Source organism: Cherax quadricarinatus, chromosome 89 (genome assembly GCF_038502225.1).
Source record: "Cherax quadricarinatus isolate ZL_2023a chromosome 89, ASM3850222v1, whole genome shotgun sequence".
NCBI lineage: Eukaryota > Metazoa > Arthropoda > Malacostraca > Decapoda > Parastacidae > Cherax > Cherax quadricarinatus.
Genome location: NC_091380.1, coordinates 8,582,258 through 8,699,528, shown reverse-complemented (window position 1 = coordinate 8,699,528; position 117,271 = coordinate 8,582,258). Strand labels below are relative to the sequence as shown.

General features: G+C 42.5%; 1 protein-coding gene across 3 annotated transcripts; it reads left to right on the top strand.

The window, feature by feature from the left end:
• Window positions 1–12,209: 12,209 nt before the first annotated feature.
• Window positions 12,210–94,008, top strand: LOC128697300 (structural maintenance of chromosomes protein 1A). 3 transcript variants are annotated; one of them, XM_070104153.1, is made up of 17 exons: window positions 12,211–12,415; window positions 21,032–21,252; window positions 23,222–23,370; window positions 28,781–28,949; window positions 30,851–31,063; window positions 38,230–38,452; window positions 38,935–39,221; window positions 39,777–39,988; window positions 50,251–51,247; window positions 60,074–60,273; window positions 62,547–62,682; window positions 65,948–66,100; window positions 68,520–68,714; window positions 71,584–71,762; window positions 72,338–72,515; window positions 79,147–79,242; window positions 91,312–94,008. In XM_070104153.1, the coding sequence occupies exons 1-17, from the start codon at window positions 12,301–12,303 to the stop codon at window positions 91,369–91,371; spliced, it is 3,783 nt and encodes a 1,260-aa protein (XP_069960254.1). In that variant the 5' UTR covers window positions 12,211–12,300; the 3' UTR covers window positions 91,372–94,008. The 3 variants fall into 3 exon arrangements, 1 of the variants encoding a protein (XP_069960254.1); XR_011394567.1 differs by lacking the exons at window positions 71,584–71,762; window positions 72,338–72,515; window positions 79,147–79,242; window positions 91,312–94,008 and adding an exon at window positions 66,613–66,764 and having other exon boundaries at window positions 12,210–12,415; window positions 68,520–68,645; XR_011394566.1 differs by lacking the exons at window positions 71,584–71,762; window positions 72,338–72,515; window positions 79,147–79,242; window positions 91,312–94,008 and adding an exon at window positions 66,592–66,764 and having other exon boundaries at window positions 12,210–12,415; window positions 68,520–68,645.
• Window positions 94,009–117,271: the final 23,263 nt, after the last annotated feature.

Sequence of the window (117,271 nt, the reverse complement as noted above, 5' to 3'; positions counted from 1 at the left end):
ACCTTGTATGATGTCTCAGCATATATATATGCTGAGAATTTAATGATCCTTTTATCTTAATACATCGTTTATACATATTATATACATATACATGCAAAACAGCCACGGGGGGGGGGAGCTGAATAATAGCTCTAGGCCTTTCGTGTTGCAATCAAAACATCATCAGGGGCTTGCAATGTTTCGGAAATGTGTAAGAAATCTCAGCAAATTCGTTCTCAGGGGCGAATTTGCTGAGATTTCTTAGTCATTTCCGAAAATTTGCAAGCTCCTGATGTGTTGATTGCAAAATGAAAGGCCTAGAGCTATCAATCAACTCCCCCCTTGGTTGTTTTGTATCCTGCGTTGCTTGTTTGGGTTTCTTGAATAAAATACATATATACAGTTACACGGTGATCAGTACATGTAGGAAAGAGTAACTAAAACTGGTTTTAAAGGGGTGGAGTGGTAAGCCAGTGGAAGGCCTCGGTCAGATGACCAAAAGCTCCAATGACGGGTCATCATCAAAGACCCGCGTCAGCAAACACTTGTCCTCTTTCCTGATAAACCTTACCTGGATTGAGCTTCAATACCTTCCAGCCCCCTCCCCCCCCAAGGTGCTATATAATTCATATGGGTTTAGTGCTCCCTCATGATTATGTTGATAATGTTGTGTATAGTGGTGGTAATAGATACTCATAGTGATGGTGATAATTTTGTGCATAGTGATGGTAATAGATATTTATAGTGATGGTGGTGATGATGATAATGATGATGATGATAATAATAATAATAATAATAATAATAATAATAATAATAATAATAATAATAACAAAATAAAAATAATACACCGGCCTGGTGTCCGCACACCATCCTGGAGTCCGCACACCATCCTGGTGTCCTCACATCAGCCTGGTGTCCTCACATCAGCCTGGTGTCCTCACATCAGCTTGGTGTCCTCACATCAGCCTGATGTTCTCACATCAGCCTGATGTTCTCACATCACCCTGGTGTCCTCACATCAGCTTGGTGTCCTCACACCAGGATGGTGCCCTCACACCAGCCTGGTGGTCACGTCCTCGTCATAAATAATACACCAACTTGGTGTCGTCACACCAGCCTGGTGGTCACGTCCTCGTCATAAATAATACACCAACTTGGTGTCGTCACACCAGCCTGGTGGTCACGTCCTCGTCATAAATAATACACCAACTTGGTGTCGTCACACCAGCCTGGTGGTCACGTCCTCGTCATAAATAATACACCAACTTGGTGTCGTCACACCAGCCTGGTGGTCACGTCCTCGTCATAAATAATACACCAGCATGGTGCCCTCACACCAGCCTGGTGGTCAAGTCCTCGTCATTGTTGTTAGTGACATGGCGCCTCTCAGGGAAGTTCTTTTTCTTCTTCTTGCAAACGCGATGCCAATCACCTTGCTCATCGTTGTCGGTGACATGGTTGTCACCTAGATCATCCTCGGGAACGTGGTTGTCACCTACATCGTCCTCAGGAACGTGTTTGTCACCTAGATCATCCTTGGGAACGTGGTTGTCACCTAAATCCTCAGGAACGTGATTGTCACAGTAATTTTCGTAGTTGGGGATATGGTCATCGCAGAAGTCGGAATTATATGAAGTGATTACCCCGTCTGGTTCTTCCTGCTCACAGAGGGAAGTAAAGCACTGTTCAGGCTCGCTCCTACCTTCACTTGTCTTGCGTCCCAGGCGCAGGTTCCTCAACCAGTCCGGCTCAAACTTTGTAGATTCGTTTTTTGGGACGTCATCTTTGGTCACCATCTTATGTTCAGGCGTGCTCCTACCTTCACTTGTCTTGCGCCCCAGGCGCAGGTTCCTCAACCAGTCCGGCTCAAACTTTGTAGATTCGTCTTTTGGGACGTCATCTTTGGTCACCATCTTATGTTCAGGCATGCTCCTACCTTCACTTGTCTTGCGTCCCAGGCGCCGGTTCCTCAACCAGTCCGGCTCAAACTTTGTAGATTCGTTTTCTGGGACGTCATCTCTTGTCGCCATCTTATCTTCTTGGCTCGGATTGTCGTCTTCTTTTAAACTTTTCTTGTCTTCGCGACTTTCTGTCCCATCTTCACGACTTTCCCTCCTGTCCTGGAGGTCTTTCCCACACTGGGAGTCGTTTTCCTGCACAGAGAGGGACAAAGTGTTGGTTAGGGACATGGTGTCGTGGAGTATCAGAGTGTTGGGGAGGGTCATGGTGTGGGGAAGGGGCTGTGAAGGACCAACAGTCTCAAAGGTAGCAGTGAATACTTGTTCACGAGTACACACGGAGTCACCACTCACCTCTGGGTTACCATTACTGGAAAATGTTGGTGACTTCTGAACTCTGAGTATTGCAGCAAGAGTGCAGGAAGTAGCTCCTGACACCATCAAAATAACCACCAGAAGGACTGGCAAAAACTGGAAGAGTGAAGAAGTTCCCTTGCAGGAGTGGTTCATATCCTTGAGGAGGATTTCCAGTTGTTTAACATCCTGTCTGGCTTGGTACCCTCTCAGAAAGATGCCCAGAACAGGCCAGGTTTGTGATGCCCACCCAGGGGTTACCTGGCTTGCTGGGGTCTGTCGGAAGGTATAAGTATTACAGTTTATAATGATCCCCATCCCAGGGATTTCACAAAGTTTCCAGGGAAGAGATTCACAAGCCAAGAAGGCTTCCTCGAGCTCATTTAGGAGTCGTGTCCGGTCCTCTTCCAGCTCCCGGACCCATTCATCAACAACGCTACATAAACAAAGAAAAACATAAACCATACCCCCGGCCGGGATTGAACCCGCGGTCATAGAGTCTCAAAACTCCAGCCCGTCGCGCTAGCCACTAGACCATGGTGTAGAAATATACCTAGTTGGATGAATCTTATTGTGGCTAGCTGGTCTAGTGGCTAGCGCGACGGGCTGGAGTTTTGAGACTCTATGACCGCGGGTTCAATCCCGGCCGGGGGTATGGTTTATTTGCAATCGTGTCATTACGATTTCTTAAGTCAAAGAAAAACATAGATAAACACCACCACACCAACAACAATGGTGAAAGTTCTAAGCAATGTCATAGTTGGAACTACGAGTCAAAGATTTAACACAAGTATTTGATGTATTCTTAAGATGCGAAAACTTGAGAATATCACCGAATGATAATTTATGAGATATTTATCCATGACTTTGAAACAAATATATGCAAAATATAGTGAACTTCGAATTTTGCTCTGGCCTTGTGTATAGTGATGGTAATACATAATTATAATGATTGTGATAAAGTTGTGAATAGTGATGATAATAGATATTTATAGTGATGGTGATAATTTTGTACATAGTGATGGTAATAGATATTGATAGTGATAATAATAATAATAATAATAATAATAATAATAATAATAATAATAATACACCGGCCTGGTGTCCGCACACCATCCTGGTGTCCTCACATCACCCTGATGTCCTCACATCAGCTTGGTGTCCTCACACCAGGATGGTGCCCTCACACCAGCCTGGTGGTCAAGTCCTCGTCATAGATTCTTCACTCCTCGTCATAACGACGACTTCCCTTTCTAGATCTGCTGTGTCGTCTAAATGAATCATCGTCGTATAATTCGACTTCGTCAACGTGGAGGAAGTTATTATCATGGGATGCATTGTTGTTAGTGACATGGCGCCTCTCATGGAATTTCTTTTTCTTCTTCTTGGAAACGAGATCCCAATCACCTTGGTCATCGTTGTCAGTGACGTGGTTGTCACCTAGATCATCCTCGGGAACGTGTTTGTCACCTAGATCATCCTCGGGAACGTGTTTGTCACCTAGATCATCCTCGGGAACGTGGTTGTCGCTTAGATCATCCTCGGGAACGTGGTTGTCACAGTAATTTTCGTATTTGGGGATATGGTCATCGCAGAAGTCGGAATTATATGAAGTGATTACCCTGTCTGGTTCTTCCTGCTCACTGAGGGAATTAAAGCATTGTTCAGGCTCGCGTCTACCTTCACTTGTCTTGCGTCCCAGGCGCAGGTTCCTCAACCAGTCCGGCTCAAACTTTGTAGATTCGTCTTTTGGGACCTCATCTTTGGTCACCATCTTATGTTCAGGCGTGCTCCTACCTTCACTTGTCTTGCGTCCCAGGCGCCGGTTCCTCAACCAGTCCGGCTCAAACTTTGTAGATTCGTCTTTTGGGACCTCATCTCTTGTCACCATCTTATCTTCTTGGCTCGGATTGTCGTCATCTTTTAAACTTTTCTCGTCTTCGCGACTTTCCCTCCTGTCCTGGAGATCTTTCCCACACTGGGAGTCGTTTTCCTGCACAGGTTGGGACAAAGTGTTGGTTAGGGACATGGTGTCGTGGAGTATCAGAGTGTTGGGGAGGGTCATGGTGTGGGGAAGGGGCTGTGAAGGACCAACAGTCTCAAAGGTAGCAGTGAATACTTGTTCACGAGTACACACGGAGTCACCACTCACCTCTGGGTTACCATTACTGGAAAGTGTTGGTGACTTCTGAACTCTGAGTATTGCAGCAAGAGTGCAGAAAGTAGCTCCTAACACCATCAAAATAACCACCAGAAGGACTGGCAAAAACTGGAAGAGTGAAGAAGTTCCCTTGCAGGAGTCGTTCATATCCTTGAGGAGGATTTCCAGTTGTTTAACATCCTGGCTGGCTTGGTACCCTCTCAGAAAGATGCCCAGAACAGGCCAGGTTTGTGATGCCCACGCAGGGGTTACCTGGCTTGCTGGGGTCCCCATCCCAGGGATTTCACAAAGTTTCCAGGGAGGAGAATCACAAGCCAAGAAGGCTTCCTCGAGCTCATTTAGGAGTCGTGTCCGGTCCTCTTCCAGCTCCCGGACCCATTCATCAACAACGCCACATAAACAAAGAAAAACATAGATAAACACCACCACACCAACAACAATGGTGAAAGTTCTAAGCAATGTCATAGTTGGAACTACGAGTCAAAGATTTAACACAAGTATTTGATGTATTCTTAAGATGCGAAAACTTGAGAATATCACCGAATGATAATTTATGAGATATTTATCCATGACTTTGAAACAAATATAACATATGCAAAATATAGTGAGCTTCGAATTTTGCTCTGGCCTTGTGTACAGTGATGGTAATACATAATTATAATGATAGTGATAAAGTTGTGAATAGTGGTGATAATAGATATTTATAGTGATGGTGATAATTTTGTACATAGTGATGGTAATAGATATTTATAGTGATAATAATAATAATACACCGGCCTGGTGTCCGCACACCATCCTGGTGTCCTCACATCAGCCTGATGTCCTCACATCAGCTTGGTGTCCTCACACCAGGATGGTGCCCTCACACCAGCCTGGTGGTCACGTCCTCGTCATAAATAATACACCAACTTGGTGTCGTCACACCAGCCTGGTGGTCACGTCCTCGTCATAAATAATACACCAACTTGGTGTCGTCACACCAGCCTGGTGGTCAAGTCCTCGTCATAGATTCTTCACTCCTCGTCATAACGACGACTTCCTTTTCTAGATCTGCTGTGTCGTCTAAATGAATCATCGTCATATAATTCGACTTCGTCAACGTGGAGGAAGTTATTATCATGGGATGCATTGTTGTTAGTGACATGGCGCCTCTCATGGAATTTCTTCTTCTTTTTCTTCTTCTTGGAAACGAGATCCCAATCACCTTGGTCATCGTTGTCAGTGACGTGGTTGTCACCTAGATCATCCTCGGGAACGTGTTTGTCACCTAGATCATCCTCGGGAACGTGTTTGTCACCTAGATCATCCTCGGGAACGTGGTTGTCGCTTAGATCATCCTCGGGAACGTGGTTGTCACAGTAATTTTCGTATTTGGGGATATGGTCATCGCAGAAGTCGGAATTATATGAAGTGATTACCCTGTCTGGTTCTTCCTGCTCACTGAGGGAATTAAAGCATTGTTCAGGCTCGCGTCTACCTTCACTTGTCTTGCGTCCCAGGCGCAGGTTCCTCAACCAGTCCGGCTCAAACTTTGTAGATTCGTCTTTTGGGACCTCATCTTTGGTCACCATCTTATGTTCAGGCGTGCTCCTACCTTCACTTGTCTTGCGTCCCAGGCGCCGGTTCCTCAACCAGTCCGGCTCAAACTTTGTAGATTCGTCTTTTGGGACCTCATCTCTTGTCACCATCTTATCTTCTTGGCTCGGATTGTCGTCATCTTTTAAACTTTTCTCGTCTTCGCGACTTTCCCTCCTGTCCTGGAGATCTTTCCCACACTGGGAGTCGTTTTCCTGCACAGGTTGGGACAAAGTGTTGGTTAGGGACATGGTGTCGTGGAGTATCAGAGTGTTGGGGAGGGTCATGGTGTGGGGAAGGGGCTGTGAAGGACCAACAGTCTCAAAGGTAGCAGTGAATACTTGTTCACGAGTACACACGGAGTCACCACTCACCTCTGGGTTACCATTACTGGAAAGTGTTGGTGACTTCTGAACTCTGAGTATTGCAGCAAGAGTGCAGAAAGTAGCTCCTAACACCATCAAAATAACCACCAGAAGGACTGGCAAAAACTGGAAGAGTGAAGAAGTTCCCTTGCAGGAGTCGTTCATATCCTTGAGGAGGATTTCCAGTTGTTTAACATCCTGGCTGGCTTGGTACCCTCTCAGAAAGATGCCCAGAACAGGCCAGGTTTGTGATGCCCACGCAGGGGTTACCTGGCTTGCTGGGGTCCCCATCCCAGGGATTTCACAAAGTTTCCAGGGAGGAGAATCACAAGCCAAGAAGGCTTCCTCGAGCTCATTTAGGAGTCGTGTCCGGTCCTCTTCCAGCTCCCGGACCCATTCATCAACAACGCCACATAAACAAAGAAAAACATAGATAAACACCACCACACCAACAACAATGGTGAAAGTTCTAAGCAATGTCATAGTTGGAACTACGAGTCAAAGATTTAACACAAGTATTTGATGTATTCTTAAGATGCGAAAACTTGAGAATATCACCGAATGATAATTTATGAGATATTTATCCATGACTTTGAAACAAATATAACATATGCAAAATATAGTGAGCTTCGAATTTTGCTCTGGCCTTGTGTACAGTGATGGTAATACATAATTATAATGATAGTGATAAAGTTGTGAATAGTGGTGATAATAGATATTTATAGTGATGGTGATAATTTTGTACATAGTGATGGTAATAGATATTTATAGTGATGATAATAATAATAATACACCGGCCTGGTGTCCGCACACCATCCTGGTGTCCTCACATCAGCTTGGTGCCCTCACACCAGCCTGGTGGTCACGTCCTCGTCATAAATAATACACCAACTTGGTGTCGTCACACCAGCCTGGTGGTCACGTCCTCGTCATAAATAATACACCAACTTGGTGTCGTCACACCAGCCTGGTGGTCACGTCCTCGTCATAAATAATACACCAACTTGGTGTCGTCACACCAGCCTGGTGGTCACGTCCTCGTCATAAATAATACACCAACTTGGTGTCGTCACACCAGCCTGGTGGTCAAGTCCTCGTCATAGATTCTTCACTCCTCGTCATAACGACGACTTCCTTTTCTAGATCTGCTGTGTCGTCTAAATGAATCATCGTCATATAATTCGACTTCGTCAACGTGGAGGAAGTTATTATCATGGGATGCATTGTTGTTAGTGACATGGCGCCTCTCATGGAATTTCTTCTTCTTTTTCTTCTTCTTGGAAACGAGATCCCAATCACCTTGGTCATCGTTGTCAGTGACGTGGTTGTCACCTAGATCATCCTCGGGAACGTGTTTGTCACCTAGATCATCCTCGGGAACGTGTTTGTCACCTAGATCATCCTCGGGAACGTGGTTGTCGCCTAGATCATCCTCGGGAACGTGGTTGTCACAGTAATTTTCGTATTTGGGGATATGGTCATCGCAGAAGTCGGAATTATATGAAGTGATTACCCTGTCTGGTTCTTCCTGCTCACTGAGGGAATTAAAGCATTGTTCAGGCTCGCGTCTACCTTCACTTGTCTTGCGTCCCAGGCGCAGGTTCCTCAACCAGTCCGGCTCAAACTTTGTAGATTCGTCTTTTGGGACGTCATCTTTGGTCACCATCTTATGTTCAGGCGTGCTCCTACCTTCACTTGTCTTGCGTCCCAGGCGCCGGTTCCTCAACCAGTCCGGCTCAAACTTTGTAGATTCGTCTTTTGGGACGTCATCTTTGGTCACCATCTTATGTTCAGGCGTGCTCCTACCTTCACTTGTCTTGCGTCCCAGGCGCCGGTTCCTCAACCAGTCCGGCTCAAACTTTGTAGATTCGTTTTCTGGGACGTCATCTCTTGTCACCATCTTATCTTCTTGGCTCGGATTGTCGTCTTCTTTTAAACTTTTCTCGTCTTCGCGACTTTCCCTCCTGTCCTGGAGATCTTTCCCACACTGGGAGTCGTTTTCCTGCACAGGTTGGGACAAAGTGTTGGTTAGGGACATGGTGTCGGGGAGTATCAGAGTGTTGGGGAGGGTCATGGTGTGGGGAAGGGGCTGTGAAGGACCAACAGTCTCAAAGGTAGCAGTGAATACTTGTTCACGAGTACACACGGAGTCACCACTCACCTCTGGGTTACCATTACTGGAAAGTGTTGGTGACTTCTGAACTCTGAGTATTGCAGCAAGAGTGCAGGAAGTAGCTCCTAACACCATCAAAATAACCACCAGAAGGACTGGCAAAAACTAGAAGAGTGAAGAAGTTCCCTTGCAGGAGTCGTTCATATCCTTGAGGAGGATTTCCAGTTGTTTAACATCCTGACTGGCTTGGTACCCTCTCAGAAAGATGCCCAGAACAGGCCAGGTTTGTGATGCCCACCCAGGGGTTACCTGGCTTGCTGGGGTCTGTCGGAAGGTATAAGTATTACAGTTTATAATGATCCCCATCCCAGGGATTTCACAAAGTTTCCAGGGAGGAGAATCACAAGCCAAGAAGGCTTCCTCGAGCTCATTTAGGAGTCGTGTCCGGTCCTCTTCCAGCTCCCGGACCCATTCATCAACAACGCCACATAAACAAAGAAAAACATAGATAAACACCACCACACCAACAACAATGGTGAAAGTTCTAAGCAATGTCATAGTTGGAACTACGAGTCAAAGATTTAACACAAGTATTTGATGTATTCTTAAGATGCGAAAACTTAAGAATATCACCTGGAGTTTACCTGGAGTTTACCTGGAGAGAGTTTCTGGGGTCAACGCCCCCGCGGCCCGGTCTGTGACCAGGCCTCCTGGTGGATCAGCCCCTGATCAACCAGGCTGTTGCTGCTGGCTGCACGCAAACCAACGTACGAGCCACAGCCCGGCTGATCAGGAACTGACTTTAGGTGCTTGTCCAGTGCCAGCTTGAAGACTGCCAGGGGTCTGTTGGTAATCCCCCTTATGTGTGCTGGGAGGCAGTTGAACAGTCTCGGGCCCCTGACACTTATTGTATGGTCTCTTAACGTGCTAGTGACACCCCTGCTTTTCATTGGGGGGATGGTGCATCGTCTGCCAAGTCTTTTGCTTTCGTAGTGAGTGATTTTCGTGTGCAAGTTCGGTACTAGTCCCTCTAGGATTTTCCAGGTGTATATAATCATGTATCTCTCCCTCCTGCGTTCCAGGGAATACAGGTTTAGAAACCTCAAGCGCTCCCAGTAATTGAGGTGTTTTATCTCCGTTATGCGCGCCGTGAAAGTTCTCTGTACATTTTCTAGGTCGGCAATTTCACCTGCCTTGAAAGGTGCTGTTAGAGTGCAGCAATATTCCAGCCTAGATAGTACAAGTGACCTGAAGAGTGTCATCATGGGCTTGGCCTCCCTAGTTTTGAAGGTTCTCATTATCCATCCTGTCATTTTTCTAGCAGATGCGATTGATACAATGTTATGGTCCTTGAAGGTGAGATCCTCCGACATAATCACTCCCAGGTCTTTGACGTTGGTGTTTCGCTCTATTTTGTGGCCAGAATTTGTTTTGTACTCTGATGAAGATTTAATTTCCTCATGTTTACCATATCGGAGTAATTGAAATTTCTCATCGTTGAACTTCATATTGTTTTCTGCAGCCCACTGAAAGATTTGGTTGATGTCCGCCTGGAGCCTTGCAGTGTCTGCAATGGAAGACACTGTCATGCAGATTCGGGTGTCATCTGCAAAGGAAGACACGGTGCTGTGGCTGACATCCTTGTCTATGTCGGATATGAGGATGAGGAACAAGATGGGAGCGAGTACTGTGCCTTGTGGAACAGAGCTTTTCACCGTAGCTGCCTCGGACTTTTATCCATGGTTATGATACAAATGTAACATATGAAAAATATAGTGAGCTTCGAAGTTTGCTCTGGCCTTGTGTATAGTGATGGTAATACATAATTATAGTGATGCTGATAATGTTGTGTATAGTGGTGGTAATAGATATTTATAGTGATGGTGATAATGTTGTGTATAGTGGTGGTTAGTTATAATTTTATGTTTATTATACACCCCATACCCATCGAGTGCGTGGTAGTCAAAAGATTACAGAAGTACATAATTGATCCAGGGACTGGACTCCAAAGTTTTGATAGCTGAGCAAGTTACAGAGGTAATGAACTCACCATTAAAAAGGTAATGAACTCACAATTTACAAAGGTAATGAACTCGCAATTTACAAAGGTAATGAACTCCAGGTAGGTATGGTCACAATCTTGACAAGTTACAAAGGTATTTACAGATTACAGAGGTACGTAATGGGTCCAGGGACTGGGCCCCCAAAGTTTTGATAGCTGAACTAGGTACAAAGGTAATGAACTCACAAGTTACAAAGGTAATGAACTCACAAGTTACAAAGGTAATGAATCCTGTAAGAATGGTTACTTACTTTTATACATGGCTACAATCATGAACAAATTATAGAGTAATGAGCAATTCACACTTCCACACCCGGTCACAACTATATATAGTGAGGGTGATAATGTTGTGTATAGTGATGGTAATAGATATTTATAGTGATGCTGATAATGTTGTGTATGGTGGTGGCAATAGATATTTATAGTGATGCTGATAATGTTGTGTATGGTGGTGGCAATAGATATTTATAGTGAGGGTGATAATTTTGTGTATAGTGTTGGTAGTAGATATAGTGATGGTGATAATGTTGTGTATAGTGACAGTAATGGATATTTATAGTAATGGTGATAATGTGTATAGTGAAGGTAATAGATATAGTGATGATGTGTATAATGATGGTGATAATGTTGTGTATATTGTGTATATTGTGTATATTGTGTATATTGTGTATATTGTGTATAATGTGTATTGTGATTGATAATGTTACGTATAATGATGTGATAATGTTCTGTATATCGATAGTGATAATGTTGCATATAGTGATGTGATAATGTTGTGTATAGTGACGGTGATAGACATTGAATATAGTACTGTTGAATGTTGATAGATGTGTATAGTGACAATGTTATTTATTGTGAGGTTGACAGGTGAAGTGTTGTGATGGTGACATGTAATGTATAATAATGTTGGGAAATGTGGTGTATGGTGATGGTGAGTGTATTATATACTGATCACACATGTAGTGATGGTGATAGATGGTTTTTATAGTGATAGTGATATATGCAGTGTATAATAAAGGGGATATGTGCAGTTTTTTTTTTATTCGCCGTTATTCTCCTGTCCCAGGTCTTTTCCAAGTAGTGGTGACCCGGCCTTGACTCCCTATCTGGGGAGTGTCTCGAGACCTAAGTCTGCCATGGGAGGAGGTACAAGTACCCCCTCATCTCTGGGACCAACTGTCCCCAGGCCTAGCCACAGTCCCCGCCCTCACGGGGCTCGCAGGGAGAAGCTAGGCCTCTGGTCTAGTAAGGTTAATCAGGTATACATAAAGGAGCTCGTGGGGATGGCAATCTTGTGAACTGCAGGTGGTAGCAAGCTCAGGCTTGCAGTGAATTTTGATGGTGATATATGCAGTGAATATTGATAGTGATATGTGCAGTGAATATTGATGGTGATATATGTGATGAGTATTGATAGTGATACATGCAGTGAGTATTGATGGTGATATATGCAGTGTATAGTGAAGGTGATACATGCAGTGAATATTGATAGTGATATATGCAATGAATATTGATAGTGATATATGCAATGAATATTGATAACAATAAATTATAACAATAGTAATAATCTATCACTATAATAATAAACTATTCACATATTAATTTACAAAATAACATAAAAAAGAACCATACTGAAAGTTTTTGTTTGTTTACATCAGTTTTGGCGCGAAAATTACTTGGCTTCCCACGCTCAAGTTTTTTTCTTAAAAAGTTGTAAATTATCAAGTTTGTGGATGATGAAGGCCGAGTTGCTGTATGTGGACTTAGAGAACTTTAAGTCCTATAATGGGTGCCACCGTCTAGGACCCTTAGACCCCTTCACAGCTATTATTGGACCTAATGGAGCAGGTGACTGTATTTGTGTGTACTTGAACTTGTTAAGTTGATGACTTAACTTGATCAAGAGATTAATTGTTAGTAAGTTTAAGTACAGTTACACTCAAGTACAGTTACACTCAAGTACAGTTATACTCAAGTACAGTTATACTCAAGTACAGTTATACTCAAGTACAGTTATACTCAAGTACAGTTATACTCAAGTACAGTTATACTCAAGTACAGTTATACTCAAGTACAGTTATACTCAAGTACAGTTATACTCAAGTACAGTTACACTCAAGTACAGTTATACTCAAGTACAGTTACACTCAAGTACAGTTACACTCAAGTACAGTTATACTCAAGTACAGTTATACTCAAGTACAGTTATACTCAAGTACAGTTATACTCAAGTACAGTTACACTCAAGTACAGTTACACTCAAGTACCTGGAGTTTACCTGGAGAGAGTTTCGGGGGTCAACGCCCCCGCGGCCCGGTCTGTGACCAGGCCTCCTGGTGGATCAGCGCCTGATCAACCAGGCTGTTGCTGCTGGCTGCACGCAAACCAACGTACGAGCCACAGCCCGGCTGATCAGGAACTGACTTTAGGTGCTTGTCCAGTGCCTGCTTGAAGACTGCCAGGGGTCTGTTGGTAATCCCCCTTATGTGTGCTGGGAGGCAGTTGAACAGTCTCGGGCCCCTGACACTTATTGTATGGTCTCTTAACGTGCTAGTGACACCCCTGCTTTTCATTGGGGGGATGGTGCATCGTCTGCCAAGTCTTTTGCTTTCGTAGTGAGTGATTTTCGTGTGCAAGTTCGGTACTAGTCCCTCTAGGATTTTCCAGGTGTATATAATCATGTATCTCTCCCTCCTGCGTTCCAGGGAATACAGGTTTAGAAACCTCAAGCGCTCCCAGTAATTGAGGTGTTTTATCTCCGTTATGCGCGCCGTGAAAGTTCTCTGTACATTTTCTAGGTCGGCAATTTCACCTGCCTTGAAAGGTGCTGTTAGAGTGCAGCAATATTCCAGCCTAGATAGAACAAGTGACCTGAAGAGTGTCATCATGGGCTTGGCCTCCCTAGTTTTGAAGGTTCTCATTATCCATCCTGTCATTTTTCTAGCAGATGCGATTGATACAATGTTATGGTCCTTGAAGGTGAGATCCTCCGACATAATCACTCCCAGGTCTTTGACGTTGGTGTTTCGCTCTATTTCGTGGCCAGAATTTGTTTTGTACTCTGATGAAGATTTAATTTCCTCATGTTTACCATATCTGAGTAATTGAAATTTCTCATCGTTGAACTTCATATTGTTTTCTGCAGCCCACTGAAAGATTTGGTTGATGTCCGCCTGGAGCCTTGCAGTGTCTGCAATGGAAGACACTGTCATGCAGATTCGGGTGTCATCTGCAAAGGAAGACACGGTGCTGTGGCTGACATCCTTGTCTATGTCGGATATGAGGATGAGGAACAAGATGGGAGCTAGTACTGTGCCTTGTGGAACAGAGCTTTTCACCGTAGCTGCCTCGGACTTTACTCTGTTGACGACTACTCTCTGTGTTCTGTTAGTGAGGAAATTATAGATCCATCGACCGACTTTTCCTGTTATTCCTTTAGCGCGCATTTTGTGCGCTATTACGCCATGGTCACACTTGTCGAAGGCTTTTGCAAAGTCTGTATATATTACATCTGCATTCTTTTTGTCTTCTAGTGCATTTAGGACCTTGTCGTAGTGATCCAGTAGCTGAGACAGACAGGAGCGACCTGTTCTAAACCCATGTTGCCCTGGGTTGTGTAACTGATGGGTTTCTAGATGGGTGGTGATCTTGCTTCTTAGGACCCTTTCAAAGATTTTTATGATATGGGATGTTAGTGCTATTGGTCTGTAGTTCTTTGCTGTTGCTTTACTGCCCCCTTTGTGGAGTGGGGCCATGTCTGTTGTTTTTAGTAACTGAGGGACGACCCCCGTGTCCATGCTCCCTCTCCATAGGATGGAAAAGGCTCGTGATAGGGGCTTCTTGCAGTTCTTGATGAACACAGAGTTCCACGAGTCTGGCCCTGGGGCAGAGTGCATGGGCATGTCATTTATCGCCTGTTCGAAGTCATTTGGCGTCAGGATAACATCGGATAGGCTTGTGTTAATCAAATTTTGTGGCTCTCTCATAAAAAATTCATTTTGATCTTCGACTCTCAGTCTGGTTAGCGGCTTGCTAAAAACTGAGTCATATTGGGACTTGAGTAGCTCACTCATTTCCTTGCTGTCATCTGTGTAGGACCCATCTTGTTTAAGTAGGGGCCCAATACTGGGCGTTGTTCTCGATTTTGATTTGGCATAGGAGAAGAAATACTTTGGGTTTCTTTCGATTTCATTTATAGCTTTTAGTTCTTCCCGCGATTCCTGACTCCTAAAGGATTCTTTTAGCTTAAGTTCGATGCTTGCTATTTCTCTGACCAGTGTCTCCCTGCGCATTTCAGATATATTGACCTCTTTTAGCCGCTCTGTTATTCTTTTCCGTCGCCTGTAAAGGGAGCGCCTGTCTCTTTCTATTTTACATCTACTCCTCCTTTTTCTTTGAGGAATAAGCCTTGTGCATACATCGAGTGCCACCGAGTTAATCTGTTCTAGGCATAAGTTTGGGTCTGTGTTGCTTAGTATATCTTCCCAGCTTATATCGGTTAGGACTTGGTTTACTTGGTCCCACTTTATGTTTTTGTTATTGAAGTTGAATTTGGTGAATGCTCCCTCGTGACTAGTCTCATTTTGTCGGTCTGGGGCTCCTCGCATACATGTCTGAACCTCAATTATGTTGTGATCTGAGTATATTGTTTTTGATATGGTGACATTTCTTATCAGATCATCATTGTTAGTGAATATGAGGTCTAGTGTATTCTCCAGTCTAGTAGGCTCTATTATTTGCTGGTTTAAATTGAATTTTGTGCAGAGATTTAAAAGCTCGTGTGAGTGTGAGTTTTCATCAGAGCTGCCTCCTGGTGTTATTACTGCAACAATATTATTTGCTATATTCCTCCATTTTAGGTGCCTTAAGTTGAAATCCCCCAGGAGCAAGATGTTGGGTGCAGGAGCTGGAAGATTTTCCAGACAGTGGTCAATTTTTAACAGCTGTTCCTGGAATTGCTGGGATGTTGCATCCGGAGGCTTGTAGACTACCACAATGACTAGGTTTTGGTTCTCGACCTTTACTGCTAAAACTTCCACTACGTCATTTGAGGCATTAAGCAGTTCTGTGCAAACAAGTGACTCTGCAATGTACAGGCCAACCCCCCCCTTTTGCCTGTTCACTCTGTCACATCTGTATAGGTTGTAACCTGGGATCCATATTTCATTGTCCAAGTGATCCTTTATGTGGGTCTCAGTGAAAGCCGCGAACATTGCCTTTGCCTCTGCAAGCAGTCCACGGATGAAAGGTATTTTGTTGTTTGTTGCTGGCTTTAGACCCTGTATATTTGCAAAGAAGAATGTTATCGGACTGGTGGTATTGTTGGTACTGGGGGGGGATTTTTTTTCCGGCATTAGTATCTGTATCTGTTGGTTTGGAGTGGAGGCCATCGACTGTGGTTCCACTCCAGGAATGACTGGATTTGGTGTACGATTTCTGCCATTTCCTGCCAGTTTTTTTTCCTTCCTGGCACTAAAAAACCTCTCCCTCTTGAGTGGCTGTGGCTACCCAGGTTTTCCCATGGCCTGGATGTTTTGTATCTTTTTGTCCCCTTTAGATGGTATGCCTGGCAATTTAAGTTATAGCACAGTCTTTCCTGTACTGAAGAGGTACACATTTCAGGGTGAAAAAGCTTACAGGAAGGGAGTTTGCATTTTCCTGTTGTCATATGGGCATGGCATTTTCTAGGGTGGTCATAGTTGCACGTCCCATCTGTTTTTCCAGATTTCCCATGCCAGCAGATACCAAGTGCAGTTACAAGTACAGTTACACTCAAGTACAGTTATACTCAAGTACAGTTACACTCAAGTACAGTTATACTCAAGTACAGTTATACTCAAGTACAGTTACACTCAAGTACAGTTATACTCAAGTACAGTTACACTCAAGTACAGTTATACTCAAGTACAGTTACACTCAAGTACAGTTATACTCAAGTACAGTTATACTCAAGTACAGTTACACTCAAGTACAGTTATACTCAAGTACAGTTACACTCAAGTACAGTTATACTCAAGTACAGTTATACTCAAGTACAGTTACACTCAAGTACAGTTACACTCAAGTACAGTTATACTCAAGTACAGTTACACTCAAGTACAGTTATACTCAAGTACAGTTATACTCAAGTACAGTTACACTCAAGTACAGTTATACTCAAGTACAGTTACACTCAAGTACAATTATACTCAAGTACAGTTACACTCCAGTACAGTTATACTCAAGTACAGTTACACTCAAGTACAGTTACACTCAAGTACAGTTATACTCAAGTACAGTTATACTCAAGTACAGTTACACTCAAGTACAGTTACACTCAAGTACAGTTATACTCAAGTACAGTTATACTCAAGTACAGTTACACTCAAGTACAGTTACACTCAAGTACAGTTACACTCAAGTACAGTTACACTCAAGTACAGTTATACTCAAGTAGTTACACTCAAGTACAGTTATACTCAAGTACATTTATACTCAAGTACAGTTACACTCAAGTACAGTTATACTTAAGTACAGTTATACTTAAGTACAGTTATACTGAAGTACAGTTATACTGAAGTACAGTTATACTCAAGTACAGTTACACTCAAGTACAGTTACACTCAAGTACAGTTACACTCAAGTACAGTTACACTCAAGTACAGTTACAAGTACAGTTACACTCAAGTGCAGTTACAAGTACAGTTACACTCAAGTACAGTTACACTCAAGTACAGTTACACCTAAGTACAGTTACACCCAAGTACAGTTAAACTCAAGTACAGTTACACCCAAGTACAGTTACAAGTACAGTTACACTCAAGTACAGTTACACTCAAGTACAGTTACACCCAAGTACAGTTACACCCAAGTACAGTTAAAAGTACAGTTACACTCAAGTACAGTTACACTCAAGTACAGTTACACCCAAGTACAGTTACAAGTACAGTTACACTCAAGTACAGTTACACTCAAGTACAGTTACAAGTACAGTTACACTCAAGTACAGTTACACTCAAGTACAGTTACACTCAAGTACAGTTACACTCAAGTACAGTTACACCCAAGTACAGTTACAAGTACAGTTACACTCAAGTAAAGTTACACTCAAGTACAGTTACACTCAAGTACAGTTACACCCAAGTACAGTTACACTCAAGTACAGTTACACTCAAGTACAGTTACACCCAAGTACAGTTACACCCAAGTACAGTTACAAGTACAGTTACACTCAAGTAAAGTTACACTCAAGTACAGTTACACTCAAGTACAGTTACACTCAAGTACAGTTACACTTAAGTACAGTTACACTCAAGTACAGTTACACTCAAGTACAGTTACACTCAAGTACAGTTACACCCAAGTACAGTTACAAGTACAGTTACACTCAAGTACAGTTACAAGTACAGTTACACTCAAGTACAGTTACAAGTACAGTTACACTCAAGTACAGTTACACTCAAGTACAGTTATACTCAAGTACAGTTATACTCTACAGTTACACCCAAGTACAGTTACACCCAAGTACAGTTACACTCAAGTACAGTTACACTCAAGTACAGTTACACTCAAGTACAGTTACACCCAAGTACAGTTACAAGTACAGTTACACTCAAGTACAGTTACACTCAAGTACAGTTACACCCAAGTACAGTTACACCCAAGTACAGTTACACTCAAGTACAGTTACACTCAAGTACAGTTACACTCAAGTACAGTTACACTTAAGTACAGTTACACCCAAGTACAGTTACAAGTACAGTTACACTCAAGTACAGTTACAAGTACAGTTACACTCAGGTAGTTACAAGTACAGTTACACTCAAGTACAGTTACACTCAAGTACAGTTACACTCAAGTACAGTTATACTCAAGTACAGTTATACTCAAGTACAGTTACACTCAAGTACAGTTACACTCAAGTACAGTTACACTCAAGTACAGTTACACTCAAGTACAGTTATACTCAAGTACAGTTATACTCAAGTACAGTTACACTCAAGTACAGTTACACTCAAGTACAGTTACACTCAAGTATAGTTACACTCAAGTACAGTTACAAGTACAGTTACACTCAAGTACAGTTACACTCAAGTACAGTTACACTCAAGTACAGTTACACTCAAGTACAGTTACACTCAAGTACAGTTACACTCAAGTACAGTTACACTCAAGTACAGTTACAAGTACAGTTACACTCAAGTACAGTTACACTCAAGTATAGTTACACACAATTACACAAATTTAAGTTACTTCAGTAATCATACATACTAACGGAAACAAGTCAAACTGACTTATTTCTGTTGGGTAATTTTCAAGTGTTAATGTGTATGATAATTGTAGTTATGTGCACCTGTACTTAAACTACATAAGTCAGAGTTACTTATTTCATTGGGGTCCTTGGAATTTCAGGAATTGGAGCTGTCTTTTGCTTCCTTGGATCAAACCTGATTATCTGTATTACCCTTATGAGCTTAGCACTTACCATGAATATATTAATGTGTAATGGCAATTATGTATTCAAAAATTTAATTTTCATAGTATGTATTTGAATATTTAAAATTTTTTAATTCCAGCTGCAAGTTCAGAATAATTGTTGTAAGGTTATATAGTAAGCCCATGGGCAGTTTTTAAGATAATATACTCACAAATAATTATTCTTTGTAGTAGGCCTATGCTAAATATTCCTTGAAGGTTATCCTAGGTAATTTACGCATATGTTACTATGCAAAATAACCGCAGGAGGAGTTGAATGATAGCTCTAAAGGAATCATTCAGGACCCTGTACACCGTGTATGTCAGGCCTATATTGGAGTATGCAGCACCAGTTTGGAACCCACACCTAGCCAAGCACATAAGGAAATTAGAGAAAGTGCAAAGGTTTGCAACAAGACTAGTCCTGGAGCTAAGGGGCATGTCCTGTGGGGTTGCTTTTCATGTTCAATCAACTGCCTCCCAGCATACATAAGGAGGATTACCAATAGACCCCTGGCTGTCTTCAAGAAGGCACTGGACAGGCACCTAAAGTCAGTACCTGATTAGCCGAGCTGTGGTTCATATGTCAGGTTGCATGCAGCCTACAGTAACAGCCTGGTTGATCAGTCCCTGATCCACCATGAGGTCTGGTCATAGACCAAGCCACAGGGGCATTGACCCCCAAAACCCTCTTCAGGTATACTCCAGGTATACACATCATCTGGAGCTTGCAGTGTTGCAGAAATAAGTAGAAAACCCAGGCAGATTCACTCATGTTCTCTTGAGATAATCTGCCTGAATTTCCTACTCATTTCTGTAACATTACAAGCTCCTGATGATATGTTGATTTGCATCACAAAAGGCCTAGAGTTATCATTCATCTATCTCTGTGAATATTTTGCATCTTTTATTGCTCATGTACAATTATTGCATTTGTTACTATGTAAGATAATTGTACTCATATGTACATATACATCTACAATAAGTATATTTAAGATAGTCCTATAATAAATATTTTTAGATCCGTAATGTAGTATATTCTTGGTAGGCTTCCAGTAATTAAAAAAAAGATTTTTATTTCTTTGCAATGTTTACAATGTGTGATTACAATTTTGATTTGTTAAGTACAGTATAAAGAAAATCACTGTCATGCCGGGACATTTTGACCAATTCTGGAAACTGTCTTTAACTTAAATTTAGCTTACCTTAAAATTTCTTATTTAATATGGAACATTTGTGCCATAACTTATTGTGTTGCCTACAATATCTATGCACAGTCTGTGACATATACTGTACATACAACATGTGCAGCAGAAAGTAATAAACATAAACTTCAAACATTGGAGAAAAACGCAGACATGCAGGAGATCGTAACTACAAAGGTCAAGTTGCCATGTTTTGTTGTAGGGCTCTTGAGCCTAACTTACAAATGCAGAAGACAATATTTACACATTCCTTCAAACAGACCAGATATTAAGTAATAAATTTGTTCACTGATCTGGATTATGGCCGTAGTGGAGTGTACTTTATGCTTCACAATGCCTCATATATTATGTAGGTCATATTTTCAAGAAGGAAAAATATTGAAGATCACAGTACAATATTTATAGAATATTAAGAGTGGTCAGGGGTCATGTACAGCATTTTGTGCATCTCTAAATTAAAATTATATTTTTTAATTTTTTTTTTGGTGTTGAAAAGTTTTAATCCATGGAATTGGAGCTATTGTATTTTTCTCCTTGAATAAAACTTGATAATGTCCCATTTTCATGGGGCTGTATAATCCTTATTAATTTAGCGATTCCCTGAATATACAAGTACAGTATTATCAATAGTAGTTTTTGCTTGTGCCCTAAGTAAGTTTATTTGGATACAGGTACACATAAGTACAATTATCATACATAGTGTAAATTACCCACCCGGATAACCCAGAAAAGTCAGACAAAGTGATTTATTTCCATTAGAGTTATTGAAGCATTTCAGATCATTATTGAGTAATTTCTTTCTCAGGAAAGTCCAACTTCATGGATGCCATATCGTTTGTCATGGGTGAGAAGATCTCGAGCCTACGAGTTAGACAGTTGTCTGATCTAATTCATGGTGCTTCCATTGGCAAACCCGTCTCGCATTCGGCACAGGTAACAGCAGTATTTCGTTTGGAAGATGGCAAGGAGCAGCACTTCACCCGTTTGATTCAGGGATTATCATCAGACCACAAGGTCAATGGCAAGGTAAGCTAAGGTTTATGGCTATGCAATAGAACATTAACTTATAAATAAGATGTTCTGGAAATTGTTTGTAACTTGAGTGTTTGAAACCTGTTTTTCCATAGATTCCCATGTTATAATCAGAGCTGTGGCCCAAAGTTTCTATAATTTATATCTAACTTATCCTAACATTGAAATTAAAAGTACCATATGGTACAATCCCCATTTCATTTCTCACTCTTTCTCTCATTCTCTGTATTTCTTATGTGAGTTTATTTAGGTACAGGTACACATTAGTACAATTATCATACCTAGTAACATGTAACATTGGCTGTCTCTTGCCAAGGTGGGGTAACCCATGAAAGGGAAACACATTCACCATTATTTATTGAATCCCTGTCTTGCCAGACGCATGCTAACATCACAGTTTAGATGACCCACAGACCTACGTACATCATCCTCACCTTTCCTTTAGAGTGCAGGCACTGTACTTCCTTCTCCAGGACTCTAATCTGTATAACTGGTTTCTCTGAATCTCTTCATAAATGTTACTTTGCTCACACTCTAGCATCATGTCAAATCATAAAAGACTCTACATATGCTCACTATTCTTCACTGTTGTGGTGTTGTATGAGGAATGTGGTGAGGGAAGTGTAAGACTACCTTTCCCATTCCCTTCCTCATACAGTATAGCACAACACTTTACTTGTGCTCTCCTTCCACTCCCCTTATAAGGCGGAGGTTCCTTGAAACCAGTGAACTATAGAACCAAGGAATTGAAGCTACCTGGAGAGAGTTCCGGGGGTCAACACCCCTGCGGCCCGGTCTGTGACCTAGCCTCAGGGTGGATCAGGGCCTGATCAGCCAGGCTGTTACTGCTGATTCATTTCTTTGAAATGAACCTGATGGCCTCCCACTCTCAAAGTACTGTATGACCCCTTTTGTTAAGTTTTTCTCCACTATAAGAATAATAATAAAAAATCTCTTAACCCGTAATTGTTATGGCTAGAGGCTAGAGGGGCATTTGCCCTCTCGCATGTCACAGCAAAATTTCACATATGGCTCAAGTGTTTATACCCTGTAAAAACATAGTGGCCACCTTACTAATATACCAGTGTGTCTAGATACACAAGCACAGGCAGGGCCAGGAGCTGAGTCTCGACCCCTGCAACTACAATTAGGTGAGTACAGGTAGCTTTAAATACAATAGGACCCCCATATCGGCAGGGAATATGTTCGAAGGACCTGCTGTGAATATTGAAGCCACTAATAGTAGAATATTCTATATATAAGTCCTATGCATACCTATTATAAAGTTTTTTTATTATTAACACACTGGCTGATTCCCACCAAGGCAGGGTGGCCCGAAAAAGAAAAACTTTCACCATCATTCACTCCATCACTGTCTTGCCAGAAGGGTGCTTTACACTACAGTTTTTAAACTGCAACATTAACACCTCTCCTTCAGAGTGCAGGCACTGTACTTCCCATCTCCAGGACTCAAGTCCGGCCTGCCGGTTTCCCTGAATCCCTTCATAAATGTTACCTTGCTCACACTCCAACAGCATGTCAAGTATTAAAAATCATTTGTCTCCATTCACTCCTATCAAACACGCTCACGCATGCCTGCTGGAAGTCCAAGCCCCTCACACACAAAACCTCCTTTACCCCCTCCCTCCAACCTTTCCTAGGCCGACCCCTACCCCGCCTTCCTTCCACTACAGACTGATACACTCTTGAAGTCATTCTGTTTCACACTGTAAGTGGAAAATTATCACTTTTTCACTAATGAGAAGTACTTCATGGCTTCTCTTAGGCTCTGATGATCTGGCAGCTTCTCTACTTAAATGGTTTGGGGCCATTATGATCCAAAATTAAGAGGTATTTTTGAGCCACAGTAAACCAACTGAAACCGCAGATACTGAATTAGTGGATACAGGGGGTTCTACTGTATATTTTCTTCATCTTGGTATGTTTTAATTTCTTTATATAGCCTGTGAGCGGCAAGATGTACATGAAGGAACTGGAAGATCTGGGGATAAACGTGAAGGCCAAAAATTTCTTGGTGTTCCAGGGAGCAATAGAGTCCATAGCGATGAAGAATCCCAAGGAGAGAACAGTGCTCTTTGAAGAAATGTGCGGGTAAGACTCTGTGAGATGATTACTTATACTATCTGCTATCTTTGCAATAAGCAGTTGGAGGTGTAATTTGCAATCTAGATTACGTATCCTGTTATAAGGGCGCCCCACTTTACAGTGCTTCTCTTTACAGCGTTTCACTAATACAGCAGTTTTCAGTTATACCGATTCTTCATTTATTCAGACTTCCTCCAAGCTAAGAACAAAAATATTTTAAAGTAATGTGTGTATTGTATATGCATTTTTTAGGCTTAGCTCCATTACTCACTTAAAATATGATAGTGTAAATTAATTAGCAGGCTTTTATATGCATCTGAAAGTGAAAAGGTTGAATTTTGTTTTACAGCGCCTTTCACTCTACACCAATAGCCCAGAACCTAACCTGCTGTATAAGTGGGGCCCTACGGTAACTGAAGGTGTAATTTGAAGTCTTGCTTGCATGTTGTGTTATTGTAATTTGTCTATACGTATCTTTTTATCTCTTATCTGTTTTATGAAGAATATTCCCTACAAGGGAGGGTCCTTGATGCTTGTTAGGGGCTCTTGATCTAGGGCAGTGTTATTCACTAATTTTTGCAAGAGAGCCACTTCGGTTAAACACATTGAGAGAGTCGCAACTACTGCAAGTTAGCGTAACTCAACTGAATTAAGTAGTACTGAGCTGCTGGTGCAATATAGTAAATGAGAAAAAGTAGACACGAGCCGTGAATTGAGTCATCGCGAGCCGCACAATGAACACCACTGATCTAGGGACTTGGATCTGAGCTCCAGGTCCTTGAATTGAACTTGAATACCTTCCATCACCCCCTCCCCCCTTATGGGCGCTGTATAATCCCTACGGGTTTAGCGCTCCCCATGATCATAATATGAAGAATGCTGAAAGAGTATCAACAACCTTCTTCAAAGTAGAGAGAAAATATCTATTAAAAGAGTATTAGGTGAGTGTAAATAGGTATGATGTCTCTCACACAAAGCAGACATAAGGTCGAGTCTCCATTTATGGCCACTCTTAATTATGATATTTTTTTTAACACCAGCCATTTCCCACTAAGGTAGGAGGACCCAGCAAATGAGTTTATTTTTTTGACAACCTGTATAATAGTAATAATTAGGCCTTGTAACCTCTCCTCCTATAAAAATTATCGAACATAAGGAGTAGAGTATTATTATTATCACACTGGCCGATTCCCACCAAGGCAGGGTGGCCCGAAAAAGAAAAACTTTCACCATCATTCACTCCATCACTGTTTTGCCAGAAGGGTGCTTTACACTACAGTTTTTAAACTGCAACATTAACACCCCTCCTTCAGAGTGCAGGCACTGTACTTCCCATCTCCAGGACTCAAGTCCGGCCTGCCGGTTTCTCTGAACCCCTTCGTAAATGTTACCTTGCTCACACTCCAACAGCACGTCAAGTATTAAAAACCATTTGTCTCCATTCACTCCTATCAAACACACTCACGCATGCTTGCTGGAAGTCCAAGCCCCTTGCACACAAAACCTCCTTTACCCCCTCCCTCCAACCTTTCCTAGGCCGACCCCTACCCCGCCTTCCTTCCACTACAGACTGATACACTCTTGAAGTCACACTGTTTCGCTCCATTCTCTCTACATGTCCGAACCACCTCAACAACCCTTCCTCAGCCCTCTGGACAACAGTTTTGGTAATCCCGCACCTCCTCCTTACTTCCAAACTACGAATTCTCTGCATTATATTCACACCACACATTGCCCTCAGACATGACATCTCCAATGCCTCCAGCCTTCTCCTCGCTGCAACATTCATCACCCATGCTTCACACCCATATAAGAGAGTTGGTAAAACTATACTCTCATACATTCCCCTCTTTGCCTCCAAGGACAAAGTTCTTTGTCTCCACAGACTCCTAAGTGCACCACTCACCCTTTTCCCCTCATCAATTCTATGATTCACCTCATCTTTCATAGACCCATCCGCTGACACGTCCACTCCCAAATATCTGAATACATTCACCTCCTCCATACTCTCTCCCTCCAATCTGATATCCAATCTTTCATCACCTAATCTTTTTGTTATCCTCATAACCTTACTCTTTCCTGTATTCACTTTTAATTTTCTTCTTTCGCACACCCTGCCAAATTCATCCACCAATCTCTGCAACTTCTCTTCAGAATCTCCCAAGAGCACAGTGTCATCAGCAAAGAGCAACTGTGACAACTCCCACTTTATGTGTGATTCTTTATCTTTTAACTCCACGCCTCTTGCCAAGACCCTCGCATTTACTTCTCTTACAACCCCATCTATAAATATATTAAACAACCATGGTGACATCACACATCCTTGTCTAAGGCCTACTTTTCCTGGGAAATAATTTCCCTCTTTCCTACATACTCTAACTTGAGCCTCACTATCCTCGTAAAAACTCTTCACTGCTTTCAGTAACCTACCTCCTACACCATACACCTGCAACATCTGCCACATTGCCCCCCTATCCACCCTGTCATACGCCTTTTCCAAATCCATAAATGTCACAAAGACCTCTTTAGCCTTATCTAAATACTGTTCACTTATATGTTTCACTGTAAACACCTGGTCCACACATCCCCTACCTTTCCTAAAGCCTCCTTGTTCATCTGCTATCCTATTCTCCGTCTTACTCTTAATTCTTTCAATAATAACTCTACCATACACTTTACCAGGTATACTCAGCAGACTTATCCCCCTATAATTTTTGCACTCTTTTGTCCCCTTTGCCTTTATACAAAGGAACTATGCATACCATACCCCCGGCCGGGATTGAACCCGCGGTCATAGAGTCTCAAAACTCCAGCCCGTCGCTTTAGCCACTGCTCTCTGCCAGTCCCTAGGTACCTTACCCTCTTCCATACATTTATTAAATAATTGCACCAATCACTCCAAAACTATATCCCCACCTGTTTTTAACATTTCTAGCTTTATCCCATCGATCCCGGCTGCCTTACCCCCTTGCATTTTACCTACTGCCTCACGAACTTCCCCCACACTCACAACTGGCTCTTCCTCTCTCCTACAAGATGTTATTCCTCCTTGCCTTATAAACGAAATCACAGCTTCCCTATCTTCATCAACATTTAACAATTTCTCAAAATATTCCCTCCATCTTCCCAATACCTCTAACTCTCCATTTAATAACTCTCCTCTCCTATTTTTAACTGACAAATCCATTTGTTCTCTAGGCTTCCTTAACTTTGTTAATCTCACTCCAAAACTTTTTCTTATTTTCAACAAAATTTGTTGATAACTCACCCACTCTCTCATTTGCTCTGTTTACATTGCTTCACCACTCTCTTAACCTCTCTCTTTTTCTCCATATACTCTTCCCTCCTTGCATCACTTCTACTTTGTAAAAACTTCTCATATGCTAACTTTTTCTCCCTTACTACTCTCTTTACATCATCATTCCACCAATCGCTCCTCTTCCTTCCCGCATCCACTTTCCTGTAACCACAAACTTCTGCTGAACACTCTAACACTACGTTTTTAAACCTACCCCATACCTCTTCGACCCCATTGCCTATGCTCTCATTAGCCCATCTATCCTCCAGTAGCTGTTTATATCTTACCCTAACTGCCTCCTCTTTTAGTTTATAAACCTTCACCTCTCTCTTCCCTGATGCTTCTATTCTCCTTGTATCCCATCTACCTTTTACTCTCAGTGTAGCTACAACTAGAAAGTGATCTGATATATCTGTGGCCCCTCTATAAACATGTACATCCTGAAGTCTACTCAACAGTCTTTGATCTACTAATACATAATCCAACAAACTACTGTCATTTCACCCTACATCATATCTTGTATACTTATTTATCCTCTTTTTCTTAAAATATGTATTACCTATAACTAAACCCCTTTCTATACAAAGTTCAATCAAAGGGCTCCCATTATCATTTATGCCTGGCACCCCAAACTTACCTACCACACCCTCTCTAAAAGTTTCTCCTACTTTAGCATTCAGGTCCCCTACCACAATTACTCTCTCACTTGGTTCAAAGGCTCCTATACATTCACTTAACATCTCCCAAAATCTCTCTCTCTCCTCTACATTCCTCTCTTCTCCAGGTGCATACACGCTTATTATGACCCACTTTTCGCATCCAACCTTTACTTTCATCCACATAATTCTTGAATTTACACATTCATATTCTCTTTTCTTCTTCCATAACTGATCCTTCAACATTACTGCCACCCCTTCCTTTGCTCTAACTCTCTCAGATACCCCAGATTTAATCCCATTTATTTCCCCCCACCGAAACTCCCCTAGCCCCTTCAGCTTTGTTTCGCTTAGGGCCAGGACATCCAACTTCTTTTCATTCATAACATCAATCATCTGTTTCTTGTCATCCGCACTACATCCACGCATATTCAAGCATCCCAGTTTTATAAAGTTTTTCTTCTTCTCTTTTTTAGTAAATGTCTACAGGAGAAGGGGTTACTAGCCCATTCCTCCCGGCATTTTAGTCGCCTCATATGACACGCATGGCTTACGGAGGAAAGATTCTTTTCCACTTCCCCATGGACAATAGAAGAAATAAAGAAGAACAAGAGCTATTTAGAAAAAGGAGAAAAACCTAGATGTATGTATATATATATATGCATGTGCATGTCTGTGAAGTGTGACCAAAGTGTAAGTAGGAGTAGCAAGATATCCCTGTTATCTAGCATTTTTATGAGACAGAAAAAGAAACCAGCAATCCTACCATCATGCAAAACAGTTACAGGTTTCTGTTTCACAGTCATCTGGCAGGACGGTAGTACTTCCCTGGGTGGTTGCTGTCGCTGTAGAGTATATGGAGAGTAAAAGAAAGGTGAAGAGAATGGTGAGAGAGTGCAAAAGGAGAGCAGATGATAGAGTGGGAGAGGCACTGTCAAGAAATTTTAATGAAAATAAGAAAAATTTTTTGAGTGAATTAAACAAGATAAGAAAGCCTAGGGAATGAATGGATTTGTCAGTTAAAAACAGAGTAGGGGAGTATGTTTCAAGCCAAATTTAATATTTTATTACAAAAGATTCTGCATTGACCATAGAAGCCTCTGTATATCTTCTTTCAAAACACCGGCCATATCCCACCGAGGCGGGGTGGCCCAAAAGGAAAAACGAAAGTTTCTTCTTTTACATTTAGTAATATATACAAGAGAAGGGGTTACTAGCCCCTTGCTCCTGGCATTTTAGTCGCTTCTTACAACATGCATAGCTTACGGAGGAAGAATTCTGTTCCACTTCCCCGTGGAGAGACTGTATACGTATATTTATTGTAATTTTATCACTCATTCGCTCGTTTGTTTTTAAAGGCCTATTTTGTTTGTCAATCGATAGATGTTATGATTAGGTGTTTTGCTGTACCACGTTGTACAGAAAGTTGTTAATACAGTACAGGGATTTTTTTTATTACCAGGTCTGTGGGGCTGAAAAGAGAATATGACAGGTTGAAGGCTGAGATGCTGCAGGCCGAACTGGATACCAGTTTTACATACAAGAAGAAAAAAGGGATCACAGCTGAACGTAAGGAAGTTGAGCACGACAAGGAGGAAGCTGAGAAGTACCAGAGGTTAAAGAATGAACTGGTAAGCTCAATTACAGGAGGGCCTCTCCTATACAGCACCTATTTTCAGTGTTCCATGTTTTCATTGGCTTTCAATTGAGTTGTTGTTGTATACTGAAATAAAACCATTATCATTACTAAATTATACTAATTGTAATACTGTTATTTGTTTTTTGCTACCTCACTATTATAAATCTTATTAATTATAAAAAATTTTATTACCTACATAACCATGGGTTTTTAACATGCACTCAAGTGTCACCCATTTCTGTATAAACAGTGTATCATGTTGCTATAAACTTTATTTTTATATAACGTGCTGGCTGTCTCCCGCTGAGCCAGGGTGACCCAAAAAAGAAACACTTTTACCATCATTCATACTATCACTGTCTTTTCAGAGGTACACTGATATGACAGTTTAGATGTCACTTTAAACAGCACATATCCTAAACTCCTCCTTTAAAGTGCAGGCACTGTACTTCCCACCTACAGGACTCAAGTCTGGCTAACCAGGTTCCCTGAATCCCTTCACAAAATATTACCCTGCTCACACTCCACAGCTCGTCAAGTCCCAAAAACTGTTCGTCTCCATTCACTCCTATCTAACACACTAACACATGCCTGTATTTGCAATAAGAAATATGAATTAAATCACAGAATGGGTAGGGCTTGATCCCATGTACAGTGGACCCCCGCATAACGATATTATTTCAATCCAGAAGTCTGTTTGGGTGCCGTTATAGACTGAATTTGTTCCCATAAGAAATATTGTGAATTAGATTAGTCCTTTTCAGACCCCTAAAAATACACCTACAAAAGCACTTACAAAAATAAACTTACATAATTGGTCGAGTTGGGAGCTGATCGTTATCCGGGGGTCCACTGTATTTCACTTGAGTCAATATTCTCTGCTGGACAGTGGCTGATGTGATTAAATACTTGTTGAAGGCTGTGAATGCTGCTTCAGTAAATGTTTTGGAAGTTCCCTGAGAGAAACCATTGTTATTGCAACATAGAGGTTGTGCTGACAAACACTTTTCAAAACTGATTACATACATAGTATTTTAATCTCAGTGGCTATGTCCAGCCAAGGAAGGATGACCTCAAAGAAGAAAATACATTCACCATCATTCATACAATTGCTGTCTTGCCAAAAGTGTGCTGACCATCACTTTTCAAATTGCCCTCCGACTGCAATGTCCCCCACCCCTACTACCGTCCCACCTCTAGGACTTTAAATCCAGCTAACCAGTTTCCCTGAATTACTTCATAAAAGTTACTTATTCACACTCCTTGTTCACACTCTTTAAAAAAACCACTCTTAGCACACTCACACACAAGCCTGCTAGATGCTCAAGCCCCCAAAACTCAAAGCTTCTTTGACCCCCTCCCTCCAACCTTCTACCCCAGATTTATACACTTGTCATCCTGTGTCTTAACCCCTTCAACTCAACTCTGAATTATGCCCTTGGTGACCCCATATTGATTTTTTTTTTCAATGAACCATCTGTATCCCATTGAGGCAAAGTGATCTAAAATTAAAAAAAAAAGTCTTTTAAATTTATTAATTTATACAGGAGACGTGGTTACTAGCCCCTTGCTCCTGGCATTTTAGTCATCTCTTATGACACGCATGGCTGATGGAGGAAGACTCCTGTTTCACTTCCCCATGGAGATAAAAAGAAATAAAGAAGAACAAGAACTATTAAGAAAATAAAAGAAAATCCAGATGGGTGTGCAAATGTATATGCATGTACATGCGTGTGTAGTGTCACCTAAGTGTGAGTAGAAGTAGCAAGATATACCTGATATCAATCCAGCTTGATGATTATTATTATTATTATTATTATTATTGTGTGACATGCTTTTATTGGTATTGTTCTATTTACATAAACTGATCATTCCAATATTTTTTAATGGCAGAGAGACAAAAAATGGGATCTACAGCTATTTCGTCTATTTCACAACGAAAGGGAAATTGGCGAGCTTAAACGAGACTTGGAGAAGATGAAGACAGATCTCCAGAAAAGGAAGCAGAATAAAGAAAAGGCAGAGGAAGCAGTGAAAGAAAAGAAAAAAGAAAGAAGCCCCATGTCTGCAGAAATGGCCAAAATGGAAGAGAAAATCAGAGAGATGGTAGGGAATTACGTACCTTTTCAGTTTGTTTGAGGTGGGGGCGGGTGGGATCCAGCTCTTGGTCATCATCATCAGTTTATGAGTACCTCCTTGAGATTGTGCAGGTGAGGTGGGTGAGCTCTGGCTCTTTCCACTGACTGATGTGATTGAACTCTTGTGATGTCTTTTTAAGCTTCCTCTATTGAGTCCAGATCCATTGCATTTTTACTTAACTCGTTCCATTTACCTATTCTTTTTTTTTAACACACCACCCATCTACCACTGAGCTAGGGTGACCTAAAAAAGAGGAAATGCTTCACTGTCATTCAGTCAATCACTGTCTTGCCAGACGTGTTCTGACATCACAGTTCAGATGACTCTCTGCACTGTAACACTACCAATGGAAATAAACCAGTTCGACCTTTTTGGGTTTATGTAATTTACATACGTTATTTTGTATGATAATTGTCCTTGTATGGACCTCTACCTAAATAAACTTATACTCGTATGTTGAGGTGATACTTCTTAAAATTTCCATGATTTAATTTTTTTGGGGCAAGTGTGTGAATGATTGGGATTCATGAAGGCACTTGCTACGAGTGCTTGATATCGGGGAGGGTGGATTGGACATGATGTCCTGGTGCTCATCACTTACTACTCCTACCTACCCTAACAGAGTGAGAGAGGTACATCTTGAGGGTGGTGGCAAGGGAGGGCATGCATGGTCAGCAGAAGTTGGGTTGGGAAAAGTATGAGCCTAGTTACTTTGTTAGGTTGGACTGCCTTGAGATGTCATAGTTGGGATTCCCTGTTTCTGCCTAATTTTGTTACCCTTAATACCTACATTTCACCTACTGTCTCATTTTTAAATTGTTTCTGATTCCTGGGTGCCTGAAGTCACAATTTTTGGATACCCCTTTATAATAATGGATATTATCACATATATTATCACACTGGCCGATTCCCACCAAGGCAGGGTGGCCCGAAAAAGAAAAACTTTCACCATCATTCACTCCATCACTGTCTTGCCAGAAGGGTGCTTTACACTACAGTTTTTAAACTGCAACATTAGCACCCCTCCTTCAGAGTGCAGGCACTGTACTTCCCATCTCCAGGACTCAAGTCCGGCCTGCCGGTTTCCCTGAATCCCTTCATAAATGTTACTTTGCTCACACTCCAACAGCACGTCAAGTATTAAAAACCATTTGTCTCCATTCACTCCTATCAAACACGCTCACGCATGCCTGCTGGAAGTCCAAGCCCCTCGCACACAAAACCTCCTTTACCCCCTCCCTCCAACCCTTCCTAGGCCGACCCCTACCCCGCCTTCCTTCCACTACAGACTGATACACTCTTGAAGTTATTCTCTCTCGCTCCATTCTCTCTACATGTCCGAACCACCTCAACAACCCTTCCTCAGCCCTCTGGACAACAGTTTTGGTAATCCCGCACCTCCTCCTAACTTCCAAACTACGAATTCTCTGCATTATATTCACACCACACATTGCCCTCAGACATGACATCTCCACTGCCTCCAGCCTTCTCCTCGCTGCAACATTCATCACCCATGCTTCACACCCATATAAGAGCGTTGGTAAAACTATACTCTCATACATTCCCCTCTTTGCCTCCAAGGACAAAGTTCTCTGTCTCCACAGACTCCTAAGTGCACCACTCACTCTTTTTCCCTCATCAATTCTATGATTCACCTCATCTTTCATAGACCCATCCGCTGACACGTCCACTCCCAAATATCTGAATACGTTCACCTCCTCCATACTCTCTCCCTCCAATCTGATATTCAATCTTTCATCACCTAATCTTTTTGTTATCCTCATAACCTTACTCTTTCCTGTATTCACCTTTAATTTTCTTCTTTTGCACACCCTACCAAATTCATCCACCAATCTCTGCAGCTTCTCTTCAGAATCTCCCAAGAGCACAGTGTCATCAGCAAAGAGCAGCTGTGACAACTCCCACCCTGTGTGTGATTCTTTATCTTTTAACTCCACGCCTCTTGCCAAGACCCTCGCATTTACTTCTCTTACAACCCCATCTATAAATATATTAAACAACCACGGTGACATCACACATCCCTGTCTAAGGCCTACTTTTACTGGGAAAAAATTTCCCTCTTTTCTACATACTCTAACTTGAGCCTCACTATCCTCGTAAAAACTCTTCACTGCTTTCAGTAACCTACCTCCTACACCATACACTTGCAACATCTGCCACATTGCCCCCCTATCCACCCTGTCATACGCCTTTTCCAAATCCATAAATGCCACAAAGACCTCTTTAGCCTTATCTAAATACTGTTCACTTATATGTTTCACTGTAAACACCTGGTCCACACACCCCCTACCTTTCCTAAAGCCTCCTTGTTCATCTGCTATCCTATTCTCCGTCTTACTCTTAATTCTTTCAATTATAATTCTACCATACACTTTACCAGGTACACTCAACAGACTTATCCCCCTATAATTTTTGCACTCTCTTTTATCCCCTTTGCCTTTATACAAAGGAACTATGCATGCTCTCTGCCAATCCCTAGGTACCTTACCCTCTTCCATACATTTATTAAATAATTGCACCAACCACTCCAAAACTATATCCCCACCTGCTTTTAACATTTCTATCTTTATCCCATCAATCCCGGCTGCCTTACCCCCTTTCATTTTACCTACTGCCTCACGAACTTCCCCCACACTCACAACTGGCTCTTCCTCACTCCTACAAGATGTTATTCCTCCTTGCCCTATACACGAAATCACAGCTTCCCTATCTTCATCAACATTTAACAATTCCTCAAAATATTCCCTCCATCTTCCCAATACCTCTAACTCTCCATTTAATAACTCTCCTCTCCTATTTTTAACTGACAAATCCATTTGTTCTCTAGGCTTCCTTAACTTGTTAATCTCACTCCAAAACTTTTTCTTATTTTCAACAAAATTTGTTGATAACAGCTCACCCACTCTCTCATTTGCTCTCTTTTTACATTGCTTCACCACTCTCTTAACCTCTCTCTTTTTCTCCATATACTCTTCCCTCCTTGCATCACTTCTACTTTGTAAAAACTTCTCATATGCTAACTTTTTCTCCCTTACTACTCTCTTTACATCATCATTCCACCAATCGCTCCTCTTCCCTCCTGCACCCACTTTCCTGTAACCACAAACTTCTGCTGAACACTCTAACACTACATTTTTAAACCTACCCCATTCCTCTTCGACCCCATTGCCTATGCTCTCATTAGCCCATCTATCCTCCAATAGCTGTTTATATCTTACCCTAACTGCCTCCTCTTTTAGTTTATAAACCTTCACCTCTCTCTTCCCTGATGCTTCTATTCTCCTTGTATCCCATCTACCTTTTACTCTCAGTGTAGCTACAACTAGAAAGTGATCTGATATATCTGTGGCCCCTCGATAAACATGTACATCCTGAAGTCTACTCAACAGTCTTTTATCTACTAATACATAATCCAACAAACTACTATCATTTCGCCCTACATCATATCGTGTATACTTATTTATCCTCTTTTTCTTAAAATATGTATTACCTATAACTAAACCCCTTTCTATACAAAGTTCAATCAAAGGGCTCCCATTATCATTTACACCTGGCACCCCAAACTTACCTACCACACCCTCTCTAAAAGTTTCTCCTACTTTAGCATTCAGGTCCCCTACCACAATTACTCTCTCACTTGGTTCAAAGGCTCCTATACATTCACTTAACATCTCCCAAAATCTCTCTCTCTCCTCTGCATTCCTCTCTTCTCCAGGTGCATACACGCTTATTATGACCCACTTCTCGCATCCAACCTTTACTTTAATCCACATAATTCTCGAATTTACACATTCATATTCTCTTTTCTCCTTCCATAACTGATCATTTAACATTACTGCTACCCCTTCCTTTGCTCTAACTCTCTCAGATACTCCAGATTTAATCCCATTTATTTCCCCCCACTGAAACTCTCCTACCCCCTTCAGCTTTGTTTCGCTTAGAGCCAGGACATCCAACTTCTTTTCATTCATAACATCAGCAATCATCTGTTTCTTGTCATCCGCACTACATCCACGCACATTTAAACAACCCAGTTTTATAAAGTTTTTCTTCTTCTCTTTTTTAGTAAATGTATACAGGAGAAGGGGTTACTAGCCCATTGCTCCCGGCATTTTAGTCGCCTCATACGACACGCATGGCTTACGGAGGAAAGATTCTTTTCCACTTCCCCATGGACAATAGAAGAAATAATAAAGAACAAGAGCTATTTAGAATAAGGAGAAAAACCTAGATGTATGTATATATATATATGCATGTGCGTGTCTGTGAAGTGTGACCAAAGTGTAAGTAGGAGTAGCAAGATATCCCTGTTATCTAGCGTGTTTATGAGACAGAAAAAGAAAACCAGCAATCCTACCATCATGCAAAACAGTTACAGGTTTTTGTTTCACAGTCATCTGGCAGGACGGTAGTACTTCCCTGGGTGGTTGCTGTCTACCAACCTACTACCTATATTATCCCTATATTTTTTTTTTCAACAAACCAGCCGTATCCCACCAAGGCAGGGTGGCCCAAAAAGAAAAACGGAAGTTTCTCTTTTTAAATTTAGTAATTTATACAGAAGGGGTTACTAACCCCTTGCTCCCGGCATTTTAGTTGACTCTTACAACACGTATAGCTTACAGAGGAAGAATTCTGTTCCACTTCCCCATAGAGATAAGAGGAAATTAACAAGGAAAAGAACTAGTAAGAAAATAGAAGAAAACCCAGAGGGGTGTGTATATATATGCTTGTACATGCAAGTACAATGCCTGCACTTCAAAGGAGTGGTTTGGGATATTGGCAGTTTGGAGGGATATGTTGTGTATCTTTATACGTATATGCTTCTAAACTGTTGTATTCTGAGCACCTCTGCAAAAGCAGTGATAATGTGTGAGTGTGGTGAAAGTGTTGAATGATGATGAAAGTATTTTGGGGATTTTCTTTCTTTTTTGGGTCACCCTGCCTCGGTGGGAGACGACCGACTTGTAGAAAAAAAAAAAAAACATGCAAGTGTAGTGTGACCTAAGTGTAAGTAGAAGTAACAAGACATACCTGAAATCTTGCATGTTTCTTCTTTCAACACACCGGCCGTATCCCACCGAGGCGGGGTGGCCCAAAAGAGAAAACGAAAGTTTCTCCTTTTACATTTAGTAATATATACAGGAGAAGGGGTTACTAGCACCTTGCTCCTGGCATTTTAGTCGCCTCTTACAACACGCATGGCTTACGGAGGAAGAATTCTGATCCACTTCCCCATGGAGATAAGAGGAAATAGACAAGAACAAGAACTAGAAAGAAAATAGAAGAAAACCCAGAGGGGTATGTATATATAAATGCTTGTACATGTATGTGTAGTGTGACCTAAGTGTAAGTAGAAGTAGCAAGACATACCTGAAATCTTGCATGTTTATGAGACAGAAAAAAAGACACCAGCAATCCTACCATCGTGTAAAACAATTACAGGCTTTCGTTTTACACTCACTTGGCAGGACGGTAGTACCTCCTTGGGCAGTTGCTGTCTACCAACCTTCTACCTCTATTATCCCTTTATCTTATCTATATATTTTTTTGATGGGATCTTTACTGTCTTTGGTCCTATAATTTCTAGTGTTACATCTTAGATATCTTGTTCCATATTTTTTTTATTTTTTTTTTTTACATTTGTGAAATTACAGGCTGAGCTGAAAACACTACCACTGAGTTTAAATGCCACTCTCACGACTACCTCTGTCAACCTCTTTGTGTATGTCACCTTTCCAGGTTACCAGTTCTCCACTCCTCTGTAAACCTTTTGTATATGTCATCTTTCCGGGTTACGAGTGATAATGATGTGGTGGATAGAGATGAGATTGTTCAGCCTTGATCATCATAATATTGTTTAACCTTGGTCATCATAATATTGTTAAACCTAGATCATTGTAATATTGTTTTGCCTTGATCATAATATTGTTTAGCCATGATCATAATATTGGACTTTTCTGTAACCAGTAGACTTTGTCCATTGTTTCCAAATCAGTTGACCTGTATTACCAGAGTACATTAAATTGAGGGCCGTTAAATCAAGAATTTATTATATTTGCACTTACCTAGTTGAACTTGTGGGGAAAAGGGAGGGTATACTTGAGCTCATTATATGCAGCAACATATCTGGAGTACACTCTATCATATGTTGTAAAATGATTATTTTCTTATATATTTGAAAGTGGGCTAGTAACCCCTTCTGTATAAATTACTAAATTTAAAAAGAAAAACTTTCGTTTTTCTTTGTGGGTTACCTTCCTCGGTGGGATATGGCCAGAGTGTTGAAAATAAACAAAGTACGTATTTGAAGATTGAGACATTTATGCAACATATGGGAATCTTTATTAAGGAAATGTTTCACCACACAGTGACTTCATCAGTCCAATACAATGTGTTCAGTCCATCATTCTTGTAGAAAAGTGCAGCATATGGCCAGAGAAGTGGTGAATCGAAGCAGGAGGTGGTGAGATCACAGTGGAATCATCCACTAGTGTAAGTAGGTCATCGTCCAAAGGTTGGACAAGTATTGAAGAATTCCTTGTATCAAGATCCCATGATCTTGATACATGATGAAGCCACTGTGTGGCAAAACGTTTACTTAATAAAGGTTCCCATATGTTGAATAAGTGTCCCAATCTTCAACTTATTGGTTTTCAAACCAAAAAAAGTATTTGAAAGTTTAAGAATGTAGGAGGATTGCAAGACTATGTGGTAATGTGGAGTTATTATATTCATGTGAACTACAAAACCTATAAGAGATATAGAGCACCTTGAGAACGAGAAATAATCAGGTTTGATCTGGGGAAGTGGAGAGTAGCTCTAGCTCCTTGGATCATAAGCCTTTAAGGGAAGTCTTGTAAGGAAATTTTTCATGTTCAGATGTTTTGTTCCTTCTTTTTCGCATCACCTTGCCCTGGTGGGAAACAGCCGAGTATTAAAAAAAAATGTAATACTTTGATCTCTGCATTATGTATTAGTGTGCAGCAATTTAGGATAACAGTAATTTGTAATTTAGCACATTTTTTAGCAAGATTTAAATTTCTGGAATTGTTCTTAAGAAATTAAGGCCAATTGTTACTCCTCTATAATAGGTTATACTCCCTTGACAGGAAACTGAAGTAAATAAAAAAAGAATGGCTGTTATTAGTGCCAAGGTAAAAACAGCTCACCTACAGAAGACTATCGAAATGGACCGCAAGTCACTTTCCCAGGCCACGAAGGCACACCACTCTCACGCTGACACCATCAAAGATTTGGAGGAGAAACTAGAGGAAGTACAGAAGAAAAGGGCCGAGTTTGAAGTTAAGATCTCTGAGGAAACTGAGAGTCAGGGTGTGTATGCTTTTGAGTCTTCAGAGACCATTAGAGTATATAGGCTGTGTGTAAAGTTAGTCTCTCAGACATTTGCAGCCAAACTCAGCAGACAAGCCTGGCACTAGCAGACTTTCTGTGACATAATCATAGCAAAAGATGTTTATGCACTGATCAAGATATAATGTATCCCTGTCAAAGTCCTACTTTCATTGCTACCATTGGTATATAATGCATCATTTTCAAAGTCCTACTTTCATTGCCACCATTGGTACATAATGCATCCTTTTCAAAGTCCTACTTTCATTGCTACCATTGGTACATAATGCATCCCTTTCAAAGTCCTATTTTCATTGTTACCATTGGTACATAATGCATCCCTTTCAAAGTCCTTCTTTCATTGCCTCCATTGGGTGCATTCAGTTATCATTTCATCAAGGATTGGTGCTGTCCTCCCCTGACTCACATTTCAACTTGCATCTTTTCTTGCTATTTCGTTACAGGCAAAAGTATCGAGCTAGAAGAAGCAAAAGTCAGAGAGTATAACCAACTAAAGAGCACTGCAGCAGCCCAGTCAGCACAGTACATACAGGAGCTGGCCTCTCTTAACCGAGAGCAGAAACTGGACCAAGATCGCCTCAGTAATACCCAGCGGTGTATCTCTGAGATCGAGCATAAAGTGGAACGAAAGGGACACGAGAAAGAAGAGGCACAGAAGAGATTAGAAAAGTTAACTGAGTACATAGATCAGTCTGAAGCAACACTGGAGGATCAGAAGAGGATAAGACAGGTATAGTATATCCAGTGTATCAGGATGAAAAGTTAACTGAGTACATAGATCAGTCAGAAACAACACTGGTATAGTATATCTGGTGTGCTAGGATGCTGTGATAAGTCATATGTAAATACCAGTTCTCTGCCATCCTTTCACATTATTCTAAAATTATTTTATGTAGTATAATGTTATTACTAGGAGCAAGTGGCAAGTAACCCCTTCTTATAAATTACTAAATTTAAAAGAGAAACTTGTTTTTCTTTTTAGGTCACCCTACCTCAGTGGGATGTGGCTGGTTTGTTGAAAAAAAATTGTTATTGTTGCTCTGTTATACAGTGGACCCCCGGTTAACGATATTTTTTCACTCCAGAAGTATGTTCAGGTGCCAGTACTGACCGAATTTGTTCCCATAAGAAATATTGTGAAGTAGATTAGTCCATTTCAGACCCCCAAACATACACGTACAAACGCACTTACATAAATACACTTACATAATTGGTCGCATTCGGAGGTAATCGTTATGCGGGGGTCCACTGTATATTTATACATCAGATCTTTTTTCTTTAATAGGAATTGGCAGACAATGTTACACAAAGCAATGAAAGATTAGAGGTGATCAAGCAGGAACTGGAGAGTGTAACTCAACAGCTGGATGAAGCTCAGACATCCCACCATGATGCTGTCAACCGGAGTAAACAGCAGGAGGTTGTTGAAAAACTTCAGCAGCTGTATCCTGGTGTTTATAACCGTATGGTTAATTTGTGTCATCCCATTCATGAAAGGTACTTATTTTTTTTCTTTTAGCGTTGTCTGTCTCCCACCGAGGTAGGGTGGCCCGAAATTGAAGAAACACTTTTACTTCATAAAAGTTATTCAAACTCCAACAGTATGTCAAGTAAAACTATTGTCTCCATTCACACCTATCTAACATGCTTACACGAGCCTGCTGGATGCTCAAGCCCCTAAAACTCTTGTACCCCCCTCCCCCCCATGCAACCATTCCTGGAATGACTCCTTACCCTTTGACCTTTCACCCCAGATTTATACAACCTCTTCATCAGTCTCCCTCTCTTCATGCCTAAATCACCTTAACAACTCCTCAACCCTCTGAATTATACCCTTCATGACCCCATATTGCCTTTTAATTTCTACGCTCCGAATTCTCTGCATGATATTCACACCTCACATTGCCCTTAAGGATGACATCTCCACTGTCTCTAATCTCATTGCAGCATTCAAAATTCATGCATCACACCCTTATAAAAGTGTTGGTACCAATACAATCTGGTACATTCCTTTTTTTTTTTTACTTCATGGATAAACATTCCACAAATTGCTGGCATGTCTATCCCTATACAGGTCTCCCTCAACATTCGCGAGGGTTAGGGGATCAAGAGCCTCACGAATGTTGAAAAACCGTGAATGTTTGGTGCCCCAATATATTGTAGGGAAATATATTACAATACTGCTTCCTTAACTTGTTGAACCATGAACAATCATAAAATACATGAAAACGTCGTAAATTGTACTAAATATATACATGTTATGCTTTAATAACGTATGTTATTTAATAACATGTATGTTATTAAATACCACAGACTCCACCACTGCGAGTCCCTACTACCCTCCCTCCGACCCCCACAACTGGCAGCCAGCCCTCCCACCACTCAGTGTGGTGAGTGTTTTGTTTGTTCATTATTTGCTATTAAACTACAGAATAAGTAATGTAAACCCATTCATGACTGCATATTGGAATGGCTATTAGGAAAGGTATTAGACGGTGACATCATGTGTTTACTCTTGAACACAGCAAAGAATCGAACATTTCTGCTATTGCTAATAATAACAATAGTAATAATAATAATAATAAATACGATATAATTGAAGAAGGAAATTGTACAAAAATACGAGGGAGTGGTTGACACATCGTCAGTGTGACTTTGTTTATGCTGGAGTGAACATTAGTCTCCCTGCTCTTCCAAACATTTCACAATAATTCAGCGGTTGAGGCAGTGGTATTTAATAACATATATGTTATAAATAATAGTAGTACATGTTATTATTAATTTTTTTTTTTTTTTCAACAAGTCGGCCGTCTCCCACCGAGGCAGGGTGACCCAAAAAAGAAAGAAAATCCCCAAAAAGAAAATACTTTCATCATCATTCAACACTTTCACCACACTCGCACATTATCACTGTTTTTGCAGAGGCGCTCAGAATACAACAGTCTAGAAGCATACACACATAAAGATACACAACATATCCCTCCAAACTGCCAATATCCCAAACCCCTCCTTTAAAGTGCAGGCATTGTACTTCCCATTTCCAGGACTCAAGTCCGACTATATGAAAATAACCGGTTTCCCTGAATCCCTTCACTAAATATTACCCTGCTCACACTTCAACAGATCGTCAGGTCCCAAGTACCATTCGTCTCCATTCACTCCTATCTAACACGCTCACGCACGCTTGCTGGAAGTCCAAGCCCCTTGCCCACAAAACCTCCTTTACCCCCTCTTTCCAACCCTTTCGAGGACGACCCCTACCCCGTATTATTATTAACATGTATGTATTTAATAACATTTATGTTATAAATAATAATAGTACATATTATTAATAACATGTATTATTATTAACATGTATGGTATTAACCCTTTCAGGGTCCGTCCCGTAGATCTACGGCTTTACGGTGAGTGTCCAAACCGTAGATCTACGCCATGAGCTCAGCTCACTCTGATAAACTGTGAGTGGTACATTTGGGCCTAGATATGAGAGAATACATCTATGTGGTATGTGTGCACCACATAAAACAGATCCTGCAGCACACTGTGTATAATGAGAGAAAAAAACTGAAATCATGATTTTTCGATTAAAACAGCAACTTTGCAGTGTTTTTTCGTATGTTTTTTATAGTTGTATTTGCGATTTCTTGGTCTCATTTGATAGAATGGAAGACATATTACAGAAATAGAGATGATTTTGATTGGTTTTAGCACTGGAAATGGCTTGAAACTGAGCTCAAAGTAGCGGAAATGTTAAATTTTTGCCGATATTCAAGAGTAAACAAACGACCTCACACATCTAATACACGTCAGCTGGTGGGTCTAATATACATTCACAAATATGGTGATGATATTTATACAATTATTACAGTATTGCATAACAGTAAATCTTCTATTTTTTGGTGTGAATAAAAATTCATTATGTGAATAAAAAATAAAAATGGAATTTATTTGTAAAGCCTCAAAACATAACTAATGAACAGAGGAAATGTTAGTTTAGTGCCAGGAATGCCTACATTGTTTATTCTGGACCCTATTTTGAAATTGGAATATTTTGAACTTTGTGTTAAATTGGCCAAATTAACAATTTCCGATCACTTTATTTTGTAGTTGAAACAGTTGACTTGGCAATTTCTTGTGCTCAATCGATAGAATAGAAGTAATACTAGTGAAATAGCTAAGAATTTGGTTGATTGGAATAATGTAATTGGCCTAAAATGGGAGTCAAAGTCGGCAAAATCGCCGATTCGTAAATATCGCTGACACATCAAAATTCGCGAGAACATAATTTCGTCAATTCTCCACCAAATTTCGTACATTTTGTTTTATTACCTTCACAAAAAGATTCTCTACGATTTCATGAGAAAAAATAACAAATTTTTTTTTTGAAAATTCTTGGACACTGGTGCGTGACTCCAGATTTGGGCCTTGGACCCTGAAAGGGTTAAATACCACTGCCTCAATCACTGCCTCTACCACTCCAGTCACACTCAATCTACAAGCACCAAACACAATGAATTATTGCGAAATGTTTGGAAGAGCAGGGAGACTAATGTTCACTCCAGCATAAACAAAGCCACACTGACGATGTGTCAACCACTCCCTCGTATTTTTGTACAATTTCCTTCTTCGGTTATATCATTATTATTATTATTATTATTATTATTATTATTATTATTATTATTATTATTATTACTATTGTTATTATTAGCTGTAGCAGAAATGTTTAATTCTTTGCAGTGTTCAAGAGTAAACACATGATGTCACCGTCTAATACCTGTCCGAATAGCCATTCCAATATGCAGTCATGAATGGGTTTACATTATTTGTACTGTAGTTTAATAGCAAATAATGAACAAACAAAACACTCACCACACTGAGTGGTGGGAGGGCTGGCTGCCAGTTGCGGGGGTCGGAGGGAGGGTAGTAGGGACTCGCAGGTGGCGGGAAACTTAAATATGATTTGGCGGCTGGGAATTTGGTGGCTGGGAATTTGGCGGTTGGGAATTCGCGAATGTGTGAAGCCTGTGAAAGTTGACAACGTGAATGTTGAGGGAGACCTGTATATCGAAATACATCCGTATTTAATCTGTCATTGCCACGATTTTGTCACTCATCACGTTACTCTTTTTCTATATTCACTTTTCATTTCCCTCTTTTACCTAGCCTTCCAAATTCTGGGTAAACTATATCATTTTAATTTAGTGCGACTGTTTTCTGGAACTGTGTATGTGTTTGTGCTAGCAGTTTTTATTTTTTGTTACAGTTGTTATGCTTGAATGCTTTTATGTAGGTTCTTATTTATCTTTTTAATGCCAAAAGCAACGAGTGATTTTCTAGGTCAGAGTGGCCTTCAGATCTCATTTGTTCTTTCCATTGGTGTAAATCTCATATATTGTGTTAGCTCATAGTATAAATTTTGTGTGGAATAGGTTGGTAGACAGCAACCACCCAGAGAGGTACTACCGTCCTGCCAAGTGAGTGTAAAACGAAAGCCTGTAATTGTTTTACATGATGGTAGGATTGCTGATGTCTTCTGTCTGTCTCATAAATATGCAAGATTACAGGCATGTCTTGCTACTTCTACTTACACTTAGGTCACACTACACATACATGTACACGTTTATTTATACACACTCATCTGAGTTTTCTTTGATTTTATCTTAATAGTTCTTGGTCTTATTACTTTTCCTTTTATATACATGGGGAAGTGGAATAAGAATCTTTCCTCCGTAAGCCATGCGTGTTGTAAAATCAACTAAAATGCCGGGAACAATGGGCTAGTAACCCCTTTTCCTGTAAAGATTACTAAAAAGAATAAGAAGAAGAAAATTGTCAAAGTGGGAAGTCTGAATGTGCGTGGATGTTGTGCAAATGATAAGAAAGAGATGATTGTGGATGTTATGAATGAGAAGAAACTGGATGTCCTGGCTTTAAGTGAAACAAAGCTGAAGGGGGTGGGAGAGTTTCAATGGAGAGGAATAAATGGGATTAGGTCAGGGGTTTCAAATAGAGTTAGAGCTAAAGAAGGAGTAGCAATAATGTTGAAGGATAAGCTATGGCAGGAAAAGAGGGACTACAAATGTATAAATTCAAGGATTATGTGGAGTAAAATAAAGATTGGATGTGAAAAGTGGGTTATAGTAAGTGTGTATGCACCTGGAGAAGAGAGAAGTGTAGAGGAGAGAGAGATTTTGGGAAATGTTGAGTGAATGCGTGGGGAGTTTTGAATCAAGTGTGAGAGTAATGGTGGTTGGGGATTTCAATGCTAAAGTGGGTAAAAATGTTATGGAGGGAGTAGTAGGTAAATTTGGGGTGCCAGGGGTAAATGTAAATGGGGAGCCTTTAATTGAGCTATGTGTAGAAAGAGATTTGGTAATAAGTAATACATATTTTATGAAAAAGAGGATAAATAAATATACAAGGTATGATGTAGCACGTAATGAAAGTAGTTTGTTAGATTATGTATTGGTGGATAAAAGGTTGATGGGTAGGCTCCAGGATGTAAATGTTTATAGAGGGGCAACTGATATATCGGATCATTATTTAGTTGTAGCTACAGTTAGAGTAAGAGGTAGATGGGAAAAGAGGAAGGTGGCAACAACAAGTAAGAGGGAGGTGAAAGTGTATAAACTAAGGGAGGAGGAAGTTTGGGCGAGATATAAGCGACTATTGGCAGAAAGGTGGACTAGTGCAAAAATGAGTAGTGGGGGGCTTCAAGAGGGTTGGAATAGTTTTAAAAATGCAGTATTAGAATGTGGGGCAGAAGTTTGTGGTTATAGGAGGGTGGGGGCAGGAGGAAAGAGGAGTGATTGGTGGAATGATGAAGTAAAGGGTGTGATAAAAGAGAAAAAGGTAGCTTACGAGAGGTTTTTACAAAGCAGAAGTGTTATAAGAAGAGCAGAGTATATGGAGAGTAAAAGAAAGGTGAAGAGAGTGGTGAGAGAGTGCAAAAGGAGAGCAGATGAAAGAGTGGGAGAGGCACTGTCAAGAAATTTTAATGAAAATAAGAAAAAATTTTGGAGTGAGTTAAACAAGTTAAGAAAGCCTAGGGAAAGTATGGATTTGTCAGTTAAAAACAGAGTAGGGGAGTTAGTAGATGGGGAGAGGGAGGTATTAGGTAGATGGCAAGAATATTTTGAGGAACTTTTAAATGTTGAGGAAGAAAGGGAGGCAGTAATTTCATGCACTGGCCAGGGAGGTATACCATCTTTTAGGAGTGAAGAAGAGCAGAATGTAAGTGTGGTGGAGGTACGTGAGGCATTACGTAGAATGAAAGGGGGTAAAGCAGCTGGAACTGATGGGATCATGACAGAAATGTTAAAAGCAGGGGGGGATATAGTGTTGGAGTGGTTGGTACTTTTGTTTAATAAATGTATGAAAGAGGGGAAGGTACCTAGGGATTGGCAGAGAGCATGTATAGTCCCTTTATATAAAGGGAAGGGGGGCAAAAGAGATTGTAAAATTTTTTTATTTTTATTATCACACTGGCCGATTCCCACCAAGGCAGGGTGGCCCGAAAAAGAAAAACTTTCACCATCATTCACTCCATCACTGTCTTGCCAGAAGGGTGCTTTACACTACAGTTTTTAAACTGCAACATTAACACCCCTCCTTCAAAGTGCGGGCACTGTGCAGTGGACCCCCACTTAACGATCACCTCCAAATGCGACCAATTATGTAAGTGTATTTATGTAAGTGCGTTTGTACGTGTATGTTTGGGGGTCTGAAATGGACTAATCTACTTCACAATATTCCTTATGGGTAAAAATTCGGTCAGTACTGGCACCTGAACATACTACTGGAATGAAAAAAGTTCGTTAACCGGGGGTCCACTGTACTTCCCATCTCCAGGACTCAAGTCCGGCCTGCCGGTTTCCCTGAATCCCTTCATAAATGTTACTTTGCTCACACTCCAACAGCACGTCAAGTATTAAAAACCATTTGTCTCCATTCACTCCTATCAAACACGCTCATGCATGCCTGCTGGAAATCCAAGCCCTTCGCACACAAAACCTCCTTTACCCCCTACCTCCAACCTTTCCTAGGCCGACCCCTACCCCGCCTTCCTTCCACTACAGACTGATACACTCTTGAAGTCATTATGTTTCGCTCCATTCTCTCTACATGTCCGAACCACCTCAACAACCCTTCCTCAGCCCTCTGGACAACAGTTTTGGTAATCCCGCACCTCCTCCTAACTTCCAAACTACGAATTCTCTGCATTATATTCACACCACACATTGCCCTCAGACATGACATCTCCACTGCCTCCAGCCTTCTCCTCGCTGCAACATTCATCACCCACGCTTCACACCCATATAAGAGCGTTGGTAAAACTATACTCTCATACATTCCCCTCTTTGCCTCCAAGGACAAAGTTCTTTTGTCTCCACAGACTCCTAAGTGCACCACTCACTCTTTTTCCCTCATCAATTCTATGATTCACCTCATCTTTCATAGACCCATCCGCTGACACGTCCACTCCCAAATATCTGAATACGTTCACCTCCTCCATACTCTCTCCCTCCAATCTGATATCCAATCTTTCATCACCTAATCTTTTTGTTATCCTCATAACCTTACTCTTTCCTGTATTCACCTTTAATTTTCTTCTTTTGCACACCCTACCAAATTCATCTACCAATCTCTGCAACTTCTCTTCAGAATCTCCCAAGAGCACAGTGTCATCAGCAAAGAGCAGCTGTGACAACTCCCACTTTGTGTGTGATTCTTTATCTTTTAACTCCATGCCTCTTGCCAAGACCCTCACATTTACTTCTCTTACAACCCCATCTATAAATATATTAAACAACCATGGTGACATCACACATCCTTGTCTAAGGCCTACTTTTACTGGGAAATAATTTCCCTCTTTCCTACATACTCTAACTTGAGCCTCACTATCCTCGTAAAAACTCTTCACTGCTTTCAGTAACCTACCTCCTACACCATACACTTGCAACATATGCCACATTGCCCCCCTATCCACCCTGTCATACGCCTTTTCCAAATCCATAAATGCCACAAAGACCTCTTTAGCCTTATCTAAATACTGTTCACTTATATGTTTCACTGTAAACACCTGGTCTACACAACCCCTACCTTTCCTAAAGCCTCCTTGTTCATCTGCTATCCTATTCTCCGTCTTACTCTTAATTCTTTCAATTATAACTCTACCATACACTTTACCAGGTATACTCAACAGACTTATCCCCCTATAATTTTTGCACTCTCTTTTATCCCCTTTGCCTTTATACAAAGGAACTATGCATGCTCTCTGCCAATCCCTAGGTACCTTACCCTCTTCCATACATTTATTAAATAATTGCACCAACCACTCCAAAACTATATCCCCACCTGCTTTTAACATTTCTATCTTTATCCCATCAATCCTGGCTGCCTTACCCCCTTTCATTTTACCTACTGCCTCACGAACTTCCCCCACACTCACAACTGGCTCTTCCTCACTCCTACAAGATGTTATTCCTCCTTGCCCTATACACGAAATCACAGCTTCCCTATCTTCATCAACATTTAACAATTCCTCAAAATATTCCCTCCATCTTCCCAATACCTCTAACTCTCCATTTAATAACTCTCCTCTCCTATTTTTAACTGACAAATCCATTTGTTCTCTAGGCTTTCTTAACTTGTTAATCTCACTCCAAAACTTTTTCTTATTTTCAACAAAATTTGTTGATAACATCTCACCCACTCTCTCATTTGCTCTATTTTTACATTGCTTCACCACTCTCTTAACCTCTCTCTTTTTCTCCATATACTCTTCCCTCCTTGCATCACTTCTACTTTGTAAAAACTTCTCTTATGCTAACTTTTTCTCCCTTACTACTCTCTTTACATCATCATTCCACCAATCGCTCCTCTTCCCTCCTGCACCCACTTTCCTGTAACGACAAACTTCTGCTGAACACTCTAACACTACATTTTTAAACCTACCCCATACCTCTTCGACCCCATTGCCTATGCTCTCATTAGCCCATCTATCCTCCAATAGCTGTTTATATCTTACCCTAACTGCCTCCTCTTTTAGTTTGTAAAAATTATATAGGAATAAGTTTACTGAGTATACCAGGAAAAGTATACGGTTGGGTTATAATTGAAAGAATTAGAGGTAAGACAGAATGTAGGATTGCGGATGAGCAAGGAGGCTTCAGAGTGGGTAGGGGATGTGTAGATCAAGTGTTTACATTGAAGCATATATGTGAACAGTATTTAGATAAAGGTAGGGAAGTTTTTATTGCATTTATGGATTTAGAAAAGGCATATGATAGAGTGGATAGAGGAGCAATGTGGCAGATGTTGCAAGTATATGGAATAGGTGGTAAGTTACTAAATGCTGTAAAGAGCTTTTATGAGGATAGTGAGGCTCAGGTTAGGGTGTGTAGAAGAGAGGGAGAATACTTCCGGGTAAAAGTAGGTCTTAGACAGGGATGTGTAATGTCACCATGGTTGTTTAATATATTTATAGATGGGGTTGTAAAAGAAGTAAATGCTAGGGTGTTCGGGAGAGGGGTGGGATTAAATTATGGGGAATCAAATTCAAAATGGGAATTGACACAGTTACTTTTTGGTGATGATACTGTGCTTATGGGAGATTCTAAAGAAAAATTGCTAAGGTTAGTGGATGAGTTTGAGAATGTGTGTAAAGGTAGAAAGTTGAAAGTGAACATAGAAAAGAGTAAGGTGATGAGGGTATCAAATGATTTAGATAAGAAAAATTGGATATCAAATTGGGGAGGAGGAGTATGGAAGAAGTGAATGTTTTCAGATACTTGGGAGTTGACGTGTCGGCGGATGGATTTATGAAGGATGAGGTTAATCATAGAATTGATGAGGGAAAAAAGGTGAGTGGTGCGTTGAGGTATATGTGGAGTCAAAAAAACGTTAACTATGGAGGCAAAGAAGGGAATGTATGAAAGTATAGTAGTACCAACTTTCTTATATGGATGTGAAGCTTGGGTGGTAAATGCAGCAGCGAGGAGACGGTTGGAGGCAGTGGAGATGTCCTGTCTAAGGGCAATGTGTGGTGTAAATATTATGCAGAAAATTCGGAGTGTGGAAATTAGATGAAGGTGTGAAGTTAATAAAAGCATTAGTCAGAGGGCAGAAGAGGGGTTGTTGAGGTGGTTTGGTCATTTAGAGAGAATGGATCAAAGTAGAATGACATGGGAAGCATATAAATCTATAGGGGAAGGAAAGAGGGGTAGGGGTCGTCCTCGAAAGGGTTGGAAAGAGGGGGTAAAGGAGGTTTTGTGGGCGAGGGGCTTGGACTTCCAGCAAGCTTGCATGAGCGTGTTAGATAGGAGTGAATGGAGACGAATGATACTTGGGACCTGACGATCTGTTGGAGTGTGAGCAGGGTAATATTTAGTGAAAGGATTCAGGGAAACCGGTTATTTTCATATAGTCGGACTTGAGTCCTGGAAATGGGAAGTACAATGCCTGCACTTTAAAGGAGGGGTTTGGGATGTTGGCAGTTTGGAGGGATATGTTGTGTATCTTTATATGTATATGCTTCTAAACTGTTGTATTCTGAGTGCCTCTGCAAAAGCAGTGATAATGTGTGAGTGTGGTGAAAGTGTTGAATGATGATGAAAGTATTTTCTTTTTGGGGATTTTCTTTCTTTTTTGGGTCACCCTGCCTCGGTGGGAGACGGCCGACTTGTTGAAAAAAAAAAAAAACATAGAAAATCAGTTGTGTGAACATAATAATGAAAATTTTCATTTATCTGTAACAGATATAAACTTGCCATCACAAGAATCTTTGGCAAGTACACAGATGCCATTGTCGTTGACACGGAGAAGACAGCTCAAAAGTGTTTGCAGTACCTCAAGGATCAGGCTGTGGGCCGAGAAACTTTCCTTCCGCTTAACTATATTACTGTGAAGCCTCTCAAGGAAAGGCTAAGGAACATAGCAGAGCCAAGAAATGTAAGGCTACTCTATGATCTCGTGCGTTACAATCCTCCGGAAATACAAAATGCTGTGCTTTTTGTGGTAAATAGTGTACTTGTTTGTGAGACTGTTGAGGATGCTGCAAAAGTGGCCTATGAGATGGAGGATGGACATAAGTATGATGCTGTGGCTCTGGACGGAACCTTCTTTTCCAAATCTGGCCTCATTACTGGAGGTACTTGTGAATTGGAAAGAAAGGCCAGGAAATGGGACGAGAAGCATCTGTCCGACCTGAAATCGACCAGGAAAAAGTTATCAGAGGAACTGCGAGAAATTACAAAGAAGTCTTACAAGAGATCCGAACTTAACACAGTTGAGGCTAAAATTGAAGGCATTGAAACTCGACTCAAGTATGCGAAGATTGACAAGGATTCCACAGAAAAACTGGTTTTACAGCTACAGAAAGACCTAGATAGCCTAACAGAAGAACTGCATGGCTTTCAGCCACAGCTGCAGGATATAAATAAAACTATGGCAGAGCGTGAGACCCTCATCAGTGACACAAAAAAGAAAATAAATAGTGTAGAAGATGTCGTCTTTGCCGACTTTTGCAACTCTATCGGAGTCGGGAACATTCGTCAGTATGAAGAGCAAGAGCTGCAGATCCAGACTGATCATGCCAGCCGGCGTTTGGACTTTGAAAAGCAAAAAAATCGTATCCTAAATCAATTAGAATATGAAAAAACACGAGACACGCAGAAAGCCGTGGAAAGATGGGAACGCACTCTGAAAGGTGATGAAAAGATTCTGGAGGAAGCCAAGCAGGTAGAGCAGAAAAAGGTAGGTTAATAGTACCATTCACTACTTCACGTTCACTCCAAACTTCCCTTCAACAAAGTTGCCTTGATGCTGGTGAACAGATCTTGATCCAAGGACTTGGAGCTTCCTTAGATCAAACCTGATTAACTCCCATTTCCCAGGCACTATATGACCCTTAAATATGGCACTTTGCCATAAATATAATAATTACTGAACTTGTATTATGTAACTATGGTTGAATAAATTATATAGTACATGTACTTTATAAAATTTATCTTTTTTCTTCTTTGAATATTTCAATGGGCTCTAGCATTAATAGGGTAAAAGGCTCTTGATCATAGGAACTAGAGGTGCCTTCCTCTTCCTTGGAATGAGCCTTTTTATCTCCCATTATCGATGTGCTGTGTGACCCCCCTTGTTAGTGCTTCAACACTAATATTATAATGATCAGTCTGACCTGTGTTTCGGGTTTTATCTGGAATGTTTTCACTTGAAAAGACGGTCTGAACTTTACACTTAAAATCTTTTACAAGAGGACTCCGCATTTTTGGCGCCCTCTTTTCAGTGTCCCACTTTTTCGGCATTTTTCAGTTGAGCCATTGTTCATTACGTATTGAGAAAAACGATGTACAGTGGACCCCCGGTATTTGATATTAATCCGTTCCTGAGAGCTCATCGTATACCAAAATTATCGAAAAGCGAATCAATTTTCCCCATAAATAATGGAAATCAAATTAATCCGTGCAAGACACCCAAAAGTATGAAAAAAATATTTTTACCACATGATGAAATATTAAGTTTAATGCACACAAACTGAGGAAGACATGCACAATTTGTAGTACTCTACTAACAATAGAATACAAAACACTTAACTTTAATGAAGATCTGGTGATGATTGATGGGATGGGAGGAGGGGAGAGTGTCGAACTTATTGTTTAGAAGAGGAATCCCCTTCCATTAGGACTTCAGGTAGCAAGTCCTTTTTCGGGGTTACTTCCCTTCTTCTTTTAATGCCACTAGGACCAGCTTGAGAGTCACTGGACTTGTGTCGCACAACATATCTGTCCATAGAGGCCTGTACCTCTCGTTCCTTTATGACTTTCCTAAAGTGGTTCACAACAGTGTCATTGTACAGGTTGCCAACACGGCTTGCAATAGCTGTGTTAGGGTGATTTTCATCAAAAAAGGTTTGCACTACAAGCCACTTTGCACACATTTCCTTAATCTTTGAAGTAGGCAACCTCTTCAGTTTCTCTATCCCCTCCTCCGAAGCAGTTTCCTCAGGTCTGGCCTCTTGCTGTTGAAGATGATCTAGCAGCTCATCAGTGGTTAGTTCGTCATTGTCCTCCTCCACCAACTCTTCCACATCCTCCCCACTAACCTCCAACCCCAAGGACTTCCCCAATGCCACAATGGATTCCTCAACTGGCATAGGATTCCCAGGGTTAGCCTCAACCCCTTCAAAATCTCTTTTGTCTACACATTCTGGCCACAGTTTTTTCCAAGTAGAGTTCAAGGTCCTCTTTGTCACTCCCTCCCAAGCCTTACCTATAAGGTTTACACAATTGAGGATATTAAAGTGATCCTTCCAAAACTCTTTTAGAGTCAATCGAGTGTCTGTGGTCACTTCAAAGCACTTTTGAAACATAGCTTTTTGTGTACAGTTTCTTGAAGTTGGAAATGACCTGCTGGTCCATGGGCTGCAGGAGAGGAGTGGTATTAAGAGGCAAAAACTTGACCTTAATGAAGCTCATGTCCCCAGAAAGTCGCTCTGCCAAGTCTGTACGATGACCAGGGGCATTGTCTAGTACCAGGAGGCACTTAAGGTCTAATTTCTTTTCAGTTAGGTAATTTTTCACATTGGGGGCAAATGCTTGGTGTAACCAGTCATAGAAAAAGTCCCTAGTGACCCATGCCTTACTGTCTGCCCTCCACAGCACACACAAATTAGCCTGAACGCTCTGGGAGTTTCAGAGTGATACACCAATAAAGGCTTCACTTTGCAATCACCACTTGCATTGGCACACATCAGAAGAGTAAGCCTGTCTTTCATAGGCTTATGTCCTGGGAGTGCCTTTTCCTTCTGAGTAATGTAGGTCCTGCTTGGCAATTTCTTCCAAAACAGGCCTGTTTCGTCACAATTAAACACTTGTTCAGGTTTCAAGTCTTCACTGTCTGTAATCCTTGAATTTCTTCACATATTTTTTAGCTGCTTTTTGGTCCGAACTGGCAGCCTCACCATGCCTAATCACACTATGTATGACACTATGATTCTTAAATCTTTCATACCAACCTTTGCTGGCCTTAAATTCACTCACATCAGCACTAGTTGCAGGCATTTTTTCAATTAAATCCTCATGCAACTTCCTAGCCTTTTCACAAATGCTCTCTTGAGAGATGCTATCCCCTGCTATCTGTTTTTCATTTATCCACACCAGTAACAGTCTCTCAACATCTTCTAACACTTGCGGTCACTGTTTCGAAATCACAGTTGCATCTTTTGCAAGAACAGCTTCCTTGATTGCCGTCTTCCTGGTCACTATAGTAGTGATGGTTGATTGGGGTTTTGTATACAACCTGGCCAGCTCCGACACACGCACTCCACTTTCATACTTTGCAATTATCTCTCTCTCTTCATTTCAATAATCATTAGCACCCTTTTTCTCGAAGGGTTGGCACTAGAAGCTTTCTTGGGGCCCATGGTGAGTTATTTTGCAGAAACAAGCACCAAAAACACTGTGATAATATGGAGTGTACCGAATGTATCCTTAGATGCGAGCACACTGGTTGGCTTGTAAACACTGGCACACACAGGGCAGTTCAGGCCACATGTGGACATGTCTTGGACGAATTGCATGTGGCGGGTTTTTTAACGAGAACCGAGGCAAATTTTTTGCGTTAAAATGTATCGAATACTGGATTTATCGGATACCGATGCCATCGAGTACCGGGGGCCCACTGTATAATTAAAATTCATTACTCTTTACGTGTCTAGTATTAAGTAGTCTGTAAGCATTAGGTTTAGCCTGCCTGAAATGCCCCGGCATGATAGTGACTTTTTTTGTTCCTAACAAATCAAAATTGTCATCACACATTGTAAACTTTGCAAAGAAATAAAATCTTTATTTTTATCTTGAAGCAAAAGTTATCACGATTAATATATGATAGTGTAAACAAGTTATTAGATGTTTTAAACAGATTCAACATTGAAAAAACTCGCAACTTTTCATTCGCCGGTGATTTATGCTTATCGGCTGCGGTCGGAATCTTAACAGCCATAAAAATACTGCCATCCTGTATTTTATGCTTCACATTGAACTGTTCACAAAATTTGAAGAGCTGCTGTTATAATTTGCTTTTCTAGAGCCCTTTTTTTTATATATATATATTTTGGATTATGTGGAGTAAAATAAAGGTTGGATGTGAAAAGCAGGTTATAGTAAGAAAGAGATGATTGTGGATGTTATGAATGAGAAGAAGCTGGATGTCCTGGCTTTAAGTGAAACAAAGCTGAAGGGGGTGGGAGAGTTTCAGTGGAGAGGAATAAATGGGATTAGGTCAGGGGTTTCAAATAGAGTTAGAGCTAAAGAAGGAGTAGCAATAATGTTGAAGGATAAGCTATGGCAGGAAAAGAGGGACTATAAATGTATTAATTCAAGGATTATGTGGAGTAAAATAAAGATTGGATGTGAAAAGTGGGTTATAATAAGCGTGTATGCACCTGGAGAAGAGAGAAGTGTAGAGGAGAGAGAGAGATTCTGGGAAATGTTGAGTGAATGCGTGGGGAGTTTTGAATCAAGTGCGAGAGTAATGGTGGTTGGGGATTTCAATGCTAAAGTGGGTAAAAATGTTATGGAGGGAGTAGTAGGTAAATTTGGGGTGCCAGGGGTAAATGTAAATGGGGAGCCTTTAATTGAGCTATGTGTAGAAAGAGATTTGGTAATAAGTAATACATATTTTATGATAAAGAGGATAAATAAATGTACAGGGTATGATGTAGCACATAATGAAAGTAGTTTGTTAGATTATGTATTGGTGGATAAAAGGTTGATGGGTAGGCTCCAGGATGTACATGTTTATAGAGGGGCAACTGATGTATCGGATCATTATTTACTTGTAGCTACAGTTAGAGTAAGAGGTAGATGGGACAAGCAGAAGGTGGCAACAACAAGTAAGAGGGAGGTGAAAGTGTATAAACTAAGGGAGGAGGAAGTTCGGGCGAGATATAAGCGGCTATTGGCAGAAAGGTGGGCTAGTGCAAAGATGAGTAGTGGGGGGTTGAAGAGGGTTGGAATAGTTTTAAAAGTGCAGTATTAGAATGTGGGGCAGAAGTTTGTGGTTATAGGAGGGTGGGGGCAGGAGGAAAGAGGAGTGATTGGTGGAATCATGAAGTAAAGGGTGTGATAAAAGAGAAAAAGTTAAGCTTATGAGAGGTTTTTACAAAGAAGAGCAGAGTATATGGAGAGTAAAAGAAAGGTGAAGAGAGTGGTGAGAGAGTGCAAAAGGAGAGCAGATAGAGTGGGAGAGGCATTGTCAAGAACTTTTAATGAAAATTAGACAAAATTTTGGAGTGAGTTAAACAAGTTAAGAAAGCCTAGGGAAAGTATGGATTTGTCAGTTAAAAACAGAGTAGGGGAGTTAGTAGATGGGGAGATGGAGGTATTAGGTAGATGGTGAGAATATTTTGAGGAACTTTTAAATGTTGAGGAAGAAAGGGAGGCGGTAATTTCATGCACTGGCCAGGGAGGTATACCATCTTTTAGGAGTGAAGAAGAGCAGAATGTAAGCGTGGGCGAGGTACATTAGGTATTACGTAGAATAAAAGGGGGTAAAGCAGCTGGAACTGATGGGATCTTGACAGAAATGTTAAAAGCAGGGGGGGATATAGTGTTGGAGTGGTTGATACTTTTGTTTAATAAATGTTTGAAAGAGGTGAAGGTACCTAGGGATTGGCAGAGAGCATGTATAGTCCCTTTATATAAAGGGAAGTGGGACAAAAGAGATTGTAAAAATTATAGAGGAATAAGTTTACTGAGTATACCAGGAAAAGTATACGGTAGGGTTATAATTGAAAGAATTAGAGGTAAGACAGAATGTAGGATTGCGGATGAGCAAGGAGGTTTCAGAGTGGGTAGGGGATGTGTTGATCAAGTGTTTACATTGAAGCATATATGTGAACAGTATTTAGATAAAGGTAGGGAAGTTTTTATTGCATTTATGGATTTAGAAAAGGCGTATGATAGAGTGGATAGGGGAGCAATGTGGCAGATGTTGCAAGTATATGGAATAGGTGGTAAGTTACTAAATGCTGTAAAGAGCTTTTATGAGGATAGTGAGACTCAGGTTAGGGTGTGTAGAAGAGAGGGAGACTACTTCCTGGTAAAAGTAGGTCTTAGACAGGGATGTGTAATGTCACCATGGTTGTTTAATATATTTATAGATGGGGTTGTAAAAGAAGTAAATGCTAGGGTGTTCGGGAGAGGGGTGGGATTAAATTATGGGGAATCAAATACAAAATGGGAATTGACACAGTTACTTTTTGCTGATGATACTGTGCTTATGGGAGATTCTAAAGAAAAATTGCAAAGGTTAGTGGATGAGTTTGAGAATGTGTGTAAAGGTAGAAAGTTGAAAGTGAACATAAGTAAGATGATGAGGGTATCAAATGATTTAGATAAAGAAAAATTGGATATCAAATTGGGGAGGAGGAGTATGGAAGAAGTAAATATTTTCAGATACTTGGGAGTTGACGTGTCGGCGGATGGATTTATGAAGGATGAGGTTAATCATAGAATTGATGACGGAAAAAAGGTGAGTGGTGCGTTGAGGTATATGTGGAGTCAAAAAACGTTACCTATGGAGGCAAAGAAGGGAATGTATGAAAGTATAGTAGTACCAACACTCTTATATAGGCGTGAAGCTTGGGTGGTAAATGCTGCAGCGAGGAGACGGTTGGAGGCAGTGGAGATGTCCTGTCTAAGGGCAATGTGTGGTGTAAATATTATGCAGAAAATTCGGAGTGTGGAAATTAGGAGAAGGTGTGGAGTTAATAAAAGTATTAGTCAGCGGGCTGAAGAGGGGTTGTTGTGGTGGTTTGGTCATTTAGAGAGAATGGATCAAAGTAGAATGACATGGAGAGCATTTAAATCTGTAGGAGAAGGAAGGCGAGGTAGGGGTCATCCTCGAAAAGGTTGGAGGGAAGGGGTTAGGGAGGTTTTATGGGCGAGGGGCTTGGAGTTCCAGCAGGCATGCGTGAGCGTGTTTGATAGGAGTGAATGGAGACGAATGGCATTTGGACCTGATGATCTGTTGGAGTGTGAGCAGGGTAATATTTAGTGAAGGGATTCAGGGAAACCGGTTATTTTTATATAGCCAGACTTGAGTCCTGGAAACAAGAAGTACAATGCCTGCACTCTAAAGGAGGGGTTTGGGATATTAGCAGTTTGGAGGGATAAGTTGTGTATCTTTATACATATGTGCTTCTAAACTGTTGTGTTCTGAGCACCTCTGCAAAAACAGTGATAATGTGCGAGTGTGGTGAAAGTATTGAATGATGATGAAAGTATTTTCTTTTTGGGGATTTTCTTTCTTTTTGGGCCACCCTGCCTCGGTGGGAAACGGCCGACTTGTTAAAAAAAAAAAATTAGATAGGATGCTTTATTTCAGCACGATACAATGTTTGTAGAAAGGTGAATAACATTTAGGTGTACAATCAGAAAGTCCCTTAATATACAGAGCATTTCAGGCAAACTTTAGACTAACTTAAGATTAATAAGGCAGGGACAAAATTAGTGGTTTTATACATACAATCTCTTAGTGATTCTAAATATAAATTTAGGAGTTAAAATGAATTGAATATCTTTTAACTGATTGTATTTGTGTGGTTATTACTTGCTTCCTTAACTTATCTCATTATTTTCATTTGGCCAGATTTTGTTTATTCATTTTTTGTAGTTTTCCATCAGCTTTGAAACCATATTTTTATTTTATTCATTGAATAAAATATAATCCCACTTTTATGGTGTAAAATTTTGTTGTGTATTTTATGTATTTTTATAGTTTGTAATATTTTTGTCTGTTTACTTTTTCTGAAATATTTTCTTAGGCCTGTATATTTGAGTTTGTGGGGAGGGGGTTGATCTCCAGCTCTTGGTGCTGTTATATTTGAGTTTGTGGGGAGGGGGTTGATCTCCAGCTCTTGGTGCTGTTATATTTGAGTTTGTGGGGAGGGGGTTGATCTCCAGCTCTTGGTGCTGTTATATTTGAGTTTGTGGGGAGGGGGTTGATCTCCAGCTCTTGGTGCTGTTATATTTGAGTTTGTGGGGAGGGGGTTGATCTCCAGCTCTTGGTGCTGTTATATTTGAGTTTGTGGGGAGGGGGTTGATCTCTAGCTCTTGGTGCTGTTATATTTGAGTTTGTGGGGAGGGGGTTGATCTCCAGCTCTTGGTGCTGTTATATTTGAGTTTGTGGGGAGGGGTTGATCTCCAGCTCTTGGTGCTGTTATATTTGAGTTTGTGGGGAGGGGGTTGATCTCCAGCTCTTGGTGCTGTTATATTTGAGTTTGTGGGGAGGGGTTGATCTCCAGCTCTTGGTGCTGTTATATTTGAGTTTGTGGGGAGGGGTTGATCTCCAGCTCTTGGTGCTGTTATATTTGAGTTTGTGGGGAGGGGGTTGATCTCCAGCTCTTGGTGCTGTTATATTTGAGTTTGTGGGGAGGGGGTTGATCTCCAGCTCTTGGTGCTGTTATATTTGAGTTTGTGGGGAGGGGTTGATCTCCAGCTCTTGGTGCTGTTATATTTGAGTTTGTGGGGAGGGGTTGATCTCCAGCTCTTGGTGCTGTTATATTTGAGTTTGTGGGGAGGGGGTTGATCTCCAGCTCTTGGTGCTGTTATATTTGAGTTTGTGGGGAGGGGGTTGATCTCCAGCTCTTGGTGCTGTTATATTTGAGTTTGTGGGGAGGGGTTGATCTCCAGCTCTTGGTGCTGTTATATTTGAGTTTGTGGGGAGGGGTTGATCTCCAGCTCTTGGTGCTGTTATATTTGAGTTTGTGGGGAGGGGTTGATCTCCAGCTCTTGGTGCTGTTATATTTGAGTTTGTGGGGAGGGGGTTGATCTCCAGCTCTTGGTGCTGTTATATTTGAGTTTGTGGGGAGGGGGTTGATCTCCAGCTCTTGGTGCTGTTATATTTGAGTTTGTGGGGAGGGGGTTGATCTCCAGCTCTTGGTGCTGTTATATTTGAGTTTGTGGGGAGGGGGTTGATCTCCAGCTCTTGGTGCTGTTATATTTGAGTTTGTGGGGAGGGGGTTGATCTCCAGCTCTTGGTGCTGTTATATTTGAGTTTGTGGGGAGGGGGTTGATCTCCAGCTCTTGGTGCTGTTATATTTGAGTTTGTGGGGAGGGGGTTGATCTCCAGCTCTTGGTGCTGTTATATTTGAGTTTGTGGGGAGGGGGTTGATCTCCAGCTCTTGGTGCTGTCATATTTGAGTTTGTGGGGAGGGGGTTGATCTCCAGCTCTTGGTGCTGTTATATTTGAGTTTGTGGGGCGGGGGTTGATCTCCAGCTCTTGGTGCTGTTATATTTGAGTTTGTGGGGAGGGGGTTGATCTCCAGCTCTTGGTGCTGTTATATTTGAGTTTGTGGGGAGGGGGTTGATCTCCAGCTCTTGGTGCTGTTATATTTGAGTTTGTGGGGAGGGGGTTGATCTCCAGCTCTTGGTGCTGTTATATTTGAGTTTGTGGGGAGGGGGTTGATCTCCAGCTCTTGGTGCTATCTGTTATATATCCTTCCTCTAGTCATACTGTGCTCTATATGTCATCTCTTAATGTCTTTTATTTTTGCCACACTAACAGCTTGACGACATTGACAAGTCCATGAGAAATCTGGAGAGAAAGCGAGCTGAGAAATTTGCAAAGAAATCAAAATTCGACGAGATGGATGTAGAGATCGCAAAGGCAGAGAAAGTTTTGGTAGCAGCTGCCAAGAGTGTCCAAAGTTTGCAAAAACACATTGGCTCAGTCGAAAATAAGATGGAGCGGAAGAGAGCGGAAAGGTTAGTACGACATAATGGAAGCTTACCACTGTAGTACGTACTTGTCAACAGTTCATTACTGCTGTAACTTTCTTAGCTACCATAACACGGGCCCAGTCCCTGGACCTATTATGTACCTCTGTAATGTTGAGGTACAGTCCCTGGACCTATTATGTACCTCTGTAATGTTGAGGTACAGTCCCTGGACCTATTATGTACCTCTGTAATGTTGAGGTACAGTCCCTGGACCTATTATGTACCTCTGTAATGTTGAGGTACAGTCCCTGGACCTATTATGTACCTCTGTAATGTTGAGGTACAGTCCCTGGACCTATTATGTACCTCTGTAATGTTGAGGTACAGTCCCTGGACCCATTGTGTATCTAATGTTGAGGTACAGTCCCTGGACCTATTATGTACCTCTGTAATGTTGAGGTACAGTCCCTGGACCTATTATGTACCTCTGTAATGTTGAGGTACAGTCCCTGGACCTATTATGTACCTCTGTAATGTTGAGGTACAGTCCCTGGACCTATTATGTACCTCTGTAATGTTGAGGTACAATCCCTGGACCCATTGTGTATCTAATGTTGAGGTACAGTCCCTGGACCTATTATGTACCTCTGTAATGTTGAGGTACAGTCCCTGGACCCATTATGTATCTGTAATGTTGAGGTACAGTCCTTGGACCCATTATATACCTCTGTAATGTTGAGGTACAGTCCTTGGACCCATTATATACCTATAATGTTGAGGTACAGTCCCTGGACCCATTATATACCTGTAATGTTGAGGTACAGTCCTTGGACCCATTATATACCTCTGTAATGTTGAGGTACAGTCCCTGGACCCATTATATACCTGTAATGTTGAGGTACAGTCCTTGGACCCATTATGTATCTGCAATACTAATTGACTACCACTGCATGAATATTTGTTTTTAGAATGAAGATATTTACAATAAATCACACTTCAAGTTTTGGGTTTATGACCATGTGGGTTTAGCGCTCCTCCACGAATATAATACGGTAAATCATCAATTTAGTGGACTAATTGGGGTTGAAGGTTATATCAAAATAATGTTAAAAACTGGAAAAGTGCACTAGTACTCTATTGTACATCTAATATAGTACTGTAAGCACAGTGTACAGTTACACTACAGTATACAGTTATACTGTATCCACAGTGTACAGTTATACTACAGTGTACAGTTATACTGTATCCACAGTGTAGAGTTATACTATATACACAGTGTACAGTTATACTGTATCCACAGTGTATAGTTATACTGTGTACACAGTGTACAGTTATACTGTGTACACAGTGTAGTTATATTGTATCCACAGTGTACAGTTATACTATATACACAGTGTATAGTTATACTGTGTACACAGTGTACAGTTATACTGTATCCACAGTGTATAGTTATACTGTATCCACAGTGTAGAGTTATACTATATACACAGTGTACAGTTATACTGTATCCACAGTGTATAGTTATACTGTGTACACAGTGTACAGTTATACTGTATCCACAGTGTATAGTTATACTGTGTACACAGTGTATAGTTATACTGTGTACACAGTGTAGAGTTATACTATATACACAGTGTACAGTTATACTGTATCCACAGTGTATAGTTATACTGTATACACAGTGTATAGTTATACTGTGTACACAGTGTAGAGTTATACTATATACACAGTGTACAGTTATACTGTATCCACAGTGTATAGTTATACTGTGTACACAGTGTATAGTTATACTGTGTACACAGTGTAGAGTTATACTATATACACAGTGTACAGTTATACTGTATCCACAGTGTACAGTTATACTGTATCCACAGTGTACAGTTATACTGTATCCACAGTGTACAGTTATACTGTATCCACAGTGTACAGTTATACTGTATCCACAGTTATACTGTACACTGTTTCCACACCCCTACAACTTGTTTGTATACTATTCCAGCTCCCACAACACTCCCACACCCCTACAACTTGTTTGTATACTTTTCCAGCTCCCACAACACTCCCATATTCCTACAACTTCTTTACAAACTGATCACATCGATTCCAGGCTGAGGGACTGATTACCTCAAACTCCTGATCTAAACTATCTTCTTTCTATTGGACTGATGAAGTCACTTTGTGGTAAAATGTTTCCACAATAAAGAACCCAGGTGTTGCACGTGTCTTAATTATCATTCTCATTCAGTCATGTCTGCTGACATTGCAGTTGCAATTGTTCTTGCAGTATATATTGATAGTTTAATCTCCTGTGTGTGCAGGCACTCAATTCTGAAGCAGTGTAAGATGGAAGACATTAGGGTGCCCATGATACAAGGCAACTTGGACGACGTTGAGAGAGAAGATCAGGGGGCATCTGCATCCACGTCAGAATATTCATCCGAGATCAGCACCCGTGTCAGTATTTTCTCAAGTTATGCCTTCTTCCACTTTATTTAATAAGTTGCATTTCTCATTTCCCACTAACCATTCTTTTATATATTTTTTTCCACAACCTGCCACATCCTACTGAGGCAGAGTAACCTACAAAAGAAAAACGAAAGTTTCTCTTTTTTAAATTCAGTAATGTATACAGGAGAAGGGGTTACTAGCCCCTTCCTCCTGGCATTTTAGTTGCCTCCTACGACACGTATGGTTTACGTAAGAAGAATTCTGTTCCACCTTTATTATATGATTATCAATCCATTTTTTCCTAGATTCATACATTAATTTTCAGTTTTTCTTCCTTTATTTCTGTCAGGAATTTGTATAGTCTTGTTTACCTGGAGAGAGAGATGTTAGTCATTAGATTAAATAAAATTATTAATGTAACACATCTTTGATGCCCTGAACAGTAAAAGCACATCTTAGTTTACAGCTACGCTTATTGATTCACTACATTTAGGTATCTCGGAAATCTTGTTTTGTATGCCACCTGTGTCATCCTTTGTCTCCATTTGGTCTCTGAGGAGCTCAAAGAAATTAACACTCTATGCTCAATAATAACCCCACCTGGAGACAGACTCAGAATATTGATTGATCTGTATATTTTGATCCCCTTCTGGGATCCTTTTCGGTATATACATAAGTGATAGGAAAACATGAATTTAAAGGGGAGGTTGCATCTTATTTTGAATTTTCGCTGTGATTTTTTTTTTTTTTTTGGTTTTTCTTGCAAAGTCATTATTAAAGCACATAATACAGTATTAGAGTGATATGACAAGAAAAACTATACTCTCGTACATTCCCCTCTTTGCCTCCAAGGACAAAGTTCTTTGTCTCCACAGACTCCTAAGTGCACCACTCACTCTTTTCCCCTCTTCAATTCTATGATTCACCTCATCTTTCATAGACCCATCCGCTGACACGTCCACTCCCAAATATCTGAATACATTCACCTCCTCCATACTCTCTCCCTCCAATCTGATATCCAATCTTTCATCACCTAATCTTTTTGTTATCCTCATAACCTTACTCTTTCCTGTATTCACTTTTAATTTACTTCTTTTGCACACCCTACCAAATTCATCCACCAATCTCTGCAACTTCTCTTCAGAATCTCCCAAGAGCACAGTGTCATCAGCAAAGAGCAACTGTGACAACTCCCACTTTATGTGTGATTCTTTATCTTTTAACTCCATGCCTCTTGCCAAGACCCTCGCATTTACTTCTCTTACAACCCCATCTATAAATATATTAAACAATTATAGTTTTACCAACGCTCTTATATGGGTGTGAAGCATGGGTGATGAATGTTGCAGCGAGGAGAAGGCTGGAGGCAGTGGAGATGTCATGTCTGAGAGCAATGTGTGGTGTGAATATAATGCAGAGAATTCGTAGTTTGGAAGTTAGGAGGAGGTGCGGGATTACCAAAACTGTTGTCCAGAGGGCTGAGGAAGGGTTGTTGAGGTGGTTCGGACATGTGGAGAGAATGGAGCGAAACAGAATAACTTCAAGAGTGTATCAGTCTGTAGTGGAAGGAAGGCGGGGTAGGGGTCAGCCTAGGAAAGGTTGGAGGGAGGGGGTAAAGGAGGTTTTGTGTGCGAGGGGCTTGGACTTCCAGCAGGCATGCGTGAGTGTGTTTGATAGGAGTGAATGGAGGCAAATGGTTTTTAATACTTGACGTGCTGTTGGAGTGTGAGCAAAGTAACATTTATGAAGGGGTTCAGGGAAACTGGCAGGCCGGACTTGAGTCCTGGAGATGGGAAGTACAGTGCCTGCACTCTGAAGGAGGGGTGTTAATGTTGCAGTTTAAAAACTGTAGTGTAAAGCACCCTTCTGGCAAGACAGTGATGGAGTGGATGATGGTGAAAGTTTTTCTTTTTCGGGTCACCCTGCCTTGGTGGGAATCGGCCAGTGTGATAATAAAAAAATTAAAAAATGACAAGAAAATATTCATATGCGCTTTAAGAATTACGTTGGACCATTGAGTGCTTGCTTTCTCTTGTTCTCCGAGGCTTCATGTAATCTACTGTGTACTACGAGGAATGTAAATAGTCTAGGAAATGAATTGGGGTAACCCATGCTGTCTTAGAATATGGAGGAAAAAGTTGAAGATTCCACTGATTTGTTAGAGTTGCAATAATGGGAGACAGCACATGTGCTGCTTGTTTGCACATGATTGGTGGCAAGACAGTGACAGAGCGAGTGATGATGAATGTTTTTTCGTTTTCAGGTCGCCGTGCCTTGGTGGGAAACAGGTGATGTGTTAAAAAAAAAAATACTGACACGATCAGGATTACACATACACAGCACCTGGGTATCTAATTGATGATGGTTCACCAATCAGTAGCTTGATCAGCTCACCACAGATACCCAGGTGTTGCACACATCTAATTCCTCAGTTTATAGTATTAACATCTAACTTATATAATAATAATAATTATCTTCATCTAGGTAGTAGGTTGGTAGACAGCAGCCGCCCAGGGAGGTACTACCGTCCTGCCAAGTGAGTGTAAAACGAAAGCCTGTAATTGTTTTACACGATGGTAGGATTGCTGGTGTCCTTTTTTCTGTCTCATAAACATGCAAGATTTCAGGTACGTCTTGCTACTTCTACTTCCACTTAGGTCACACTATACATACATGTACAAGCATATATATACACACACCCCTCTGGGTTTTCTGCTATTTTCTTTCTAGTTCTTGTTTATTTCCTCTTACCTCCATGGGGAAGTGGAACAGAATTCTTCCTCGTAAGCCATGCGTGTTGTAAGAGGCGACTAAAATGTCGGGAGCAAGGGGCTAGTAACCCCTTCTCCTGTATAAATTACTAAATTTAAATAAGAGAAACTTTTGTTTTTCTTTTTGGGCCACCCTGCCTTCATGGGATACGGCCGGTTTGTTGAAAGAAGAAAGAATTATTTTAATTTCTACAAGTACGTGTCCAGGGTATACAGGCCTGACATCAATGACATTCTGCTATATAGAAAGCCTCATGTTATGCAGAGCATTTTGGCCAAATTAGGTCAGTTTTGTCCTGAGGATGCAACCCACGCCAGTCAGCTAACACCCAGGTATGTACTTACTGCTAGGTGAATAGGGACAGTAGGTGTCTTACGGAAATACATCCTAATGTTTCCACCTGCAATGGGGATCAACCCCCAGACCTCAGTGTGTGAGCTGAGTGCACTACCAACCCAGCTATGGGACACAAGCACATTAATTATATTTCACATTTAAGGTGGTGTATGAGAGAGAGGAGAGGATCGTGGTGGACTACTCTGCCCTGCCTGACTCCCTCAAGGACCTGGATGACATGGATGAAGTCCACACAACTGAAGAAGACATGGCTAAGCAAATCACCGATCTCGAGAACACCTTACAGCGTATCAAGGTAATTACACCTCCCCATTTAAGGTATTAAATCAGTTTTATTTACTTTTCCTTTATTTTTTCTCTAGGTAATAATGCTACATTTTTGTAGCTCAGTAATTTTAGCTTGTAATCTTGAAGCCATTAACAGTACAGTAATTATTTTCTCCTTTGAAAACTTTATTTCTTATATTCATTTTTTGTTTTATATTTGTTATCTTCACCTGTAAGTTGCTATCCTTAGCTTTGTTATTGTTATCTTTAACTGTAAGTTATTTTTAGCTGTGTTATTATCTTTAACTGTAAGTTATCTTTGTGTTAGTGTTTAACTGTACGTTATTTTTAGCTGTGTTATTGTTATCTTTAACTGTAAATTATCTTTAGCTATGTTATTGTTATCTCTAAGTTATTATCTTTAGCACTGTTATCGTTATCTTTAATTCTGTAAAGTTTGCTTTTATTTTAAGTATGTTAGCCATGTTACTGTCTCATAACCTGTATATCTGTGACCAGTTGAGAGGTCTACTCTTGCAGTCCGCCCAGGTGACCAGACCCGCTGGTTGATGGTCTGATCAACCAGACTGTTGCTGCCTGCACCATGCTGGCTTACACAACCATCACAGCCACACTCGCCTGCCACTTCGAGTAGAAATCTGTTTAATTTCCTGTTGAAGACATCTGCCTGTGTTAGTATACCCCACGTTGTTGTAGAATAATGCATAGTATACCTCATGCTGTTGTAGAATAATATATAGTATACCTCATGTTATGGAAAATACATAGAGTAACCCATGTTGTTTTAAATTAATCCTTAAACTGTCCAAACGCTGATCTGCGTAGTGCTCCAAACATAGATCTACATTCTTTTTTTTTTTTTTTTTTACATTTGCAAGCATGTAAAATAAAACGTAGATCTACGTTCAGAGTGCTACGCACATGAACGTAGATCTACGTTTGGACAGTTTAACCCTTAAACTGTCCAAACGTAGATATACGTTTACATGCGGCAGGCCCTGTTTTTTTTTTTTTTTTTTACATGCTTTCAAATGGGGAAAATCAAGGTCAGAGCACTACGCACGTGAGCGTAGATCTACGTTTGGACAGTTTAAGGGTTAAGGGTTAATACATACTACATTCTTACTACAGTGTAGTACATGTAGGGAACAACAGACCCAGTTCCTTTAATAAAGTCCTTTCCACCAGCATCAAGGCACCCCCTCCTTGAGCCATCCACCAGCATCAAGGCACCCTCTCTTCCTTGAACCATCCACAAAAATCAAGAGTCCTCCTCTTTCTCCTCCTCCTCCTCCTCTTCCTCTTCCTCCTCTTCCTCCTCCTCCTCTTCCTCCTCCTCCTCCCTCCTCTTCTTCCTCCTCTTCTTCCTCCTCTTCTTCCTCCTCTTCTTCCTCCTCTTCGTCCTCCTCCTTACTCCTCCCTTCTCCTTCCTCCTCCTCCTCCTACCTTCTCCTTCCTCCTCCTCCTCCTACCTTCTCCTTCCTCCTCCTCCTCCTACCTTCTCCCTCCTCTTCCCTCTACCCTTCCCTCCTCCTCCCTCCCTCCCTCCCTCCTCCCTCCTTTGAGCTCTCCACCAACATCAAGGCACCTCCTTGAAAGAAATACAGTGGACCCCCGCCTTATGATCAGCTCCCAACTCCAACAATTATGTAAGTGTATTTTTGTAAGTGCTTCTGTAAGTGTATTTTTGTAAGTGCTTTTGTACGTATATTTTTGGGGGTCTGAAACGGACTAATCTAATTTACAGCATTCCTTTTGGGAACAAATTCGTTCGGTAACGGCTCCCGAACAGACTTCTGGAATGAATTAATATCGTAAGTCGGGGTCCACTGTATTATTGTATCTTAAATTCTTATATAATTCATTTAAACCCCTGGTGCAGGGGTAATATTGGCATTAATAAAAAGCATAGCTGATAACTAATATTTATTGCTTATTAAATGCTGCATTTTTATGAAGAGTTGTATATAAAATTGCTTTTCTCTATTCCTGGTGAAATTGATGATTTGTTTTGTTGAACATGATAATTATCAATACAGGAGGGCCCTGCATATGTGGCACCTATTTTCAGTGTTCCACATTTTTGTTGGCCTCAAATTGAGCCATTGTTCATTTTGTTCCACCCACTGATGATTGTCTCCAGTGGGTGGAACAATGGCTCAATTGAATGCCAACGAGAACGTGGAACAGCAAAAATAGGTGTTGTGTATGTGAGGCTTTCCTGTATTGTCACACTGTTGCAAACAAACCACGGAACAGGTGGGGTTTGAGCTCATGGCGAGTGAGTCTTTAAACTTAGCTGGCCCAGTGCTTATGCACTGGCCTGGAATTTTGCCACTCACTTACCATAGGGTCTGACCCCCCACCTGTACTGTGGTTTCATAATTAATGCACTGTTTTGATACGTGTGTGTGGGCTTACCCCAGGTGCCCAACATGAAGGCTAAGGAGAAGCTGGGCGAGATGAAAGAGAAACTCGAGGAGACAAACTATGAACTTGCCACTGCCCGAAAACACGTTAAAAAGACCCAGCAGGCATTCGAGAGAGCCAAAAATGCTCGATATGATCTCTTCATGACATTCTTTGAGCACATCTCCAATGAGATTGATGGCATTTATAAGGTGAGTCATGAGATTTGTTTTATTGATATGCAGATACAGTGGACCCCCGCTTTACGATCAGCTCCCAATGCGACCAGTTATGTAAGTGTATTTATGTAAGTGCGTTTGCACTTGTATGTTTGGGGGTCTGAAATGGACTAATCTAATTCACAATATTCCTTATGGGAGCAAATTCATTCAGTAATGGCACCTGAACATACTTCTGGAATGAAATAATATCGTAAGCCGGGGGTCCACTGTATTTGTGTAGCCAGACTTGAGTCCTGGAGAGGGTAAGCATGTGCCTACACTCTGAAGGAGGGGTGGAGACATTTACAGTTTTGAACTGTAGTATTGGTGCTCCTCTGGCAAGACATTGATGGAGGGAGTGATGGTGAAAATGTTTCTTCTTTTTTGGGTCACCCTGCCTCAGTGGGAGATGGCCAGTTCGTTAAAAAAAAGTTTTATTTGTATAGTAATTTCAAGAAAAATACTGCACAATTCAAACCATGGAACAGGTAGAGTTGGAACCCATGTCGAGTGAGTCATAAAACTCCAGGTCATGGGTTCAGTCCCCCACCCATTCCATGGTTTATTTACATTGATGTTTGTATGTTTTCATGCATCACTGCACCATTACTTATACAGTAATACTGTAATAATGAATTTCTCAAAAGTACTGTATTCAGCTAAGAGCATTTGTGACAGCTCCCATATTGTGTCACTGTCGTCTAGCCTAGTGGGAACTGAGGGGTTCTGCTGTGGCCTACGGCTCACATTTGATGGGTTTCGTGATGTCATAGCTAGTAAGGGAGCTTATCTATAAAGTAGCTGGGATTATCTAAGTATACTACACAAGTACACAGTAACACTTCTGACATCAGATTCATTATCTCTTCAACCCATGTCGCTTCCCAGCACTAGTGCAGGAGTCCTGAGGAACATTTACAGTGATGGCTCTTCATATATTGATAAACAAAGTACCACATGTTAGTGTAGCTAAAGTTAATGGAACAAACCAGTCATGGATAACAAGCCATTTCCAGCATCTACACTACAGGTGGTACTTGGAGAAGAGGGCAGACTAAATAGAGCAATGTGTATTAAGTGTGGCAGAAAATAAAGTAATATAAGAATTTCTGGCTCCATGAGGAAGTGGAAGAGAGTCCTTCCTCCATAAGTCATGCGTGTTGTAAGAGGCTACTGAAATTCCGGGAGCAAGGGACTAGTAACCCCTTCCGTATAATTGATTAAATTTAAAAAACGAAAACTTTCGTTTTACCTTTTAGGTCACCCTGCCTTGGTGGGATATGACTGGTTTGTTGAAAAAAAATTGTGGTTATGTGGTAACATTGCTATTTTATTGAATTTACTTTGAGTTTTTATGGTTGTTTATGACAATTTTAGAAATACCTTCCTAATTTTAATTCTGTTTCTGTATTTTTTATTTCATATAGCCATCAAATTAGTGGGAGGAGGTGTGGAAGAAGTGAATGTACAATCGGTCTGTAAAAGTTCACGTGACCCATAGATTAAATGTGTGTTCAAGATTTGTGGAGAGAAAAGTTTTTTGGAGGCAAAAGGGGAATGGACTACCTGGAGTCTGCCTGGGGGTGTTCCAGGGGTCAGTGTCCCCGTGGTTCGGTCCTTGACCAGGCCTCGTAGTGGATCAGGGCTTGATTAACCAGGCTGTACTGCTGGCTGTATGCAATCCAAAGTATGTATGAGCCACAGCCTAGCTGGTCAGGTACTTACTTTAAGTTACCATCGCTATTATATGGTTATGAGTAAACATTGCAACGAGGAGGCTGGAGGCAATAGATATTTCATGGTTTAAGAGCAATGCAATGTGTGAATTTCATGCAGAAAATTCATAGTATAGAAATCAGATAACTGTGTGGGGTTACCAGAGGTAAAAGAGAGCTGAGAAGGCATTCTTGAGGTGGTTTGGGCATTGGGGAAATTATGAGGCAGAATAGGATGTCCAAGGTGTATAAATCTAGGGTGGAAGGAAGTAGGGATAGGAGTCATCCTGGGAAATGGTGGAGAAAAGGATAAAAAAAAAATGGGGTTTGAGTACTTGGAGCTTGAGCATCCAGCAGGCTTGTGAGTGCTTGTGAAATCAGATCGACTGGAGACGAGTTATTTTTATGACTTGATGTGCTGTTGGAGTTTGAGTAAGGTAACAGTGTTGAAGGGATTCAGGGAAAACTGGCTAACTGGACCTCAACACTATAGTTAGGTATAGTATAGGAGGGAATATGTAGGACTCAGTTTCTGGACTCATTATATGCCTCTTCTCCTTTGCATACTGCCAGCATTATAGGTAATACAGCTATGAAACTAATTACAGTAACTAGCTGGGCATAGAGAGAAACTTTTGAAATTCATTAATTTGTATTGTAGTACGTATCTAGTTTAATTGATTTCAGCCATAAATTATTGACATTGTCATACCTTATAACACATACTGTAGTGTACAGGAGGGCCCTGCATATTCAACACTGTTTTCAGTGTTCCACTTTTTGGTTTTCATTTGAGCCATTGTTCATTATGTTCAGTGCCTTTTCCACCATTTTTATACAATAGTTGCATAAGGGAATGGCAACCAGCACCATATTTTAAGGTGAGTATTGTATATATTGTGTATTTGTTTTATTTTTGTATCTGTTTTTTATGCCTAGCTGTATTGAGCACTTAACATATGATAGTGTAAACACGTTATTAGGCATTTTAGACGCATTCACTATTGAAAAAATTGCTATTTTATATCCGGTGGTGATTTTTGCTTATCATCAGGGGTTGGGAACATAACAGCTGTAGAAATTGGCCTTCCCCGTATTTTCTATAATTCCTGTCTTATTTACTCTATCCATTTTTTTCCATGCAGGCACTGACCAAGAATTCCTCTGCTCAGGCCTATCTGGGGCCAGAAAATCCAGAAGAGCCTTACCTTGGTGGCATCAACTACAGTTGTGTTGCACCTGGCAAAAGATTCCAGCCAATGTCTAACTTATCTGGGGGAGAGAAGACCATTGCAGCTTTGGCACTACTATTTGCTATCCATAGGTAAGTGGCAGGTCTATATGGTGCTAAACAATTTGTGGAAATACTGTTTATCCACCGTTATTTTGAGTATGTAATATGTCATTGTGCTTACAGCACATTACAATCACTAGTAACCAAAATATAAACCCAGTCCACCAGGAAAGTCTAAAATGAGAGAGAAGAATACATGAAAATGCAGCCTCCTAAGTCAGCATGTGAGCTGATTGGCTTACAGTTAACTTGAGTAACATTGTCCCTAGACTAGTGTCTGGTGCAAGAGAAAATGATGAAACATCAAAATGTATTGATGTCTTTTGCAGTATCTTATATGCCGTACAATTCATTTTATGTGTGGGCACAGATGTTAGAAGCTAGCGGGATGCATTTAGACATTTTTTCAATCTTTAGAGGCCCTGATCAATGGTAGTTTGACTTACATCCTGACTGGCTAATCACACACCTCTATTCACTTTACAAGAAAATAGATACAGCACCTAGGCTTTAGTATCTATTAATACCTGTTTTTTTTGGCAAGTTACCCCTTAAAAAAATAATCTATTATGCTGAATGAACGTTTTCTTTTTTCTTGTCAACAGTTATCATCCTGCTCCATTCTTAGTGCTGGATGAAATTGATGCATCCTTGGACAAAACCAACATCAGCAAGGTAGCATCTTATATCACAAAGATGAAGACGCAGCTACAGATCGTTGTCATTTCGCTGAAAGAACAATTTTATAATAAGGCTGATGCCATTATAGGAATTTGCCCTGATGTAAGTAGCATTTCATGACTGAACAGAAACATTAATGTGTTTTGTTTTGCATTGTAGGATTCAAATCCACAGTTACAGGAGGTTACCTTCTTATGAATACCTTAACCCCTTCAGGATCCAAGGCCAAAATCTGAAGTGGTGCTCCAGTGTCCAAGAAATTTTGAAAAAAAAAAAAAATTATTTTTTCATACAGAATTAAAGAGCATATTTTTGTGAAGGTAATAAAAAAAAAATTCTGATCAGTACTTACCGAGATACAGTGCCAAGTAGTTTGTCCAAAATGATGTGGTGGCGGCAACATCGACGAATTCCACATACGCGCATTACTTTATTTAGCGGTTTTTGTAGTTTTTTTCTTTTCTTTTCCAATTTTTTTCTATTCCTACTAACATTTGGGGCCTGAGAGACCAATACTGTATATAATGTATATATATAAACTCATTGTATTGAACACAATAACTGCACTAAAGTTATTATCATATTATTGTTTACCACTGTTGTTTATTACAATAAACATGCACAAATATTGTATAATACTAATGTTCTATCATATATTTACATATTTACAATCACTGGACATGGTTTTAGAACTGCTGGAGCTTGTGGAACTCCTTGAAACAAGGCACCATGCACAGAGGCACCTTACATTCCTCACACATAAACCGAGTGTCTTTGCGTCTTTGTTGCCGTCGTTTTGTTTGTGCACAGACGATGCATCTCTTCTGAGCAAATTTCTTCTGAGTTGCAGGAAGCTGTATTATGAAATGATCACCTTCCCTCCTCAAACGCTTGGGTATATCCTGAGGAATTCGAGGACCTTGTTGTATAGCAGGTGTTCTTACCTGGTACTTCATTATGAGTTGTTTGACAACAGACAAACAAAATTCACCATACGGTGGTCTGTTGCCAGTCTTTATTTGGTACATATTATATGCATTGAGCATTGAAATGTCCATGAGATGGAAGAAAAGTTTCATGTACCACTTGTAACTCTTACGAACACAATCAACAAAACCAATCTGCATGTCACATTTGTCAACCAAGCGCATGTTTTGTGTATAATCACTCACTGGTTTTCGAATACGTTCATTAGTCACTCGATCAACTTTGCCACTGTCTTGCATTTCATTACGGTAAATGGTTGTCAACAATGTGACATCTCGTTTGTCATGCCACCATAATGCCATGATGTCATTGGCAGTAAACACCTGCACGTCATCACCACGAGCACCTGCGTTGAGCCTGGGCATATGTTTACGATTAGAACGCACTGTGCCACACACATCTGTCTTGTTCACTCACAAGAAATCACTGAGTAATGGGCTTGTGTACCAGTTATTGGTATATAATGTATGCCCCTTACCAAGATAAGGTGCCATCATGTTTCTCACTACGTCACCTGAGATACCCAATAACATCTTGGTATTTTTCAATGTTTTACTTCCCGTGTATACAACAATATCCAACAACAGGACACTGTCACAGTCACAGAGTACAAACAGTTTTATACCAAAGCGTTTCCTCTTGCTCGGTATATACTGCTTGAATGACAGTCTACCTTTGAACAAAATCAAAGACTCGTCAATTACAAGATTCTTGAATGGATAAAAGTATATGCTGAACTTTTGTTTGAGATACATAAAAACATTTCTAATCTTGTATAACCTGTCACTTCTGTCAGGCCTGGTTTTGTCAGAGAAGTGCAACATACATAACAGTAAGATAAACCTGTTCACTGGGATGATTTCACTGAAGACCGGGGTAGAAATTAGCCAATCTGTGGACCAGTATGCTTTTATATTATGCTTATAGACATGAGGCATAAGCATTATTGTTGCAAAAAGCAAATACATTTCTGCAACAGTCGTCTCTTTCCACCTGTGTAGTCTTGACTGTGGTGATAAGATCGTATTTGCCATGGTGTACTCAAAATACTTATTACTTTCCCTGACAATAGTTTCCATCAATGGCTGGTCAAAGAATAATTCAAATAATTCCAGTTCATTGGCCGTGGTTCAAAGGGGACAAGTAGGTAGAATTCCACTTTGAGAGTCATCAAAGTGGTGGGGCTTAGGAACAAAATTGGGATTTTACTGCCAATCCCAGATACGGTTTGCTGGTGGATACTGGACATCATAGGCTGGTTGTGCGGGTGGTTGTGGTTGTGGTGGGCTGGTGGCTGATGCTCCGCTTTGTCCTTGAACTGAGGAGTCAGCAGCGTGGGTCCCAGCCTGGGCTGGTGAGTCACGCATGGCGGTGCCACTACCATCACCACTACCACCATCTACTGATGCCTGTGGTCTATCCATGCCAAGTGTAGCCACATCATCCTCACTATCACTATCTTAACCTGGTGTAGGGCCACGGGATGTACTCCGGGATGTACTCCGTCCCATGGGCACAGCATAGGGTACACTACCCGAGCGCATGCGGCGGCGTACATACCGACGCTTCACTGGTGAATATGATTCCTCACTATCACTACTCGAATGATCGTCAAGTGCAATAAAATCACAATCCACATCACTATCATCATCATTACTGAAGTCAGAGGCCTGGCCACGCGAAAATATTAGTTTTCTCTTGCGATGAGGTACAACTGACCATGGCTGACGAGTGCCCACACCAGAGGTAGAAGGTTGAGGATCGTCAGGGTTTTTTGCACTATTATCGATATCCTGGTTATTCCTTTCGGTTGCTAACTGATCAGAGCCATAGAATTCATCTTCATTTCCACTTCCATCAGTGTCAGAACTATCAGATAGGAAGAGGAGAGTCCCAATTTTCCGTGGAGTGAGAGCTGACTTGCGACGAGGCATGGTGAACAAGGGTAACTGAGCCGGTGTTCCCATAATGCTATGCGGGCGCCTAGATTTTTTGTTTATGGCGCACACCCACCACGCAGACCCGTTCTCTCACATGTAGGCCTATGAGCGCTTCTGCGGTTTGGACACTCAATGTGAAGCCGTAGATCTACGGGACGGACCCTGAAAGGGTTAAGTAACATATCTACACTTACAATCTTGTCACCACGACTCACAAAATCGTAATGACACGATTGCAAACAAACCATACTACGGGCGGGGATAGAACCCGCAGTCAGAGAGTCTCACTTTAGAATGAAATAAGAAGCTTTACAGCCTTTGCTTCAACATAAGCATGTGTAAAAAACCACGGTACATGAGTCATGATAATGGCTTTGAGGGGACTTGAGCAACAGTTTGCCACTGCCCGCTGGCTGGAAATTCATCTGTAAAAACTTGCATTTGTGGTCACAGTGGTGGCCCATGCTAACCTCCCTGTGGTGTATAAATATACCTAGTTGGATGAACTTATTGTAACCAGCTGGCCCAGTGGCTTACACACTGGCCTTGAGTTTTACCACTCGCTTACTATGAATTCAAACCCCACTTATACTGTGGTTTTTTCACAATTGTGTTATTACGATTGTGAGAGTCATGATAAGCATGTATAAAACAGGCATCCTCTGTACTGTTGCTTTGTATATAAACAATTTGCTTGTAATTTATAACAGGAATACAGTTTGTTTATAGGTAGTGAACCTCCTGCATTGTCAAAATCCTAAGTAAATGCAATGTTGTGTAAAATATATTTTATTCATTTTGGTGGGTATTTGTTATTTTTTCAAGTTTAAAAATGATTAATAGTAGGTTGCATTGTGGACACACATGTAACTAATGTGACATTTTATTATGGCAAGGTTTTGCTCTCCAGGAGCTTTGTTAAGCCAGCGTGACAAAGCTCCTGGAGAGCGAAATGATGACACAATAAAATGTCACATTAGTACAGTGGACCCCCGGTTAACGATATTTTTTCACTCCAGAAGTATGTTCAGGTTCCCATAAGAAATATTGTGAAGTAGATTAGTCCATTTCAGACCCCAAACATACACATACAAACGAACTTACATAAATACACTTACATAATTGGTCGCACTCGGAGGTAATCGTTATGCGGGGGTCCACTGTACAGTTATCCTTTTACCTTCTAGGTAGTAGGTTGGTAGACAGCAACCACCCAGTGAGGTACTACCATCCTGCCAAGTGAGTGTAAAATGAAAGCCTGTAATTGTTTTACATGATGGTAGGATTGCTGGTGTCTTTTTTTCTGTCTCATGAACATGCAAGATTTCAGGTACGTCTTGCTACTTCTACTTACACTTAGGTCACACTTAACATACATGTGCAAGCATATATATACACACCCCTCTGAGTATTCTTCTATATTCTTTCTAGTTCTTATTCTTGTTTATTTCCTCTTACCTCCATGGGGAAGTGGAACAGAATTCTTCCTCCGTAAGCCATGTGTGTTGTAAGAGGCGACTAAAATGCCGGGAGCAAGGTGCCATTAACACCTTCTCCTGTATAAATTGCTAAATTTAAAAAGAAAAACTTTCATGTTTTGTTTTAGGTCACCCTGCGGTTCATTTTAGGTCACCCTGTGGTTCATTTTAGATCACCCTGCGGTTCATTTTAGGTCACCCTGTGGTTCATTTTAGATCACCCTGCGGTTCATTTTAGATCACCCTGCGGTTCATTTTAGATCACCCTGCGGTTCATTTTAGATCACCCTGTGATTCATTTTAGGTCACCCTGTGGTTCATTTTAGATCACCCTGCGGTTCATTTTAGATCACCCTGCGGTTCATTTTAGATCACCCTGCGGTTCATTTTAGATCACCCTGCGATTCATTTTAGATCACCCTGCGGTTCATTTTAGGTCACCCTGCGGTTCATTTTAGGTCACCCTGTGGTTCATTTTAGATCACCCTGCGGTTCATTTTAGATCACCCTGCGGTTCATTTTAGATCACCCTGCAGTTCATTTTAGATCACCCTGCCGTTCATTTTAGATCACCCTGCGGTTCATTTTAGATCACCCTGCGGTTCATTTTAGATCACCCTGCCGTTCATTTTAGGTCACCCTGTGGTTCATTTTAGATCACCCTGCAGTTCATTTTAGGTCACCCTGCCGTTCATTTTAGATCACCCTGCTGTTCATTTTTTCAGATCACCCCATTTTAGATCACCCTGCAGTTCTGCGGTTCATTTTAGGATCACCCTGTGGTTCATTTTCAGATCATCACCCTGCGGTTCCATTTTAGATCACCCTGCGGTTCTGCGGTTCACCCTGTGATTCATTTTAGATCACCTTGCGGTTCATTTTAGATCACCCTGCGGTTCATTTTAGATCGCCCTGCGGTTCATTTTAGATCGCCCTGCGATTCATTTTAGGTCACCCTGTGGTTCATTTTAGATCACCCTGCGGTTCATTTTAGATCACCCTGTGGTTCATTTTAGATCACCCTGCGGTTCATTTTAGATCACTCTGCGGTTCATTTTAGATCACCCTGCGGTTCATTTTAGTGGTTCATTTTTATCACTCTGCGGATCACCCTGTGGTTCATTTTAGGTCACCCTGTGGTTCATTTTAGGTCACCCTGTGGTTCATTTTAGATCACCCTGCGGTTCATTTTAGATCACCCTGCGGTTCATTTTAGATCACCCTGTGGTTCATTTTAGATCACCCTGCGGTTCATTTTAGATCACCCTGAGGTTCATTTTAGATCACCCTGCGGTTCATTTTAGATCACCCTGCGGTTCATTTTAGATCACCCTGCTGTTCATTTTAGATCACCCTGCGGTTCATTTTAGATCACTCTGCGGTTCATTTTAGATCACTCTGTGGTTCATTTTAGATCACCCTGCCATTCATTTTAGATCACCTTGCGGTTCATTTTAGATCACCCTGCGGTTCATTTTAGGTCACCCTGCGGTTCATTTTAGATCACCCTGCGGTTCATTTTAGATCACCCTGCGGTTCATTTTAGATCACCCTGCGGTTCATTTTAGATCACCCTGCGGTTCATTTTAGGTCACCCTGCTGTTCATTTTAGATTACCCTGTGGTTCATTTTAAATCACCCTGCGGTTCATTTTAGATCACCCTGCGGTTCATTTTAAATCACCCTGTGGTTCATTTTAGATCACCCTGCGGTTCATTTTAGGTCACCCTGTGGTTCATTTTAGATCACCCTGTGGTTCATTTTAGATCACCCTGCGGTTCATTTTAGATCACCCTGCGGTTCGTTGTATAAAAAAAACTCCCCATCATTTAGTAACCTTACCATTGCTACATTGGTTGGGTTTGTTCAAAGCTTCTACAAGGTTCACTTATGAACACAGACAAGCATTAATTTTTACTATAATGGTAAATTTCCTTGTTGATTCATCACTTATTCCCAAATTGCACAAAATAAGGGAATAAATGCTATAATTCTTAGCATTTGTTTGGCCTTTGGTCATTTTTGAAGTTCATGTGCATCATTTTGCATTATTATTTATTTTATTAACATATTGGCCATTTCCCACCAAGGCAGGGTGACCCGAAAAAGAAAAAAAAACTTTCACCATCACTCACTCCATCACTGCCTTGCCCAAGGTGCACTTGCACTACAGTTATAAAACTGCAACATTAACACCCCTCCTTCATTTTACGTAGAAATATAATTTTACTCGCAATTTTAGCAAATGTCAGTTTTTTTATGAGAGGAAGTTTATGTACTTGTCTCATTTATGGAGCATTGTAAACTAAAAAGAAAACTGTTCCGTAGCTTGGTGACTGTGTGATGAGCCAGATGATATCTGTGGACTTGAAGAAATACGTGAGCAAGAAACCAGAAGGTGAAGGTGAGCCTCAGGCTTCCCAGGTAAGCACCTTAAGAATAAAACAAAAGCAAACTTCATTTCCAGAGGAAAAACTGGGCAAGTATCTTCACTGGGTGGCAGATCAATTGGGCTGTGGTGGATAGGTGGGATAGTGGGCCTCCAGCAGCAACAACCTGGTTGATGAGGCTAGTACCAGATGAGCCTGGACCATGGCTGGGCTCAGAGAGTGGAAAGACTCTTGAAACTTATCAGAGATATATCAGTGGAATATTCAAATGGCTTCAGGAAAAAATCCAAATATTCTTCCTTGAAGCCTTTTTATCCACTTCTCCGATGCTATGGGTCCCACAATTTACACCAGAGGTGGACCCCATCCAGGGTAAAGTGTAAAAAAATGTAATTTTACATATATTGTTATGAGCAAATCAGCTGTTTTCCTACCAAGGCAGGATGACCCGAAAAAGAAGAAACGCTTTCATCATTATTCACTCCATTACTCTCTTGCCAGAGATGCGCTGACACTACAGTTAAAAAACTGCGGCATATCTCCACCCAACTATCAGAGTGCAGGCACTGTACTTCCCACATCCACCCCTCCTTCAGAGTGCAGGCACTGTACTTTCTACCTCCACCCCTCCTTCAGAGTGCAGGCACTGTACTTCCCACCTCCACCCCTCCTTCAGAGTGCAGGCACTGTACTTCTCACCTCCACCCCTCCTTCAGAGTGCAGGCACTGTACTTCTCACCTCCACCCCTCCTTCAGAGTGCAGGCACTGTACTTCCCACATCCACCCCTCCTTCAGAGTGCAGGCACTGTACTTCTCACCTCCACCCCTCCTTCAGAGTGCAGGCACTATACTTTCTACCTCCACCCCTCCTTCAGAGTGCAGGCACTGTACTTCCCACCTCCACCCCTCTTTCAGAGTGCAGGCACTGTACTTCCCACCTCCACCCCTCCTTCAGAGTGCAGGCACTGTACTTTCCACCTCCACCCCTCCTTCAGAGTGCAGGCACTGTACTTTCTACCTCCATCCCTCCTTCAGAGTGCAGGCACTGTACTTCCCACCTCCACCCCTCCTTCAGAGTGCAGGCACTATACTTTCTACCTCCACCCCTCCTTCAGAGTGCAGGCACTGTACTTCCCACCTCCACCCCTCTTTCAGAGTGCAGGCACTGTACTTCCCACCTCCACCCCTCCTTCAGAGTGCAGGCACTGTACTTCCCACCTCCACCCCTCCTTCAGAGTGCAGGCACTGTACTTCCCACCTCCACCCCTCCTTCAGAGTGCAGGCACTGTACTTTCTACCTCCATCCCTCCTTCAGAGTGCAGGCACTGTACTTCCCACCTCCACCCCTCTTTCAGAGTGCAGGCACTGTACTTCCCACCTCCACCCCTCCTTCAGAGTGCAGGCACTGTACTTCCCACCTCCACCTCTCCTTCAGAGTGCAGGCACTGTACTTCCCACCTCCACCCCTCCTTCAGAGTGCAGGCACAGTATTTACCACCTCCACCCCCTTCAGAGTGGAGGCACTGCACTTCCCACCTCCACCCCCCCTTCAGAATGCAGGCACTGTACTTCCCACCTCCACCCCCCCTTCAGAGTGCAGGCACTGTACTTCCCACCTCCACCCCTCCTTCAGAGTGTAGGCACTGTACTTTCCACCTCCACCCCTCCTTCAGAATGCAGGCACTGTACTTCCCACCTCCACCCCTCCTTCAGAGTGCAGGCACTGTACTACCCACCTCCACCCCTCCTTCAGAGTGCAGGCACTGTACTACCCACCTCCACCCCTCCTTCAGAGTGCAGGCACTGTACTTCCCACCTCCACCCCCCTTCAGAGTGCAGGCACTGTACTTCCCACCTCCACCCCTCCTTTAGAGTGCAGGCACTGTACTTCCCACCTCCACCCCTCCTTCAGAGTGCAGGCACTGTACTTCCCACCTCCAGCTCTCCTTCAGAGTGCAGGCACTTTACTTTCCACCTCCACCCCTCCTTCAGAGTGCAGGCACTGTACTTCCCACCTCCACCCCTCCTTCAGAGTGCAGGCACTGTACTTCCCACCTCCACCTCTCCTTCAGAGTGCAGGCACTGTACTTCCCACCTCCACCCCTCCTTCAGAGTGAAGGCACTACTTTCTACCTCCACCCCTCCTTCAGAGTGCAGGCACAGTACTTACCAGCTCCACCCCCCTTCAGAGTGCAGGCACTGTACTTCCCACCTCCACCCCTCCTTCAGAGTGCAGGCACTGTACTTCCCACCTCCACCCCTCCTTCAGAGTGCAGGCACAGTACTTCCCACCTCCACCCCTCCTTCAGAGTGCAGGCACTGTACTTCCCACCTCCACCCCTCCTTCAGAGTGCAGGCACTGTACTTCCCACCTCCACCCCTCCTTCAGAGTGCAGGCACTGTGCTTCCCACCTCCACCTCTCCTTCAGAGTGCAGGCACTGTACTTCCCACCTCCACCCCTCCTTCAGAGTGCAGGCACTGTACTTCCCACCTCCACCCCTCCTTCAGAGTGCAGGCACTGTACTTCACACCACCACCCCTCCTTCAGAGTGCAGGCACTGTACTTTCCACCTCCATCCCTCCTTCAGAGTGCAGGCACTGTACTTCCCACCTCCACCTCTCCTTCAGAGTGCAGGCACTGTACTTCCCACCTCCACCTCTCCTTCAGAGTGCAGGCACTGTACTTCCCACCTCCACCTCTCCTTCAGAGTGCAGGCACTGTACTTCCCACCTCCACCTCTCCTTCAGAGTGCAGGCACTGTACTTCCCACCTCCACCCCTCCTTCAGAGTGCAGGCACTGTACTTCCCACCTCCACCCCTCCTTCAGAGTGCAGGCACTGTACTTCCCACCTCCACCCCTCTTTCAGAGTGCAGGCACTGTACTTCCCACCTCCACCCCTCCTTCAGAGTGCAGGCACTGTACTTCCCACATCCACCCCTCCTTCAGAGTGCAGGCACTGTACTTCCCACCTCCACCCCTCCTTCAGAGTGCAGGCACTGTACTACCCACCTCCACCCCTCTTTCAGAGTGCAGGCACTGTACTTCCCACCTCGACCCCTCCTTCAGAGTGCAGGCACTGTAATTCCCACCTCCAACCCTCTTTCAGAGTGCAGGCACTGTACTTCCCACCTCGACCCCTCCTTCAGAGTGTAGGCACAGTACTTCCCACCTCCACCCCTCCTTCAGAGTGCAGGCACAGTACTTACCACCTCCACCCCTCCTTCAGAGTGCAGGCACAGTACTTCCCACCTCCACCCCTCCTTCAGAGTGCAGGCACTGTACTCCCCACCTCCACCCCTCCTCAGAGTGCAGGCACTGTACTCCCCACCTCCACCCCTCCTCAGAGTGCAGGCACTGTACTTTCCACCTCTCCTTCAGAGTGCAGGCACTGTACTTCCCACCACCACCCCTCCTTCAGAATGCAGGCACTGTACTTCCCACCTCCACCCCTCCTTCAGAGTGCAGGCACTGTACTTCCCACCTCCACCTCTCCTTCAGAGTGCAGGCACTGTACTTCCCACCACCACCCCTCCTTCAGAGTGCAGGCACTGTACTTCCCACCTCCACCCCTCCTTCAGAGTGCAGGCACTGTACTTCCCACCTCCACCCCTCCTTCAGAGTGAAGGCACTGTACTTCCCACCTCCACCTCTCCTTCAGAGTGCAGGCACTGTACTTCCCACCTCCACCCCTCCTTCAGAGTGCAGGCACTGTACTTCCCACGTCCACCCCTCCCTCAGAGTGCAGGCACTGTACTTCCCACCTCCACCTCTCCTTCAGAGTGCAGGCACTGTACTTCCCACCTCCACCTCTCCTTCAGAGTGCAGGCACTGTACTTCCCACCTCCACCCCCCCTTCAGAGTGCAGGCACTGTACTTCCCACCTCCACCCCTCCTTCAGAGTGTAGGCACTGTACTTTCCACCTCCACCCCTCCTTCAGAATGCAGGCACTGTACTTTCCACCTCCACCCCTCCTTCAGAGTGCAGGCACTGTACTACCCACCTCCACCCCTCCTTCAGAGTGCAGGCACTGTACTACCCACCTCCACCCCTCCTTCAGAGTGCAGGCACTGTTCTTCCCACCTCCACCCCCCCTTCAGAGTGCAGGCACTGTACTTCCCACCTCCACCCCTCCTTTAGAGTGCAGGCACTGTACTTCCCACCTCCACCCCTCCTTCAGAGTGCAGGCACTGTACTTCCCACCTCCAGCTCTCCTTCAGAGTGCAGGCACTTTACTTTCCACCTCCACCTCTCCTTCAGAGTGCAGGCACTGTACTTCCCACCTCCACCCCTCCTTCAGAGTGCAGGCACTGTACTTCCCACCTCCACCCCTCCTTCAGAGTGCAGGCACTGTACTTCCCACCTCCACCTCTCCTTCAGAGTGCAGGCACTGTACTTCCCACCTCCACCTCTCCTTCAGAGTGCAGGCACTGTACTTCCCACCTCCACCTCTCCTTCAGAGTGCAGGCACTGTACTTCCCACCTCCACCCCTCCTTCAGAGTGCAGGCACTACTTTCTACCTCCACCCCTCCTTCAGAGTGCAGGCACAGTACTTACCAGCTCCACCCCCCTTCAGAGTGCAGGCACTGTACTTCCCACCTCCACCCCTCCTTCAGAGTGCAGGCACTGTACTTCCCACCTCCACCCCTCCTTCAGAGTGCAGGCACAGTACTTCCCACCTCCACCCCTCCTTCAGAGTGCAGGCACAGTACTTCCCACCTCCACCCCTCCTTCAGAGTGCAGGCACTGTACTTCCCACCTCCACCCCTCCTTCAGAGTGCAGGCACTGTACTTCCCACCTCCACCCCTCCTTCAGAGTGCAGGCACTGTACTTCCCACCTCCACCTCTCCTTCAGAGTGCAGGCACTGTACTTCCCACCTCCACCCCTCCTTCAGAGTGCAGGCACTGTACTTCCCACCTCCACCCCTCCTTCAGAGTGCAGGCACTGTACTTCACACCACCACCCCTCCTTCAGAGTGCAGGCACTGTACTTCCCACCTCCATCCCTCCTTCAGAGTGCAGGCACTGTACTTCCCACCTCCACCTCTCCTTCAGAGTGCAGGCACTGTACTTCCCACCTCCACCTCTCCTTCAGAGTGCAGGCACTACTTCCCACCTCCACCTCTCCTTCAGAGTGCAGGCACTGTACTTCCCACCACCACCCCTCCTTCAGAGTGCAGGCACTGTACTTCCCACCTCCACCCCTCCTTCAGAGTGCAGGCACTGTACTTCCCACCTCCACCCCTCTTTCAGAGTGCAGGCACTGTACTTCCCACCTCCACCCCTCCTTCAGAGTGCAGGCACTGTACTTCCCACATCCACCCCTCCTTCAGAGTGCAGGCACTGTACTTCCCACCTCCACCCCTCCTTCAGAGTGCAGGCACTGTACTACCCACCTCCACCCCTCTTTCAGAGTGCAGGCACTGTACTTCCCACCTCGACCCCTCCTTCAGAGTGCAGGCACTGTAATTCCCACCTCCACCTCTCCTTCAGAGTGCAGGCACTGTACTTCCCACCACCACCCCTCCTTCAGAGTGCAGGCACTGTACTTCCCACCTCCACCCCTCCTTCAGAGTGCAGGCACTGTACTTCCCACATCCACCCCTCCTTCAGAGTGCAGGCACTGTACTTCCCACCTCCACCCCTCCTTCAGAGTGCAGGCACTGTACTACCCACCTCCACCCCTCTTTCAGAGTGCAGGCACTGTACTTCCCACCTCGACCCCTCCTTCAGAGTGTAGGCACAGTACTTCCCACCTCCACCCCTCCTTCAGAGTGCAGGCACAGTACTTACCACTTCCACCCCTCCTTCAGAGTGCAGGCACAGTACTTCCCACCTCCACCCCTCCTTCAGAGTGCAGGCACTGTACTCCCCACCTCCACCCCTCCTCAGAGTGCAAGCACTGTACTTCCCACCTCCACCTCTCCTTCAGAGTGCAGGCACTGTACTTCCCACCACCACCCCTCCTTCAGAGTGCAGGCACTGTACTTCCCACCTCCACCCCTCCTTCAGAGTGCAGGCACTGTACTTCCCACCTCCACCTCTCCTTCAGAGTGCAGGCACTGTACTTCCCACCTCCACCTCTCCTTCAGAGTGCAGGCACTGTACTTCCCACCTCCACCTCTCCTTCAGAGTGCAGGCACTGTACTTCCCACCACCACCCCTCCTTCAGAGTGCAGGCACTGTACTTCCCACCTCCACCCCTCCTTCAGAGTGCAGGCACTGTACTTCCCACCTCCACCTCTCCTTCAGAGTGCAGGCAATGTACTTCCCACCACCACCCCTCCTTCAGAGTGCAGGCACTGTACTTCCCACCTCCACCCCTCCTTCAGAGTGCAGGCACTGTACTTCCCACCTCCACCCCTCCTTCAGAGTGAAGGCACTGTACTTCCCACCTCCACCTCTCCTTCAGAGTGCAGGCACTGTACTTCCCACCTCCACCCCTCCTTCAGAGTGCAGGCACTGTACTTCCCACCTCCACCCCTCCCTCAGAGTGCAGGCACTGTACTTCCCACCTCCACCTCTCCTTCAGAGTGCAGGCACTGTACTTCCCACCTCCACCTCTTCTTCAGAGTGCAGGCACTGTACTTCCCACCTCCACCTCTCCTTCAGAGTGCAGGCACTGTACTTCCCACCTCCACCTCTCCTTCAGAGTGCAGGCACTGTACTTCCCACCTCCACCTCTCCTTCAGAGTGCAGGCACTGTACTTCCCACCTCCACCCCTCCTTCAGAGTGCAGGCACTGTACTTCCCACCTCCACCTCTCCTTCAGAGTGCAGGCACTGTACTTCCCACCTCCACCCCTCCTTCATAGTGCAGGCACTGTACTTCCCACCTCCACCCCTCCTTCAGAGTGCAGGCACTGTACTTCCCACCTCCACCCCTTTTTCAGAGTGCAGGCACTGTACTTCCCACCTCCACCCCTCCTTCAGAGTGCAGGCACTGTACTTCCCACCTCCACCTCTCCTTCAGAGTGCAGGCACTGTACTTCCCACCCCCACCTCTCCTTCAGAGTGCAGGCACTGTACTTCCCACCTCCACCTCTCCTTCAGAGTGCAGGCACTGTACTTTCCACCTCCACCTCTCCTTCAGAGTGCAGGCACTGTACTTCCCACCTCCACCTCTCCTTCAGAGTGCAGGCACTGTACTTCCCACCTCCACCCCTCCTTCAGAGTGCAGGCACTGTACTTCCCACCTCCACCCCTCCTTCAGAGTGCAGGCACTGTACTTCCCACCTCCACCTCTCCTTCAGAGTGCAGGCACAGTACTTACCACCTCCACCCCTCCTTCAGAGTGCAGGCACTGTACTTCCCACCTCCACCCCTCCTTCAGAGTGCAGGCACTGTACTTCCCACCTCCACCCCTCCTTCAGAGTGCAGGCACTGTACTTCCCACCTCCACCTCTCCTTCAGAGTTCAGGCACTGTACTTCCCACCTCCACCTCTCCTTCAGAGTGCAGGCACTGTACTTCCCACCTCCACCTCTCCTTCAGAGTTCAGGCACTGTACTTCCCACCTCCACCTCTCCTTCAGAGTGCAGGCACTGTACTTCCCACCTCCACCTCTCCTTCAGAGTGCAGGCACTGTACGTCCCACCTCCACCCCTCCTTCAGAGTGCAGGCACTGTACTTCCCACATCCACCCCTCCTTCAGAGTGCAGGCACTGTACTTCCCACCTCCACCCCTCCTTCAGAGTGCAGGCACTGTACTACCCACCTCCACCCCTCTTTCAGAGTGCAGGCACTGTACTTCCCACCTCGACCCCTCCTTCAGAGTGCAGGCACTGTAATTCCCACCTCCACCTCTCCTTCAGAGTGCAGGCACTGTACTTCCCACCACCACCCCTCCTTCAGAGTGCAGGCACTGTACTTCCCACCTCCACCCCTCCTTCAGAGTGCAGGCACTGTACTTCCCACATCCACCCCTCCTTCAGAGTGCAGGCACTGTACTTCCCACCTCCACCCCTCCTTCAGAGTGCAGGCACTGTACTACCCACCTCCACCCCTCTTTCAGAGTGCAGGCACTGTACTTCCCACCTCGACCCCTCCTTCAGAGTGTAGGCACAGTACTTCCCACCTCCACCCCTCCTTCAGAGTGCAGGCACAGTACTTACCACTTCCACCCCTCCTTCAGAGTGCAGGCACAGTACTTCCCACCTCCACCCCTCCTTCAGAGTGCAGGCACTGTACTCCCCACCTCCACCCCTCCTCAGAGTGCAGGCACTGTACTTCCCACCTCCACCTCTCCTTCAGAGTGCAGGCACTGTACTTCCCACCACCACCCCTCCTTCAGAGTGCAGGCACTGTACTTCCCACCTCCACCCCTCCTTCAGAGTGCAGGCACTGTACTTCCCACCTCCACCTCTCCTTCAGAGTGCAGGCACTGTACTTCCCACCTCCACCTCTCCTTCAGAGTGCAGGCACTGTACTTCCCACCTCCACCTCTCCTTCAGAGTGCAGGCACTGTACTTCCCACCACCACCCCTCCTTCAGAGTGCAGGCACTGTACTTCCCACCTCCACCCCTCCTTCAGAGTGCAGGCACTGTACTTCCCACCTCCACCTCTCCTTCAGAGTGCAGGCACTGTACTTCCCACCTCCACCCCTCCTTCAGAGTGCAGGCACTGTACTTCTCACCTCCACCCCTTCTTCAGAGTGCAGGCACTGTACTTCCCACCTCCACCCCTCCTTCAGAGTGAAGGCACTGTACTTCCCACCTCCACCTCTCCTTCAGAGTGCAGGCACTGTACTTCCCACCTCCACCCCTCCTTCAGAGTGCAGGCACTGTACTTCCCACCTCCACCCCTCCCTCAGAGTGCAGGCACTGTACTTCCCACCTCCACCTCTCCTTCAGAGTGCAGGCACTGTACTTCCCACCTCCACCTCTCCTTCAGAGTGCAGGCACTGTACTTCCCACCTCCACCTCTCCTTCAGAGTGCAGGCACTGTACTTCCCACCTCCACCTCTCCTTCAGAGTGCAGGCACTGTACTTCCCACCTCCACCTCTCCTTCAGAGTGCAGGCACTGTACTTCCCACCTCCACCCCTCCTTCAGAGTGCAGGCACTGTACTTCCCACCTCCACCTCTCCTTCAGAGTGCAGGCACTGTACTTCCCACCTCCACCCCTCCTTCATAGTGCAGGCACTGTACTTCCCACCTCCACCCCTCCTTCAGAGTGCAGGCACTGTACTTCCCACCTCCACCCCTTTTTCAGAGTGCAGGCACTGTACTTCCCACCTCCACCCCTCCTTCAGAGTGCAGGCACTGTACTTCCCACCTCCACCTCTCCTTCAGAGTGCAGGCACTGTACTTCCCACCCCCACCTCTCCTTCAGAGTGCAGGCACTGTACTTCCCACCTCCACCTCTCCTTCAGAGTGCAGGCACTGTACTTTCCACCTCCACCTCTCCTTCAGAGTGCAGGCACTGTACTTCCCACCTCCACCTCTCCTTCAGAGTGCAGGCACTGTACTTCCCACCTCCACCCCTCCTTCAGAGTGCAGGCACTGTACTTCCCACCTCCACCCCTCCTTCAGAGTGCAGGCACTGTACTTCCCACCTCCACCTCTCCTTCAGAGTGCAGGCACAGTACTTACCACCTCCACCCCTCCTTCAGAGTGCAGGCACTGTACTTCCCACCTCCACCCCTCCTTCAGAGTGCAGGCACTGTACTTCCCACCTCCACCCCTCCTTCAGAGTGCAGGCACTGTACTTCCCACCTCCACCTCTCCTTCAGAGTTCAGGCACTGTACTTCCCACCTCCACCTCTCCTTCAGAGTGCAGGCACTGTACTTCCCACCTCCACCTCTCCTTCAGAGTTCAGGCACTGTACTTCCCACCTCCACCTCTCCTTCAGAGTGCAGGCACTGTACTTCCCACCTCCACCTCTCCTTCAGAGTGCAGGCACTGTACGTCCCACCTCCACCCCTCCTTCAGAGTGCAGGCACTGTACTTCCCACCTCCAGGAATCAACTCTGACTTGCCAGTAGTCATGTGAATGTAGGCCTAAGGCTATAAGAAAAAGTTATTTATTGGTCCTCAGTTATCTGAAAATTGTGTGATTCTTATCATAATTCATGAAAATTTGATCAGCCCTGATGTGTATGTTCCGTCATAGGTTTTCAATCCATACCCCGGCCGGGATTGAACCCACGGTCAGAGAGTCTCAAAACTCCAGACTGTCGTGTTAGCCACTAGACCAGCTGGTCTAGTGGCTAACGCGACGGTCTGGAGTTTTGAGACTCTGTGACCGCGGGTTCAATCCCGGCCGGGGTATGGTTTGTTTTCTATCGTGTCATTACGATTTCATGAGTCAGGTTATCAATACTTGGATATTTGAAATGTCTAGGATAATTATCATCATTATGGGGGCAGTGCTACACCCGGGGATGCCTGCACTCTGAAGGAGGGATGAGGATATTTGTAGTTTGTAGCGGCATATGAACTGGAGTATGTATGTGCCTCTGGCAAGACAGTAATGATGGTGAAAGTGCTTCTTTTTTGGGACACACTGCCTTGGTGGGAGATGGCCAGTGTGTTAAAAAAAATGATCATGGGGGTTATACAGTGGACCCCCGCTTAACGATCACCTCCAAATGCGACCAATTATGTAAGTGTATTTATGTAAGTGCGTTTGTACGTGTATGTTTGGGGGTCTGAAATGGACTAATCTACTTCACAATATTCCTTATGGGAAAAAATTCGGTCAGTACTGGCACCTGAACATACTATTGGAATGAAAAAAGTTCGTTAACCGGGGGTCCACTGTATTTGGCATTAAGGTTAAGCATATTTTGTAGAGGGAAGAGTTAGGCGTGTGAGTAAATATGGATGATAGTTGTTTTATTGGGAAATAATATTTGACTGGGACTATGTGTGAATTTGCATATTTACAATTTTTTTTATTGTTTTATAAAATTCTGTGTTACAATTTTTATGTGGCAAGAGATTAAGTCATTATATGTATAATGCAGTCTTCAGTATTTAATTACCTTAAGTTATATGTTTTAATACTGTCCTCAAAGAAGGAAGGGTCTTGTGAGAGTAAGTCATCAGATGTATAATGCAGTCTTCAGTATTTAATTAACTTAAGTTATATGTTTTAATACTGTCCTCAAAGAAGGAAGGGTCTTGTGAGAGTAAGTCATCAGATGTATAATGCAGTCTTCAGTATTTAATTACCTTAAGTTATATGTTTTAATACTGTCCTCAAAGAAGGAAGGGTCTTGTGAGAGTAAGTCATCAGATGTATAATGCAGTCTTCAGTATTTAATTACCTTAAGTTATATGTTTTAATACTGTCCTCAAAGAAGGAAGGGTCTTGTGAGAGTAAGTCATCAGATGTATAATGCAGTCTTCAGTATTTAATTACCTTAAGTTATATGTTTTAATACTGTCCTCAAAGAAGGAAGGGTCTTGTGAGAGTAAGTCATCAGATGTATAATGCAGTCTTCAGTATTTAATTACCTTAAGTTATATGTTTTAATACTGTCCTCAAAGAAGGAAGGGTCTTGTGAGAGTAAGTCGTCAGATGTATAATGCAGTCTTCAGTATTTAATTACCTTAAGTTATATGTTTTAATACTGTCCTCAAAGAAGGAAGGGTCTTGTGAGAGTAAGTCATCAGATGTATAATGCAGTCTTCAGTATTTAATTACCTTAAGTTATATGTTTTAATACTGTCCTCAAAGAAGGAAGGGTCTTGTGAGAGTAAGTCATCAGATGTATAATGCAGTCTTCAGTATTTAATTACCTTAAGTTATATGTTTTAATACTGTCCTCAAAGAAGGAAGGGTCTTGTGAGATTAAGTCATTATATGTATAATGCAGTCTTCAGTATTTAATTACAGTGGACCCCCGCATAACGATTACCTCCGAATGCGACCAATTATGTAAGTGTATTTATGTAAGTGCGTTTGTACGTGTATGTTTGGGGGTCTGAAATGGACTAATCTACTTCACAATATTCCTTATGGGAATAAATTCGGTCAGTACTGGCACCTGAACATACTTCTGGAGTGAAAAAATATCGTTAACCGGGGGTCCACTGTACCTAAATTATATGTTTTAGTATATTTGGTTGATTTTTCAACATTTTGTCCTCAGAGCAGTGAGGATAGCCAGGGGTGTGTACCAGGCACCCCTTCGTCGACAACGGCTGCCTAACTCCAGCACATTCACTTCCTACACAAACACAATGTATCATCCGGATGTGTCTGGAGACCATTGTCAGTGAGCACATTCAGTGCTGCCTCTCGACATTCACATTGGAATGTTTAAACTGTTGTATTGCATAAATTCTAACAATTTTATGTGTTGGTTTCGTTAAGAATTATTTAAATTTGGAAAATAATTGTATCATTAGTTGTTAAAGATTCTGAGGAAAATCTGTTTTCTCATTAAGTTTCTAATTTAACTGTTCATTTTGATCTCATGAATTATTTCCTGTTCACACAGTCACATGTATCAGAATTTACCTTAATCTCATACTTTACATTTTTTTATTTTACTTTAGTGTTTTCCATAAAAAAAAAACCACACCATCATTCATTTAACTGATTATATCACAATTCAAATGACCCTCTGGCACTGCCCTTCCCACTTCCAGTAGTCCAGTCTGGCTAACTGGTTTCCCTGAATTCCATCATAGATGTTGCCTTGCTCACACTCCAGCAGCAGTTAAAGCATTGACGACTACTTCACTCCACTTACTCTGATCTAACACACGCACACAAGCTTGCTGAATGCTCAGGCCCCTAGCACTCAGAACCTTCTTTACCCCTCTCCTTTCAGAACCTTTACCCCCCACCTTTCAGAACCTCCTTTAACCCCCTCTCAGAACCTTTACCCCCATCTTTCAGAACCTCCTTTACCCCCCTCCTGTCAACCATTCCTGAGACAACCCCTACCACTTCTACCTCCCCTCTCCAGATTTACACAGACTGTTCATCATACCATCCCTTTACATCCTCTAAATGCAGCAACTCTCTTTAGCTTTCAGATTTATACCATTTGTGACCTAAAATGATCTAATTTCTACCCCAATTCTCTGCATAATAATTATACCACACATTGCTCTCAAATATGACGTCTCTAGTGCTTCCAACCTCCTTGCTGCAGTGTTCAAAGCTCAGACCTAAACACCCTTATAAAAGTTTTGGTACAACTATACTCTGGTTCATTCCCTTTTTTGCCTTCATAGAAAAACTTCTTGCTTCCCACTGATGCCTCAACACACACCCACATTTTTCACAGATCCTTCTGCCAACATGTCCTCTCCCAAATAACTAAATACATCCACTTACTCCATACTCTCCCCTTCCAATCTGATTTCCAGTCTTTCTTGTCTAAAATTTTGTTACTCTCAAGTTGGTCTTCAGTATATTCATGTTTAATTTTCTTTAATTTCTCAGAAAATAACTGTGAAAACTCCCAATTTGTTCAAATTCATCATCTTTTAATCCTGCCCCTTTTCCTAACACCCTAGCATTCACTTCTTGTGTAAAACAACCAAGATGACTTCAGACATCCCTAAGTCCTGCTTTCATTGAAAAATAATCTTCCTCTCCTACATACCCTAGCCTGAGCTTTACTCTCCAGCCTCTACATAAAAATTCTTTACTGCTATTTGTAACCTACCACCTATTCCATAAATTTGCAAAATATGCCACGTTGCCTCCCAGTCAACCCTATCATATGCCTTTTCTAAATCCACAAATGCAACAAAAACTCCTTGTCCTTGTAGTGATTATTTCTCAATTCTCCAGGACACTATGAACTACCAGTACCCTAGAATTAGTTTTTATTTTTTTGCCATGCTAATTTATTATTTATATGGATTAAAAGCTTCATTTATTAAGATTGGCCTCTTCCCTCCAAGGTAGGGTGAGCCAGTTATGTAATAATTAATTTTATATTGCATGTAATAATAAAATGCTGGTTTAGTTAAAGCTAAATATTGACTTTTTTAAGTATTAATTCGTTTTATTTGTTCCATAGTATTGCTCTTTAATTTATGAAGCTGATTATGTTTGAGTATATTATGTGTGAGCTGGATTTTTTTATTAAGAAAATTTGGAATATCCCCATTGTGCATCCTGAAATTTACTTGCGGTGTTTTATAATGCTAAAGTAAGAATGATGTATATTGAATATACTCATTATGCAGGAAGGTTTTCTTGTCACTCCATTATGCAAAAAGGTTTTCCTGTCATTCTCCATCAGACAAGATGATTATCTTGTCATTCTCCATCAGACAAGATAATTATCTTGTCATTCTCCATCAGATGATAATTATCTTGTCATTCTCCATCAGACAAGATGATTTTCTTGTCATTCTCCATCAAACAAGATAATTATCTTGTCATTCTCCATCAGACAAGATGATTTTCTTGTCATATTCCATTATGCAGGAAGGTTTTCTTATTGAGCTGCTGCCAGCTATAAACAGCACTCGGTATTCTCATCCTCGCAATGTGTCCAGGATTGATCTCTTGGGGCTCTACCTTAGGTTTGGTTCTGCCGCACAATCCAATAGTCTGGTAAATAATAAACTTCATAAACTAAATCTTATTACCTGTACGTTTAATTCCATGGTTTCCATAATGTTTCTAGTACAACTAGTGCCAGAATTTATATTTATTATCTTGTGTCAATTCTTTTGCTAAATCCATTAGATAACACTGCCCATCTACGTAATTTTTTGTGTTAATTATTTTTAGTCTTAGTTTAAGGCTGCTCAAAATGCTATGGACTTTACCAAATTGTAAATCTTTTGTATGTTTTTTTTTTTTTAAATAAAGTGCAGTATTATTATTGTTTTTTGTTACAAGCAATATGTGTTGTTTCACATGAATTGAGCTTTCCTATTATGCGACTGCTGAACACAATAGCAAACTAGAATGATTGAACAGTTATGTTCACAAATTGTTGTCCTGTATGACACACCTGTTGTACTGTGTCATTCAGGATGGGTTTCTTGCTATATTCCAACACACAGGATGGGTTTTTTGTCATACACCAACACAGAATGGGTTTCTTGTTATTTTCTGTCATGCGTGATGAATTTCACCTAAGGTAATAAACTATGTTCTGAACTGGACGACAGATTGTACAGGTTCAGTAACTGACAGTGTCACAAGTTTCCTTCCAGCAGGACTGGTGTTTTGTTTACACGGGATACCATTTTGAATGGCCTGTCACACTGTACAGTGGACCCCCGGTTAACGATATTTTTTCATTCCAGAAGTATGTTCAGGTGCCAGTACTGACCGAATTTGTTCCCATAAGGAATATTGTGAAGTAGATTAGTCCATTTCAGACCCCCAAACATACACGTACAAACGCACTTACATAAATTATTTTTTTTTATTATCACACTGGCCGATTCCCACCAAGGCAGGGTGGCCCGAAAAAGAAAAACTTTCACCATCATTCACTCCATCACTGTCTTGCCAGAAGGGTGCTTTACACTACAGTTTTTAAACTGCAACATTAACACCCCTCCTTCAGAGTGCAGGCACTGTACTTCCCATCTCCAGGACTCAAGTCCGGCCTGCCGGTTTCCCTGAATCCCTTCATAAATGTTACTTTGCTCACACTCCAACAGCACGTCAAGTATTAAAAACCATTTGTCTCCATTCACTCCTATCAAACACGCTCACGCATGCCTGCTGGAAGTCCAAGCCCCTCGCACACAAAACCTCCTTTACCCCCTCCCTCCAACCCTTCCTAGGCCGACCCCTACCCCGCCTTCCTTCCACTACAGACTGATACACTCTTGAAGTCATTCTGTTTCGCTCCATTCTCTCTACATGTCCGAACCACCTCAACAACCCTTCCTCAGCCCTCTGGACAACAGTTTTGGTAATCCCGCACCTCCTCCTAACTTCCAAACTACGAATTCTCTGCATTATATTCACACCACACATTGCCCTCAGACATGACATCTCCACTGCCTCCAGCCTTCTCCTCGCTGCAACATTCATCACCCACGCTTCACACCCATATAAGAGCGTTGGTAAAACTATACTCTCATACATTCCCCTCTTTGCCTCCAAGGACAAAGTTCTTTGTCTCCACAGACTCCTAAGTGCACCACTCACTCTTTTTCCCTCATCAATTCTATGATTCACCTCATCTTTCATAGACCCATCCGCTGACACGTCCACTCCCAAATATCTGAATACGTTCACCTCCTCCATACTCTCTCCCTCCAATCTGATATTCAATCTTTCATCACCTAATCTTTTTGTTATCCTCATAACCTTACTCTTTCCTGTATTCACCTTTAATTTTCTTCTTTTGCACACCCTACCAAATTCATCCACCAATCTCTGCAACTTCTCTTCAGAATCTCCCAAGAGCACAGTGTCATCAGCAAAGAGCAGCTGTGACAACTCCCACTTTGTGTGTGATTCTTTATCTTTTAACTCCACGCCTCTTGCCAAGACCCTCGCATTTACTTCTCTTACAACCCCATCTATAAATATATTAAACAACCACGGTGACATCACACATCCTTGTCTAAGGCCTACTTTTACTGGGAAAAAATTTCCCTCTTTCCTACATACTCTAACTTGAGCCTCACTATCCTCGTAAAAACTCTTCACTGCTTTCAGTAACCTACCTCCTACACCATACACTTGCAACATCTGCCACATTGCCCCCCTATCCACCCTGTCATACGCCTTTTCCAAATCCATAAATGCCACAAAGACCTCTTTAGCCTTATCTAAATACTGTTCACTTATATGTTTCACTGTAAACACCTGGTCCACACACCCCCTACCTTTCCTAAAGCCTCCTTGTTCATCTGCTATCCTATTCTCCGTCTTACTCTTAATTCTTTCAATTATAACTCTACCATACACTTTACCAGGTACACTCAACAGACTTATCCCCCTATAATTTTTGCACTCTCTTTTATCCCCTTTGCCTTTATACAAAGGAACTATGCATGCTCTCTGCCAATCCCTAGGTACCTTACCCTCTTCCATACATTTATTAAATAATTGCACCAACCACTCCAAAACTATATCCCCACCTGCTTTTAACATTTCTATCTTTATCCCATCAATCCCGGCTGCCTTACCCCCTTTCATTTTACCTACTGCCTCACGAACTTCCCCCACACTCACAACTGGCTCTTCCTCACTCCTACAAGATGTTATTCCTCCTTGCCTTATACACGAAATCACAGCTTCCCTATCTTCATCAACATTTAACAATTCCTCAAAATATTCCTTCCATCTTCCCAATACCTCTAACTCTCCATTTAATAACTCTCCTCTCCTATTTTTAACTGACAAATCCATTTGTTCTCTAGGCTTTCTTAACTTGTTAATCTCACTCCAAAACTTTTTCTTATTTTCAACAAAATTTGTTGATAACATCTCACCCACTCTCTCATTTGCTCTCTTTTTACATTGCTTCACCACTCTCTTAACTTCTCTCTTTTTCTCCATATACTCTTCCCTCCTTGCATCACTTCTACTTTGTAAAAACTTCTCATATGCTAACTTTTTCTCCCTTACTACTCTCTTTACATCATCATTCCACCAATCGCTCCTCTTCCCTCCTGCACCCACTTTCCTGTAACCACAAACTTCTGCTGAACACTCTAACACTACATTTTTAAACCTACCCCATACCTCTTCGACCCCATTGCCTATGCTCTCATTAGCCCATCTATCCTCCAATAGCTGTTTATATCTTACCCTAACTGCCTCCTCTTTTAGTTTATAAACCTTCACCTCTCTCTTCCCTGATGCTTCTATTCTCCTTGTATCCCATCTACCTTTTACTCTCAGTGTAGCTACAACTAGAAAGTGATCTGATATATCTGTGGCCCCTCTATAAACATGTACATCCTGAAGTCTACTCAACAGTCTTTTATCTACCAATACATAATCCAACAAACTACTGTCATTTCGCCCTACATCATATCGTGTATACTTATTTATCCTCTTTTTCTTAAAATATGTATTACCTATAACTAAACCCCTTTCTATACAAAGTTCAATCAAAGGGCTCCCATTATCATTTACACCTGGCACCCCAAACTTACTTACCACACCCTCTCTAAAAGTTTCTCCTACTTTAGCATTCAAGTCCCCTACCACAATTACTCTCTCACTTGGTTCAAAGGCTCCTATACATTCACTTAACATCTCCCAAAATCTCTCTCTCTCCTCTGCATTCCTCTCTTCTCCAGGTGCATACACGCTTATTATGACCCACTTCTCGCATCCAACCTTTACTTTAATCCACATAATTCTTGAATTTACACATTCATATTCTCTTTTCTCCTTCCATAACTGATCATTTAACATTACTGCTACCCCTTCCTTTGCTCTAACTCTCTCAGATACTCCAGATTTAATCCCATTTATTTCCCCCCACTGAAACTCTCCTACCCCCTTCAGCTTTGTTTCGCTTAGGGCCAGGACATCCAACTTCTTTTCATTCATAACATCAGCAATCATCTGTTTCTTGTCATCCGCACTACATCCACGCACATTTAAGCAACCCAGTTTTATAAAGTTTTTCTTCTTCTCTTTTTTAGTAATTGTATACAGGAGAAGGGGTTACTAGCCCATTGCTCCCGGCATTTTAGTCGCCTCATACGACACGCATGGCTTACGGAGGAAAGATTCTTTTCCACTTTCCCATGGACAATAGAAGAAATAAAAAAGAACAAGAGCTATTTAGAAAAAGGAGAAAAACCTAGATGTATGTATATATATATATGCATGTGCGTGTCTGTGAAGTGTGACCAAAGTGTAAGTAGGAGTAGCAAGATATCCCTGTTATCTTAGCGTGTTTATGGTCGCATTGGGAGGCGATCGTTAAGCGGGGGTCCACTGTACTTACCACTGAAGAGCCCATTCAGGTTTAGCACTTCCTTCTGAATATAATTTTTTTTGTAATTTGCTGTCGCCCATCAAGGCAGGGTGACCCGAAAAAGAAACGCTTTCACCATCATTCACAACATTACTATCTTGCCAGAGGTACATAGATATTACAGCTCATTTGTCCCACAAAACAGAAAATATCCCCACCCCCCTCTAGAGTGCAGGTACTGTACTTCTCACCTAAAAGACTCAAGTCCAGATAACCAGTTTCCTTGAATCCCTTCACAAAATATTACTCTACTCGCACTCCAATAGCTCGTCGGGTCCCAAAAACCACTTGTCTCCACTCATATCCAACACGCACACATGCCTGATGGATGTTCAAGCCCCTTGCACATAAAGCCTCTTTTACCCCTCCAATTTGGAGGCTCTAGAATTTTGAAACATTAATGTCAGTGGCATTGTCCCAGTTGGAAATTTACATCATCAGCAGCATTGGTGTAAATTGCTGGCTAGACAGATACTGCAAGGAACTTGCAATCCCATTCATTGACAACTAGAACAACTTTTATGGCAAACATGATATGTATGCAAGGGATGGGGTACATCTCTCTGGGGCTGGGGTGGTAGCACTTGCAGACTCGATTGAGAAGGCCATTGGTGAAATGCCTGTGATTTTAAACTGATGGAAGATAGAGGTATGGGTGTGTGTGGGAAACAAGCAGGTTGCAACACTTGGGTTGGAAACAGTAAATGTATAAAAGGCATTCAGCATGAAGTTATAAATAAAGACAATAGATCAGGTCAGCAAACAAAGGGGGACAGCAGAGGGCAGCAAGGGACTAGGGACTAGCTCCCTTAAGGTTTACTATACTAATAGCAGGAGTGTAAGAAATAAGATAGATGAGCTAAGATTAATTGCAAGTGCAGGAGACATAGATATTATTGCTATAACAGAGACCTGGCTCAATCTGAAAGATAGAGAGATGCCCTCTGAATGTCACATACAAGGCTATAAATTATTCCACACTGACAGGGTCAACAGGAAAGGTGGTGGAGTAGCGATGTATGTCAGAGACAATTTAAATTGTTGTGTTAGACAAGATATTAAATTAGAAGCGTCAGCCACTGAATCTGTTTGGTTACAGCTTCTCGAGGGCCGAGAAAAACTAATTTTGGGTGTGATTTACAGGGCCCCAAATCTTGATAGGGAGTGCAGTAAACTTCTATGGGACGAAATTCGTAAGGCATCTACATACGAAAATGTTGTGCTAATGGGAGATTTCAACTATAGACAGATTGACTGGAGCAATTTGGCAGGAAATTTAGAGTCAGGTGACTTTCTTGATACGATCCAGGATTGTTTTTTAAAACAGTTTGTGACAGAGCCAACTAGGGGAAATAACCTCCTTGACTTGGTTCTTGCCAGTAGGGAAACACTAATTAATAATCTTGAGGTTAATGATGAGCTTGGGGAAAGTGATCACAAATCACTCAGTTTTAATATATCATGGAATTCCCCTAATAATGGCAATCAAGTCTCCGTCCCTGACTTTCGCTTGGCTGATTTCATAGGACTGAAAAATTACTTAGGTGGGCTGAACTGGAATGACCTGACTAAGGGTCAGGTAGGTGGTGATGGTTGCCGATATGATGCTTTCCAGGGCATAGTTCTAGCTGCTCAGTCAAATTATGTTCCAAATAGGGAAATCAGATCAAACAAAAATGATCCTAAATGGATGAACAATAGATTAAAATATCTGATTGGTCAAAAGAGAGGCATATATAGGCAAATCAAAAGAGGAGAGGGGCAATTGAGAAATCGATATATTCAGTTAAAGAGAGAAATAAAAAAGGGAATTAGAAAAGCAAAAAGAGATTATGAGGTTAAAGTTGCAAGAGAATCGAAGACTAACCCAAAAGGATTCTTTCAGGTATACAGAAGTAAGATCAGGGACAAGATACTCCCACTCAAAAGTTCCTCGGGTCAGCTCACTGACAGTGATAAGGAAATGTGTAGAATTTTTAACACATACTTCCTCTCAGTTTTTACACAGGAGGATACCAGCGATATTCCAGTAATGATAAATTATGTAGAACAGGACATAAGAACATAAGAACATAAGAAAGGAGGAACACTGCAGGAGGCCTGCTGGCCCATACTAGGCAGGTCCTTTACAATTCATCCCACTAACAAAACATTTACCCAACCCGATTTTCAATGCTACCCAAGAAATAAGCTCTGATGTGAAAGTCCCACTCAAATCCAACCCTTCCCACTCATGTACTTATCCAACCTAGATTTGAAACTACCCAAAGTCCTAGCCTCAATAACCCAACTAGGTAGACTGTTCCACTCATCAACTACCCTATTTCCAAACCAATACTTTCCTATGTCCTTTCTAAATCTAAACTTATCTAATTTAAATCCATTACTGCGGGTTCTCTCTTGGAGAGACATCCTCAAGACCTTATTAATATCCCCTTTATTAATACCTATCTTCCACTTATACACTTCGATCAGGTCTCCCCTCATTCTTCGTCTAACAAGTGAATGTAACTTAAGAGTCTTCAATCTTTCTTCATAAGGAAGATTTCTGATGCTATGTATTAATTTAGTCATCCTACGCTGAATGTTTTCTAACGAATTTATGTCCATTTTGTAATACGGAGACCAGAACTGAGCTGCATAATCAAGGTGAGGCCTTACTAATGATGTATAAAGCTGCAGTATGACCTCTGGACTTCTGTTGCTTACACTTCTTGATATAAATCCCAGTAATCTATTTGCCTTATTACGTACGCTTAGGCATTGCTGTCTTGGTTTAAGGTTGCTGCTCACCATAACCCCCAAGTCCTTTTCGCAATCTGTATGGCTAAGTTCTACATCATTTAATTTATAAGTACTAGGGTTATGGGCACTCCCAAGCTTCAGAACCTTGCACTTATCTACATTGAACTGCATCTGCCACTTTTCTGACCAAGAATAGAGTTTGTTTAAATCCTCCTGAAGTTCCCTAACATCTACGTTTGAATCAATTATCCTACCTATCTTTGTGTCATCGGCGAATTTGCTCATATCACTAGTAATTCCCTCATCAAGATCATTGATATATATTATAAACAACAACGGGCCCAAGACTGATCCCTGTGGAACGCCACTTGTTACAGATCCCCACTCGGATTTAACCCCATTTATGGACACTCTGCTTCCTGTCAGTGAGCCATGACTCGATCCACGAGAGCACTTTTCCCCCAATGCCATGGGCTGCCACTTTCTTTAACAGTCTATGGTGCGGAACTCTATCAAAAGCCTTACTAAAATCTAAGTAAATAATATCAAATTCTTTATTGTGGTCAACAGCCTCAAAAGCTTTACTGAAGAAAGTTAATAAATTAGTTAGACAAGACCGGCCTCTTGTGAATCCATGCTGAGTATCATTAATCAAGCTATGCTTATCGAGATGGCTTCTTATAATCTCAGCTATAATTGACTCTAGTAATTTGCCTACAATTGAGGTCAGGCTTATTGGGCGGTAATTTGACGGTAACGACTTGTCCCCTGTTTTAAAAATAGGAGTTACATTAGCCATCTTCCACATATCAGACACTACACCTGTTTGAAGAGATAAATTAAAAATATTAGTTAATGGTTCACAGAGTTCCATTTTGCATTCCTTAAGAACCCTTGAAAAAACCTCATCAGGACCCGGCGACTTATTTTGCTTCAGTCTGTCTATCTGCCTCACAACCATCTCACTAGTGACTGTGATGTTACATAATTTATCTTCTTCTAGCCCACTGTAAAAATTAATTACTGGAATATTGTTAGTGTCTTCCTGTGTAAAAACTGAGAGAAAATAATTATTTAAAATCAAGCACATTTCATTCTCATTGTCAGTAAGGTGCCCATAGTTATTTTTAAGGGGACCTATCTTATCTCTAACTTTTGTTCTATAGACCTGGAAAAAACTTTTTGGGTTAGTTTTAGAATCCCTAGCAACTTTAATTTCATAGTCCCTTTTAGCTTTTCTTATCCCCTTTTTAATGTCCCTCTTAATGTCAATATACTGATTCATAAGATGACCCTCACCTCTTTTGATACGCCTATAAATTCCTTTCTTATGCCCTAGTAGATATTTGAGCCTATTATTCATCCATTTTGGGTCATTTCTATTTGATCTAATTTCTTTATATGGGATAAACGCTCTTTGAGCAGCATGTATAGTGTTCAGAAAACTGTCATATTGATAGCTCTCTTCGTTACCCCAGTCAACAGATGATAAGTGTTCTTTAAGCCCATCGTAATCTGCTAAGCGAAAATCTGGGACTGTTACTGAGTTATCGCTACTATCGTACTTCCATTCAATGCTAAATGTAATTGATTTGTGGTCGCTAGCACCCAGTTCCTCTGAAATTTCTAAATTATTAACAAGGGATTCATTGTTTGCCATAACTAAGTCAAGCAGGTTATTTCCCCTTGTAGGTTCTGTCACAAACTGCTTCAAAAAACAATCCTGAAATACTTCTAAGAAGTCGTACGATTCTAAATTCCCAGTCAAGAAATTCCAATCAACATGACTAAAGTTAAAGTCTCCTAGAATTACTACATTATCGTGCCTTGTGGCCTTAACAATTTCCTCCCATAGTAGTTTCCCTTGGTCCCTATCTAAGTTAGGGGGACGGTATATCACTCCTAAAATCAGTTTTTCATGCCCCTCTGAAAATTCTATCCAAACAGACTCTGTATGTGTTACTTCAGACTTAATACCCGTTTTTATGCAACAGTTCAAGCGATCTCGGACGTACAATGCCACCCCACCCCCCCTCCCAATACTTCTATCTTCTTGGAACAATTTAAAACCCTGAATATGACATTCCGCAGGCATGTCCCGACTTTTTGAATTAAACCACGTCTCAGTTAAGGCAAATACATCAATGTTACCTACACTAGCAACTAATCTCAACTCGTCCATCTTATTCCTAGCACTACGGCAATTAGCATAATAAACATTGAAAGACTCTCCTTTCTCTTTACCCTTCCTGCTCATTTCTATTTTTCTACTAAACCTATTACCGTCTTTATCACCCAAGGTCCCTGGCTTTTCAATATCTATCTCGTTCTTATTATTACTAGTTCCCCTAGAACTCGTAATATTACTACACTGGGACTTCACTGTTTTCCTGCCAAAACCCATACCACTAACTATTCCTAGTTTAAAGTCCTAACTGCTCCCTCCACTGCAGTTGCCAGTGCTCCCACCCCACACCTAGATAAGTGAACCCCATCCCTAGCATACATGTCATTTCTGCCATAGAAGAGGTCCCAGTTGTCAATGAATGTTACCGCATTTTCCTTACAGTATTTGTCCAGCCAGCAATTGACACCAATTGCCCTGGACAACCATTCACTTCCAACTCCCCTCCTTGGCAAAATACCACATATGAGAGGGTTCCCACCCTTACTTCTAATTATTTCTATTGCTGACCTATACCTGCTAATCAGGTCCTCACTCCTACGTCTGCCAACATCGTTGCCTCCAGCACTGAGACAGATAATAGGATTGCTCCCATTACCTCTCATGATGTCATCCAGACGGCTAACAATATCCTCCATCCCAGCCCCAGGAAAGCAAACTCTCTGTCTCCTACTCCTGTCCTTCAAGCAGAACGCCCTATCCATATACCTAACTTGGCTATCCCCAACAACAACAATATTCTTACCTTCCTTAATGTCTTTCGTCGTGTCGTTCCCAGTAGTCAACTCACATTCGTCGGGTAGCACTGAGAATGTATTGGATGTTTCCACAACAGTTTCCACGGCAGTCTCTTTCTTCTTCATCGTTTCTACCTTTCCATTCGTCTTCTTGATCGTCAACTTCTTTCCCTGCTGTCCAGCCACTGACCAGTTTCCCTTCTTGACCTGAGGACTCAAAACAGGAGGACTACTACGAATCTTCTTGTTCTCCTCGGTCAATCGCCGAATTTCCAAATTCGCCAACCTCAATTCTTCCTTAAGCTGTTGGTAAAGTTGCTCGATGGAGGGCATCTTGCTTCAATTCTAGAGAGCGCGCAAACAGGTCTTCACAGAGCCAAGTACACGTCAACACTGCGCAAATGCCAACTCAATCAGGAGCTACTGCGCAGCACGTCCGCACGGCCCAATAGCGATGCGAACACTCAATAATAAACTCAATAATAAACTGTGTACTATTAGGGTCACAAGTGACATGGTCCTTAGGCAAATAGATAAATTAAAACCTAACAAATCCCCAGGCCCTGATGAACTGTATGCAAGGGTTCTAAAGGAATGTAAAGAGGAGCTTAGCACACCTTTGGCTAATCTTTTCAACATATCACTACAAACTGGCATGGTGCCAGATAAGTGGAAAATGGCAAATGTGATACCTATTTTCAAAACAGGTGACAGGTCCTTAGCTTCGAACTATAGACCAATAAGCCTAACCTCCATAGTGGGAAAATTTATGGAATCAATAATTGCCGAGGCAGTTCGTAGCCACCTTGAAAAGCATAAATTAATCAATGAATCTCAGCATGGTTTTACAAAGGGGCGTTCCTGCCTTACGAATTTATTAACTTTTTTCACTAAGGTATTTGAGGAGGTAGATCATGGTAATGAATATGATATTGTGTATATGGACTTCAGTAAGGCTTTTGACAGGGTCCCACATCAGAGACTATTGAGGAAAATTAAAGCACATGGAATAGGAGGAGAAATTTTTTCCTGGATAGAGGCATGGTTGACAAATAGGCAGCAGAGAGTTTGCATAAATGGGGAGAAATCAGAGTGGGGAAGTGTCACGAGCGGTGTTCCACAGGGGTCAGTGTTGGGCCCCCTGCTGTTCACAATCTACATAAACGACATAGATGAGGGCATAAAGAGCGACATCGGCAAGTTTGCCGATGACACCAAAATAGGCCGTCGAATTCATTCTGACAAGGACATTCGAGCACTCCAGGAAGATTTGAATAGACTGATGCAGTGGTCGGAGAAGTGGCAGATGCAGTTTAATATAGACAAATGCAAAGTTCTAAATGTTGGACAGGACAATAACCATGCCACATATAAACTAAATAATGTAGATCTTAATATTACGGATTGCGAAAAAGATTTAGGAGTTCTGGTTAGCAGTAATCTGAAACCAAGACAACAGTGCATAAGTGTTCGCAATAAAGCTAATAGAATCCTTGGCTTCATATCAAGAAGCATAAATAATAGGAGTCCTCAGGTTGTTCTTCAACTCTATACATCCTTGGTTAGGCCTCATTTAGATTATGCTGCACAGTTTTGGTCACCTTATTACAGAATGGATATAAATTCTCTGGAAAATGTACAAAGGAGGATGACAAAGTTGATCCCATGTATCAGAAACCTTCCCTATGAGGATAGACTAAGGGCCCTGAATCTGCACTCTCTAGAAAGACGTATATAGCCCTTGTGGCTTAGCGCTTCTTTTTGATTATAATAATAATAATAATAATAGAAAGACGTAGAATTAGGGGGGATATGATTGAGGTGTATAAATGGAAGACAGGAATAAATAAAGGGGATGTAAATAGTGTGCTGAAAATATCTAGCCTAGACAGGACTCGCAGCAATGGTTTTAAGTTGGAAAAATTCAGATTCAGGAAGGATATAGGAAAGTACTGGTTTGGTAATAGAGTTGTGGATGAGTGGAACAAACTCCCAAGTACTGTTATAGAGGCCAGAACGTTGTGTAGCTTTAAAAATAGGTTGGATAAATACATGAGTGGATGTGGGTGGGTGTGAGTTAGACCTGATAGCTTGTGCTACCAGGTCGGTTGCCGTGTTCCTCCCTTAAGTCAATGTGACCTGACCTGACTAGGTTGGGTGCATTGGCTTAAGCCGGTAGGAGACTTGGACCTGCCTCGCATGGGCCAGTAGGCCTTCTGCAGTGTTCCTTCGTTCTTATGTTCTTATTAAGGTTAATCTCCACACCCACCTTGCTTTTGTCAGGAAAATTGTAGATAAATGCACAAATAACCTTGGTGGGATACGGCCGGTTTGTTGAAAAAAAAAAATAATCGGACTTGGACCGTTAATTTGTGGAAGTTGGACCAAAACAGTATTGTAAGCTTCTTTCTTCTATGTGTATTCCAGTCACAATATTGTGCCTTTTTTTGTTAATTGGAACTATATTATTATAACTAGACTGGTGAGCTAGGAGTCCTTATCATAGATTCATAATCAATATAACCTGCTTAATCAGTCAGTGAGAATGTAGTAAGGTGTATCAGTACAGTGGACCCCCGGTTTACGATATTATTTCACTCCAGAAGTATGTTCAGGTGCCAGTACTGAACGAATTTGTTCCCATAAGGAGTATTGTGAATTAGATTAGTCCATTTCAGACCCCCAAACATACACGTACAAACCCACTTACATAATTGGTCGCATTGGGAGATGATCGTGAAGCGGGGGTCCACTGTATATCAGAAACTTGTTTGCCAACATCCATAATATGTCTGGATGGTTCAGCATCCCTTGTATGACTGTTTCAGAGCCCTGTCATAAACTGTATGATGCAGAACCACACCATACATTGTATGACTTTCAGAGCCACACCATTATTATTATTATTATAATCAAAAAGAAGCGCTAAGCCACAAGGACTATACAGCGCTGCAGGGCAGGAAGGAAGCGAGGGCATCAGGTGGCAAAAGGGAGATGGATGAGTAATAGGTTACGGATAACAGCGGGGCAGTGGATGGTGAAAGGGTAAAGGGCAGCAAGAGACTGAACTAGAAAGGGCTGAGGGGAGTGCGAAAAGTATCATCAGAGTTTGTGAAGTAAATCAGTCGTTGTCAAGAAGTCAATGAGAGAGTCAGGATTAAAGGAGGGTCCATCAGCAAGAAGGGAAGGTAAAGAGAGAGTAGTAGAACAAAGACGACGTTGGAGGTAAATTTTGCGTGCTCGTTGATAGAGAGGGCAGTCTAACAGAATGTGGCTAATCGATACTGGAACTTGACACTGCTCACAGAGAGGAACAGGGTGCCTCTCCATGAGATACCCATGAGTAAGATGAGAGTGACCAATGCGAAGGCGGGAGAGAGTGGTTTCCCAACCTCGGCACTGATGACAAGAAGATGGCCAGTAACCTATGCTCGGTTTAATAGAATGAAGTTTGTTACCGAGCAGAGTTGACCAACGTTGTTGCCAACGGGTGCGAAGGTGGGTAGCTATTGCAGCAAAATAGTCCAGAAATGGAACACCTCGATAGGAAATTGGTAGGTCATGTACTGCTGACCGCGCAGCAGTGTCTGCCTGTTCATTGCCCTGTACGTTGACATGGCCAGGGACCCAACAAAAAACATCTTTATGTTTGGTAGAGATACGGCGTAGCCAAAGTTGGATACGGAGAACTAGGGGATGAGATGTATCAAATTTTCGTATAGCCTATAGAGCACTAAGGGAGTCTGAGACTACTACAAATGATGACACAGGCATAGATGCGATACGAATAAGTGCTGCAAGAATGGCATACAGTTCAGCAGTAAAAATGCTAGCTGAAGATAGTAAATGTCCCCGCACGACACTGTCCGGAAACACTGCTGCGAATCCGACGCCATCTGAAGACTTAGAGCCATCTGTGTACACAGCGGTGGCATGAGAATGGGAGTGGAAGTGATCAAGAAAAAGAGAGCGGGAAGCCACCGTAGGCAGTTGAGCTTTCGAGCAAGGGAGTGAGAAAGAACAGACCCGAACAGCTGGAACTTCCCAGGGGGGTAGGGAAAAGTGAGATGCTACATGAACATATAAAGGTGGTAACTGAAGGGAAGACAAGAGTGAATGTAGGCGAAGAGAAAAGGGACGGAGCAAACAGGGGCGGCGAACGAATAAAGAATGTCTACTAATATCGGTAACCATTCTATAAATGGAAGGATTGTGTAGATCGTGAGAGCGTACATAGTAGCGAAGGCAATGGGCATCACGGCGATCAGACAAGGATGGAACATTCGCTTCTGTATAGAGGCTCTCAACAGGGGAAGAGCGAAAAGCACCAAGGCACAAACGTAATCCTTGGTGATGGATAGAGTTAAGGCTAGAGAGAGTAGCAGGAGAGGCCGCGGAATAAATCTGGTCACCATAATCGAGTTTCGATAAAACGAGGGCTGAATGTAGGCGAAGCAGAGTTCGACAATCAGCTCCCCAGGAAAGATGAGCAAGGGTTTTAAGAAGGTTTAGCCGGCTGTGACAAGTTGCCTTCAGAGAGGTTATGTGAGGTTTCCAGGATAACCGACGGTCAAAGACAAGGCCTAGAAACCTGACTGTATCACGTTCGGGGATACGGGAGCCATAGAGATACAAAGGATGATCGGAGATAACAGAGCGTCTAGTGAAAGTAATTTGGTGAGTTTTGGTACTGGAAAATTTAAACCCATGCGTGGTGGCCCAAGTGGAAACACGGTCGACCGCATGCTGGAGAGAAACTGCAATAAGATGACAGTCAGCGCCTGCACAAGCAATAGCGAAGTCATCAACATAGAGTGATGACCAAATATTGGGTGGAAGAACAGAGGCCAAATCATTTATAGCAAGGAGAAAAAGTGTTGTGCTTAGAACACATCCCTGAGGGACACCTTCAGCTTGGACGAAGTCCGGGGAAAGAACATTATTGACTCGAACACGGAAATGTCTGTCAGTTAAAAAGTTCTTAAGGAAGGATGGTAGATTGCCTCGGAGGCCTAAGGAATGGGCCTGGGCCAAAATATTATACCTCCAAGTTGTGTCATATGCCTTCTCAAGGTCAAAAAATATGGCAATAACTGAGTGATTATTCGCGAAGGCATTACGAACATACGTATCCAAGCGTAGTAAGGGGTCTATGGTAGAACGACCCATACGAAAGCCATATTGACTAGCGGAGAGACTGTTGTGTGTCTCTAAATACCACATTAAACGTCGATTTACGAGACGTTCCATCACTTTGCAAACTGCACTAGTAAGAGCGATGGGGCGATAGTGGGAGGCATCATGTCCTGTAGTACCCGGTTTGCGGAAAGGGAGAACAATGGCAGATTTCCACAGCTGGGGAAGAACTCCTTGTGCCCAAATAAGATTGAAGAGGTGTAAGAGGACTACAAGGGCTGACCGATGTAAATGTTGTAACATACGAATATGAATGTCGTCAGGCCCAGCTGCCGATGATCGGCAAGCTGAGAGTGTTGCCTCCAGTTCTTGAAGTGTAAAAGGCACATTATACTGTTCTTCTCTGAGAGAAGAAAAGTCCAAGGGTACTAACTCTCTGGCAGACTTTGAGGAAAGAAACGAGGGGCATAGATGGAGCCCTCGGGAAATACGGACCAGATGTGTGCCAAGTTCAATGGCAACGTCGAGAGGGTTTGCTACATCAACACCAGCGACCCGTAGAACAGGAGCTGGGTCAGGAGAGTATTTACCACTCAATTTCCTCACTTTTTTCCAGACTGCACTCAGAAGAAGCAGAGGTGATGGTGGAAACATAGTCTTGCCAACAAGTGCGTTTAGCTTCATGGATGACACGGCGAGCGATCGCACGCTTCTGCTTAAAATCAAGAAGTCTCTCAGCGGTTCTATTGTACCGGTACCTGCCCCATGCAACACGTTTCAAACGTACTGCACGAGCACAAGCAGGAGACCACCAAGGCACGCACTTCTGAGAATGCCTGCCTGAGGTTTGGGGTATAGAATGAGAAGCTGCGGTATAAACTGACGTCGAGAAGATGTGTAGGAGCTCATCGATGGAGGATGAAGAAGGAACCTCACTAAAAGCAGTGAGGTGTGAGTAAAGATCCCAATTTGCCCGATCAAATTGCCAGCGAGGGCTACGGAAAGGTGGTGAATAGGAAGGAGAAGTAAGAATGATCGGAAAATGATCGCTGTCATGTAAGTCTGGTAGAACAGACCAGGTGAAGTCTAGTGCAGTGGAGGAAGAGCAGACTGATAGATCGATGCAAGAGAGAGTATGAGTACGAGGATCAAAATGGGTGGGAGTACCCGTATTTAAAACATGGAGGGGGTGAGAGGCGAGAAAAGCCTCCAACTAAATGCCACGTGAGTCACAATGAGACCCCCCCCAGAGGAAATGGTGGGCATTAAAATCACCAAGTAACAGAAGTGGTGGTGGTAAGGATGAAACAAGAAAGGCAAAGTCTGGGATAGAAAATGCTCGAGAAGGAGAGAGATATAAAGAACATATTGTAAACCACTTATTCAAGTGGATACGGGCTGCAGTGTAATGCAGCGAGGTATGGACAAATAGTTGACAGTACGGAATATCATTGCGTAGAAGAAGGGCACTTTCATTAAAGGTCCCATCTGAGAAAGGATCCGAAGAATACAATAAATTATAGCCTGAGATAGGTTGGAAAACAGCCGAGTGTAATTTTGGTTCTTGTAATAATAATAATAATATCTTTATTTACTACAAGTACATGTACATGGTATACAGGCCTAGCTGACAACAATGACATACTACTGCATAGAAATCCCCTTGTTATGCTCAGCATTTCGGGCAAATTAGGTCAGTGTCCCAGGATGCGACCCACACCAGTCGACTAACACCTAGGTACCCATTTTACTGATGGGGAACATAGACAACAGGTGGAAAGAAACACGCCCAATGTTTCTACTCTGGCTGGGAATCGAACCCAGGCCCTCGCCGTGTGAAGCGAGAGTGTTAGCCACCAGGCCACCAAGGCACCAGGCACCAACAGGGGAAAACCTGGAAAGCAACATCTGAAGCTCACCCTGATTACCCCTGAGGCCGCGGATATTCCACTGTAAATAGGCCATGATTGGCGATGAAGAAAATATCAGGAATCTGTAGGTAAAGGCACCTACGGACTAGAGGGGTTAGAAAAGTCAACGTGTGGTGGCATTGGAAGACGTTCAAGTAGCGAAGGAACGGAGCGTTGCGAAGAATGGGGTTGTGAAGATGGAGGAGAGGGAAGAGAAGGAACAGGAAGTGAATCGGTGTCCATTGAAGGTTTAGTCTCTGCAATATATTCTGAAATGGCTTCAAGTGTTTCTGAATTCAAAGATGTATGGGAGACCATATTGGAGATAGAAGGAGGAGGGTGAGTAAAGATTGGGACAGTAATGGACTGTACCAAAGTAGAGGGGGAGGGAAGAGTGTAAGGGACTGGAGATGAAGTGTGGGGGGGACAGAAGAGGCAGAAACCTGGGAGGTGGCAGAAGAGGGAGAAACTTGGGAGGGGACAGGGGTGGAAGGCATAGTACGAGGAGGAGGGTGAATCTCCACACTTGTAATAGAGCCAGAGAGAGGGGAAGAACTAGGTACAGAGACTGGAAAGGTAAAGTGTGGAGGTGGAAGAAGGGAAGGAAGGGGCAAAGAAGATTTGAGCAATGTGGATTTTTTGGACTTAGGAGTAGAGGGGCGATTGGTATTAGGTGTCGTACGAGGTCTTGTCGATACTGGGGCTTGTGAGGAAGGACGCGAAGATGTGAGAACAGACTGAGTTGTAGTCGGCATGTCAGAGCCAAGGACAGCAAAAGGATTAGATGCCGTAGTGGCTATGGGAGGGGTAACAACAGAGGAGGCTGCAGAAGATGGTACCCCACAAGTGGGGGGATGTTTGGAAACACGAGAATAAGAAACACGGGGTAGTCTCCCTTGGAGGCGGAGATGAGTAACTGCCATAGCATAAGGGAGACCTTCTGCCTCTTTGAGGCAACGGATTTCACGTTCATTTAAGTAGACCTGGCAACGGCGGGAGTACGAAGGGTGAGCTTCATTACAATTAAGGCAAGATGGAGGTTGACTGCAAGATGTATTAGAATGGTCGTCGGCACCACAGACTGGGCATTCGGCCATAGATCTGCAATATTTCGCTGGGTGACCAAAACGCCAACAATTTCTACATTGTTGCGGTGTAGGTATCACCTTTCGAACTTGTAACCAATGTCCTGCGACATATACAGAGGACGGGAGTTCTCGGCTGTCAAAAGTTAAACGAGCCACATTGCAAGGGTAACGTCTCCGCCCCCGGGCAGGAAGGACATAAGTGTCTACTTTGAGGATTGGGAGATCCTGGAGTTCCAGCTGTTCAAAAATGTCATTGCCACATGACTGGAAATTCTGTTGGACTATGGTATGGGGCAGAATGACAGTACCACTACAAGAATTGAGAGAAAGATGTTTCTCAATAGTGATAGGAGTAGTATCGATATTCGAAAGGAGAGAAAGATCATGAGCTTGGGTAGCATTCTGGACAGTGACGATGCGCATACCGCTCTTGAGAGCATGAAATGAAATATCTCTACCAACATGATGCAGGAGCGCTTTGCCAATACTATGGTCAGAAAGGTAGGCAGAAGAAGAAGTCGGTCTTAAAGTAAAGAATTTAGTCCATTGTGTGGTCCGAAACTGAGCGTGGAGAGGGAGTGCTTGACGTGTCGGTCTTTTCCGAGTAGAATGGGAAGGTAACGAAGGAGCATCATCAGGAGATTGACGTTGGCGTTTAGGAGTAGGACCGGAGTTGGTCCGGCGTGAAATGGGCGGGCGATTCGAAAATTGCCGTACCGTAGAGGGAGAAGCCGGAAGCAGTCAAAGGAGAGCGGAGTTCAGACAAATCGAAGGAGTCAGTCGAAGCCCCGGTACCTGAAGCGGGTGAGGAAACAGCACCAGCAAGAGGTACAGGGGCATCAGGAGTGTCTGAAGAGTGGTCTAAACACAAGGCAGGGTCAGAATGGGGTGCGGTATCAAGAAGGGGCCCGGGGGTAGTGGGTTCATGGACTAGGGCTGCCATGGTTAGGTTACTCCTTTGCTTTTTGTTTTTAAGAAAAAAAAAGAAAGAAGAAAAGAAAATAAAAATAAAAAAAAAGAATAAAAAAAGGGGGGAGCGGGGAGGAATAGTTCCCAGGAGGAATGAAAGGGCCGGAAATCTCCCTCCGCGCCCAAGAGGACCTCAACACCGCTAGTAGCGCAGATGCAGCATGGAACCCGTGCCATACCCTACCCTTCATGCCAGTAAACCAGCAATCCGGGATAGCAACCTCACATCTGCCGAGCTACCTCGGTGGACAAAAGAGAGGGCGGCCGGATATCCGCCACAAAGCATACCTCCTTCGGCCACCACCCCCAGAATCTGAAAGGTGGCTTCCAGAGATACACCAGTCGCCCGAAAGACACCCAAAGCTACTCCGGGATACCGGAGAGGGATCGGGACATCCCCAGGCAATCCAGATTCCACGGCAAACTACGCCACCGCCAAGAACCTCAACGGAATGGGATGGACCCCAGTGTCCTTTCCCCTACCTAGGAACTAGTGCGCCTGTGGGAGAAATCCCAAAGGCCAAAAAGAGGAAGGGCAAAAGGGAGGGGTGAGGAGGAGGAGGAGGAATGGAAAAAGGGGAGGGGAGAATGGGGGGTAATTAGGTTCGGTCTGAGGAAGAAGACCGACAGGGCTAATTCCTCAGACCAAGAGCCTCTTCACCACGCCAAGGAGCCCCCCTTGAAGAGGAGAGCCACACCATACATTGACTTTCAGAGCCACACCATACATTGTATGACTTTCAGAGCCACACCATACATTGTATGACAGTTTCAGAGCCACACCATACATTGACTTTCAGAGCCACACCATACATTGGGTGAGTTTCAGAGCCACACCATACATTGTATGACAGTTTCAGAGCCACCATACATTGTATGACAGTTTCAGAGCCACACCATACATTGTGTGACAGTTTCAGAGTCACACCATACATTGTGTGACAGTTTCAGAGCCACCATACATTGTATGACAGTTTCAGAGCCACACCATACATTGTATGACAGTTTCAGAGCCACACCATACATTGTGTGACAGTTTCAGAGCCACACCATACATTGTGTGACAGTTTCAGAGCCACACCATACATTGTATGACAGTTTCAGAGCCACACCATACATTGTGTGACAGTTTCAGAGCCACACCATACATTGTATGACAGTTTCAGAGCCACACCATACATTGTATGACAGTTTCAAAGCCACACCATACATTGTATGACAGTTTCAGAGCCACACCATACATTGTATGACAGTTTCAAAGCCACACCATACATTGTATGACAGTTTCAAAGCCACACCATACATTGTATGACAGTTTCAAAGCCACACCATACATTGTATGACAGTTTCAAAGCCACATCACACACTACAGCTTCTCTTCAAGGTAATTACACCTTGACGCCAGTGAAGGGTTCTCGATTCAAGGTAATTTTCCCCTCCCTAGGGTAGTGTATGACCCTTATGGGTTTAGGGCTTCAATTTCGCAACAGTTATAATAATAAGCTTCAGTATCTTCCACTTCTTTTTCTTGTTTCTCATTTTTTATTTTTTTTTTTATTTCTCCTGTTTTTTTTTTTTTTTACATCTTTTCTCGTCTTTCTTTATCTTTCTCCTGTTTTCTTTTTTTCTCACTTCATTTCTTTTCATTTTCCTCTTCCATTTTTCTCTTTTCTAACTCTTTGTTTCTTTTTTTTACAGTGTTTTACAAGATTAGGTTAAGGATTCCTAACTTTATTGACAAGCTAAGAGCTATCTCTCTCTCTCTCTCTCTCTCTCTCTCTCTCTCTCTCTCTCTCTCTCTCTCTCTCTCTCTCTCTCTCTCTCTCTCTCTCTCTCTCTCTCTCTCTCTCTCTCTCTCTCTCTACACAGTGTTTTACAAGGTTAGGTTAAGGATTCCTGTGTACAAGCTGAGATCTGTGTGCATATACTGACAGATGTACATGATATCAGTGTACATATATTGAGAGATGTACATGACATCAAGCAGGCACTGGACAGGCACCTAAAGTCGGTACCTGACCAACCTGGCTGTGGCTCGTACGTTGGATTGCGTGCAGCCAGCAGTAACAGCCTGGTTGATCAGGCTCTGATCCACCATGAAGCCTGGCCACAGACCGGGCTGCGGGGGCGTTGGCCCCCGGAACTCTTTCCAGGTAAACATATATTGAGAGATGTACATGATATCAGTGTACATATACTGAGAGGTACATGATATCAGTGTACATATACTGAGAGGTACATGATATCAGTGTACATATACTGAGAGGTACATGATATCAGTGTACATATACTGAGAGGTACATGATATCAGTGTACATATACTGTGATGTACATGATATCAGTGTACATATACTGTGATGTACATGATATCAGTGTACATATACTGAGAGATGTACATGTCAGTGTACATATATTGAGAGATGTAAATAGTGTACATATACCCCAATGGAACAATACACAAATAACCCGCACATAAAAGAGAGAAGCTTACGACGACGTTTCGGTCCGACTTTTCAAATTCAAATTCAAACTTTATTCTCTATAAGTATTACAATGCTGAGTTTACAGAATTTGGTTGTTGTGTGGTTTACATGTAGTAAAATAATAATTACAGAGTGTACCACTAGAACGCCTAGCATGGCTAGGCATTACAGAGTGTACCACTGGAACACCTAGCATGGCTAGGCATTTCGGGCAGACTTATATTAAATCTTAGGTTTAAAATGTCACAGAATTATGAGATAAGTTGGTATTATGGCTAAGTGACTAAATACTAGTTGTGAGTTTAGCAATGTGAATGCTTTTGTTTTGGCACAGTACATAGTTTCAGTACTGGAGTATCACAGGATTTATTATTTTAAGATTGAGATTAATATTTCTGTTTATGGTCAAATGAGTGAGTGTAAGTGTGAACCACCAGGTGGTATTCGTATAATTAGTTGACAGGGTGTATCAGGGAGATAAGATGTTTTCTGATGGTAGTTTTAAAGGTGATGAATGTGTCTGCAGTTCTAGAGTTTTCAGGGAGGGTGTTTCAGATTTTAGGGCCTTTGACATACATTGAATTTTTGTAAAGGTTTAGTCGGACACGGGGAATGTCGTAGAGATGTTTGTGTCTGGTGTTATGCCTGTGGGTTCTGTCACAACTATCAAGAATGTTTTAGGTCAAGGTTAATATTGGAATTTAAGGTCCTGTAGATGTAGATTGCACAGTAGTAAGTGTGGATGTACTGAACAGGGAGTAAGTTTAGATATATGAAGAGTAGGGGGGTGTGTTGCCAGGGATGGGATTTAGTGATTATTCTTACTGCGGCTTTTTGTTGGGTTATTATTGGCTTTAGGTGTGTTGCTGCAGTTGATCCCCAAGCACAGATAGCATAGGTGATGTATGGATATATAAGTGAATGGTATAGTGTGAGAAGGGCAGTTTGCGGTACGTAGTATCGTATCTTGGAGAGGATCCCAACCGTTTTGGATACTTTTTTGGTTATGTGTTGGATATGGGTGCTGAAGTTCAGGTTGTTGTCGAGGTATAAGCCTAGGAATTTGCCCTCATTATGCCTGGTAATTAGAGTGTTGTCGATCTTAATGTTAATTTGCGCATCTCCTGCTCTGCTACCAAACATAATGTTGTAGGTTTTGTCAGTGTTAAGCGTAAGTTTATTGGCTGTCATCCAAGTCGATATTTTGATCAACTCCTCATTAACAATGGTGTTGAGGGTTGCAAGATTAGGGTGAGAGATGACATAAGTCGTGTCGTCAGCAAAGAGAATGGGGTTCAGGTGTTGGGATACGTTTGGAAGATCATTGATGTATATGAGGAAGAGCAGGGGACCAAGGACACTTCCCTGCGGAACTCCAGTATCAAGTGGCTGTGTTGTTGATGCTGTGTCTTTAATGGTGACATACTGATGCCTATTAGTAAGGTAAGATTTGAAATATGCAAGCGCATGGCCTCTTATACCATAATGGTCAAGTTTGTGGAGTAGGATGCCGTGGTCTACTGTGTCAAAAGCTTTTCTTAGGTCAATAAAAATTCCTAGTGGATATTCCTTATTTTCCAATGCTGTGTAAAGCAGATCTAGCATTTTTATAATTGCATCGTTAGTGCTTTTATTTTTCCTGAATCCAAATTGGCAGGGGTTGAGTATGTTTTGTGACGTTATAAATGAATATAGTCTCCTGTGCACGAATTTCTCAAAGATTTTGGATAGCAATGGTAAGTTTGATATTGGCCTATAGTTGTTTAAATCTGTAGGGTCACCACCTTTATGTATTGGTGTAACCCTTGCCGTCTTGAGTAGTTTTGGGAAGGTGCTAGCTTCTAGTGACTTGTTAAAAAGCAATGAGATAGTATGCGAGAGGACATGGGCCACTCTCTTGTACAATAAT

Bases quoted from the DNA above. Each gene is read 5' to 3' on its own strand.
- LOC128697300 (XM_070104153.1), top strand. From the start codon at position 12,301: ATGATGAAGGCCGAGTTGCTGTATGTGGACTTAGAGAACTTTAAGTCC. The intron at 39,222-39,776 runs GTATAGTATATC...TTTCTTTAATAG, and splicing joins ATCAGAAGAGGATAAGACAG to GAATTGGCAGACAATGTTAC. The intron at 51,248-60,073 runs GTAGGTTAATAG...CCACACTAACAG, and splicing joins AGCAGGTAGAGCAGAAAAAG to CTTGACGACATTGACAAGTC.